Source organism: Podarcis muralis, chromosome 4 (assembly GCF_964188315.1).
Source record: "Podarcis muralis chromosome 4, rPodMur119.hap1.1, whole genome shotgun sequence".
Classification (NCBI taxonomy): Eukaryota; Metazoa; Chordata; class Lepidosauria; order Squamata; family Lacertidae; genus Podarcis; species Podarcis muralis.
The window spans coordinates 56,289,159-56,426,354 of NC_135658.1; the positions used below are offsets into that span (position 1 = coordinate 56,289,159).

At 42.6% G+C, this 137,196-nt stretch overlaps 4 protein-coding genes across 9 annotated transcripts; 3 read left to right on the top strand and 1 right to left on the bottom strand.

Annotated features, from left to right (window-relative positions):
• Positions 1–2,929: 2,929 nt before the first annotated feature.
• Positions 2,930–20,043, top strand: FAM3B (FAM3 metabolism regulating signaling molecule B). Its single transcript, XM_028727234.2, has 8 exons — positions 2,930–3,215; positions 9,322–9,465; positions 10,329–10,452; positions 11,395–11,453; positions 13,500–13,550; positions 13,962–14,049; positions 15,580–15,712; positions 18,915–20,043. Exons 1-8 carry the CDS (start codon positions 3,191–3,193, stop codon positions 18,996–18,998), a joined length of 708 nt encoding a protein of 235 aa, XP_028583067.1. The 5' UTR covers positions 2,930–3,190; the 3' UTR covers positions 18,999–20,043.
• A 1,296-nt stretch (positions 20,044–21,339) lies between these two features.
• Positions 21,340–47,095, top strand: LOC114596103 (interferon-induced GTP-binding protein Mx1-like). 4 transcript variants are annotated; one of them, XM_077927359.1, is made up of 14 exons: positions 21,340–21,467; positions 25,601–25,710; positions 26,492–26,681; positions 27,665–27,802; positions 28,420–28,574; positions 29,428–29,566; positions 31,179–31,377; positions 31,657–31,735; positions 32,528–32,650; positions 34,123–34,264; positions 34,778–34,936; positions 36,616–36,692; positions 43,784–43,852; positions 44,614–44,751. In XM_077927359.1, exons 2-13 carry the CDS (start codon positions 25,651–25,653, stop codon positions 43,808–43,810), a joined length of 1,488 nt encoding a protein of 495 aa, XP_077783485.1. In that variant the 5' UTR covers positions 21,340–21,467; positions 25,601–25,650; the 3' UTR covers positions 43,811–43,852; positions 44,614–44,751. The 4 variants fall into 4 exon arrangements, with proteins under 4 accessions (XP_077783485.1, XP_028583068.2, XP_077783484.1 ...); XM_028727235.2 differs by lacking the exon at positions 43,784–43,852 and adding an exon at positions 45,423–47,095 and having other exon boundaries at positions 21,342–21,467; positions 44,614–44,841; XM_077927358.1 differs by lacking the exon at positions 43,784–43,852 and adding an exon at positions 45,423–47,095 and having other exon boundaries at positions 21,342–21,459; positions 25,599–25,710; positions 44,614–44,841.
• Positions 47,096–50,128: 3,033 nt separating this feature from the next.
• Positions 50,129–67,758, top strand: LOC114596104 (interferon-induced GTP-binding protein Mx2-like). Of its 2 annotated transcripts, none has more exons than XM_028727239.2 (14): positions 50,129–50,284; positions 54,509–54,818; positions 56,618–56,810; positions 57,314–57,451; positions 58,573–58,727; positions 59,017–59,155; positions 59,732–59,930; positions 60,483–60,561; positions 60,685–60,807; positions 62,072–62,213; positions 63,070–63,228; positions 63,621–63,697; positions 65,515–65,733; positions 66,290–67,758. In XM_028727239.2, exons 2-14 carry the CDS (start codon positions 54,540–54,542, stop codon positions 66,518–66,520), a joined length of 2,133 nt encoding a protein of 710 aa, XP_028583072.2. In that variant the 5' UTR covers positions 50,129–50,284; positions 54,509–54,539; the 3' UTR covers positions 66,521–67,758. The 2 variants fall into 2 exon arrangements, with proteins under 2 accessions (XP_028583072.2, XP_028583073.2); XM_028727240.2 differs by lacking the exon at positions 50,129–50,284 and adding an exon at positions 51,038–51,129.
• Positions 67,759–68,633: 875 nt separating this feature from the next.
• On the bottom strand, positions 68,634–91,028 carry TMPRSS2 (transmembrane serine protease 2). 2 transcript variants are annotated; one of them, XM_028727243.2, is made up of 14 exons: positions 90,674–91,015; positions 82,549–82,605; positions 80,759–80,966; positions 80,103–80,189; positions 79,598–79,717; positions 78,693–78,822; positions 77,982–78,092; positions 77,030–77,073; positions 76,410–76,584; positions 75,738–75,913; positions 74,542–74,637; positions 73,303–73,445; positions 71,797–71,949; positions 68,634–70,047 (listed from the first exon to the last, which is right to left on the bottom strand). In XM_028727243.2, exons 2-14 carry the CDS (start codon positions 82,561–82,563, stop codon positions 70,036–70,038), a joined length of 1,470 nt encoding a protein of 489 aa, XP_028583076.2. In that variant the 5' UTR covers positions 82,564–82,605; positions 90,674–91,015; the 3' UTR covers positions 68,634–70,035. The 2 variants fall into 2 exon arrangements, with proteins under 2 accessions (XP_028583076.2, XP_077783486.1); XM_077927360.1 differs by lacking the exon at positions 68,634–70,047 and having other exon boundaries at positions 71,758–71,949; positions 90,674–91,028.
• Between the last annotated feature and the right edge of the window lie 46,168 nt (positions 91,029–137,196).

A 137,196-nucleotide genomic window follows, 5' to 3' on the forward strand; every position in this document is an offset into this window, starting at 1 on the left:
CTAGAAAACTTGTCAGTCACTACTAGATTTTTTTACCTGTTCATAATTTTTGTACTTCCAAGCTTTTCTGTTCACACATGTACCGTATGTGGAAATATTTCCTGCTGATTTAAATTAATAAACTAATTTAACCTCGTGTGTGTGTGTGTGTGTGTGTGTGTGTGTGTGTGTACGCTTAATGCTCTTGATGTTTCTGCCATGTCATCAGTGTTCATAATGCCATTACATAGGCAGCATAGGCAGGTGACAGCATAGTGAGGAAACGGAGGGAAGAACATGGAAATAGGCAGTGTCTTTGGGATGAGAAGCTCTTCCTTCACACAGGGTGATAGGCGTTGGAGGAGCACAGGTCACAGGCAGTGATGCAAAGAGAACAATGAGTGAAAGAATTCTGAAACTCCTGGAACTGGTACCAATTTGAAAACAAATTGTAGTTATAAAGTAAGCATAGAATAGGTCACTGGGTGAAACCCTAGCCTTGCTGAAGTCTATGACACTTAATTTAATTCCTTTCTACAGCACTTTTTAAAGTATAAATGAAGGCAAATTTGACCCAAGGGCAAAATATAAATAAATATATAGCTCAAGAATACAGCAAGCTGGACTGAAAAATGCAGCAAGAAACACTAGCTGTAATTTGATTTCACAAACGGGGGAAGAAAAGAATGGGGGAATGTTATGCATCATAAACATGGATGTTATTACCTATCTTTTGTACAATTAAAAATCAAAAGGGGAATAAACTCATTTCTGCTGTTTAAACTCATTCTGCCAGCTACTGATGTAAGCAACAGATACTTATCAAACTGCAGGAAAATTTACTCTAGTCATGCAGTAAGACTCAGATGCTTCATAAGGCAATAAAGGACCAATATGATGTGATATCCATCTAGATATGTGCCTGAAAGACCAAGGAAAAGCGTAGGTACATAAGAAAGTTATAAGAAAGCATAATTTACAAAAGCTTTGTGGTGCATGAACAAATTCAAGAGAGCCTTAATTCTGGTCTTAAGCAGCATTTTAAAAATATATATATAATAATTGGATGTTTATGTTATACAGAAGTATTGCAGTGACTTACAGCATATTTTAAAGCATACATTATATTTTAAAACATATAATAAAATATTCATACAAAACCATTCAATTCATTAGCTATATGGAACACCCACACATATAACAGCTGCAGTTTGGGTAGCACACTAGTTGCTAAATTTAAAAATGTTTGTATTAGTTCAGTTGATCTAAAAGTAAAATGCACTGTATCATTCACAAGGTGGCACTCTTATACAATCTTCCAAATGAATTGGAAGTCCCCATTGCAAGCTTAAGCTGCCTAAAATGACACACTCAATAAGCACACGAGACGTAACCGGCTGTGTTCTTAGATAAATAAGGTGTACTATTCATGTATCAAATCATAAATTTCAACGGAAGTAACTCATAAAGTTCAGCTCATAAAGCAGAAGACCCAGTGGATCAGATCAGTTCATGCATGAAAGGTTGTTACAGTTCCACAGAATCCTTTCACAGAGTCTGTTAAGCAAGCTCTGTTTTAGAAGCTGACAACTGTATACTCATCAGGACTCTGGCAGCTGCATTTTGAACCAGTTTCCAGGCTGTCTGTAGAGACATGTAGGGTACCTCACTGAAGACTCGTCTGGACACAACCAGATCATGGCTTACTGTGGCTAGGTGTGCCCTTTTGTGGACCTGAGCCTGCTCCATCACATACAGAAAGTGTATTATGGGAAGTGTGTGCCCCCCGCAATTCATAACTTTGGTTTGTTTATTTAGGGGTGGGGGTTAATATATTTTATAGCACCTCTCTTGATATGAACCTATCCTTAGACCTTCACCTCTTCCTGCTGCCCCTGAAGGCCCCTGTGAGGCACCCGAAGGATGTTATTTCTTCTCTCAGCCATTTGATGGGTGGTGACAATTTTGCTGCCTGTTGGTGGTATGCTATATCCTTGCTGCTGCTTATTATATGTCATGTGGATTTCCGTTTAAATATTTTATTTATTTAATATTTTGTACTTTTACTAACTTTGCTTATGCTGCGTACAGGGCCAGATTTAGGTCTGATGAGGCCCTAAGCTACTGAAGGTAATGGGGCCCAGCTGTCCTTTGTCAACAACAAATTGTCGCTGTTTTTTGTGCGGAATATATGTTATATGGTAACCTAACAGGTGCCTAAAGCCATTTGCACATAACAAATAGGAGCCTAAGGTAAAGGTAAAGGGACCCCTGACCATTAGGTCCAGTCGTGGCCGACTCTGGGGTTGCGGCGCTCATCTCGCTTTATTGGCCGAGGGAACCGGCGTACAGCTTCCGGGTCATGTGGCCAGCATGACTTAAGCCGCTTCTGGCAAACCAGAGCAGCGCACGGAAACGCCGTTTACCTTCCTGCCAGAGCGGTACCTATTTATCTACTTGCACTTTGAGGTGCTTTCGAACTGCTAGGTTGGCAGGAGCAGGGACTGAACAACGGGAGCTCACCGCGTCGCGGGGATTCGAACCGCCAACCTTCTGATCGGCAAGTCCTAGGCTCTGTGGTTTAACCCACAGCGCCCCCCGCGTCCCTACACAACACAAAACACTGTTGCTGTATGTAGGTTTTATTTTATTTGTTTTTTATCTTATATTTTGGAAATGTACATCCAGTCCCCCACCCCCACCCCTTTAAATATTTTGGCCCGCCTATGCTCTCTGCATTTTGCAAGCCGCTGGGCGAAGCCTTCTGCGTCAAGCTCCTCAAAACACCCTTCGCGGCGGAGGGAGCAAATTCCAACCCAACTCGCCCGAGTAGACGAGCCTGGGCTGGACTCTCCTGCGCGGCAATGGGAGCCCGCCGAGCACAGCGGAACTCCTTTGCCCGTGACGCGCTCGCGAAGTTTATTCCAAAAGCCCGTTTTGCAGGCGAGGGTAGAGGCGGCGGCGGCGCAACCGTCAGCCGCTTGAGGAGCCCGCAGTCGGCTGGTGGCACCGGCTTCCGACGGCTCCTTCCCCGCGAGAGAAGCCTCCCGGCTTTGCCCCCTGGCGGAGGAGGGCGGCGGCGGCTGCGAGCGGGCTGGCTGGCTGGGGCGTGAACCGGGAAGCGCCCGGCGCTGAGGGCAAGAGGGCGAGGAGCGCCGTGGATTTCCTCGTCCGCCACCTGGGACAGCAAGAGTCCCAGCAAGACGGGGAGATGATGGTGCGGGCGGCCTGCAACAGTGAGTAGCCCCCCACCTCCACCCCCCCCGACCTTTTCTGGCCTTTTCGTTATTTCTAATCGACCTGTTTCCTTGTCAGAGGCTGCGCAAACTTCCGCGGTTGCTGCGGCGCTTTCCTGATGTCGAGACTCGACCCATCTGCTCCCGGGAGCCCAAACTTATTTGCAGCGCTAGGGTGTTTAAAAAGCGCGCCTCTGAGCACGCACAGAGTGCTTTCTCCTCGCTGTTGAGCGGTCGCGGCTCATCAGGGACTGGGCAAGGCGGGATATGAGGGGGAAGAAGCTCTGTCCCCGTCACGTTTAGAAATTAACCTCCATAACACAGAAGGATTCCCCCCCCCCCCCCAGTCTGCAACTGGGTGCCAGGAACCTGACAGCTATAATGTGGGAGGCCCCACCTACTCCTCATGGGCTCTATTTGAATTTGCATGATATCCCTTAGGTTAAAATAGAGGTTTATTCAAGCAGAGGCTTAATGTGCTAAAAGGTTGGAGACTGAACTGTTAGAATCCAGTACTAAAAATCTGTCAAAAATGTATAACTTGCTGTTGAAATGGAATACACAAGATGAAACAGTTAAATCAGCAATGATTAAGTGGGCTCAGGATATTGGTCATAACATTATGTTTGCTGACTGGGAAAAGTTGTGGACCACCGGGATGAAATTTACGGCATGTAATGCCCTAAGAGAAAATATTATGAAAATGATTTATAGGTGGTACATGACCCCAGTCAAGCTTGCAAAAAATTATCACCTGCCTGATAACAAATGTTGGAAATGCAAAGAAAATGAAGGTACATTCTTTCACCTTTGGTGGACGTGCCCAAAGATTAAGGCGTTCTGGGAAATGATCTATAATGAATTGAAAAAGGTATTTAAATATACCTTCCTGAAGAAACCAGAGGCCTTTCTCTTGGGTATTGTTGGCCAAGGGGTGTTAAAGAAGGACAGAACATTTTTCATGTATGCTACAACAGCAGCAAGAATACTCATCGCAAAGTATTGGAAGACACAAGATTTACCCACCCTGGAAGAATGGCAGATGAAGGTGATAGACTATATGGGCCTGGCAGAGATGACGAGCAGAATCCGAAACCAGGGAAGAGAAACAGCGGAAGAAGATTGAAAAAAATTTAAGGACTATTTAAAGAAATATTGCAAAATCAATGATTGTTAAAATGACGCTGGATTTGAAAACATGTGGTTATTAGCGGTAATGGATAAGTTAAAGAGAAAAAGTAAGATTAAAATTAAGTCAAAATTAAGGGAAGGATTTGCTGAACAATTAATTAGAAATTGGAATACAGAAAGGGGAGGTATGAGGAAGTCGAGAAAGTAAGATATAAGAAATTAAGGGTTGAAATTATACGTGTTTTTATGTTTGTTTTGTTTATTGTATAGTTTTGTTTTGTTTTTGTTGTGATAAAAAACTTTTGAAACTTTTAATAAAAAATTATTAAAAAAAAAAATTAATGTGCTAAAAGGTTGAGAACCTCTGTTTTAACTTAAGGGACATTGTGCATCAGGGGTGCCAACTTGAATAAGATATTGTGGGGCCCAGTTAAGCCTCACCCCAGATAATCAATCACAAGATGTGGCAGACACTATTTGAATGGCAATGCCCATCAACTTGGAGGGGCGGCCTGTGTTGCAATTTGTGAGCCAAATGTCTAGCTAATGATTCTGTAGCAATTCCCTTCAATGTTGCAGAACAAAGATTGTATGGGTGCATTATATTGCTCTATTTCCTGAATTATTCTTGACAACATTTTGTGTGCAACTTGGGAGTTGTCAGCTCTCCTAAATCCTTCAGCTATCCACGCACTACAGAACAAAACGTCCTGTAAGCAATAATATTTATTATTTCCTTCATGGGGTGTGCCCAAGCTGCAATATTGTTTCTGAGCACTTTTAAATAATAATTTTGTCGTTGTTGTTGCTGAGTAATTGAGTGCTCTCTGCTTCAGTCTGTCTCCTGAACCTTTCTATATACAGTGGTACCTTGGGTTACATACACTTCAGATTACATACGCTTCAGGTTACAGACTCCGCTAACCCAGAAATAGTACCTCGGGTTAAGAACTTTGCTTCAGGATGAGAACAGAAATTGCGCAGTGGCGGCAGCGCGGCAGCAGCAGCAGGAGGCCCCATTAGCTAAAGTGGTGCTTCAGGTTAAGAACAGTTTCAAGTTAAGTCCGGACCTCCGGAACGAATTAAGTACATAACCAGAGGTGCTAGTGTATAACTAAGCTTTGTGTTCCCCTGCCTTCAAAGTGGATAGAATTTGAAGGCACAGGAGCTTCTCTGGGAGCTATTAAGCTTGCAATATCGCAGACAAATAGGCCCAGGAGCTTTTGTGGGGATATTAAAGGAATTCACTTTATTCATAATCCCTTATGAGGGCAGGAGCAGGCCTTGACTCTAGTTCTTTCGTATCTTAAGAAATGGTATATTTGGGTTTCTAAAGGGGTATTGGGTCTGAAAAGGTTTAAGACACCTGATCAAGAACCCTATCTGAAGAGTTCTGGGTTGTTGTTTTCAGAGGCTGAGCTGGCCTGAAATCTGCTGGATCATGAGCCAGTCTAAGCTGTTGTGTGTTGACATTGAGCCAGATCGTCCTGCCCACCCTCTCCCACTGCTGTTTCTGGGAGCATCCGTTCTGTGGATGTGGCCATACTGCTCCATAAAGCCCCACTAGTGGTTGGTGGATGTTTGATTATGCCCTATGTAGCAAACAAATCACTGTCTTTGTATATATGAATCAGGATGGATGAACGATATTGTGCGCTATATCCTGCATTGGCATTTCTATAATTCATCTAGGGATAGATTCCTCTCTTCATTTCAGAACGCCCTAGAAGGGCAATGATATGTTTTCAGAACTAGATGGTTGCTGGCCATTGTAGAAAAGTTGGCCACCATAAGGTAGCTTTATGTGCTCTAGCAGTGAGAAAGTTATGGGCTACTTTTTTAAAACCCAAAACCGTATTGACTGCCAAGAAGGTTTTATTTAATGTAAGTGACTTGAAGAACTTCTACAGTTTCAAATTTTGATAACTTGCACTTCTGAAAATGTATACGTTTACATTACTCTTGGATTGACTTGTTTATATTTGTAAGTTACATTGCAAAGGCATATTGCTGCAAAGGGGGGGCAGAATCTGGCTGGCTAGCTTTTTGGTAGTGCCTTGAGGGTCTCATAGTTGTGTACATTACAAGGCAGAAGAAAGTGATGAGTGAGCTCTTTGTAACCCTCCATAATGAGTAAATGCCTAGCATGTACAGTGGTACCTCGGGTTACAGACTCTTCAGGTTACAGACTCCACTAACCCAGAAATAGTACCTCGGGTTAAGAACTTTGCTTCAGGATGAGAACAGAAATCGTGCTCCGGCGGCACAGAGGCAGCGACAGGCCCCATTAGCTAAAGTGGTACCTCAGGTTAAGAACAGTTTCAGGTTAAGAACGGACCTCCAGAACGAATTAAGTTCTTAACCGGAGGTACCACTGTAATTAGGTTTGTGGAGAGCTAACATTTACTCTGTAGAAGCTGGAGTGTTAAGCTGACAGTGATAGTGATAGCGTGTGTGCTCCAAAGAAGAGAATATGAAGAAAAGTTATGCTGGCAAATATATTTGCTGGCAAGGCTTAAACTCCTTGTGTAACTTCGTGAGTAGCATGTTGTACAATCAATTTAAGAAAATGTGTGGAATGCTTGAAGGCTGTAGATATGCAATAAATATTTCCATAATGATTTGTGGCTGGAGTTTGATATCTATATAAATTCATAATGCCTAAATTCATAATGACTATGTACTATGTCCTATAGCAAGGGTGGAGGACCTTTTTTAGCCCGAGGGCCACATTACTTTCTGGGCCCTCTTCCAGGAGGAATCCACATGCCAGTGGTGGGTAGGGCCAGAGCAAAACTGGTCAGGGCAGTGAATATATGGTACATTTTACCTTTGTATAATAGGCTGGTTTCTACATATACCCCCACAATGCCCTCTATCCTCTATTTAGGCAAGCTAGGCACATGATTAGAATTCAAAGACCCATTTGAGAAAGGCAAGTACACTTGAGCAGAGTGCAAAGCATGACTGTGGAAAGGGTGTGTGACCTGGGGAGGAGGGCCAGACAAAAGAGGCCTAGATTGGCATCTGAGGTTCCCATCCCTATCCTAGGAAATCAAGGTAATGAAGAAGAAAAAAGAGCAAGTATTCCAAACAGCTGGACCATAAAGAAGGCTGATCCCCGAAGAATTTATGCTTTTGAATTACGTTGCTGGAGGAGACTCTTGAGAGTTCCATGGACTGCAAGAAGATGAAACCTATCCATTCTGAAGGAAATCAGCCCTGAGTGCTCACTGGAAGGACAGATCCTGAAGCTGAGGCTCCGATACTTTGGCCACCTCATGAGAAGAGAAGACTCCCTGGAAAAGACCCTGATGTTGGGAAAGATGGAGGGCACAAGGAGAAGGGGACGACAGAGGACGAGATGGTTGGATAGTGTTCTCGAAGCTACCAGCATGAGTTTGACCAAACTGTGGGAGGCAGTGGAAGACAGGAGCGCCTGGCGTGCTCTGGTCCATGGGGTCACGAAGAGTCGGACACAACTAAGCAACTAAACAACAACAAATTCCAAACAGACATTGTTCAACCAACATAACTGCCTTTAGGTGGACACCACACGGTATTTTAGCTCAGCTGGTAAGAGCACAGTGCTGATAATACCAATGCCATGGGTTTGATCCCCATATAGGTGCATATTTTGGCATTGCAGGGTGTTGGACTAGATGATCCTTCAGGTCCCTTCTAACACTTCAGGTTTTTTATTCTATGCAGTATATAGGACTTCCTGGTTCACTGGGTGAAAAGTTTTGTCTCTTACATTTCAGGGTAAAATCATGACTGTTTATGGGTTTATGGGATTAGAGTAGAGGCAATTGTATTTCATCCAGCAGAGCTTTACTGCTACCGAAGGCAAATGAGCATAATGGTCACAAATCCAATACAGTGGTGCCTCGCAAGACGAAATTAATCCGTTCCGCGAGTCTCTTCGTCTTGCGGTTTTTTCGTCTTACGAAGCACGGCTATTAGCGGCTTAGCGGCTATTAAAGGCTTAGTGGCTTTAAGAAAAAGGAAACAAACTCGCAAGAACTCGCAAGACGTTTCGTCTTGCGAAGCAAGCCCATAGGGAAATTCGTCTTGCGGAACGACTCAAAAAACGGAAAACCCTTTCGTCTAGCGAGTTTTTCGTCTTGCGAGGCATTCGTCTTGCAGGGCACCACTGTACATTCAGGATTGGCACTGTCCATAAGAAATCCAGTTGCAGCAGAACTAACTTAAACTTGCAATAACTTATAATAAGTCTAAACCTTAACACTAAGCATATTATGTACAGAACACCACACCAGAAGGAAAAGAGATAGAAAGAGAAACCCAGGCTCCTTCTGGCCTTACTTTTATAGTCAGCATGACCTTGACAGAAAGAGATAAGAGAACCAGTTTAAGCCAACTGTACTCAGCTTCTCTGAAGGAATAACACAAACATCATGAACCTTCTGCTTGCTTCTTTCACGCAGAGAAGCTTCCAGAACCCTCTTGAATTAAGTGGAATAGGAAAGTTCTCTACACATCAGATCAATACTTTCTGCACTAAGAAATGTAAACAGAAGAACTGTTTTGGGTAGCAGAAGGTTTGCTATAAAGGAACAGGAAGGCCAGAGGATTATCCCAATGTGACAGTTTTGCTAGACATGTTTCAGACACTTGCATCTTCTCTGTTTCGGAATCACTTGCAGCAACCATCATCAACATAGCTGGGGCTATGGGAGAAACAGTACCTTTTGGGGGCGTTAATGATGTGAACTCAGGTTTTATATTTGTGTGAATAAACCATATGTCACAGCCTCCGCTGTGCCTCATTTCCAAAGGAAGCACAAACTCTGGTGAACTGCATGGAACTCATGGAATCTCGCACTGCCTGGCGATTGGGGTGGCGTGCAACAATATTTTGTGGCTCAGTGAGCTTGGCAGTTGCCACTTTTCCTTCTGAATGTATATAGATTGTCTCGACTGTCATGAAAATGTTTGTTAATTTTTTCAGATTTTATGAAGTTAGGAGGGTTTATCTTTGCAACTGTCTGTGCCTGGTACTTTGGATCGCTATTGGCATCTATTATACCTGAAGACTCCTTAGCATCAGCTTTTGATGACCTTCAGAACATTGCTGAGAAACCAAAACTTAAAGGTATGTGATCACATTCTCCTGGATGTATTTTAATATTCTAAGGCACATGGTTATTTAAGTAGAAGTTTTGTAAAAAAAAAAAAATGATGACTTCTGTTTCATGTGCTACCCAAGTAAAAATGGTCTGATTATTTAGTAGAGTAAATCCCACCCCTTCAGACTGTAAGAATAGTTCTTTGCCTCTACCTGAAATATGCAATCATTGCTGCACCACATCTGCTCTCTACATCTCCTTGATTATTAAAGGAAGCACCCGACCTTAACATTTACCTCAGTCTTTCCTCACCCATGTTCCAGTTCACTGACTGCAAAACATTGAGGGTGATCAGATAAAATATCTGGGTTGGCAGCAGCCATAGGTTTGAGGAAACTATATTGTTTGACATCAGCACTGGTTAAGATGACTTGTCACATGAAGAAGAAAAACCTGCTATACTTAACAGTTATAATTTACAACATGACAAAATAAATGTTGGCTGCAATCCAAAGTGGAGTTAAACATGGTCAGACCAAACAAAAAAAATTCCTTCCAGTAGCACCTTAAAGACCAACTAAGTGAGTTCTTGGTATGAGCTTTCGTGTGCATGCACACTTCTTCAGATACACACGCGTGTATCTGAAGAAGTGTGCATGCACACGAAAGCTCATACCAAGAACTAACTTAGTTGGTCTTTAAGGTGCTACTGGAAGGAATTTTTTTTGTTTTGACTATGACAGACCAACACGGCTACCTATCTGTAAATGGTCAGACCAATTACCGATAATTTTAGTGGACATTAGTATGCTTAGTTGTATGTTGGGCTTCAACTATGAATGATGGTTGCCCAGTGTTCAAAGGCCTTCCTATCTAATGTACTTTTCAGCACCACTCCCGAAAAGACTGAAATGTGACCACTGGTCTCCATGTTCGCCTGGGAGCTATGCTTATCGCATACTCAGTGGTGGTGGTCAGAAGTCCATCGCCAAGATCTGTTTTGAAGATCAGCTGTGAGTACTGAACAACACTTAAGGCCAGCTTTGCCATTTATTTATAACAGAGTCCATTGGACCTCCAGTGGTAGTTGTAGGGGTATGAGAAGGTAGGAAGTTTTAACACTATTAAAACTAGGGAGGGGCCATAGACAATCACTCCAACTGCTGCATGCCTTTCCTCTCCATCTGTAGGTGTTTCACTGTACAAGTATAGACACAGTATATTTTTAATTCAAGACATTCCTCCCTTAAATTTCATGCATTCCTTTTGGGGGGAAAGAGGGCCCTTTTGGGGGAACTGTACCAAACTCCCCAACCACCTTGACTTGGGCCTTTGGGGAATTAATATATAGACAGTCATGGACAAAAGTGGGTTGTTGTTTTCCATTAGTGCATTGATGCTACAATCCTAAACATGCTTAAGGTAGGAGTAAGTTCTATTGAAAAAGGTGAGACTTGCTTCTAAATAGACTACCCACCCTACACCTGATGTGAAACGTGGCAGAAGGTGAGGGCAGTAATTTCAAGGAAACCACTGGGAGCTTAAAGTGAGCTTTTTAATGATTCCTTTGCACACCCAATTTCCATCATGGGTATTGCAAGTACTGTATACCTTGTTTCAGCAGGGGAAAGCAGTTTCCATTGAAACCACTGTTAAAATGAGGGGGGGTAGGGTATCCATTTTAGCAGTGTTTCAACAGAAGTTTCAAAGAGCAGCATGGAACTGTTAGAAAGCCTTATTGCAAACAAAGGACAGTGAGTGGGCTGATTTAAAGAGCAGTGCGGGGCTGTTTGCAAAAGGGCTTTCGAAAAGCCCCACACTGTACTTCAAAGTCCTGACAGAGTGGGGACAGAGTTTAACATCACCCTCTACTGTTATCTCATTATTAAATACCACAGGAAAGCACCTCCTGTCTGCCATATTTCCCAGATAAACACTTTGTGTTTCCATTTCAGACTTATGAGCAAAGAAAGTAAAAATGTTGGAAGAGGAATAAATGTTGCCATTGTGGACTGTGAGTAAAAAGACACAATCCTGTATGTGCTTTTTTTAATAAAAAAAAATGCTATGTCAAAGTGGCTATGAGACTGAACCAAGAAAGCAACACTGGGAATCTCGTCTCTGCCATTAACTCACTCTGGTGGCCTTGCCTTGGCCTGTCTGCCATGATTGCCATAAGGATTCCTGAGCTACTGTCTTGAAAGTGTTTGAGCACTCATTAAAAGTGCTCTTTAAAGGCTTTAGTGGCCATTATAAAATGTATAATTTACAACAGTAATACCTCACCTGCTTTGTCTCATTTATAGTGCTTATCATAGATTTTCCTGAGTGCTCTTCCTTTTGCACACAACACAACTTGTAATTCAGTGAGTTTTGTAAGGAGCCATGGATTCACAGAATCATAGAATTGTAGAGTTGGAGTGGACCACGGGGATCATCTCGTGTCCAACCCCCTGCGATGCAGGAATCTTTCCTCCAACATCGGCCTCGAACCCACTACCCTGAGATAAAGAGTCTCATGCTTTATCAACTGGACTTTAACTTTTTGTTTGGATCTTAGGATTTATATCATTATAGATTAGGTGATTCCTTAGATAGAAACTTAGCAGTGTAACTGAAATTTGTTTATTTTTGGTATCTTCCCTGCCAACTTTTGCAGTGGTCTATACCAGGAGTGGGACGCAGGTGGCGCTGTGGGTTAAACCACAGAACCTAGAACTTGCCGATCAGAAGGTTGGCGGTTCGAATCCCTGCGACGGGGTGAGCTCCTGTTGCTCGGTCCCTGCTCCTGCCAACCTAGCAGTTCGAAAGCACGTCAAAGTGCAAGGAGATAAATAGGTACCGCTCCGGCGGGAAGGTAAATGGCATTTCCGTGCGCTGCTCTGGTTCGCCAGAAGCAGCTTAGTCATGCTGGCCACATGACCCAGAAGCTGTACGCCGGCTCCCTCGACCAATAAAGTGAGATGAGCGCCGCAACCCCAGAGTCAGTCACGACTGGACCTAATGGTCGGGGGTCCTTTACCTATACCAGGAGCAGGGATTTATTTATTTTTGGCTCTGGGATCTTTATCTGGCCTCACCCCACCGACCAACTTTAGCAGGTGGGTGGGACAATCCATTTGTCAGTCTCATGTCACTTAGATGTCACATGATTGTCAGGTGGATTGTCCCCCCCCACACACACACACACCTGTCAAAATCGCTTGTATTCTCCATGATCCTGTTTCAGCATGGGAGAGCAGGGACTGAGCACTCTTTGCAGCACTTTCTTCCACCCTTTTAAATATCACAGCTGGAACAATCTCTCTCTCTCTCTCTCCCAAGATCACAATGTGTAAGATAGCAGTGTCTCACACAAAATGTAACTGACCTGTAGAAAAGACTCTATGAACTGAAAACAAAGACGCTGTGTGTACCTTTCTTATCTGTGGAAATCTTTCAATAAAAACATTAAGCGGGAGGGACGGGGACAGACGACTGCTGCAAAGGGTGTGTGCTTTAAGTCAGTCCCCGCTATATCACACCTGTGCACTGGAGAATGGAGCTGAGCCACAACACAAGTGCCTGTTTCCTCACTGCTGGGTGACAGAGCAGTTTTTGTCAGAGCTGGTGTCTAAAGTAGACATAAGCTCCAGCATCAGGGACAGTGCTGTCTTGCAGCAGTGAAGAGAACAAAACACCAATAAAAGCAAACAGACCGATTTGTTTTGTAAAGCCTTCCCCATGCTTATCCTTTGGGGAGGTTGGAGGGATCAACGCAGGGTGGACTTTCCAAAAAGGTCTCACACATCAGCTGAACATCATCAGTGGCACCATCTGATTGGTTTGGGGAGAAAGGCCTCATGGGCCAAATTGGACCCACTGGTGAGCCTGGATTGACTAAAGGCCAGAGGTGCCCACCCTGCCTACACATAGATGCACAGACCAGCATACATGGTGCATGATGTGTGCTTATTGCCCTCTTCATTCTAAACTAAATATTTTTGTTTGGGAGATGTTGGAAACATTTTTTTCTGTCTTGTTTTCTTTCATTTTTTGTAATGCATTCTCTTTCTTACAGATAACACTGGGAAGCTTGTTGATGCAAAATCTTTTGACATGTGGCAAGGAGGTAAGAGGCATGTCTATGTTCAATATTGTTATAAAAGTGTCTGCCAAAAACCCTCATGCAGTTATGACACTTATGCAATATCAGAGAGTAGAGCATGTCTACAGCAGATTGTTTGGATCATGGACATACGACTCAGCCTTTACTGAGGCTCCCATCCCAAGCACTTTCTCTATATTGCTCCTTTTCCTTCAGTGGAAGAGAGACATTGAGTTGGAAGGCAGAGTTTTGGGGGAAAGGGATGTCAGGGGAAGGGAGAAGTTTGTTGGATCTGAGACCACCCTGTTCTAGCCATGAGTGAAACTTTACTCAAAGTTTTCTTGGGTCCCGCCTTGTCCAAAAAGAGCAAGAATACAATGTTTGAGGGGGAAATAGCACATTTATGTAGGTTTCTCTCCCCACTGCCATTAACAGCATTCTCCAGACCACTGGCTGATTTTGTCCAAAAAGCACCCCAGAAATCTCTGCTCCTGATGGTGACCTATGATGATGGAAGCTCAAGGTAAGCAAACAGATTTATCGCCCTGTTTTTAACATAGCTAGTGCTTTCACTTTTCAGACTTTGAGAAATAAGATAGCAAAATATGTGGTGATATGATAAATTTTACCTCCCATCTTACCAAATACACTTGAATTTTCCTATACAGTATACATACATGGACCCCTTGGAGGCCACAGTCTGGTGTTCATGTCATATTTTGAGGAATGTGTTAAATATTGGCTTCAAAACTCATTTCCTCAAACAGTGGTTTAAAATTCTAAATTTATTTTTTAATATTTATTTTTCTTTTATTTTTAATTATATAGCACCACAACAAACAACAGGTTATAAAATACACTGAGACAGAGGGTATCTTGGGGCATTGTAATGTAAGAACTCTAAGATTTCTGTATGATCCGGATACAGTCTTACCTCAGAAATCAAACAGAATCCGTTTTGGAAGTCCGTTCAACTTCTGAAACGTTCGACTTCCAAAGTGTGGCTTCTGATTGTCTACAGGAAGCTCCTGCAGCCAATTGGGAACTATGGAAGCCCCGTCAGACATTTGGCTTCCAAAAGAACATTAGAAAACCAGAACAATCACTTCCGATTTTCGATCGTTTGGGAGCCGGAACGTTTGACTCCCACAGCGTTTGGGAGCCGAAGTATGACTGTAATTAACTTGTAAACTTTACTTAGACTTCTAGAGCATCACCTGGTAGCATCATGACTGATGTGAATGAATTAAATATTCAAATATATATATATATTGGGGGGGGGGGTGGAGCAGGAACATAGGGGAACTGAGTTCCTTTATCATTTTTTGAATTAAATAATTAATTTTTTTGTCCGGGGGTTGGGGCTGGAATGATATACACTCAATGCCTGAGCCAAAAATCCACCTATATCTCTAACCACTAAAGTTGTGGCCATTTGTAATCCAGATTGTAATCCAGTCTGCTTGAGTTTATTAATCACATCTTACATTTAGCCACTGCCTGGTGTGTGTGAGTGTGGCAGTGCAATTGGGCCCTAAATAAACAAACAAACTTACTTCGTGTTGAGTACCCCCTCCTTTCCCCCCAGAAAAAAAAAGCACTGGATATATTTGTGCAATCATTAGTTTTGTCCGTTTGCATAATTTTAAAGCAGGAACACAATAGTTCTCTGATGCAGAAACTTGATAACTGATGTTGGCTTTTTTGGATCCTTTGTTCCTAAGGGATTGCCAACAACTTGTTCATGTTATTATGTATTTTAAGAGTGGCTTTAACAGAATAAATAAGACTGATAGTGTTGCAAGCAAGTGATAAGGTGATGCATATATACTTGGAAATGAATCCATTGGATTCAGTGGGATCTTTTTCTGAGTAGACATGCTTAGGATTGTGCTATTAATGCTCTTTATTTCTATGTGCTAAAGGAAAGCATTTTAGGAAGAAATGAAATCTGAATAAGAATATTGGAAGAAATCTATCCTATCCTATTCAGACTTTAGCATTTAGCAAACATGAGTTGTCAAAGGTACAAAATTCTTTCTCTCTCACATAGGTTAATGGAGGATGCGAAAAAGGCAATAGCAGATCTAGGAAGTAAAGAAATAAGGAATTTGAAATTCAGGTCAAGCTGGGCCTTTATAGCAGCAAAAGGTTTTGAACTGCCAGCCGACACACAAAGGGAAATGGTAAGACTTGTTTAAATTAAGAGACTCAAAAATGTATATGGATGTAGATAACGCTTGCTAGAACTGCAGAACTTTAAATACTGATGTGTTTCATATAGTCTAGCTACGTTCTACGCTGGACATCCAAACAAATGAAATAAAAGCTGTCCACATTGGCTAACTTACAGTAATGGAACCATAGAATTATAAAGTTGATCTAGTACAACCCCCTCCAATGCGGTAATCTCAACCAAAGCATCCCTGAAAGATGGCCCCTCCAACCTCTGCTTAAAAATCTCCAATGAAGGAGAGTCCACCAGCTTTTGAGGGATTCTGTTCTCCTGTCAAACAGCTTTTACTGTCAGAAAGTTCTTCCTGGTGTTTAGCTGGTATCTCCTTTCTTGTAACTTGAATACATTGGTCCGAGTCGTCCTCTCTGGAGCAGGAGAAAACAACCTTGCTTCATCTTCCATGTGACAGCCCTTAAGGTATTTGAAAATAGCTTACCATATCCCCTCTCAGTCTCTTCTTTTTATCAGGCTAAACAGGCCCAACTCCCTCAACCGTTCCTCAGAAGTCTTGGTTTCTAGACACTTTATCATAGGGTCACCCTCCTCTGCACACAGTAACTTAACTAATATTATGAGATTAAGTGAAGGAAGGCGACGGAATGATTTATTTATCACTAATCTTTTAGTTTATTTGTTCTTGATTTTGCAGTAATGTGGGTTGAAAATACTTCCAGTGCTTTATTTTCCTGTGGAAATCTTTCTGCCTCGTAAGTTCTTTACTAAGAATGAGTGCAAATAATAATTAGGCAAGCTTGGCAGTAACAAAGCTTTTTGCTTTATTTATCAAATATAAATAAAATAAGAATGCAAAATTGGATTACTCTCTAGTGCATCAGAAACTTTTCCAGGGCAAACTGAAAATTACCAATTCAGGTTTTTTCCCCAGAAAACCCACTTCACTGTGTATTCATGTAAATATAGTTCAAGATATTACTCTCGATCGTTATATTATTTTGGACACTTTAAATACTTCGAATAAGACTGCATTGCTTCAATATTAGATAACCTGATACTTGGATATACCATGTCTTCATACTTTCTTGTCCTTTACAGTAGAACCTCTACTTACGTCCCGCTCTACTTAGGCCCGTTCCAAGTCACGACCGCAGCAAATCCGGAAGTAAATGCCGGGTTTGCCGTGATTTGCGTATGCGCAGAAGCGGCTGCCGCCAAATGCGCCTGCGCACAAGGGCACTTCTACCAGCAACCCGTTTCGCCATAAGGACGGGCCTCCAGAACAGATTGTGGTCATGGGTAGAAGTTCCACTGTATATCTTAAATTGAAAGCACTTCCCTTTTTTTTTTTTTTTTTGTTCTTTTTAAATCAAGTACTTTTGTTGTAAAAATGAGAAACTGTTCTGTGAATATATTTGTGCATGTTCCTCCCTACTCTGTGGCATCCTGACCCTGTGGTGCTGATGAGAGTGAGCCAGGTCATTGGAGCAAAGAACCATTTGTGCTATTGCTGAAGCCTATTCTCATTAAATTGGAGTTAAATTAATTCAGCTAAATGGACATCCAGCCTCTTTCATACAATATATTATCATCCACTTTTGTAACAGTTTGCTTTAAAATCAGAACAGGGCCTTATTAGTTTCGCATCTTTACCATATACCACTTAATTGTCTGATTTCTTTCTGCTACTTAGTATGTCTAGCTGCAGAAACAAAATAGAATTAAGATGTTGCAAAAAAAGAAAGAAAGAAAGAAACCTACCAAAACATTAACTCTTAAAGTCCAAGATTAAGCTCCATATTCCCTTATTAGGAGGTGGTCCTTTGAATTAATAGGCAATTACAGTCAATATTTGCTTTAGTTTTTTTAAAAAACAAAAACACCCTGAGAAAGTTTATCAATTCACTTTCTAAATTCGTTTCGGTTGCTTCACTATCTCCATCCTGCATGTCCTTAAAAAACTCTGGCTAGGTATCATGGCCTATACACCCCCCAAATGTATCACATGATCAAAAGAGTTTACTCTCGTGTCAGCTCCTCTCTGCTCTACTCCAGAGGCTCCTCAATTTTAAAGGGAGAGGAAGCTGGAAGTGTTTTCAGTCCTGGCTCCTGTCAAACAGACGCTTATATCAAAGATGCCACAATATATGGCATACCCCTTAGCAGGAGTGCTCCTGTTTAGATATTTGCCCCAGGATAATATAAGGTAGCTAGGAGGATCCAGCCTGCCAATTGACTTTTCTTTCCTTCCTGGTCTCTCTCCATTTTTTGAACGTACAGTCGTACCTTGGCTCCTGAACACCTTGGGAGTCGAACGTTCCGGCTCCTGATCAAAAACCGGAAGTGAGTGTTCTGGTCTTTTTTTTGGAAGCCGAATGTCCAGCATGGCTTCCGCTATTGTTTCCGGCACGTCTGTGCAATCGGAAACCAATCGGAAACTTTGCCTTGGTTTCCGAACATTTCGGAAGTTGAACGGACTTCCGGAACGGACTCCGTTCGACTTCCAAGGTACAACTGTAATGTCAAAATACAGATACATTGTAGTAGACATTATAGAGGAATGCTATGAACTGGACATGGGGCTGTCCTTTCTGACGATACCCAAACATATAATACCTAGTTTTTTGCCTGAATATTCTCGGTCAGAAGTGGAAAGTGGTTGTTGTCAAACATGATCTCAATTGTGGGTCCCCAGTTTGGCAAATACCTTTGCCAAAGCTATCCCACTTAGCAGCACACTCCCAAGCCCTTTTGTTGGAGCCAAAAACTATGTCGTTCACATGAACTGACCTAGATAAATCAGCTTTAGCGTTTTCTTTTCTCCATAAGCTTAGTGATAAAAGGGGTGGGTTGCTTCCATTGTGTACTTTGGAACATAGGAAGCTGTCCTATGCTGACTCAGATCATTGGTCCATCTAGCTCAGTATTGTCCACACTGACTGGTAGTTGCTGTTTATGGTTCCAGACAAGAGTTATTCCCAGCCTTACCTGGAGATGCCAGGAATTGAATCTGGGACCTTCTGCATGCAAGGGACATGAGCTGCAGCTCTTCCCCATTCCAAAGTGCCCCCCCCCACTTGTGGCTGATTGGAAGCCACACTATTTTCTCTTGTTATGGCAATAATAGATAGATTTTCACAATTAAATTATTTTGAAGCCATAAACTGAATTGCTATTTATATGTCTCTTTTAAACAGATCAACCACTCTGATGCGAAAAAGAATCGATATAATGGCTGGCCAGCTGAAGTCCAGATAGAAGGCTGTATTCCAAAAAACTAACGGTCTGGATTCTCCAGTTAAGATGTATCAACAAAGGAGTGCACTGCATTTTCACCACATGATCTCAGAATGATTTGTTTGCCATGCTTAGGAATGTCTTTGGCCATGAAATTGCCCATACTTTTTCGCAATACTATGAGCTGAGTACAAATGCAAGGGGATTGTGGCTGCTTAGTTCATTCCCCGGCTCTCCTGTTCTCCTGCTGTGAGTTAAGCACATCACACAAACCCGGGCTCATGGTTTGTCAGAGATATAAACCCAAGAAAAACCTTGGATAGAACGTGGTTTGTCTGGAGCAGGACAAACCGTGAGGCCAGGTGTGGGCAACACACTGACTTTGCAAAGCACTGCAGCAGAGCAGGAGCACTATCTTCTCTCTGGGAGCTCAGCTCACACATTCACACTTTGGGTATGTTCACATTAGTGGCTCAAAATGCAGTGCGCTAGCCGCCGGGGAGGTGGGCTCAGGCTGGGCCTGGGTTTAGCCGCATGTTTCCTCGCGGCCTCCGTCTGCCCTCCTACCTCTCCTCCTTTCCCTTGGCGGCGGCAGCGCAATGGCGGGGCAGCAGGGTCAGGGCTTCTCCTTTCCCCCTCCGTGCTCACTCCTGGGTCCCTCCAGCCCAGGAGCTCCAGATGCGGGTGCCCCCGGCACCCACACGACAGCGGTGGTGGTGGCGGTGGTCCCAGCGACTTGGAAGCCGGCCAGGCAGCACAAGCAACACTGGCCGCCCTCAGGAGCTCCGCGGCGCCATGCGCCATGCTGCCTCCTTTTGATTCTTCACCAGACACACTTGATCTTTTATGTTTCTCTACTGCTGGAACTGCCACCTCCACGCCAACCACCTATTCATTAAGCTGTCATCTTTGCATGTGCGGTGATTATCTCAATTGTTCACATTATCACCACATTACTTTCATTGAAACATCTTAAAGCCAAATCTAGTCATCATGACGCTGGTAGTTTCATGGCTTCACGGTTTTATACTTGAATGTATATGCATCTATTACTCTGGAATAAATAAAAGGATTTAATTTTTAAAATCAGCGGTGTAGTATTTTATATATAAAATGTGACAGAAACATCATGAATTCAGTAAATTGCTTGGGATGGAATTTATAGTGTGTTTCATGTTTTGTAGACCACCCTTAACAGAGACATGAAAGGCGAAATCATACCTCAGAGAGCTTGTTGAATTATCAGAGGCATTAACGAAGTCTGAAGTTAAATATGATCAAAACTAGCTTTACTCGCCCAAATAAAATCACTTCCTCTGTCAGCAAAATGGAATGCTTGTGTCCATTTATATCTTAGAATCCCAAAATGGGGTCAATGTGTGTGACAGAAGAGGTCTCATTCTATAGCAACACCTAGATGATTATATGTGCATTTAATAACCTGAAGGTTGGGAAGTGAGGAAAACTGCTGTGGGATTTGGAGTGGGCAAATGGTGTCTAGGAAAAGGTTTAAGATCCACCTACCTACTGCGACTCCTTTGTTGCCTCTCCTCACCCACCCTAGAAGTAACCTTTTCTGAGCTAAATGGGCTGCCACTAGATGGCCACTTCTGTCTTTTTTGGCCCCACTCTTGTAACTTCTGTGAAGAGGAACTATGTGGATTTAAATTATCTGTGTCTTTTCCTTTGCCACTGAATATAGCTCAGTCGGTAGAGCATGAGATGCTTAATTTCAGGGTTGTGGGTTTGATCCCCACATTGCAGGGGATTGGACTAGATGACTCTTGTGGTCTATGGACGTCTAATGGCCAAATACTTCATGTCGCAAGTGTAACAAAGCCTTCATAAAGTCCCTCAGAGAGGCATGATTTGCATTATAAAGGACAAACTCTTATTCTGCCCATGGCTTCCCCTGTTACCCACTCACCCCTACCACTAATTTTATATCACCAGTGTGCTGGACCCCTGTTACTTTGGAATCTGCAACATTGTTGAAAGGATCACTGAGGTAATGCACTATGAAAACTCTCAATAAAGTCAGAATCCTGTTGTTAGCATTTTATTTATACTGCAACTTGTTTCCTAGATTTCAGCTGTTGGTGTTAATTTTGTTTTGTTTTTAATGGGAGCGGACTATTGGGAAATCAGAACAAAGAGCTAAACAAATGTGTAATCATTACAGCACTAGTGCCTTATAAAATGCAAAAGAAGAAGATGGCTGCTCATTCTGGTGTGATGCTGATCTGTTTCAGATGCAACCAGTTCAAGGAAGTGAATGAAGTTTCGTTTCCTCCTGATGAGACAGCATCATTTTCTGTTTCCTTTCTGTGTTCTGCAGCGAGGGAAACTGACACACTGTTGGGACCCTTGAGATATTGCTTTTGGTGTGGGATAATGCCATTGGTTAGATGCCTTTTTAAGTTTCGATTTCCCTGAACAGGAAAGGCAGAGCTGATGCTGACACAATAGAAACAAGAGCATCAGGAAAGCAGCATTTGCTCCCAGAGCAAGAGGTCAGAATCCTTCCACAGGACAGTCATACCTCGGGTTGCAGACGCTTCAGGTTGCGTTTTTTCAGGTTACGGACCTGCCGAAATCCGGAAGAACTGAAACGGGTTACTTCCGGGTTTTGGGGTTCACACATGCACAGAATCGCTACCCGCGCGTGCACAGACGTGCCGCTGTGGGTTGCCAACGTGCATCCCGCATGGATCATGTTCGCAACCGGAGCGTCCACAGTATAATCAGCCTGCAGGGTGGATTTCCATTTGGGGAGCGGGAAGGGAGAGCCTGGAAAGTAATGACTGGATTAAATGTCTGCAAGCAGAGGAGTCTCCCTGGGTTGTAGGGGGAAGAGGGAATGTTGTTCACTGCCCCATTCAAGGGTAGCTAACGTGGTGTCCTCCAGAAGTTGTTGGATTACAGTTTCCATCATCCATAACCATTGTCCATGCTGGTTAGGAGTGGGATTGATGGGAGTTGTAGTCCAGCAACAACTGGAAGTCACCATGCTGGCTATTCTTGCAGAAGACCTACAGAAAGGACCAAACAGGGAAGAGCTGGTTTGTAGCATCCTGGCTGATACCTGGTCTGCTCTCCCAGCCAGCAAGTGTGTTTGTGTCTGTACAGATGTTTTTTGCCTGCATCACATTGTCTTGTGAGGTATCCGCCTGCTGGTATGAGAGTGTTCATGCTGATTGCAGTGTGGGCTATTATCTGATCACTGGCTGAGTGGACATGCCACACACACACACACCCCGGGTCGTGGGCTTGAACACCACATTGGGCAAAAGATTTGTGCATTGCAGGGGATTGGACTAGATGACTCTTGTGGTCCCTTACAACTCTACGATTCCATCTCCTGTCAGGAGTGGAAAGATGAGAGCATAGTCATCTTATTATTTGCAGACTCTACTGACTCCAATTTGCTTCTGAACCCAGTTCAAAATGCTGGCATCAAAACCCTGAACGGGTTGGAATTAAGCATATTTTAGGGACTGCGTCTATACATATGAATCCAATTATCCTTTAAAATTATCAAGAGATGGCTTGACAATAGATTTGGACCTGTTGCAGTACATACAGGGCTTTTTCCGTATTTGCTCCAAATATAGAACATGCTGTCTGCTCAAGGTTCCACATACCCTGAGCTTGCAAGCAATTAGATGTCAGTGAACGGCTTTTCTGGTTCTAGTGAGCTTTTAAGTATACTTCTTATTGAGAGGGAGAGTAGCACAGTAACTGAGTTGTTTCCAAGGCAGTTCTTGGTTCAATCTTGCCTGTGCCATTATCTGTGGACGTCTAATGGCGAAATACTTCATGTCACAAGTGTAACAAAGCCCTGTCCCTTCATAAAGTCCCTCAGAGAGGCATGATTTGCATTATAAATGAAAAACTCTTATCCTGACCATGGGGCTTCCCCTGTTACCCACTTGCCCCTACCACTAATTTTAAGTCACCAGTGTGACATAAATTGAAATCTGCAACATTGTTGAAAGGATCACTGAGGTAATGCACTATGCAAACTCTCAATAAAGTCAGAATCCTGTTGTTAGCATTTTATTTATACTGCAACTTGTTTCCTAGATTTCAGCTGTTGGTGTTAATTTTGTTTTGTTTTTAATGGGAGCGGACTATTGGGAAATCAGAACAAAGAGCTAAACAAATGTGTAATCATTACAACACTAGTGCCTTATAAAATGCAAAAGGAGCAGGTGGCTGCTCAGTCTAGTGTGATGCTGATCTGTTTCAGATGCAACCAGTTCAAGGACCTGAATTAAGTTTCGTTTCCTCCTGATGAGACAGCATCATTTTCAGTTTCCTTTCTGTGTTCTGCAGCGAGGAAAACTGACACACTGTTGGCACCCTTGCGATATTGCTTTTGGTGTGGGATAATGCCATTGGTTAGATGCCTTTTTAAGTTTCGATTTCCCTGAACAGGAAAGGCAGAGCTGATGCTGACACAATAGAAACAAGAGCATCAGGAAAGCAGCATTTTCTCTCAGAGCAAGAGGTAAGAATCCTTCCACAGTATAATCAGCCTGCAGGCAGGATTTCCATTTTGGGAGCGGGAGGGGAGAGCCTGGAAAGTAATGAACCCCTAAGGTGGATTAAATGTCTGCAAGCAGAGGAGTCTCCCAGGGTTGTAGGGGGAAGAGGGAATGTTGTTCACTGCCCCATTCAAGGGTAGCTAACGTGGGGTCCTCCAAAAGTTGTTGCGTTACAATTTCCATGCCAAATTGAATTCAATGGTTTGGGAAACTTGTCTTTGGCATGTCAAAGCTAAATGCATTCTTAATTTACAAATAAGAGATTCTTATGTGGCATTCAATTATATATTGCTAAATATTTGGGGGGGGTCAGTATGGACGATACCCAGGGATCTCTTCGAAAGCTGCAGTCCAGTTTATGAGAAGGTAACATCTATAAGGGGATGTGGGTGGCGCTGTGGGTTAAACCACAGAGCCTAGGACTTGGCGATCAGAAGGTCGGCAGTTTGAATCCCTGCGATAGGGTTAGCTCCCGTTGCTCGGTCCCAGCTCATGCCAACCTAGCAGTCCAAAAGCACGTCAAAGTGCAAGTAGATAAATAGGTATCGCTCTGGCAGGAAGGTAAACGGCATTTCCGTGCACTGCTCTCATTCACCAGAAGCAGCTAAGTCAGTCTGGCCACATGACCTGGAAGCTGTACACCAGCTTCCTCGGCCAATAAAGCGTGATGAGCGCCGCAACCCCAGAGTCGGCCACAACTGGACCTAATGGTCAGGGGTCCCTTTAGCTTTACCTTTAACATCTATAAGAGGAAACTTGCTGAACCAGTCAAACTACTTCCTTTGTCAAGGTAATTTCCCTAGCCAAATACGGTACCCATCATCTGCATCTTAAAGAGTGAGCACTGTTGCCATAGAGACGAATGGGTGAGCTTTCCCCCACCTCATCCTAGGAAGGGGAACAGTCAGCCAGAGGGTGCAGGGGGGCTGTATGTGAGTGACCTTGAAGCTGGAGGTGCTGTCTTGCTCTATGCCAGTGTTTCCCAACCTTTTTTGGGCAAAGGCACACAGAGGTAGGCTGGTGTGCCGTGGGAGGGAGGCGGGCGACCCGGGCGGCGAGAGGCGGGGCGGCGGCGGCGAGCACACGCGGGGCGGCAAGCGAGCCCCCCCCAATCCCATCACCGCTCGCTCCAGTAGGCCGGCCGAAGCGAGCGGCGATGGGATGCGGGAGGGAGCCCGCCCGCCGCCCCGCGCGCGCCCGCCGCCGCCGCCCCGCCCCCCGCCGCCCGAGTCGCCCGCCTCCCTCCCACGGAACACAAGGCAACGTTCCGCGGTACACTAATGTGCCGTGGAACACCGGTTGGGAAACACTGCTCTATGCTGACCTCAGCATTGTGGCTTGAGGCTTCGCTGGAAACCTAATGGGGAAGCAAGAACTTGTTGAGGGCTAATGCTGCTCCAGTCCATTTTTAGGTTGTGTGTAGAAAACCATCTTAGGTTGTAAAGAAAACCATATGGACTAATGACAGCACAGGCTCTATAGAACTTTATTCTAAGGAAGCCAAACCGTGGGATACTGCAGGTACACATGGACTCTCTTGCTGCTCAGGTATTGGGGTGCATGCAATAGTATGGTATTTTGGTTTTCAGGAATGGTGTAGCCCAATTCTGACTGGGTAGATCAGGGAGGTATGGCTAATGCTAGGGGACTTGGATGGGGGGGATAGGGATTGACACCAATGTAGAATCAATGGCTAGGGATTTGCTTTGCAAATACATAGGGCATCATGCAGTTCAGTGGCACCCTTTAACTTTTTTGTATGGATTGCTGAACTCACTGTAAAGTGTCTGGCTCATTATCTTGAATGGGAGGCCAGTAAACTTACTACCAGTCTTCATAGTTCTTTAAAATATATCCCCCCCAAACCCCAAGAGATATGTAACAAGCTTATATATATTCTGTTTTAACTTTGCTATCATGAATCGTTTTCCAATGGAAAATACAAACCACTGACTCTGGTGTGGGAGAAGGGGTGGCTCAGGCTTTAATAGTTCAAGAGCAATTTACTTCCACCAAAGATACCGGCCTTAGAATTTCTCTCAGAAGCAGCCTGCACATCAGAATAAAATCAAAATATTTTTTCTTACTATGACCAGGCAAACTGATTTTCCAGTCCACAAAAATATTTTAATTCCGAGGGAACAACATGTCGGTCAAGTGTGGAAAGAAAAATGGCTCCAGTCCACTGAAGAGTAAACTTATAGAGGTACTATCAGAAACGCACAGCTATGAATCAACATCTGTAAGGGCAAATTATTTTTTAATTTCATGGGATACCTCTTAAATACCATGATGCAGACCTAGATACCCCAGTAAGGATTCTGGGTGCAAGGAAACCATTCATATTTAAGGTTTGAATCATCCCTCTTATAATGCTAGAGCCTGGGGCATGGGGTGGGAAGGTTATCCAATAAAGCTGAATTTTGGAAGATTTAGGGCAGACCAAAGGTAGTATTTTTTCAAACAACACTTACGGTAGTTAATCTTTGGAGTTCACTTCCACAAGATGTGGTGATAGGTCACCAACTTGGATGGATTTGAAAGAGGATTAGACAAAATTTTGGAGGAACAGGCTATCTTGATGGCTAAGTTCTATCTCCACTGTCAGACGCAGTATGTCTCTGTATTCCAGATTCTGGGAATCGCAAGCAGAGAGAGCACAGTTGCCCTCAAGTTATGCTTGCGAGTTTCCTATAGGCAACTGCTTGGCCACTATGAGAACAAGATGCTGGACTAGCTGAGCCTTTGGCTTGCTCCCCCTTGCCTCTTCTTATAGTGATGCCTGTGATAAGGATGTGTAGGAAGTACCCATATATTATTGCAGGTATGTGCAAATATGAGCAGGTGGAAGGGACCTGGGAAGCTTACACTTAAGAAAACAGTTGCTGCTCCACATCACTAATATTTATTGGTGAAAATGGTTTCTGGACTTGATAACTAATTCTAGTTCTGGTCACAGGTGCCCTTTTGTTTTGTTTTTCTTTCAGAGTACAAGTGTCCTGAGCACCCAGTATGAAGAGAAAGTCCGTCCATGTATTGACCTTATTGATTCTCTGAGAGCCCTTGGAGTGGAGAAGGACTTGGCATTGCCAGCAATTGCTGTGATTGGAGATCAAAGCTCAGGGAAAAGCTCAGTTCTGGAAGCTCTTTCTGGAGTTGCTCTTCCAAGGGGCAGTGGTGAGAATTCCTGCCCCCCGCTTTCCCTCTTTTTAAATGCCCAGCATCTCCATGAGTCAATGTGATGCAATCATCGACCTCTATATTAAGACTGTCTTCAGAGTCTCTCCCACCATCTGGTGTAAAGGGAGGTGGTTCTAAACGCAACCTGAAAAAAGAGACAATGCATGTATTTTTGTAAACTTAAGAAATATTTTTAAAAAATATTTATTTTTTTAAAGAGAGGGCTTTCTTGGTGGTAGCACCCAGTTTATGACATGCTTTTCCTTGGGGAGATTTGCCTGGCAACTCTTTTGCTACTTTGGGAGGACTTTTTATTTTTTCTGAGCCCTTTAAGTAACTTTCATTCCCCATGAAATTGGTTTAATACTTTTTATTAGTCTTTTTCATCGGTTAATAGTTTTATATTGCTTGGTATCTCTCCTCCCCTTTTGGTTGCTATCTGTTATAGGTGTCTTGGGAAATATTTTGTAATGCACGGGATATTACTCTCCCTATGACTAAACAGCTTTCTTTCTTTACCTTCCTTCCTTCCTTCCTTCCTTCCTTCCTTCCTTCCTTCCTTCCTTCTGCCTGCCGTTTGAAGGATGCAAAGACCCAACTATACTGATCATGGCACTTTCTTTGTGTCTAAAGACTTCAGTAGTGTTGTAATGTTATGGGCCATGTCTGCTGTCGGAGGCAGTATGCCTCTGAATAGCAGTTACTGAGAATCACAAGTAGGGAGAGGGCTGTTACACGCAGGTTCTGCTTACAGTCTTCCCATGGGCATCTGGTAGGCAACTGTGAGCACTGGATACTGGATTAGATGGGCCTTTGGCCTGATCTGACAGGGCTCTTGCGTTCTAAGTGTTCTACCTGCTGATACGACCAAGGCTTTCCTTGGCCCACCCATGTTTTGGTGACATTCAAGATAGAGTAGGGCTCCCTTTGCCCTTCCCTGTCATCTTCCATTCCTTCATGCTTGCTTTTTCACTTTACAGGTATTGTTACAAGATGCCCCTTAGAGCTCAAGCTGAAGAAAACACACAACACAAAGGAATGGAAAGGGAAAATTTCATATCTGAACACAGTGGAAGAAATGAATAGCTCGAGACAAGTGGAAGAACAAATCATTAGAGGTAACTGTCGCTGACAGTGCAATCCTATAGATGTTAACACAGAAGCACGTCTCACTGTTCAGGAGAGCTAGTTTGCACATCGATGCACATAGAATTGCTATCTAAATTACTTTTTTGTATAGCCTCTAGTGGGCAGCCAAACAGATATTAAATTGTTACTAGGGTTGGGCTATACATAAAGAGTTTTTTCTGTGATGGTTTTTAGTGTCTTCCTTTGCACCAAGCAGAAATTCCAAATGCTTATCTTTGTAATTAGTTTCCTTTTCTGCCTAGTCTATTATAGAAGAACACATTTCTGCTGAAGTGTTCACTTTTTGGTCTGTAGGAAGAGATTTTCCCACAATATTCCTGTACTGTTACAGTGGTACCTTGGGTTAAGAATTTAATTCGTTCTGGAGGTCCGTTCTTAACCTGAAACTGTTCTTAACCTGAGGTACCACTTTAGCTAATGGGGTCTGTCGCTGCTGCCGCGCGATTTCTGTTCTCATCCTGAAGCAAAGTTCTTAACCCGAGGTACTACTTCCGGGTTAGTGGAGTCTGTAACCTGAAGCATCTGTAACCTGAAGTGTCTGTAACCTGAGGTACCACTGTACTTTGTTTTTCCTCCTATAATACAGCCCAGAATGCAATGGCTGGCTCAGGATCAGGCATTAGCTCAGAATTAATTAGCCTGGAAATCAGCTCCTCAGATGTTCCGGACCTGACTCTGATTGACCTGCCAGGAATTGCAAGAGTGGCTGTGGGTGATCAGCCAAAAGACATTGGACAGCAGGTAAAAAGAAGATTGCTTTCAGAACTGGTAGGATCCTGAAAATGAATTGGGTGGATACAGCAAGGTATGGGAGTGCCCACATGCTAAAGGTATGATGCCTTTTGCTAAGTGCCACCCATTGGAGGTAAGGCTTGCATCTACAAGGGAGAAGGGATTTTATTGGTGGTGCTCCAGTTACGGAATCCTAGGGGCAGAAGTGGGTGGCATGGTGGAGCACTGGTGCTCCTCTCACCTCCTGAGAGCTGCTTACAGGAAAGAGAGAGGTGAGGTGGTGGGGAGGTCAGGAAGGTTGAAACACACAAGCAAAACCAATCTGGCACTTCTGCTGCTGCACTTGCACCACACCTCTCCATCCAGGTAAGCATCAGTGACACAGTTGTCAGGAGCTTGGGTGAACACAGGCTGGAAGGTATGCCTCGTACCACCATTGATATATTTTTAAACATTTTCTACCACATTAAAAAAAATACTAGCAGTTTTTTATTTGCTGCTTGCTTTGTTTGCTTTATCTGTTGTTTTAATTTTTGTAATTGTTTGTAAATTGCATTGAAATCCTTGGTAGACATTGGAATATAAATAACACTGTAACACAGCAGTAGGAAACCTGATGTTGCTGGACTCAGACTCCCACCATCCCATGCTGGTTGGGGCTGATGGGTGTTAAAGTACAACAATGCTGATCACCTCCAATTCCTTGATTAGTTCAATACAGCAGTTATGTTAATAAATCCACTGCTTTGGCACAACAGATTCTTGTATTGTTCCAGGTTTGTACAAAATTTTAGTTGGCTGTATTTACTCATTTTATAAGGTGCCATATAACACAGCTCTTATTGTCTGAATTTTGTTACAGATAATAAAGTTAATTAAGAAGTATATTAACAAACAAGAAACCATCAATTTGGTAGTGGTGCCAAGTAATGTAGACATTGCAACAACGGAGGCACTGAAAATGGCTCAAGAAGTAGATCCCACGGGGGAGAGAACACTTGGTAAGTTAAATAAACACTTTAAAAAGTGATGGTGGTGTTTTTAACTATGGGGAGGACAAGTTATCACTGCAGGAATCCTACCACCCTGTTTGATTTGTGTCATTCAGAATTTTATTTAGAGGTCTTCCCGTAGCCTATTCACTTCTTAACATTTTGCCAAGCATCATTTTGCCAAGCATCTAATCAGTTTTTACCATGATTTTGTGTTAGCCCTCAAATCAACCCTCTTTCTGCTGTATTTACTGAAATGGTTACTTAACAGCTGTATATTCTGTGAATATTCTAGACCTGCACACTTCACATAGCAGGCTGAATTCTTCTGGCTGATTCTGTTGCGGCTCTTTGCTGTTGTGAACTGCACATCTGTACAGAGAAATAGAAGAATATTGGGGGAAGGATGGACTCAGCAGCAAGCAGTGTGGTCCAGAATCTGTGTGGGTCAAGGGCAGCAATAGTGGGTCCAAAGGAGCAGAGGCTGGTAACGTGGTCCAAGACCATAGGTCAGGCTCCAGACAGCAGGCATGGTGAGGCAACAGAAATCTGCATATCAGACAGTGACAGATTGCTCACACTGGGGAGCCAAACCCAATATAGTACTTGTATTGGGCCAGCTGGCTTCCTATTGGTTCCACAGCTCATCTGATACAGCTGGTCTGGCAAGCTGCAGTCTCTTTCAGCTGCTATCAGATAGCCGGCCATTTCTTCCAACTGCAAGCTGTTCCAGTGGCACAAAAGAAAATACTTCCAGGCACTGGCAGAGGAAGAGGAGTGCAGGGGGAGTGCACCGCCCCTGGCAGCGCAATCCCAGTAGGGTGCCATCGCGGCTGTCCCCACGCCCGTGCTGGGTGCCACGCCCCTGCCCCCAGGACCCACCGGAGAATGAAGATCTGCCACTGCTTCCAGGCCCTGCTGCTGCTGGATTCCCCAGGCTGAGTCCTGGCTGTCTTTTTCCTCCCCACTGCACCCTTATGCAATACTTTACTTCCAAATGGAGAACAGATCCTCACTGTACATTTAAATCCTGGAAACTGTAGTTTAAGAGTGCTGGGAATTGTAGCTCTGTGAAGGGAAAACTGCAGTTTCCCAGATTATTTCGGGGAACCCCTGTGCTTTACATGTATGGTGTAGATCTGCATGTTTCCCATAGTCATGTGGTTGGGCTACCATGAGGACTGGATGCTAGACTAGGTAGACCATTGGCCTGATCCAGTAGGCTTTTCTGTTCATAAGAACATCTCATATTTCCCATCATAGATATATTCTCTGAAACAGCTTTTGCCAACCTGGTGTCTTCCAGATGTACTGGACTACAACATTCATTGGCCTCCAGTCAAGGTTGCCCAATAGTCAGAGATGGTCTGTCCTCTTAAGTCATCTTTGGTAGGCAGGCCTCAAACGCACATGCTCTCACTTTGAAGTCCTCTGTTTCCTAATCCCAAAAATGTGGACAGTCACCATAATTTCACAGTGGTAAGGAAGTTCAGAGACACACTTTTCCCATACAGGTCCCATGGGTTCAAAGGTGACTTGATTCAGAATATGTACTACCTTTTCTCAAAATAAACCACCTAAAATAAGATACTTTTCTTCCTATGCATCTATTATTTCACAGGCATCCTGACCAAGCCTGACTTGGTCGACAAGGGAACAGAGGCAGAAGTGGTGGACATAATCCGGAATCAAAGAGTCCCCCTGAGAAAAGGATATATGATCGTTAAATGTCGTGGGCAAAGTGACATCAACGACAAAGTGACTTTGAGAGATGCAATTGAGAAAGAGAGAGAATTTTTCGAAGAACACGATTTTTTCAGGTAGGCTTATTTTTAAAAAGAAAGAAAGAAATCCGTTCATTGTGGTCTTTGTTGGTTGAAATATAATGCCAAATTAAGTGAAAGTATGCAACCAATGCAAGCATCTGTTTGACACTTCAGCCTGCAGTACTCCACACACTGGGTCTGATCACTCCAAAGATTGTTTAAACGAGCCCCATTTGATTGACTATTGGGAACTGCCTGCCTGCCTGCCTGTTTATCTGGATTATACTTGTGTCATACTTTTAAATTTAATTACTCACTCTTGTTTCCTGCTAGATCTCTTTTGGAGGAAGGCAGAGCTACCATCCCACTTTTGGCAGAAAGGCTTACACAGGAGCTGATAGAGCACATTAGCGTAAGAGAATGCTGATTCATTTGAATAACTAAATTTGTTAGTGCTTTGAAATAATTGTATTCACCTTGTCTTTGCTGGGAAGCATTTCCTCTGTATCTTTTTTTAATGTCCACAAAAAACTTACATGTTTAGGAAAGCCTATCCAAACATGTAAGTTAATATGTATTTTAATCTGTAATTTTAGTACATAATGTATATTTTTAATGATTGATTTTATTTATATTTCAATTTTTTTTTTTAAAAAAAAGAAAAATTGTTTTCAATCTTTGACTTCTATTGACAATTTTTTGCTTTAAAAAAAGAGTGGGGAAATGGCTGGAGGGGAAAGAGTTAAATAGCACCTTCTGCTTTCAAGATTTATACTGTAAAAAAAATACCAGCAGAGAAAAACTACATGTCGTTGGACATGTGACATGTCATTTTTAGTCCCGGGGCATAACTATATGTTGTATGCAAATGCATGTATCAGCAGTCCAATAATCTTCATTTCTCTAAAGAAAAACTATATGTGTATTACACACACACACACACACACACACACACACGTCTTGGTTGTCTAAATACATTCTGATTATAGGGTTGTGAATAAGACCTTCTGGCATGCTTTGGTGTGTTCCAAATAAAAAGAAGTTGGTGGCTTCTATGTTTCCCCACCAGTGTTAAGCAGCTGCAATAGCATTTATCTCAGTCAAGTGTCAGATTCTGTGAATGATTCTGTGAATTCACTCTGAAGAGGTGTTGAAACATTCTGAGACTGAATACTTTCCTTCTTGGTGCATGTCTGTCTTTCAGAAAACATTGCCAACTTTGCAAAAACAAATTAAGGAAAAGCTAGCGGTAACAAATGCAGAGCTGCAAAAATGTGGTCAAGATGTGCCTGGAAACACAGAAGAGAAGATGTCTTTCCTCATACAGGTAAATAAATGTGGGGTTTCCAATTTTATTTCTGGAATGCCTGAAAATTTTAATATGTGTGTTTCTCAGGAAACTGAAAACGAAGTACCTAAATATCAGTATGTAATTTTGGTAGAAGAGGTTTAGGCCTTGATCTCTAGCAGACATTTCTGAGCTTCAATGCAATAATGTACGTTTAAAAAGAATGTTGATAATGAAAGACCAAATAAACAACAACCATCCGGTGAAAAACAGAGGGTGGGGAGCATGTCCCTCTCCAGATGTTGCTGGACTCCTGACTAATGGTCAAGGGTGATGGGAGGTGGTTTTGCATTAAAAGATTGGACAGCCATATGCTTCAATTGGACCAAAAGCATTGGTACAATACTAAGTTCCAAGGGCCATTATTATTATTATTATTATTATTATTATTATTATTATTATCATCATCATCATCATCATCGTCACAGTGGTACCTCAGGTTACAAATGCTTCAGGTTACAAACACTTCAGGTTACTCTGCTAACCCGGAGGTAGTACCTCGGGTTGCAAACTTTGCCCCAGGATGAGAACGGAAATCATGTGCTGGCAGCGCAGCAGCAGTGGGAGGCCCCATTAGCTAAAGTGGTGCTTCAGGTTAAGAACGGACCTCCGGATCGAATTAAGTTCGTAACCCGAGGTACCACTATATAATGAATAAATTGATTGATTAATTAATTAATTTTCTATACCGCCCTATACCCGAAGGTCCCATCGTCATCAGCTATCCTTTCCCATCTCTTTTATTACCTTGTGCATAGTGAATCTAAGTCTAGGCAGACAGTAGTTAGGAGAGTTGAAAGTTATGTACATTGCAAAACAGATAGAAAGTCATGCTTGCACAGCATGTAATGACTCTGCTGTGGCTCCTCTTTAAATATTATGTCTCCTTCACCCTATATCATCTATTTGAAGGATATACTTTACTTAAGATGAGGATTGGCTACTTGTTGAAAAGTAACATCAGGGAACCACTTTAAGATTGTAAAGCTTATTTGTATGTGATTTGGGGAGCATTCTCTTTGTGCTGGTTTAGGAATGGTACTATGGAATATGAATGGTGGTGCCTATCCTGAACATGATCCACTTCTCTTTTATTATTGTACTCTGCTCATTTGTATAAGCCATAAAGCTTAAGCCATCAAGTTCAAAGCCTAACGGGTTGACTGTCTGTGTCATCTGCTGTCCCTTCATCCCCCACCCCGATCCTTTGAATGGCTTGACATGCCTCCAGCATTTTGGTTTCTTCATTCTTTCCACTATTCTCATTTCAGAAAGAAATTATCCTCACCTCATTTCCTATCCTATGTAAAACTTCATTTGCACGTAATGTTTGGTGGCGAATCTTGATGCTTTCTGGATAATCAGTTCTTTTTCAAAAGATGTACATTGTAGCTGGACAGACTGAATTTATATATAAATATTATATATATATATATATATTCTTTTTACAGAAAATCAAGCTTTTTAATCAAGACATCTTAAATAAAGTGCAAGGAGAGGATTTAACGGATTTGAAAGAAACAAGATTGTTCACAAAAGTGCGAAATATCTTTAATCAATGGCAAGAGGAGATCAACCGCAATGCACTAAATGGTATACTGTTTCAAATTTCTTATTTTTTTTCCTGCAAGTGAACACCCAGTTTTAACCTGAATTCTCATGCAGGCTGTGTACTCATCAGAGTGATAGCGTGCATGTAGTTTGCACAGACCCATTTTTCCCATATGCACTTTTGTGCATGTTTGTTCACACATGAGCATTTTCAGTTGAACTCTGATCTCAGTATTTCCTAGCCACACTTGTGGGTGGGTGTGGTACTTGATGGGATATATGCACATTATGTGCTGTTGTCCCTATCATCTCTGAATTCCAGAAATCTATGGTTCATTTTGGGCATTGTCACAGATATTTGTTTACCTGTGCATGCAGCCCATTTTTATTTTGCTTTGGAGATAGGCGTCTTCCAATATCAGACTTGCAGAAAAGAGCAGGTTAAAAAAATGTGTGTTCTATAATTCATGGAGTAGCCATGATTATTAACTTCCTCAGTACTGGAGCCTTGAAAGCTGAGGGTGATTACTTAATGCAATTTTTTCAATGTTGCAGTAAGAGATACTATGAAAGATGAAGTTCACAGCTATGAAAATAAATATCGTGGTAAAGAACTCCCAGGGTTTATTAATTACAAGACCTTTGAGACCATTGTCAGACGGCAAATTATGATGCTGAAATCGCCAGCTGTTGAAATGTTGGCGGATGTAGCAGGTACGTTTTACAGTAGCGACATGGTTTATGTAAAGGGTTTCATGCGTGATTTTAGGAATATAATTTAGTCTGGAATATATCATTTCTGAATGTTGTTGATGTACTGTTAATATAGAAATAGCAGTTTTAAAACAGAATAGTTTTTTATTTATTTTAATACACATAAGTATTGTGAATATTTTGATTGACAAATGTAGGGTAATCAAAACACTTTAAATGTCACATGCAGAAAAACAAATTATTCTCTGTTAAGAGCACTACCTTCTATAGTGCAATTTTATACATGTCCACTCAAAAGTAAATGTCACTGAGTTTTATACCATTTAATTAGGTATAGAATCGCAGCCTAAATGTTTTATTGGCTTTGTGAAAGTCAGTAACAGCTCATAATTTATTTGCATACACAATTTAACCCAATGATCTTCATGACTTGTGTCCTTTTTTATATCTGCATAGTGCTTAGCATATATTGGCCTTGAAAGGAAAGTATATATATATATAGAGAGAGAGAGAGAATATATATAGAATATAGAGAGAGAGAGACAGAGAGAGAGAGAGAGATTGAGCACAGTAATAATTGATTATTATGCCACAATCTTACATGTCTTCTGTCAGTTGATCATTCTGATCCTAATCCTAACAAAATACTTCCTAGGAAGCAATTCCCATTAATATTGTTTACTTGATTTTCCCAGCCTCTCTGTCTTTCGCAGCATATTGTACACACACAAACACTCTAATCTGCATGCATGCCTCTGAGTAGAAGGTTGGGTTAACACAGGGGTCTGCAACCCGCGGCTCCGGAGCCACATGTGCCTCTTTTACATCTTTGCCGTGGCTCCGGGGCGGATACTAGCGAGGGGAGGAGGCACATTGTGTGCCCCGACACTCCCCACTGTGGCGGGCGCTGTACTGGCTGCGACGTCGCATGGGGGCGGTGCGTGCGTTAGTCACGCACCGTCCCAATGTCACTTTCCCGCCCGCCCGTTACATTGTAAGGGGCATGTACACTGGTCACTGCATTGAAAGGGGGCATGTACACTGGTCACTGTTTTTAAGGGGAGTGAAGAACACACACGCAAAAAAAGGTAACTTGTTAATTTAACGTTTATTTCTATGAGGAGGAGTAATTCTGAGGGGTCAAACAAAGAAATAATTAAAAAAAAGTGACAAAAAAGTTATTTTTATAATGACGAGTTTTGCGGCTCCCAGTTTTTTTCCTTTCGGAAACGGGTCCAAGTGGCTCTTTTTGTCTTAAAGGTTGCAGACCCCTGGGTTAACGGTAGCCAGGAAAGACACATTAGCAAGAGTGGTCATTCTTTTCTGACATATTGCACAATTTAACTGATGTGAACACATGTGTGTGCAGGGGCGCCGACTTGCTCCCCACATGCGGGGTGGGGACCAGCAGGCCAGTCTTGCCCAGCAGTGGTGGGGGATGGTGGCCCCCTCACTATTGGGGGGGCTCAGCCTCCTGCCCAGAAATAGTGTTGGCACCCCTGTGTGTGTGTGTGTGTTGGTAGAGGTGAAGGTGTGTAAAGACACAAGCCCAGGGCCCCAGTTTTTTCCAACAATACACAGGACAGTATATTATTTACTTCGGCCAGTTGCTTAGGAATTTTAGCCACAATTTTTCTCTTAAGACTTTGTGCCTTTAAATGGTTCTCCCTGTTTTCTAGAACTTGTGCGGGAAAATTTTATTCAAACTGCCTACCGACACTTTGGTGCTTTCTACAATCTTCTGAGAGCTGCTCAGGTAAGAAGTGAAGTATTTAGTGATGTGTTAGACAAAAGGCAGACGTGGAACCCTGTAATGAATACATGAAACCAGGATGGCTCTAGTGTGCTTGCTGACAATCAGGGCTTTAAAGCACAGCTTCACCTGATATCACTATGAAGTCAGGTGATTGACAGGTGGGCAGCTAGGGGTGGGAAAATTTAGACCTGGCCCATCAGTCTGAAAAGGTCTCCCCCTGATGAGTGTTTTATGTGAGCTCTGCCCCCAAGTATGATCCTAGATTTAAAAAATAAATAAATAGTTTGACTTAATTTTAACTACTTCCTTGTCCCACCTAATATATATGAAGGAGATGATATGATGCAGGGATGGGGCTACTCTGCTGAAGAGAGCCCATGCATCATGGACTGGTTGCTCAGAGGCCAGGGTGGTGGGACAAGGATGAGCCGTCAGAGGGAGAAGACTGAGGTGTCAGAAACTGAAGAGGGAACAGGGCATAGTGAGCTTGGAGAGTCTGTGGCAGAGGGAAGTCCAGAATCAGAGGCAGACGCTGAAGCAGGGGAGGAGGCCAAGAGGCAGAGATGAGTCTGGCTGGAGAAGGTGTCTCTCCTTCCTGCTGTGACAAACTCCCTTTCCTGCTTGTCTCCCAGAACCAGAAGAAGTATGAAAAGAGCCAAGGAGGAGGAGGGCGGCCGAGGGGGAGGAGGGATGCAGGGATGCGGGGCCGGCGGCAGCGAGGGAAGGAGCCGCCTGCGCAAGCCCGACCAGCGCTTATATAAGGCGCGCGGCCGCGCCGTCGGGGGAGCCGCGCGTGGCCCTCGCCCGCCTTGCGGGGACCCTCGGAGGGGGCCGGGCGGGGGTCCCGGGGCAGGAGCGCGGCTGGCAACGGGCAGGCCGTCGGGGCGAGGAGCCCTGGGGGGCAACCTCGGATGGATCAGCCCCAGTCCAGCAGCCTTTTCCCACGGGGGCCTTTCGGGAAGCAGCTCTCCCCTCGCGGCGGGGCTTCCGAAGGGGGAGCCGAGGCAACGTGGCTCCTAGCCTTCGCCGGCCCCCTCCCCCTGGCAGGGGCGCCAACCTGAATCAAACATGGTGGGGGCGCCCTGCATAACCAATCACAAGATGTGGCGCGTGCACACCATTTTAATGGCAATGCCCATCAACTTTGGGGGGCTCAGCCCCCTCAGATATTTTATTGGGGGGTGAAGGGATCTCGCCCCCTAGGAGACGGCTCCTGTACCTCCAAGATGGCCTTCTCTGTTCAGTTTCTGTTAATTGGTTCTCGTGGGAAACTTGCAGATTCTAGCTTCGCACAATTAACTCAGGCTGGTGTCAATTTACTCTTGGCAGAAAGCCCAGGTCTGCTTGACCTAGAAACTACTTACTCTGATTGGTTAACGACCAGCACTCGACTCTGTTATCAAGGGTTTGCTAGCTCAGTTTGAAGTGAGGTGTTGTTAGGAGTAGAAGTGCTGTGTATGGTTTTGAGAGAGAGAAAGAGAGGGTTTATTTTACTTTTACTTGTATGCAGAAACTCTGCTGTTTTATTTTTCCTTTTAATAAATCCTGTAAATAGTTATTCTGAGTCTAGCTGACTTGTCATTACTGCCGCAACTAGCTTCTTCGCTGTGCAGGAAAACTCTGCTACGTTTGGGCTAAAGCCAGTAGGGCTATGCCTGACACTCCAAAGTTCCATGAGGTTATGGGCATTGTGCTGCCAGCCTGAGTTGCGGTGGTGTCAGCATCAACGGCGTTGGTTCCAGTAGTTCCAGAAGTTGTTGTTCCTGTTGGTGCAGCAGATGGACTCTGGCTGGTTCCTGACCGTGGTGAGCTGGTGACGCAGCGGACACAAGGACAACAGCTGCAGCGTGTGAGTGCTGGGTGCTGTGGTTCCTGTTTTCTCTCTCGGTGGTCGTGAGTAGCTGGTTCCGGGTTCCAGGGACATCGCTCCCAAGATGGCCTCACAACCAGTTCAGATGGCTTTTGAGCGTCTGAATGACTCCAATTACTTGCTGTGGTCGGAACGCATGCAGGCAGTGCTGCAGAGGGATCGTCTCTGGCAAGTGGTGAGTAAGTTTCCTGCGAAGCCTGATGATGAAGACCTCGATAAAGACCAAAGAGCAAGGGCCACAATTGTCTTGGGGCTGGAAGATTCCCAGTTGCCGTATGTGAGGGGAATCAAGACAGCTAGAGGTGTGTGGCAAGCACTTAAAGAACTCCATGTGCGTGAGACAGCGGTTTCCAAGCTGTTCATTCGCAAGGCATTGTACAAGGCAATGTTACAGCCTGGGGTTACAATGCAGGAACACCTACACAGTTTACAGTTAAAGTTTGCAGCGCTACAGGAAAGAGACTGTGCGTTAGACCAGCAGGAGAAGGTGGCTATTATTTTGAGTTCTCTCCCGGAAAGCTGGGATAATTTAGTTTTGTCTCTAGAAGGCATGCAGGAGCATGATTTATCAGTCAGTTACGTTACTGGGCGTTTGATTGAAGAATGGCAGAAGAGGCAAGAAAGGTCGTTGGCTGCAGAGGCTTCTACAGGTGGGCGGTTTGAAAGGAGTTCTCATGCCGTGCCAGAGGTGAAGCAAAAGCAGTGTACCGGCGAGGAGTCAGCGTTTGCTGTTAGGCGTTGTTTCCGATGTGGGTCTTCAGCGCATCTAAAACGACAATGTCCAGAGTTGGTCAAGTCTCAGTTGCCGGTGCAAGAGCAGAGACGAGATCAGCAGCAGCAGCAGCGTAAAAAGAAATTCTTCAAACAAAAACAGTCGGCTCAGCTGGTGACCGGCGAGGTCAAGATTGCTGATGAGAAACAAGCGGTCTGGGTGGTCGATTCGGGAGCATCTCGCCACATCGTGAATTCAGATGAATTGTTTGTTTCCAAGAACTCAGCACAGCGCAGCCAGGTGGCTCTAGCAGACGGAAGTACTTCCGAAGTGATTTCGGGGGGTGCAGTTTTTGTTCCTTGTCTTCGTGAATGCCTGCAAAATGTACTTTGTGTGCCTTCATTAAGGAGCAATCTGATGTCTGTAGATTGTTTGCTAAAAGCTGGGTTTAAAGTGCATTTTGAAGGAGACAGTTGCATTATTAAGAAGGCTGGTGAGATTTTAGGCACTGCTAGGTCAGAGGGAGGCTTGTTTTGGCTTAAAGCAGGATCTCAAGTTGCAGCAGTAGTCAGTAAATCTCAGCCTGCAGTGAATAACAAAGCTATACATGACAACTGTGTGCACTTATTGCATAGGAAAATGGGGCATGCTTGCTGGAAAAGTGTACTAAAAATGTCTGAATTGGCTGATGGGGGTAATTTAAAGAGTTGTAACAAGTACCTTGATTGTAATGTTTGTAAAAAGGTTAAAACCCACAGAGTCTCTTACCCCAGAAGTGACAGAGTTAGTGAGTCACCGCTACAGCTGGTTCACATGGACGTAATTGGTCCATTTGCTGTAAGCAGGGGTGGATCGCGCTTTTCACTAACAATTGTGGATGACGCCACACGTTATTCTTGGGTTTTTCCCATGAAGAATAAGGGTGACGTGTTCACTAAGTTTAAAGGCTGGGTGGCATCTGTGGAAAGATTTCTGTCCATTAAACTCAAAAGGATTCAGACGGACAGAGGTGGCGAATTTATGTCAAATGCCTTTAAAGATTGGTTACAAAAGCGTGGCATTGGGCATAGAAAAACGAACGTTTTTTCCCCAGAGGAGAATGGCGTTGCAGAGCGAAAAAACAGATCTTTACAAGATATGATGTTTGCCATGCTTGATGATGCTGATTTGCCCATGTCTTATTGGGGGGAGAGCATGCTCACCGCGTGTTATCTCCAAAACAGGCTCTTTCATCAAACAATAGGTACAACCCCGTACTTTAAATTGTTTCAGAAAAAACCCAAAATTGACCATTTGCATGTGTTTGGATCAAAAGCCTGGGTATTAATTCCGAAACAAATGAGGAAGAAGGGAGATCCTAAGACCAAACAGTTAGTGTTTGTGGGTTACCAGGAGCTGGGAAAAGGTTTCCGCTTTGCTGAAGGGACAAATGGCATTGTGATCTCCAGGAATGCCAGTTTTTGTGAACATAGTGGCTGGGAGAGACTACATGCCAATACTGAGGTTTGTTTTGAACCTTCCCAGGAGCTTCATGACTCTGAAGGTAAACATAGAGAATCAGAGTCTGAGGGGGAGGAAAGTTCAGATAAGAGCTCTCAAGAAAGTGGTGTTAGCCAAAGACCAGTTGCTAAGCAACAAAAGAGAGGTCGTAGTTCTGAGGAGGAAAGTCGGTCAGAAGAAAAATTTTCTCCCAGAAGATCTAAAAGACAAAACAAAGGAGTGCCTCCGGTGCGTTTTTCTCCTGATACTGCAAATGTGTTTAGTGTGATTGCAGAACCCAAGAGTTTTCAGGAAGTGTTAAAGTTACCAAAAGAGGAGGCAGAGCTCTGGAAACAGGCAATGGAGGAAGAGATGTCCTCTTTGAATGAGCACAAGGTTTTTACACCAGTAGCAGCGCCTGAGGGGGCAAAGATTGTAGGCTGCAGGTGGGTGTACAAACTTAAACCTCTGGTGACAGGAGAGTACAAGTACAAAGCTCGTTTAGTGGCTCAAGGATATTCTCAGAGGCCTGGAAAAGATTATGACGAGACTTTTTCCCCTACTGCTAAGGGAGACAGTGTAAGGCTGATTTTAACGCTTGGAGCAAAGAGAAAACTCCTGTTAAACCATTTTGATATTCAGACTGCATATTTACATGCATCAATATCAGAAGACCTGTATCTAGCCGAACCGCCTGGTTATGAGACAGGTTCCAATAGAGTGTTAAAATTAAACAAAGCTCTATATGGTCTCAAACAGGCTGCAAGATCTTGGAACAAATGTTTCCATGAGGCCTTAGTGTCATTTGGTTTCAAGCAGAGTACAGCTGACAATTGTGTTTATGTACGTGGTACAGGTAGTGATCAAGAGTTTTGTCTGATTTATGTAGATGATGTTTTGTATGCTTGCAAAACAGATAAACAAACTAAAAGATTTGCCAAGCAATTGTCCAGTAAGTTCAAAGTGAAAGACTTAGGCCCGGTTAGGACATATCTAGGGTTGGAAGTGTGCTGGGCCCAAGATGGCAGCTGCTTAATTAGTCAGCAGAACAAAGTTAAACAACTACTGACTACATACAGGATGCAGGATTGCAAAGGGGCAGTGGTGCCTATGGATCCAGGTTTCATAAAAACACTTCATGTAGATGAGAGTCCTGAATTTGAACATCCTGATGTATATCACTCTGTAATTGGAAGTTTATTGTATCTAGCACAGTGGTCCAGACCTGATATTAGTTATGCAGTAGGCATATTAAGTAGATTGGTCTCAAAACCCACACTAAATGCCTGGAAAGGGGTAAAACAAGTTCTGAGATATCTCAAACAGACAATTGGCTATATGTTACAATTAAATTCTTCAGAGGATGAAATGTTGAGTTGCTACTGTGATAGTGACTGGGGAAATTTGCCGGATAGAAAATCTGTCACAGGACTATTCATAATGGTCGGTGGAGCTTTAATCAGCTGGCAGTCATGCAAGCAAGACGTTGTAAGTGTGTCTTCAACGGAATCAGAGTACGCCGCATTGAGTGAATTGTGCAACGAGGTGATTTATTTCAAGCATTTGTTAGCAGATTTAAATGTAAATTGTGGAGAACCAGTACAAGTTTACATTGATAATCAAGCTTGTATAACATTAAGTAAAACAGAGGGTTTCAAATCGCGTTCCAAACATATCTCTGTAAAATACCAAAATGTACGTTGCTGTGTACAAGACAATATAATCACCTGTACTTATGTATCAAGTGAAGAAAATGTAGCAGATGTGTTAACTAAACCATTGGCAAAGATAAAGAACAAGCGAATGTGCAAGGGTTTAGGTTTGCTGGAAAAATGATCTTCTACATAGGTGTATTTGATGTTAATTGTTCAGCAGAATCTGTGAGGGGGTGTTCAGTTTCTGTTAATTGGTTCTCGTGGGAAACTTGCAGATTCTAGCTTCGCACAATTAACTCAGGCTGGTGTCAATTTACTCTTGGCAGAAAGCCCAGGTCTGCTTGACCTAGAAACTACTTACTCTGATTGGTTAACGACCAGCACTCAACTCTGTTATCAAGGGATTGCTAGCTCAGTTTGATGTGAGGTGTTGTTAGGAGTAGAAGTGCTGTGTATGGTTTTGAGAGAGAGAAAGAGAGGGTTTATTTTACTTTTACTTGTATGCAGAAACTCTGCTGTTTTATTTTTCCTTTTAATAAATCCTGTAAATAGTTATTCTGAGTCTAGCTGACTTGTCATTACTGCCGCAACTAGCTTCTTCGCTGTGCAGGAAAACTCTGCTACGTTTGGGCTAAAGCCAGTAGGGCTATGCCTGACACTCCAAAGTTCCATGATTCTCCACCCCCACAGCTTGGCCAAAGCGTCCTTTGGAAGCCCATCACTCTGTGCTGAGAAGCCCTTCCGCCTGCCCAGTTTGATGCTTCCAACAGGGGAGGTGGCAGCGGCTGCAGTTGGGGGGTGACCCACACCTCCTCCAAGGCCAGGGGCGTACCTAGGGGCTGGCTCCCACTGAGGGTGCAGGCCCAGGGGGAAGGATGCTTCCCAAAAATCTCAGAGTAAGATGGAGAGAGCCAGAGCCTGAGAGAGCTCCTGGACAAAGACGGGGCCTGGAATGGGTCAGTTTCTGCCCTCAGCCCAACCCAGAGAGCGGGGAGTTCATTTCGTTTATTTCAGAGACTTCTGCCTTTCTAAACACAGTTTTCTCAAGGCTTCTCACAACAAGTGTAAAGCATTTTTTGAATAGGAAACATCAAGATCTAAAATATTAACAACAAATATAAAACAAATTTTAAGTAGCAAACACCAGTATCTAAAATATTAAAAAATAACAGAAGAGCATAAAACAGGCCAGCACAGCAAGACAGGAATGGCAGATTCATAGTTTTTAAAAAACAACCACCAACAAAACACAATTTAAAACAAAAAGGATCATTAATTGAAAATCCAGTCCATCTTCTCTCTTAACTCTCTAAATATGTTTTTTTATCACTCATTGCTTCCTTATCTTTAATTACATCCAGGGTTTTTTTTCCAGCTAGAACTCACCAGAACTCAGTTCTGACCCCTCAGGTGGGCGCCATTGTCATTATAAGAGGCCTTCATGGTGAGTTCCGGCACCTCTTTCCCCAGAAAATTAGCCCTGGTTAAAAAAAAAAAAGAAAAAAGAGAGAAAAGAGCCAAGGAGAGATTACTGAGGTGTAGATGCAGTCTCTTGCTTGGAAAAAAAACTCTGGAGAAGGGGGGACTTAGGCAGGTGTGGGGAGGCAGGGACCTTCAGTCTCAGCAACTGCTTTATGGGGGCAAGACCTACCAGAGATGAGTTGTGTTCCTTAGGCCCGACGCTCCTTTGCAGATAGTGTGTTTGCTGCTAAAGACTTAACTCCAACTTGCACAATGTGATTTACTGCTAGCTCGCTCTTGACACAATGGTAGCTTTATATTTTTAAAGTGGAAATATTATCCACTGATATTTCTGTGCAAGATGTTATTCTGTGGTTCTCTCAAAATGTAACTGTTCTTCTACCATCAGTTGTGGAGTTCATGCATTTCTAATATTTCTACCTACCCCAGCTCCAATGGAAGTGCTTTGTAACACCTTACCATATTTATCTACACAACGCTACCCATCAAGGCTTGTGGAAGGGTCCAGTTTTTAAAAATCTCTGATAACACCTTTGCCTGAGACACTGGAACTTTCATTCAGGGTGGTGGGTGAAATGGACTAATGACCTATATTGGTAAAGCAGTTTTAGGTGTTAATTTTTGAGCCTTACTGATTATACTTGGGAACACTGAATGTAGGGGTTCTCATAATGAATTACTGTGGAACAACAACAACGAAAGACAATATCTCTTGTCATGCAGATCAATATTGAAGATATGAAACTGAAGCAAGAAGCGGCTGCGGTATCCATGATCAATACTCAGTTTAAAATGGAACAAATAGTGTACTCCCAGGACAGTATTTATAGTGAAGATTTAAGTGGTATTAGAACGAAAGCTGTTGGAAATGCATTTACAAAATCAGTTCTAGTTCCTGCAAAGCTATGCTCCATGGAGGAAATGACTTACCACTTGAACGCTTACTTCAAAGTGAGTTTCAACCTCTTTTTTTAACACCTCAATCTCCCATTACAACATGGAACAATTCTAGTAGTAAAATAAAGAAACAGAGTATCCAAAACTTTGATCTGAATAGTTTTTCTCCTGGGCTGATATAGCCTTCCACCACCTTCCCGCTCCTCTCTTAGGATAGCTGAACTCTGTTTTAAGTTTTTAAGCTATTGCTTTGGAGCAGCTTGCTCTTAACAGAAATGTCACATATTAACCTAAATAAAGAAGTACTTACACATGCACATACATCAGGTTATTTCTTAGAGTTCTCATGGTGGAAAAAAAAAAAGGTGGGTGGGGCATGAATATGATGAGAGAAATTATTTGCTCTATTGTTTGGGCCCAGAAACAAGAGAACCAAACCAATTTGTGAAATAAATAAGGCCCCATTATCCCTCCTCTTTGGATTGATTGTTAGTGGGAGTGATTTAAGCCTTCTTCCAGTGACCTATGTTTAAGTGGATGACCTGTTGTAATGATAGTCTTTTGATAATGCTACCTTCCTGGTTTTGTCTGTCCGTTAATCAGTCTAAAAACCCAAACTCTTATTCTGTTTGCAGAGCGCAGGAACCCGTCTTGGCACCCAAATTCCCATGATTATTCGGACATATGTTCTCCAGGATTATGCTGACAAATTACAAAATGCAATGCTGCAACTCTTGCAAAACAAAGATCAGTTTGACATTCTCCTTCAGGAGAGGTATGATACTTCCAATGTGAGGAACACTCTGAAGGAGAAGATCAAGCGTCTCACCAAAGCACGACAGCATTTAGCAAAATTCCCCATGTAATCAAGAGGTGTCTCTGGGTTAATTCCCTCTTCCAGTTGCAGAAGGAAGGGATCCTATTCATTGCTTGTGTATACAGTGGTACCTTGGTTCTCAAACGCTTTGGTACTCAAACAACTTGGAACCCAAATGCTGCAAACCCGGAAGTAAGTGTTCTGGTTTGCGAACTTTCTTCGGAAGCCAAACATGCTCCATTTTGAGTGTTAGGCTGACTATTTGAGTGCTACACTTCCGTTTTGAGTGTTACACTTCCGATTTGAGTGCCAATGTGGCCTTTGCTCATTCCTTGTGATTTTGTTTGTACAGGGGGGTGGAAATGGTTAATGTAGATTGACCAATGAGAAAGCTCAGAAGCGGAGCCTCTACCTGGCTTTGAGGCTCAGCCCAGGGGTTTTACCATTGGGAGATAGAGGAGTCAGAGTCAGACAAAGCCAGTAAAAGACGAACACAGCAGTTGTGACAGCTAGAGTGAGAGACAGGGATAGAACTGAGAGAGAAGAGTGTGACAGTGTGAGATAGTGCCACATCTAGTTAAGGGTGCGCGTTTCAAAAACCGTTCTGAATATATTTAAAACTTGTTCTTCAATAAACTTTAATCTTCGTTGTTGACTTTACAACCTGACTGAGACTCAGTATTTCACCAGAAGAAACCTGCTTAGTGGCAGCGGAAGAATAAAGCACTGGTGTACAGGTCAATACAGGGGTACCTCAGGTTAAGAACTTAATTCATCCTGGAGGTCCGTTCTTAACCTGAAACTGTTTTTAACCTGAAGCACCACTTTAGCTAATGGGGCCTCCTGCTGCCGCAGCAAAGTTCTTACTATTTGTGGATTAGCAGAGTCTGTAACCTGAAACATTTGTAACCTGAAGCGTATGTAACCCAAGGTACCACTGTAGTCCGTGAAACGACCGGGGGCTCTGTACAAACGCCACAACCACACTGCTGTTTTGAGTGTTACACTGATGAATTGAGTGCCACACTTCCATTTTAAGTGTTACGCTGAGGTCTGTCTGTTTCTGCTATTTATTTTGCATTTTTGTGGCTCTTTTGTGTGTGTGACTGTGGAACCCAGTTCAGCTACTGACTGATTGATTGATTGACTGCAGTACATTGTTTATTGCTTTCATTTTAGGGATCAATGGTCTCATTAAATAGTAAAATTCATGTTAAATTGCTGTTTTAGGGGTTGTTTTTAAAAGTCTAAAACGGATTAATCCATTTTGCATTATTTTCTATGGGAAAGCACACCTTGCTTTTGGAACGCTTTAGTTTTGGAACGGACTTCCGGAACAGATTACGTTTGAAAACCAAGGTACCACTGTATAAACAACTTAAGCTTTCATACCACCACCACCCTAGTAATAACTGATTTTAAAAATGCTAAATTCTAGACTTATGGTGGAAAACCTTGTTCTCCTTTTAAAATAAAGTATTTGTTGCTGAACTGGTCTCAAATTATTGCTTTCCCTCATATTCTTTGTTTGAGATTTTAATGCTGTTTTTTTCTCCAGGTGAATTATTACTGGTTATTTGGAGTGATTTCATGGTCTACACAATCCTTGCAATTAAAACATGGCTGAATACTTTCCACCTTGAAAATGAGAGTCCACCTAAACCTAGGAATGTGCAATCAGATCAGGAGCATGCATTGTCTAGATCAGTGGATCCCAACCTTTTTTTTGGCCATTACGCACCTAAGCATCTCTAAAATCCTGGTGCCCCCCCCCCCCATGACATACAATTCTTATCATTCAAAAAGTGAACTCCTTTTCACGTGGAGGAAGCCTAAAAGGCCATTAACTGTTAATAATTCATTCTCAAATTGCCCCCCTGTGGGTCGTGTGCCCCACATTGGGAACCACGGTCTAGATGTATCATGGACAATGGGAACTTGCAATGGAATTTCTGACTTTGCGGCTTCAACACTATGCCAGCATTTTCTCTCACACTCTATTTTTCTTGATAACTGATAAAGGCTGTAATCTTATACACACCAATTTAGGAGTAAACCCAATTAAGTCAATGGGACTTATTTCTGCGTAGATCAGGGGTCGGCAAACTAAGGCCTGGGGGCCGGGTACAGCCCGCCGGGCGTGTTAATGCGGCCTGCGAACCTTGCTGACCCTGCCACCCCATGCTAAACTGATGCGGCACAGAGGCCTCACCACATGGGGACTAACTTCCGCAACACTGATGCGGCTTCAGATTGGCTGCAGGAAGCTCCTGCAGCCAATCCGAAGCCGCGGACACCTCTGGGCAACGCCCCTTCCTTCCCGCTGAGGCAGCCGCGTATGGTCAAAAGCCAAGCAGGAGGAAACAGTGGTGGCGGGGAGGCTGCCTCCGCAGCCCAGGCCGTTGGAATGGGCTCTGCACCCCGCGGCCCCCTGGTCGAGGCAGAGGACGTTACCACCGCAGAAGACGTGGCATCAGTGGCTGTGGCGGGGGGGGGGGCTCCTTTCAGGAGAGAGGGTGCATTTGGCAGAGGGTGGGTCCGGCCCCCAAGGTCTGAGGGACAGTGGACCAGCCCCCTCCTGAAAAAGTTTGCTGACCCCTGGCATAGACATTGCACTAGAAGAGTTCTGAAGAACATGAAATCTTATTCATTGGTTTGTTGCTAGATGGGCTAGTTCTAAATACATAGCCCACAGCTGTCTCTATTTACTCTCCTGCAAAACCCATCAGTGATTGGTTTGGAGCTATGGAGTTCCCCAGAGAATTTATTAGCTGGTTCTAATTAAGCTATTATACAACTTAGTTTTGTACTGAGTTTTCATCTCTCAACTGAACCAGCACAGGCTACTTGCTACCTGTTTTCTGAGCTTGTCTCTGGCTAAGTCGAAAACCAGCTTTGCCTGTTCTGCTAGGGAGTGGCTGTGGTCAACCAGAGACAACAGGATTCACACAGAAAACGGATAGCTTGTGGTCTGCCAATTTGCCTTCCCACCCCCACCCCCCAAAATGGCCCAAAATACCCCTCACCCTACCTTGAGATAACTGCAGGCTGCATTGTTTTAAATGTTGCTGGCTATTAGATATGAGAGGTAATAGTTTCAGTTGGTTTAATTTAGCCCTTGCTTGGCTCCTTGGCTGAAATGGAATGATTTATATACATTAAGACTCCTCAGAACCTTTTAAAAAGTATAATAATAATCCAAAAAACAACATTCAAGGACAATGTGGTGGTTAACAGTAGGAAGTGGAGCAAAGACCGAATGGAACAGTCAAAAGTACAGCCCTGTGTGGGGCTGAGAAAGTGGTATATGAAGTGTGTGTAAGAGTGAGAGGCAGAGAAACAGACTATTAAGGGATGTCGCAAGAGAGTGAACAATGACGTAGGGGTGTGTGAAATCGACTTCCCTAAATCAGTGGAGATCTGATTTCGCAAGCTTGATGTTAGCTTAGTGACTTTTTTATAGTGACTTACCATTGAAACTCTTTAACTGGAATGTCTGTAAATGTTTTAAGATGTGAAGAAGCCATAAGATCCAGGGCAGCACACAGATACAACATTTAAAAGCAAAAACACAGTAAAAACGTTTTAAAACTAAACAGCCTAAGAATACCGGTAATTACAATTAAAAACATCTGAAAGCAGTTAAGAGTTATAAAAATGGTCTTCCATTCAATGATGGGGTTGGCAGGCACAGTATTCTCCAGCCACCTAATGCCTGGCTGAACAGGAATGTTTTCAACTTCCTCCTGACAGTTAATAATGACAGAGACAAAGATACCATAACAAGCAGGTGGGTTCGGCCCAGTCAGCCAGCACAACCCCAACCATACCTACTCAACCTATTGGCTTCTTCCCAGCTGTGTGGTGTTAGGATTGCAGTCTTAAGGAAACTGCATTTAGGTACCATTGGAATCAATGGGAAACCTTGTCATGTCTTAAATCCCATGGATTTCTGTGGGAATGAAGTACAGTGAAGCTGAGCCTACAGCCACCTCCATGCATCGAACCCCCACTGCATCTCTGTAACTGATTTATTTAAAAATGTGGATTTGTTAAATATGAACTATATGATGCTTGGAGTGCACCGTATCACTATTTAGCTGGCTATCCGAGGCTGCCCCTGCTCTTATAGTCGGCCCCACTCGGGTGGGGTGAGGAAGCATCTCTGCAGTGTTTCTGGGGTTTTTTTCCACCTGATGCTCAAGCGCGCAAGATAGTTCCTGATCCAGAACCTATTGCACCTACGTTAGGCGGGACCAGCTTTCCTGCACCCCAAACCTACAAAGAATGCGGGGGGGGGGGTAAAAAGGTAAAGGTGCAGGGATCAGGCATAAGGCCCGCTTCGCCCGGCATCCGGCCCCTAGGTGCCTTCTGGGAAGCCCGCCAGCAGGATCCGACCACAGCTGCGCTCTCCCCGCTGGCGATCCAGGGAACTTAGTTGCTACGCCGGGCACCATCCTCTCCGCTCCCCGCCCCTTCCCGCTTTCCTTTCTGCCCAGATTTCACTTTTAAGTTTCATTTCCCCAGATTTTGTCCCGGGGAAGAGGCGGGGCGAGGGATGAAGCTAAATTGCCGGCCAGGAGATCCAGAGGAGACTGGTTCGGAGTCGCTTCGGTGGACGCAACAGCCAGAGATCCGGCAGCGGGACAGATCGCCACCCAAGATCTCCGCTCCGTAAAGGTGACGTTTCCCCTCGACCCTTCCCACGCCTTGCTGTTAACCGAGTGATAGGCACACAACCTTCCAGGAGAGATTTCATTTTAGGCCGCAAGAGGGCGAGCGACGCTGGTTGCGGCTCCGCCTTCCCTCCTGGAAGAGCCGAAAGGTCTCGCTCGGTCCTTGGAGGCGCTTCAGCCTTTCCATTTAATGGGGCAAATAAAGGCTTCGTGGGGCGGAAGGGAGAGAGAGAGGGGCCATGTTCTCGGGCCCCTGGCTTGGGGAGGAAGGGCGGCGTTGATTGGCCCCATTGCGCTCTGCCTTCGCGCCCCAGGACGCAGCAGGTGGGAAGCGTCCCGCCCGAAGTCCTGTTGGATACGGGGGTGGGAGGGTCACTCTCGGGGAAGTGAAGTTGGGATTAAGAAAGGGGGCGTGGGATTTTGGTTAGGGGGCGCAGAACCTCAGATTCGTATTGCTTTTTATTGATGGGGGGGACTGCCCCCTTGGCCACGCCAAGGAAGGGGGCTCAGTTCCCTCAGGCAGGCACGCGGAGCTCCACAAAATAGCCTGAGGGACGCGGTCGGGTTGTCGTTCTTTCACGGTCCTGTAGCACCAGCCCAGAAGTGATGCTCCGCTCCGGGCTAGTCAGGCTGTCCGGTTCAGAGAGGCGGTGTTTTCTGAAGGAAGACTGCTGGAGCCCCTTGTGGCAGAATCGAATAGCGCTGAAGCCCCGTTGATATGAACGCTCACTGTAGTTTTGGGCGTTGGCTCGTTCTTGTTTGGAGCCGCGCTAAAAGGTTCCAGGCAGATGCAGACAGAGCTTGATGCCCCCTTGGTGTGGGGAAGAGCTAAGGATGGAAGTGTCAGGTGTGAGTGAACGCTCCAGAATATATTATTATTATCATTTCTGCTGTTATTCATTTCTATTGTTAGGTTTATATACCACCCTTCATCAAAAGATCTCAGCGGGGTTCGCTTTCAGGTGGCCTCCAGGCTTTTAAAGGTTCTCTAACCATGTTTTAAGAGAAAGTAATAATCTGAGCAATCCTGCTCATAGTTGTGTATAGGACCACAAACTAAATATAAAGCAGGAGATTTGCGATCAGGACCTCCCATGTTTGTTTGCCCCAACAGTTGCTGTAATGAAAGCAATCAGATTAAAAACTGCAGCTTTAGGAAGGGGGTAAGATATACTTTCCCACAGTTCTCTCCGTTAAAATCCCCCCTCCAGCAAAGTTGCCGTGTTTACCCCTGTAGGGCAGACAGCAGCCGTGTATGTAAAATTGGAGAAAGGGGCAGGGGGAAGGGGAATTAAAGCCCCTCCACCAGTGTCATGATCTTGATCTGATTTCCCTCTCCCTCCTACACACATGACTGGTTTTCTATCTAAACATTTGTTTTCTAAAACGTGGGAGAACTTCCTTAGTGTAAGAATGGCACAAGGAAACATGGGAGCATTGCCATTTTATCAGATTTGGCTTACTGTAAATGGGAGAATGCATTACAGACAACAGATAAATGGGGTAAAAATAAAATTTTATGCAATGTCCAGGAACTACAAAATATATTACACTATTCAGCTGCTTATCTTATGTTACTACAGTTATGTCATTTGTGTAATGGATAATCATGCTATGTTTTTGTTTTGTTTTTTCAACTTTGAATTAAATGTTGCAGAAATCAGACCATAAGATAATCATTTGAAACACATGCCAGGACATCTTTCATTTTTCTGATACGTATGTCAGGAGAGTCAGCTTGCACCTTTGTGTCATAGACATTATGAACATGATACAAAGTGCAAAATATTTATACAGTATACAGTAGCTGACATTTATACAGTAGCTGACAAAAAAAAACCCCAGGCGCATGAGTTTATTCCTCAAACACACTGGAAAATTACAAAAGTTGGAAGAGGATTTTGGCAAGTTACTAAAATAGGGTTGCCTTTTAAATATCAGCTTGTCTAGCAGCTTTCTTTGCTTTACATGGAAGTCTGCCATTACACATATGAGAACATTTTTGTACAACTCTCTTCTTGTGGTTAGAGCAGAATATGAATCAAACACCTCCGTCCTTTGTTTCACACACAGTCAGCTGTCAATCTAGAAGTCTAGGCCTCATTGATTTCTTTAACATATTTTTTAAAGTGTGGGAGAACATCATCTTGAGAGAACTGGCTAGGAAACAGAGTGAAAATGATGTATTGAGAAACAACAGGGAAGAAGGTAGGAACCTGCCACCTAGTGGACAAAGACTGAATTATTGACATTGCCTTTAAAATCGTACACAAAATCTACAGTAGGACAATACAGTACAGTGGTACCTTAGTTCTCGAACGGCATAGTGGGCGAACAAATCGGCTCCCAAACGCCGCAAACCTGAAACTAAGTGTTCCGGTTTGCGAATGTTTTTTGGAAGCTGAACATCCATTTCAGCTGTCGCCATTGCTTCTTGGGCCAATCAGCCAATCAGAAGCTGCTTGGTTTTCGAACATTTTGCAAGTTGAGCGGACTTCCAAAATGGATTGAATTCGAGAACCATGGTACCACTGTACCTTTACTAAGCCTACCAGGTATTGGATATTCCCCTAAAGTGGATTTAGGATTTCTTTTCTTATGGGCCAGCATGTTTACTTTTGCTTTTTCAAATGCCAGGAGCTCTATACACAAGTGAGTTCCCTGCCTTTTCTGCAGGGCACACAATGTGTGTGGTTTGTACAAAGAGGGTTCTAGAAGGTTTCTTCTCGTTGTGATCGAAGGTTTATTTCTATGTGAAAGAAACAGGAAGAAGATTTTGGATGTTTGGGTTATTTCTCTGGGAAGCTGAGTACAGCTGGTTTCAACTGGTTTTGTTGTTCGTTCTGTCAAGGTCATACTGACTAATATAGTAAGGCCAGGAGGAGCCTGGGTCTCCCTCACTTTCACTTCTGTCTTTGTTCTAGTGTTCTGTTTCTTTACGCTGTAGTGTTAAGATTTAGTCTTACTAAGTTTGTAAGTTTTATTGTAAGTGCTGCAACTGGATTTTTTATGGACTGTGTCAATCCTAATTGTTTTGGATTTGTGACCATTTATGCTCATTTGCCTTCAGTACCAGTAAAGCTCTGCTGGATGAAGTACAATCGCCTCTGGTCTGTTTTTTGGAAACTCTCCAGTGCTAATGCGACAGTGACCACCTGGTTGATACCCTCAGCCTTGGAGCAGGTGTTTCATCACAGTCTGAAATCCTGTGGCCGCTGGCCAGCTGGCAAGAGTAGCAGGGAGTGAAGACAGGAGTTCTTTGCTATCTTCTGCTACTTCAGAACAGTGGTAGTGGTGGTAGTGAACACAGCTGACTTTGAATTTCCGTTTGTATTTATACTTTATGCTTATGGGTTAAGAGCCGAAACCTGGAAATCCTTCATTTGCATCTCTACTCCTTTCTTCTTCTTCTGATGCCTTAAAGACTTAATACATTTATTGTGGCATAAGCTTTCAAGCTGATACTGCAGTCCTCTGTATCAGATACACAAAGTGCTGTCTTGACTAGGAGGACGGATAGCACTTCACACACCTGCTGTTGACTGCAGTCTGTGAAGCTTATGCCATAATACATTTATTTATTTGTATTTATGGTGCAACAGGAACTCTTGTTTTTGCTGCAAAACACTTAACATGCCTAGCCCTCAAGAAAAGGGAAAATACATTATTGCAGACAGGCACATGGTGAGGAAAAAAATACACATGGTGACATTTTCTTTAAAAATCCAATTTATTTAAATGAAAGGATATGCAAACTTGCAAAAGCAGAACTAGTTTGCACAGGACACTTCCTTTTGAACTTTCCCCTTTGTTTGGATCTGAGAGAGCTAGAGTTTTTTAATTCAGCTTGTATAGCATTCTGACCTTACCTGGAAGTAAACCCTATGGTATACAGTGGGACTTGCTTCCAAGTAAACCACATAGGATTGCACTGGAAGTGTATTAAATATTGAACCATTGTTGGATAAAGATATTGTGCAGATTGACAGCTATCTTGCATTAAGATGGAATGTAAAATGCTGTGCAGGTGTTATCCTTTCCTTCTGCTTATTTAAATAGTTAAGTTGAGAATAGTGGAGACAAGCATTCTAATGTATCTCCTGCTTCCAGATCTCCGTAAACATGTGCCTGCTCCATTTTCACCCACCCACATCCACAGTTCCAATCCAGCCCCCATCACTGCTTTGAGCTTTTCTTATTCTTGGCAAAATGTCTAATATCATTTCAGGAATCAATAAAGGAAAGTCCCAGATAACTAAATGTTGAAGTCCTCTTCCTGGCGTGAGTCTCCATCTGACCGGCGCACTCGGAAACTTAGGAACAGACGCTCTTCAGATGAGGAGATGGATAACGGGTGGAATCCGCAACGAAATGGGACTATAGGCACCATCCCATCACTGTTCCCAGAAGAAGCTAAATCTATACAATATTTTGCTACACCAAATGTATTTGCTCCATCAAAAATGGAAGGCTTTGTGTTCAGTCCCATAAAACAAGAGGATGTGGATCAACTGGGAAAACAAAACCAACCTCATAAAGTAAGTCTTTTGAGTTAATATGCACCTCGTTAGCACTGAAATCCTGCAATTTAGAGCCAGCTTTTTAGTCAAGGTTGTGCATTATTGACACTAAACAAATCTAGGATTGTATGCCTCAGAAATCCAGATTTCTGGCCAAGAAAATTTGAAATTATGTGGGTCTGCATAATTACTCTTATTTTCTGAAATTTATCCTGCTGCTTCTCCCTTGAGCCCTGCTTGTAACTAAAGTCATACCTTGGAAGCCAAACGCCTTGCAAGTCGAGCGTTTTAGCTCCCGAATGCTGCAAACCCGGTGAGTGTTCCGGTTTGCGAACGTTCTTTGGAACCCAATCATCCAGTGCGGCCTCCGATTAGCTGCAGGAGCTGCCTTGGTTTCCGCATGTTTTGGAAGTCGAATGGACTTCCGGAACGGATTCCGTTCGACTTCCGAGGTACGACTGTACTGGATATCTTACTCAGCCACCCCTCTGGTTTTGGAGAGTTTAACAGGTGTTGTCCACACACTTTCAAGAGTATAGGCTCCTAGCCATAAGAGCCTGTGTGAGGGTTCAGGGAGCAGATGTTGGAACAAGACCCATTACAAGACTAGTAGGGGAAGGAAGGATGGATGGAGAGGGGAAACCACAAGGGAGGCCACTGTCTGCCTCTCTAGACAGCCAGTTGTCTTGAGTGAGAGGGAATCTTTCGCATGGGAACTAACCTGCCTGGTGTGTTGTCTCTTTCTGGAGGGAGACTGGTTAAGAATCAACTATGTTAGTGACGTTTGAGAATGATAAGGAACGCAAATTCTGGTCATGGTCCTGTTGGAATATTCTAGTTGCTAGGCAATGGAAAATTTCTCCAGCAACAGGTGTCCTTATCCATGGCATGTGATCAAGGAAGTCTGGGTCAGTGTAAATGACTACAGTCATACCTCAGAAGTCGAAAGGAATCCGTTCTGGAAGTCTGTTTGACTTCGAAAATGTTCTGAAACCAAAGTGTGGCTTCTAATTGGCTGCAGAAAACTCCTGCAGCCAATCAGAAGCTGCGGAAACCCTGTCGGACGTTCGACTTCCAAAAATAGTTCGCAAACCAGAATACTCACTTCCAAGTTTGTGGCGTTCGGGAGCAAAAACATCCAAGAACTAAGCTGTTCAAAAACCAATGTGCAATTGTATGTGAATGAGTCAGCATTAGGTATCTGGCCAGATGGCTAAAAAGAGAAAAAGATTATGTTGCTTTATTTGCTTTGTTCATTAATGACCAGTGTAAAGTTTCATAAATAACATATACTCTGAGAAACAGGACCAAATGATGTTTATTCTTGTAATGGGAATTTCACTAAGAGATAGCTGGAATGCTGCTGATGCCATAAAGAAGTAAAAAATGCAGAAAAACCTTTCTGTAAAAACGAACTCTTCTGCAGAAAGAAATGAAAACCCAAGAGTAAGATGCTCATGCACTAAAATGAAGTGCCTAGCCTGGTCTAGAACCAATGCTACTTTTTGTGCGTGTTCAGTGATCTTTTTGATCCAAGCTGCTCCTATGAGTGTCACTCAGTGTTTGAAATACAATTCTGGCTTAGCTTTACATCTGACCCAAGGGCGGTTCTTTTGTTTCTTCATCGTAATTTGTTCGAATGAAACAAGCCCCCACTTTAGACATAACTTCAGAGATTGTGTTTTGTGGTCCCATTTGCGCAAAGCAGGAGTTTTCTCCCTATTTAAAGCAAACCATTAACCACGGCTCAGATGATGTATGAATAGAGCCATATACTAAAATGGAAGTGAACTGTGTATGTGTGTGTTTTTAACCAGAAACCAGAAAACACCTTATTCAACCAATACGAAGAGAAGATCCGTCCTTGTATTGACCTCATTGATACTCTGAGAGCCCTCGGAGTGGAGAAGGACTTGGCATTGCCAGCAATTGCAGTGATTGGCGATCAGAGCTCAGGGAAAAGCTCAGTTCTGGAAGCTCTTTCTGGAGTCGCTCTTCCACGGGGCAGTGGTGAGAATTCCCGCCGGCTTTTCCTTCTGGGAAGCTTTGAGGATGTGCAAGTTCAGAGATTTTTTAACTTCAGTGTTCCTACTTTATAAGAGGCATCTTTATTTTCTAAAGTTGCCTTCTCTTTGGTGTCTTGGCCTGCATTATTTTAATATCTCGGAGGGTTGGATATACTTCAAAGAAAGCAATGTTACCAGTTAGAAGCCTCTCATTTCTGAGAAACTAAATTGATTTTTAAAAAGCTTGGTGTAATATTATCGGGGGTGGGGGTGGGTGGCACTGTTCACCTATAAGGTTAAGTGCAAAGATTTTAAGATAGCTGCCTACATCTACAGTATAGCTCAGATTATTTATGGGGGTCCATTTTAGGAGCTGATTTTGCCCTAGAACTAGGTGTCGTTTCATCATAATCCATGGGATTCTGCCTGTTTTAAGCAATCTTTAGGAAGTTTCTGTGAATCTGAATAACCTATACTTTTAATGAATTGGATTCTCTTCATGGACAGGCATTGTCACCAGATGTCCCTTAGAACTCAGGCTGAAAAAGCTGCAGCCTGGTGAAAAATGGAATGGGAAAATCAGCTACCTGGGAAAATATATGGAACTTGCAAATCCTTCAATGGTAGAAATAGAAATAAGAAAAGGTGAGTGTTGTGGTTTCCATTGTATTCAATAACAGATCGTTATTTTCTTTCTTAATTTCCTTATGTTATAAATGAGAATACTTCTTCAACTATATTCTATGTATAGTCCCAAACCCAGTGATGAGGTTTACCAGAAAATTTAGGGTAATTTTGCACTGGATTTTTTTTTTTAATTAAAATAAGGTTTCTTAGAAAATCTTATCCAATTTAGTGTATTTATTTTACTTGTATTTAGCAAACAAAGCTTAACACTTGAGAACAATGAAGCTTCTCACGTTGTATTTGACATTGATTGTCACAAATGAACTTACGAACTTATAGAAAGCGCACTGGATTTTTTTCCATTCCACATTGCTGGCCAAATATCTTCCCCAGCTTTCCCAATTGCTGTCCTTCAGCAGGTTTTTTTCTTAGGTGGGGGGGGGGGAAGAGTCTTGTGGGCATTGTGGTGTCACAGATGCCCCATGAAGGGGTCCCAGGTCCGCAATGATTGGCAGCTGCTGTTTAGAAGATTCAGGCAGAGATGTTTTCCCCAGCTCTTCTCTCCCTGGAGATGGTTCAGAGATTGAACCATGGGTCCTTCTGTATGCAAAAAACAACAGCCCTTAAAAATAAAACTGCACAATTGGAAACCAGAATTAACTTTTACATGAAAATTTATAACAGTTCCGTTAACACTTTGATAAACATAGCCATATTAACCTTTCCAGTCTCAGAATTATAAGAAGATACAGTCATACCTCGGGTTGAAATCGCTTCAGGTTGAGCACTTTCGGGTTGCGCTCTGCAGCAACCCGGAAGTAACATAACACGTTACTTCTGGGTTTCGCCGCTCGCGAGTGCGCAGACAGTCAAAATGATGTCACACGCATGCGCAGAAGCGGCGAATCGCGGCACGCACAGCTGCGGGTTGCATTCGGTTCAGGATGCAAACGGGGCTCCGGAACGGATCCCGTTCGCATCCTGAGGCACCACTGTACTGATTTTCTAAAGAGTTTTCCTTCCTGCCAAGTTTGGCACCTGTGTTGTATAACAAATGGTAGCCAGAAGAGGCTGCCAGTCCTATGACATGAGTATCTGAAATGTTGATGTTAAAGTTTTTCTTGCTTTCTTCATTCCAGCTCAGAACATAATAGCCGGTGATGGAGTGGCCATTAGTGATAAACTAATTACCCTTGAAATTAGATCTCCTGAAGTTCCAGACTTGACTCTGATTGATCTGCCAGGGATTGCAAGAGTGGCTGTGGGTAATCAGCCAGTAAATATTGGAGATCAGGTAAAACACTAAATATCTTGCCCAAGAGAGCTTTCTCCATAAGTGTACTGCATTCCTTACTAGGTTTCTGCTCCTTTCCTGCTGCCTCTTGCAAGCTCCCAGTCCTGGTGCTTTCTGCCTACCCCCCTAAACTGGCAATCCCAGTCCTCTTTCAGCCTTGCATCTTGCCCAGTATATTATCCTGCCTTGACTCCTGTACTGGCTTCAACTTGGCCTAGGCAACTTTCTATCAAACAGTGAAATAACTATACAGTAGCTCTAACAGCAGTTCTGTTTGTCTTCATTGCAGATCAAAAAGCTGATTAAAACATTTATTGATAAACAAGAGACAATAAATTTAGTGGTGGTTCCAAGTAATGTTGATATTGCCACAACAGAGGCACTGAAAATGGCCCAGGAGGTGGATCCAAATGGAGAGAGAACGCTTGGTAAGGAGGCAAAATAATTCTCCTTAACTTTGATAATCTTGCACTGTTGAAATGAGAACGCGCTTTTCAGATCCCGGAATGTCGGTATTTGTAGGTTGTTGTTGCTTTAAATGGTTCATGGTCACTATTTGTTTAGTTCCTTAAGTATTCTTTATTTATCTCACTAACCCACATGAAAACATGTGTTTCCTTTTTTCCTCATCATGAAGACAAGCCAAAGGTCCCCAGTTCTATATAGGGAGTTTTGCTGGAGTGGCAGCTGGACTTTATTCAGCACTGGCAATGGGACAACATACTTCATCGTACCTGAAAGTTAGCTTAGGGAATTCAGGGGAAGTGGTGGTTTCTCCATAATGTTTCAGTTGGCCCTGGTTCAAAGACATAATATTTTGCTTAATTCTACTGCAAGAAAGTAGAACTCTTTGGCCTGCATGATGGTTTTTGAGCCCTTGATTTTGCCAATGCAGACAAGATGATTTCTATACAAGTGTGAACAGTCCTTCAATTGTGCGTCACCTTTGCTATTTTGTATTATGTTGGTTTTTTTCCTAATGTCTTTCCGTATTTCATCCCAAGGGATCGTGACAAAGCCTGACCTGATGGACAGAGGAACTGAGGGGACAGTTGTGAACATCGTGAGGAACCAAGTCATTCCCTTAAAAAAGGGATATATGATTGTGAAATGTCGTGGGCAGCAAGATATCCAGTCCAACATGACCTTGGCCTCTGCACTCAAGGAAGAGAGAGCATTTTTCGAGAAACATAAATGCTTTAGGTACTCATAGACTAGAGAGTGATTTTTAAGATAATAGTATAATTACAGTTACTTAAACGGCCTCGGTCCTATATACAGTACCTGAAGGAGCATCTCCACCTCCATCGTTCAGCGCTGAGGGCCTTCTGGCGGTTCCCTTATTGCGAGAAGTGAGGTTACAGGGAACCAGACAAAGGGCCATCTCAGTGGTGGCGTCTGCTCTGTGGAACGCCCTCCCACCAGATGTCAAGGAAATAAGCAACTATCCTATTTTTAAAAGACATCTGAAGGCAGCCCTGTTTAGGGAAGCTTTTAATATTTAATGCTGTATTGTTTTTAATACTCGATTGGGAGCCACCCAGAGTGGCTGGAGAAACTCAGCCAGATGAGCAGGGTATAAATTATTATCATTGTTATTATTGTTATTATTTTTAAATATTTACAAACCACACTTTTCACAAGAAGCAAAGTAATATTGTGTAAAACGTAATGCAACACTAAAAACATCAGTGAGTTTAACTGCAATTGTTAGCATCAGATTTTCTAGTAAACATTTTCTTTGTTCCCATACAGTATCCTTCTACAGGAAAAAAAAGCCACAGTCCCCTTACTAGCCGAGAAACTGACAAGCGAGCTTGTGGAACACATTTCCGTAAGTTAGCAAAGTGACACTTTAAAAACAACAACAATGAAACATCAACCCCAAAGTTTGTTTCTTTACTCATTACAAGTTTTCCCCCCAGCACCATATACATCTTTTCTTTTTTCTTTTTAGAAATCTTTGCCCACTTTAGAAGAGCAAATAAGATTTCAACTCCAAAAGACAGATACTGAAATGCAGAGATACGGCAAAGCCGTGCCAAAAACCGATGGCGAGAAACAATATTTTTTAGCAGAGGTAAGTACACTGATGAGGACTCGTGCTAAACTTTTCTAGTCTTAATAGTGTTATGCAGACAACATATGTCAGTGTAAGAGTATGTGAGCCTTGGAGGCATCCAGAACCAGCAGCCAACGTAAGATAAGTCATGAACCTGTCTTTGCTGTAAATCGAAGGTGCTTTTTGTCATTTGAGTTTCTGACCTACCTCACTCGGTGTACAACCCATTCAGCTACTTTTCTGTTCTGCCTACTGGGAAGCTATGTATTGAGTTCATAAGGCGGAGAAAACTTAGTATAGTTATACACCAACAAAAACTGAAGTTAGTTTGTAACTCTATTCCCACTTACCTGGGAAGAAGCCTGATTGAACTCACTGGTACTTCCTTCATAATGGATACCCATTTGAATTCTTACATACTTTGTCTCTTACATATTCTCAATTATTTTCTGGGATGAATACTTCCAGTGATTACGTTCAACTAATCTTAGGCCTCCTGTTTATTAAATAGTCATCCTGATTTGCTTGCACAAAGCTTACATGGTGGTTAGATATTGTCTAGTCTTCGCTGAGCAGTCATTCAGATTTATTGGTGGTTTATCCCACACTTTGGGGGCATTTTCCCATCACTATCCAAAGTGGATTGTGCCAGAGTGCTTTAATTCACTTTCATTGCACAAACCTAAATTTCCAGTATTCTGTTTACTCTCTCCCACAAAATACTGACAATCTGGAGTCAACTATGACATATGCATTCTTTCTAATGTGAGCCATTCAGTTCCAAAATGATTACATTGCTCATAGCTTTATGGAGGCAAGTTCTGGAACAAATTTTGGGTGTTTTTTAAAAAAAAATATTGGATGAATGTGTGTTTGTCTGCTTGGACACATTGCCTGTCAATTTGCTTGATCATTTTAACATTATGGACTTGCTGTCTGAGTTGAATTGATGTCTGCAACATAATTATTTATGTATTTCAGAAAATTTATATACTGCTTGATTGTAGGGGGGAAACTCAAATTGGTTTACAAAAAGATAAAAACAAATCTCTTTTAAAAAGTACACCATAATTAAAAACATACAAAAAAATTAAAGCCACAATGGAATAGACTTAAATAAATTAAAACTCATCAGAGCAGGACTTTCTAAATATTGCTAACATTGCAACAAAAATAACCACTCATTATCATTGCTTTGTTCAGATTTGAAACATGCACAAATCAAATTGTCTTTAAAATCAACAAACCTCACTGCATCTCTTTAAATTGTTTGCTTTCACAGAAAATCGAGCACTTTATTGCAGATGTTGGAAGCACAGTACAAGGAGAAGAAAGTGTGTCTGAAAATGAAGCCAGACTGTTTACCAAAGTTCGTAAAGAATTTCAGAAATGGGGCGAAGGAGTTGCTAGTAGTGGCTTCAAAAGTAAGTACAGACTACTCTGTGTCTAGAGCAGCTCCTGTTTTAATAGCATCACATGTCCCTTCTAAACTGAGTCTCCAGGATTAGAAATGGCTACCTTAAAATAAAAAGGTGTGTGCATTTAAAAGAAATGCTGTACAAAGAACTTTGTTTTGAGGTAAGATGTTAAGTCCAGCTTATCCTTGCCTGGAGATTTTATCAACCTTAAATAGAAGGGACAATGGAGTAACAGACATGATTAGGTTTAAGCAGGATGCATCCTAAGATTTTGTGTTATCAGGCACCTGGGAAAAGCAGTGGAGGATCTTTGGTTGCTTTTAAACCAACTGCAAGGCTCCTAGTTCTATTAGAAACACATAGAATAGGAAGAAACATTTCAACCTCCATTTGGAACACCTTAATAAAATACGCTACTGATGCTGAATTTTGTTGCTGGATCACAAATCCCTTCACCTCTGACTATTGACCATGCTAGCTGAAAATTAACAGTGGAGAGCACTGTGTTAGATAGGGACCCCTGACAGTTAAGTCCAGTCACAAACAACTCTGGGGTTAGGGTCATGTGGCCATCATGGCTAAGCCACTTCTGGCAAAACCAGAGCAGCGCACGGAAATGCCATTTACCTTCCCGCTGGAGAGATACCTATTTATCTACTTGCACTTTGACATGCTTTCGAACTGCTAGGTTGGCAGGAGCAGGGACCCCTGTGCTAATTTGGGGACTTCTGTAATGAAAAATGATGGTGTAAATTAAACAAACCTAAACCTATCCTGATTTCAACTAACTGGTTCCCAGGGTGATTTACTGAGCTTTCGTAAATCCGTGACAGGTTTTAAAAAAATGTTCTTCTTCCTGCAGTTCAAGAATCCCTACTCCCTGAGAAGTGGAAATTTGAAAATCAGTATCGTGGCAGAGAGCTTCCTGGATTTCTCAATTACAATACGTTTGAGATGATTATAAGGAAATATATCACCAATCTAGAAATGCCAGCTGTTGATATTCTAACTAGAGTTACAGGTAAGTCCATTTATTAATTTCAGTTTTCTGGCTACTGGGACTGTGTAAGTTGTTTTAAATCATTTTAAATGTTGCAGTTGTACCCGCCATAGGACCTTAGGGTGAAAGGTGGGTAATAAAGGGGATTGATTATACATCACATAAAAATATGAAAGGGGTTTTCAAATACTATCTATATATAATAAAAGCACATGCAATGTAAGTGATTTTGCTTGAGCTGTGAAACCTCCAACATTTATATTTTCGTAAAAGGGCTGTAGGAAAAAATGAATGGAATTGTTAATGGTTTGGGTGTATGCAACATTTTTACCAAAATACATGTGAGAATACAAGAAATTATTTTTCTACACAGATTCTGATCATTTGGTGTATTCTCTCCCCCCCCCTTTCAGAAATAGTACGTCAAGGTTTTGTGGCGATTGCTAAAAGCCATTTTGAAGGATTTCATAATCTTCATTCGGAAGCCAAGGTAAGAACAACATGATGCAGATTCAAACTCTCTTGGATGTGTGGAGCTGCTGGCAGGGAGAGGTTGCTTCCTGAGCTCCCCCATTCATAATCTAAACATGATCATCAGAGAGGAGTGTCCCTGCCTGAAACCATCCTACTATCTGCTGTTAGCCACCCATGATTACATGTAACGATGGGCTAAACTATGGTTTTATTTTGGGGGAAATTCTCGGAATTTGTCCCTTTTCTAAAGAAAAAGCAGCTGTGGGGCCCACACCTGAAACATGCACACTGGGACTCTTCACCAGTTTCCTGCTGAAAATTAGTCCCCTCCTTAGCAGTAAACAGTATAGAGGATAGAGTGCATCCCTCACCCAGTGGAAGAGTAGTTCTGGGTTGCTCACCCATGATTGCTTATTTTTCTTCAAAATAAACATGAGCAGCTTTTAAAAACTTACGATAATGTAACATTCAGTTGGCCCCAGGTACTGTCATAGTGGGACAATCCCCATTTGTTTTGTTTCTGTTATTTGTTGCAGTTAGTTTCTTTTTCCCCCTTTTTTGTCGGATCACATCTATTGTATTCCAGCATCATGCTAAACTACAGTTCAGTGAGACATGAATGATCCTCACTACCTCCAAGGTTGGTGGGCTCCCCCTCTTTCCCTCTGCTCCTTTTGAGCAGCTGGGAGGATGAGTTCATAGTATTTCATTTTTCAGCCATCGCTACTTTCCCTGTGATAATAACTTGCTTTACCCATTATTGATACCAGCTAGTGCCCAGTAATGCTTTGTTGGGTATGAGCCCTAATTTCTGTGTAACTTGTTATCAGCTTGCTGCTTCTTGTGATCTGTTGAACCATTGTTCAGAGGTTAGAATAAGTCTGCTATTTTCTGACTTGTTTATTTCATCTCATTTATCTCACTCTATCTTGGATTGTGCCATCTAACATGTGCCATCTTCTGGGCCTCTGGGCTTGTGCCATTCAACTCACCGGGTCGGGATGGGACCAGCTTCTCCCCTACCCACCCACCTCTCTCTCCCCTGATCATGAATTGCTTGCTGCTGTAATGAAAAAAGTTGTGCCCTAATTATTATCCACACACTGGTCTAGTCTGTGTCGCTCCTTTGGTCCTTGGTGTGTGTCAAAATTGTGCATATACCACGTTTGCATTTCTTCTTCTGCATCGTTTTCCTTTTAATCTAGCTCTGCTGTTTGTAGAAACTGGATGGGCAGTGCTGAAAAAAATTCACAAGCTGGAGGAGGGGTGGAAGTTTAGTTTTTCGCAAGCAGCTATCAAAGCAACAGAACTTGTATGCAGTGAAGCAGAGTATTTCAGAGTATGAAATAAATTCAGTTCACAGAACCGGGTTTCTCTTGGTGCCCTACTCCCCCTGAAATGTTCACATGTTAGGCACATAGACACTTCCATTCGTTAACACTTAATTCGTTCTGGAGGACTGTTCTTAACCTGAGGTACCACTTTAGCTAATGGGGCCTCCCGCTGCTGCGCTTCTGTTCTCATCCTGAAATAAAGTTCTTAACCCGAGGTACTATTTCTGGGTTAGCGGAGTCTGTACCCTGAAGCATCTGTAACCTGAAGCGTCTGTAACTCGAGGTACCACTGTAGTCTTTTACACTGGAGGAGAGCTTACAGAATAAGTGGATTTAGGGAGCTTGAGTGCAATGTGTGGTAAAGGAAGGCAGTTTGAGATTAAAGGTCATGGGGAGTACGTGTGGGAGTGTTATGTCCAGTATCTGTATATGGAATAGTCAGATGTGATTCCTTCTATGCTACATCACTGGGAATGTCTGTTATTTTTGCCTTTCACAGAATAGAATTGAAAGCATTATAGAGAAGCAAGCAAAAGAAGCTGAAGCTATAGTCAGGATCCAGTTTGCAATGGAGAAGACCTTATTCTGTCAGGACAACCACTACCAGTCATGCTTAAGAGCTGTAAAGGAAGCTGCAAGAGGGGGGGAAACCACAGCGATAGCTGAAGAAGGCACTGCAATCGCTGAAACAGCTTTTCATTTGGAGGCATACTTCAAGGTGAGTTACATGGCATTACTGAACATATTTACTCAGAAGTAAGTCCTGTTGAATTTGATGGGGCTTACTCCCAGGATGGCAGCCTCAAGTCACCAGTATCATTTGTCCCCGTTTGACTTTGATTATAATTGCTAACAATATTGCATAGCAAATCAGATTGAACTGAGAGTTCATGATCCCATTCATTCCAAGATACTCCTGGTTTATCATGAGCCTCATTTATAAGTATGCTATTAAGTCAAAGGCCCCCACAAGGTGTGGGGACCACATGACATCTTCAGTGCTGTGAGGTTATAATGCTAGCCTTCCTTGGCTGGCCCCCATGAGGCTCAGATGCCATTGTGGCCACCCAATGTTTTACCTCCAGCAGTGGGTATATTTTGCTCAGTCGCAATTTTTCTCCGCTGCCATTATTCCACACTTATTTCCCCCCTCAAGCAAGACAGTGCTGGGTGACTGCCCAAGTCTATCATTCTTTACCACTTCTCATTCAGAAACAGAATTACCCATATGTGGAAGTTACTAATTGCAGTGCATGCGTCTTTTTTCATTTCAGACTGTAATCAAACGCCTCTCCTCCCAAATTCCCCTCATTATCCAGTACTTCATCCTCAATAAATATGAATACAGGCTGAAGAATGAAATGATGCTGCTCCTGAGTCAAAGGGAGAATTTGAGCCTTCTGGTCCAGGAGCGCACAGATGCTGCTGAACAGAGGCAGTTCTTGTCTGACCGCATTGATCGTCTGGTTCAAGCTCGGGACCACTTAGCAAGATTACTTGGCTAAAAACGTGTGCTTCTGCTGCTGCTTCCGGAAGGCTAGTGCGCTAGACAGCTTTTTGGTAGATTATATCTCTGTTACTAAAAGATGTGGTTCATCACTTGCAGTTCATGAATCTGGAAGAACTTTGCTTACTCGCAAACAACCCTTAGTGCCGTGCTGTGCCTTATGCATTAAACTTCTCAAGGACAAACTGCCTCACAGTCACTTTGACTTAGATTCCATCAGTTTGAATTGTTCAGGATAATGGAAAGGGGGAGCAATATATGCAGTATTTTTTATTTTTTTTTAAAGCAGTGTGGGTACTCATAACTTGATAAAAGCGGCAGCACAAAATGGTTGTAATGGGCAGCAAAAAACAGTGCTGTGTGGCTGAGTACTGTCACCCAAAAAAGTGTTTATGCTTTTAAGCTCCATCAGAGGCAGATTTAGATCAGCTCAACCAGTTCCCCATGCTGGGACCAAAGCGGTGCCTTCCCAAAGCCACTAAGTGAGGCGGCGTGAGGCTGACAGGGTTGTGGAGTCCTCCTGCCTCCTTCCCAGAAGCCTTTGGGAAGGGGGGGCAAGTCACATTTTAATCTATTATTTTTACAATATGCTCTTCGTGCAAAGAATAGCGACTACTTATCACATATCTGCTCTTTTTGTGTGTTGGAGATGGGTGCATTAATTTCTGAATAGGGGATATCATGCAGTTTTATTGAAATCTGTTGTGGCCAAAGTACTTGGAATGGGATGCAGCATTGAAGCTGCTTGTTCATCTGCTAATTATGTGTTCTTTTTTTGCTTTTTTACTGTTCAGGTGCAGGTGTTTTTGTCCTTCTCATGAGTATTTTATGGGGACTGCATCTTGTTTATTTCTAAATGTGCCTTGGGGGCCAAAAAATATGGGGCAGGGAAGTTTACTTCGGATTCACTAGGTTTCTGTGGCTTCTGCATATAAAGTACTGGAAGTGGGTGATGCTTGTGGGTTGCAGTTTGTTCTCCGTGCGGTGTCTGTATGAAGCCATGTAGGAATTTGGGTGACATCGAACTCTTGCACACACCAGTTGGTCAGCTCCTAAGTCAGAAGATCAGTAATGATCCTTTGTGACCCACTCTTGCCTTTCTGGCAGCAGGCACACACTTATTTTACCAGTGCTTCTTAAATGGTAGCGGAATTTGGTGTTCATGTGTAGGGCAGTAGTGTCTCTCGTTGGTTCTGTTGTATTTTTTATTGTACAATAAAAGGGGGAGAAACTATATTTCATGCATCTTGTCTGGTTCTGTCATAATTCTCAAGCACCACCGTCAGGAACTCTTCGGGTTTTTTTTCACAGGCTTCAAAATAAGTGCCATGTTTAAAATGCTTTTTTAAAAAAGCATTTTAATCTTTCCTTCCGCTACAGGCTCCTTTATAGTGGTGGTCACTGTTCAACCTCCTAAGATATCTTCTGCTGTATTTCCACCCTGCTTGCGCTGATGATGGAGGTTCCTGTTTTAAGCTTGTGTTTTAAAAATAATGATGCAGGAAAGGTTTTTACCATTCTACCCTGTTAGGCAGCCTCTGCCCCTCCAGATGTTTACAACTACTGCTCCTATAATCGCCATTAGCCATGCTCTGTGGCTGATGGGAAATATGTTAAGGGGGTCACAGATTGCTTGGCCAGAATGTACCATCCTAATTCATGTCATGCTAAAGATCCAAAACAAGATTCCAAATATGAATACAGTCATACCTTGGATCCCAAACAAATCAGCTCCCAAAAGTGAGTGTTTCAGTTTTCGAAAGCCGAAAGGGAAGCTCCTGCAGCCAATCTGAAGCCGTGCTTTGGTTTCCAAACGTTTTGGAAGTCAAATGGAGCTCCAGAACGGATTCCGTTCGACTTCCAAGGTACGACTGTAGTATCTTTAATAGACAACATTTTTGAGTAATGGAAACATTGTTACTGTTGTGGGGTAAAGTCTGTTCTGCAGTTAATCTTCCTTAATTTACATTTTCAGGGAAAGTGGCCATACAAATGCTGTCTCATCCAGCAAGGACAGTGTGAAGCCCAAATATTCTCCAGTTGTAGGTGCCCATTTTTGCTAATGGTCCTACTATCACAAGAAACACAAGAAATATCAATTAGCCAAAAGGTTAAGAGAGTAAAAAAATTATTTATTTGTACATAAGATACATGTATTTCAATTTTGAAGTAAAGAAATATTTGCTACTTAAAATAGTGGCACAACTATTTAACAATTCAGCAAGATTTATATTCATAGTATTATCAGTGTGTCTCCTTTAAATAATGATTTGAGTGGCTCATTACTACCCAACTTTATCGGCAAACCCTGAAATGAAAGTTGCTGCGGTAACAGGCACATTTTTTAAAAAAAAAATGTAATTCAAATAGCAGCAGTTTAGTAATTTCAGTCCATGAGAATAAGAAATCCCCAGTTTGCCAGATTTTATTGCTTTTACATATTCCATAAGTTTATTTCTGAATTCATTATTAAAATTGTAAATCTTAGTTGTAAAAAATCCCTGCTTAATAGATAAATGTTGCCGCTCTCTTACAAAATGAGGTAGCTGTAAGATTAAGTGGTTACTTTTCCAGTAGCATGTGGGTTAACAACAGCCAACCGCATGTAATAAATATTCACAAGAGCGTGTTTAGGCTTTGCTCAGGAAAGAGATTGGGGGAAACTGTTGAATTGTTCCCTAGCTACTTTCTGCAGGCTCTAAACATGAGTAAGCACATAAGTAAATAACATATCTAGTTGGTTGTTTACTGAGGCTCAATAGTAGTTTTATCCTTTCTGAATCAGATACGACCTGGGAATATTCTAACAAAATAAAATTCAAGGTTTTCCCATTTTCTGAACCAAACTCTAATTTTGATATCGGAAGGAGGGGAGGAATTCAGTATAAACCTGATCATAGACTTGATTTCAGAATCAATATAATACCTAGACAGAGCACAAGGAAGTAAAGGTACCTGACAAGGAGATAATGGAAAAGTATTATTCATCTCTCAGTGGTACTGGAGTATTGGAGAAGGTCTCTTCATATGTTACAGTAAGACATTTACCCTCAGTCTTGAAAAACTGGGCTAGCCAGCAGCCCAGATATTCACAGATAATAATATATTAAAAGTTAAAATAAAACCAAGAAAATAAACAAGATGCTGCGCTATTCCAAAGACAGCAGTAACAGCAATTTATAAATATGATTTATAATGAAGCTTTAAAAAAAACTGGCTGGGAATCCTCCAAAATGAAGAAAAGTTTAGCAACTTGATAAGGGAGTGATAGTGACCAGGGGCACCTACACTGAAGGAAAGATAATCTTGTTCAACCTACACTGCTCGATATTAAGACATTCACAGTACAAATGGCCCCAAATACTTTGCAAGCATTCCGAATTATCAAGTGTTTAGGTCCTAAGAGTCACTTAGTACAGGAATGATGAAGACCAAGAAAGCCATTGGAAGCAATCAGATACATCAGGGGCACCATTCATTCCATGGAGGGCAGGGGTGTATGGCTGAATATCATCATCTGTTCGCCTGTTAGGAAAAACACAAGTTTCAGCAACCTCAATCCAAAGTATTGAATTTATTAATGTTTACGTGAACTTTTAACGCAATCAGTTGTTCAAGCTAAGAAACAAGTGGTGTCACTGAATTCTTGACTGCCCCCTTGCTCCCACAAGATCAGGGATCTTGACTCACATTCTCTTCATCCCTGCATGCAAGATCATGAGTAAACCATAGCAGGGCTGGCAAGTCTTTCTATGGAACTATAAATTTTCAGGACGTGGCAACCTGCAAATGACCGAAGGTGGCAGCCAAAGGGTGTGCCTGAACACACCTTGTAATTCCTACCGCAGAGACAAAAGACAGTTGCAGGAGAACTGTATCTGTGTCTTGACTGACTAAACATCCCCCTATCCCCCAAAAAAGTTTCCTTGATGGGAGATAACACATTTGGAACCATATTGTGCCTCGAGAGCCAAGTGCAACAGAAGTAGCCAAATGGCTTTCCAGAGTGGACAAGCCAGTCTGCTCTCTCCTGCCTTCCCCTTTGGTCCCTGTGCCACTGCTGTCTCCACCATCAATTATTTCTCTCACAAAAACTAAGGAGGGATACATTTCAGCCCTCCAGATGCTATTAGTTATGCAATTTCTTACATGAGGTCCTGGGAAAGATTACAACAATTTAAAATCATATCAGTTAAAACAATTTGCACGCAGAAGAATAGGGTGGCTCCTAAAAATAGCTTTCCAGTATGAAAAGCCAGGAGTGAGCTACATCTTCAGCATATGGAAAACTGTAATGAAGGTACCATATATGCCTCTAGAGGGAGTAAATTCCACAGCTTAGGGGCTGCCACAGAATGCCCTCTTTGGGGCTGCTACACCTGAAGTTTGGTAGGGAGGAGCTCTCTTAATAACAGAGGGTTTAAGGAATGGGCAGCTCCCACCATCCCAGATTAAAAGCCATGTTTACTGTGCCTGATGGAAGTTAATAGTCAGCAGAGCAACAGGTTTTCAACCCCTGTTTTAGACTGGATCTAGACACATCAAAAACACTTTCTCTAATGTAGGGTTTCCCAAACTTGGGTAACTAGCTAGTTTTGGAGTACAATTCCCATCATCCATGACCATTGGGTCCTGCTAGCTAGGGATGATGGGAGCTGTAGTCTAAAAACAGCTGTAGACTCAAGTTTGGGAAGCCCTGCCTAATGTATAGATAGATAAGATAAATAGCAGGGGCAAGGTTGGAGCTACTGGGTAAAAACCAGGCGACTCTGCAGAGCACATGGAGTCACCTAGCTTTCCCCAATCATATTGAGTGGAGCAGGCTAGAGATAATTGTTTGGAGCAAAAGTTATGTCATTCCAGCCCCACATGATGTGAAGGAGGACCAAGTTTTCATTTCCCTTTTAAGAAAATGTTTAAACAAATTTGTCTATATAGAGCCAGTTCCCTGACTTCCATCTCTTGGCCGTGCTCCAGCATGATTGAAGCAAACTTGATACACACACACCGAACACCTTTGTCACCTTTGTCAACACAGAGAATTCTCTGCCCTTACAAATGAGCCAGGCCCCTGTCCGCTTGTGGCAACCTAGACCTGCAATCCCTGATTTGCTCCTGGCTACCAAGCAGCAGCTTGGCTGGCAGAAAAGGGCACTCCCCACCCCATCCTCTTGTCTATCAGCCCAGTGGCCATTTCATCATTACTGCACTGTATCAGACGACGACTAAAACCCACCTCGGAAAGTGCTATCAAAATATTTCAGAGAAAGTTACCTGCATATTTCTGTAAATCCAGTCTGCAAACACTGTCATGTTACCATAAACTCCAGGTCTGAATCTACTAGCACAGCCCGTTCCCCAGCTTGTGTCACCCACTAACCACCACAAAGCATTCTTCCGAGTTACCAATGGACCACCACTGTCACCCTAAAACAAGAGAGGAAACACATTCTACAGTTATACCCTATAAGTCACATGCAGAGTTTTCTATAGGAAAATGGTAATCATTTTCATTGCAACCCACAGTAAAGTTACTGCTGCTTTTAAAGCCTTTGTTCAACTGCTGCAGAATGAAACTTCTTGCCTACTAATGAAGAGATCCATTGTGACTATATTAGATGGGTTTTACAGCATTTGCATTGGCAACGTGCCATATATGAGCTACTTGTTTTGACCTGAAAAGGCTCTGACTGTCTAGACCCTGTATACCTAATTTATCTCCTTGTGTTTGCTGAAACACTAGAAGCCAGGTGAGGAGCCCTGCTTAAAATTCCATTCATTTTACATAACTCCACTTGAGGAAGTCACTGGGACAAACTCCTTTCTGGCTTCGTTTCTCCTACAACTTTCTCAATTGCCCATTACGTAGCTAAGAAATTCTGGTACCTGAATTTACTTCTACTTAACCCTTTCTCCTTCCTATCCCTCTTCCATTTCATATTTTGTTTTTGAGCTTGTAAGCCTAAGGGCAGGACCTGTGCAATTTTCTTAACCGCTGTATGCTACCTAGAATCATCATCTGCTATAATAGTCTCCTCAGTGGTGGCACCAATGTTGTCTGGCAGGGAGCCCTACGCCTACAACATCTGGCTAATACTAACTTTGCTGAAAGTAAGCAGCCCTTTAATAGTTATTGAATGGTTTTCAGAAGTTCTGTTTAGCTTTTAGATAGGGGAAACATGTAGGAATAGGAAAATTGGAGGGGGTTGAGAGGAGCCCCTCTGTCTGTAAAGGAAGTTCACCAAGGAAATGCTTTTAAATCAGTCAAACCTGTTTTTCCAATGAACTAATCACCATTATTTATTTGTATTGACATTTCTATGGTCACTTATCAATAAACACAATGGAAGACAGAAAAACTACCTCATTTCCATAAACTCAGCCAATATTATTAGTATTATTAAAATGTGTAAATCGCCCTATACCCACAAGTCTCAGGGTGGTCTTACAGGCCAGATGTAAAACACTTTAAAAGCCTGGGTAAAGCACTGGGAAGACACTAATGAAAGTTCCATGGTGAGTCTCTCTGTGCCAAGACGTGACAACCAAAAGGCCCTGGTAGACACCCACCTCACTTCACTTGTTGAAGGCAGCCAAAGCAGAACCTGTGAAGGTGCTCTAAAGGTGTGGTGAGGTGTATGTGAGAAAAGGCAATCTCTCAGGTAACCTGCTCCTAAGCCATTTAGGGCTTCATATGGCTAAACTAGCACTGTGTCTTATTGACCACAAGAGCTCATGCTAGAATCTAAGCGCTGCTTTCTCACTTTAAATAGACATTACCTGACAAGAATCCACCTTTCCTTCTATGTATCCAGCACAGAACATGGTAGGCAAAATGAGTCCATTATAGATATACCTATCATTACATATAGCTGAGTCTATCAGAGGTACCATTGCTGCATTCAGTTCTTTTGAAGTGTTACCTAAGGTTGAAAAATAGGTGCAAAAACAACATATTAAGAGCCACTCAAATACAAGCTACTAAAACTTTCAGCTGCAGAATGTTGACATAAAGGCAATGGACTCTGCAGTAAAAATGCAGTTCAATGGATTGACAAAGCACTGCAACTTGTCTCCAAATGTCTTTTTAAAAGCTGAATTAAACAAGACACTTCATATACATAAAACAAACTATTATCTGTTCCCCACATTCCTGAGCAGCGAGAAACCCCAGGGGAAGTGCATAACTGCATTTTACTTCCTTTGGGGGGAGAACTCACTGGAGACTTGTGCAGCATTATAGTATTTAGATTTACAAATACAGTCGTACCTTGGAAGCTGAACAGAATCCGTTCCGGAAGTCCGTTCCACTTCCAAAACATTTGATAACCAAGGCACGGCTTCCGATTGGCTGCAGGAGCTTCCTGCACACAATCAGAAGCCACGTCAGATTTTGGCTTCTAAAAAACATTCGCAAACCGGAACATTAACTTCTGGGTTTGCGGCTTCGACTCACAAGGCATTCGGCTTCCAAGGTTTGACTGTAGCAGCAGCACTGCTGAAAACAGATCCTGACACAAACTCTTCAGCATCTTGCAAGGCCTTCCAGTTTTCAGCTCACTCTGACTCTCCTTCTGAGTCTCAGACTGCAGCCTTTGTTGCTTTCCCTCAAATTTGGCACCTGAGATGTTGCTGAAGTGTAACTCTCACCTTCTCCTGCCATAATGGCCAAGAGTCAGTGAGGATGTAGGTTATATGTAGTGCAGCAACAACTGTGTGTCACTTTCCTCAAAACATCTGGTGGCTTTTTCCATTTACAACAAAACATAGGCAAATTGCTTCAGTAATGGCTCAGGGTAACAAAAAGATTCATAGCAACAACAAACATGTATAGGACATATATAAGGTGATATTGAGCTAACAATCTAGTTCCAACATAAAGAGTGACTTTTAACTGGGTCACTTTAGTTCATTTGTTGCAACCAAGCCAGTTATTTTAATATTTTTATAGCAGCAATTCCAAAGTGCCACAACATATAATTAAAGGAAATCCCAGACTTTGATAGAAACCGATTTTACCTCTCTGGAATTTCGCTCCCCATCCAGATATCCAACATTGTTGGTCAGGCTGAAACATCATTCCAGGGTTGGGCAAACAAACTGGACTTATAAACTCTATGAGGCAAGAACATATTGCTAATCAGTAACTGTGCAGAAATGAGAATTTGATAGAGAGTTGCCAGAACAGCACTCTCAGCCCTTCTAACATGGAAGGTTGGGGGCTTTCATAGTACCTGATTTCTACTAGCACTCTAATTTCCTTGAGGAAATGAGCATTTTTGTTGATAAAAGTCACTGTATGGGAGCTACCAAGGCAAGAAACCTTTGCCCACCAGAAACACACTTTTGGCAGAAGTCTAGATGTGACTAAAGTTGGAGACAAGTTAAGATTAATAAAAGCAGCAACTCGCCTTACTTAATACTACATTTTTCAATAGATGAATAAATGATTAAGTTTAGTTAATTGGATTATGCTGAAAATATAAAAAATAAATGTAAGGAACCACAGAAAGGGGGGGAGTTGAGTTTCGAAATGTTAACATGATTGCAAAATTACTGAAATGTATAAAATTGAAAATAATTTTAAAAAACAAACAAACTATATTTTCCCCACCATCCCACAAACATGGAGGTTTGGGGGTGGAAGAGAGAAAGGAAATAAAAACTGACACTGCAGGTGTTTATATTATTTGGGGCACTGTGGATTTTCAACAGTATTTTGCATAGAATGCGGGGGGGGGGGGTCATCACAGGCACAGGATGTGCTTTACCTGGTGTAAAGATTTGCACTCTGACATATGGCGGACAATGGGGCCACTGGCGCCATGGGGGGGGGGAGCTGGGTGTATGGGCACCCACAAAATTTCTATTGTGGGTGCCCGGCAGTCATGTTGCACACGTGTGCGCTCACATCTTTCATTTTAATCATTTTCAATGGCAGATCCTGGGGTCTTAAATTTTAGCAGCGCCCTGTGCAAACACCAAAATTTAGCACTCCCTGCCTCCCATTCTACATAATAGTTGCGGCACCCCTGAGGCTCTGCATCCAGTGCAACTGAACTGGTCGTGCTTCCCTAAATCAGCCTCTGTTGTTTTGCACTGATCTGGTTCAATTAGTTTGATGCAATGTTGATTTTGTTGATTTTTTTAGCTGCACTGAGCAGGTAATAGAAAGATAAAATATACATTTTATACACAGGTAAATAGATAGGTACCATCTAAAGGTAGATGAGACTGTAACTTCATAAGGGCAACATCATTATTTTTAGTAGTTGAATCATAGTTTGGATGAGAAATTATTTTGGATATTCTGTAGCCCTTATGAGGACGCATTTCTTGCTGTGTCATGATCCCAGGATAAACTGTCCAGTCAAATGGATGAGAATATGCCCTAGGAAACAAAATGAAGGCTAACAATTATGATTTATTCTCAAGCATGATTCATGTTGCTGCAGCATCAACACCTAATGCTAAGGTCTACTGTCAAGAAGGTAACATTCCTGGTTACAACCCTATATAGATAAGCAAAAAGCCATGTGTAGATACCATGGATTAAGCCTTTTCTGTCAGTGTGTCTGCATTTGTTAGGACGTAGCAAAGAGGAGGAGAAAGGAGCAAAAACCCCTCAAATACCCTCAAGAACATTTGACCAAAAGGAGAAGAGTTCTCCGTAGCACACCAAACAGACACAATGCAATCTAGGCGTTCCTTGAAAATTATTTCAAAAGGGCTAAAAATAAGTGCCAGATCCTACATCTATTCTGTTTAAAAATTGAAGGACAAAAATGGTTCCTAATAGTAAAAGTTTTAGTAACCAGAGCAATTATACATACAAAAAACAAAATCCCAAGGGACACATAATTTGGGAGAAATTGTTTGAGACTTACCCATCTACACAGTGAGCTGCAGTTACTATCCATTCAGGAGTGATAATGGACCCTCCACATAGATGAATCTTCTGTATATGAAGGCTGACTTGCCATGGCCACTCACCAGGGGAGGCGGCAGTTCCGCCCACAATTCTGCTTCGAGGATTCCATTCTTTACTGGAAGTGCCACACTCTTTGTAAAAAATAGAGGAAACAGAAGTAAAACATTCATAAGTAAACTATTCATAACATAAGTCACAGGATGTTTCCTGCCACCATTTATGACTCTCTCATGACAACAATATATGTATCCTGCCCTTTCTTTTAGGAGTTACCATAGCCATGTTGCCTACAGTCAGATTTACAGTCACTTAATATCAGTTCCTTAGAAATCAGGATCTCTATTTTATATTAATTCTTATTCATGATAATGGTGGCTTTATAAGAATAGAGCCCAGAATCTCCAAATGAAATAAGGTAAATGTATTTGGCCAATTTAATCATACCCCAGCCATATCAACATAAATTCATTTACTTACTTACTAGGATTCTTACAAGTCAGGCACAAGACAGAAAAGTTTAATTCAAATAAAAACAGAAAAAGTTAACTAAAAACTAAACAGCATTGCAACACTTACCTATACATCTTAGAGACACCATCTGTAGCGATGGACACTGATCGCTGTAACACAAATAGTATATATGTATTTGTACTATGTATGAAGAAGGAGGCTTCAACTTCACATGAACCTATACTCTACAACAGTGTGGGGGTAATCCTGCCACCAGATCTGCACACATTTTCTCATGTAAATCAGGAGCCTCCCTTCTGGCAGGGTACCAACTGGGCAGGAAGAATCTAGACAATCAGCTCCACACGTACACCACATGTTCAAAACATATTGAAGTGGCTTCTACCCTAATAGACTCCACAAGGGTAAAAGAGGGTATCAATCGTTAATTTACACAAATGTATGGTCCTCCTACTCGGGCATTGTAGGGTGCTCCTCACAGCTCACCCCCCCCCCATATCCCCCCCATTCACAGCAGAATAACCATTGCTGAAAGTAATTACCCAGCTCTTAATGGTGGAATTCCAAGGCATATTCTCACACTGAAGGAGAGAGACTGGTACAACAATTGCTGCAAGCCACTGGGTACTGAGCACAGCTTTAAAATTTTGCAGTGGAGGGGAGAAAATTTCCAGGTTGGCATATTAAAGATCTGCTTCATTACATGTCCCACAATTTAAAGCAGCCTCCACATTTCAACTGCTAATCTGGACATGAATAGAAGTCAGTTGAGTACAACTCAAGGGCGGTATTGTTGAACTACAAACATTTGTCTTCTATATGCACAGAACAGGACTTGGTAAAATATGTTTGATGAGTTCAAATTCTATTAAATATGCTTAATGTCTTCAATTTCTATTAAGTAGAAGCTAGAGAAAGGGAAACTTAACAGGGGCTTAAAACATAATAATTGTTTATGCCAACAATCATTAAGTTCACCCCTACGACAACAGTTGTGCATTATAATGGCTCTGGGAGTCAAACACTTAAAAGTAGGCAAAAATTATAAAAGTATCACCTGTTATACAGTTTTTTATGCAAGTCTGTGCCCACAGCACTTTTATTCAACCTCATAAAGCTCCTAGAGTCAGTGATGAGTGGTAATGGATCGCTCCTGAAATATGTGTTCCTGTCAAAGATAGGAGTGAACATTCAAACATGTGCGCTTAACTATTTCAGCATGCATACACACAACACAATCAGCTTAAGCATTAATTATTATTTTTAATGACACTAGATATGAACTCCCTCTTCACCAGCTTTGAGCACTAACCAACAGTATCTGTTGCATTAGAGAGTTTTGCATTATGATGATTTTGGGAGCCATATCTATTTTCCCAGCACTTACATGAAATATTGTAAAGCTTGTTGAAAGATCTGGCACAGTGTGGAATTCAAATTTTGTTCCTCCTATCACCATTACTACACTCACTGCTATAATAAAAGTATTACTGCAAATATCAGTAATCAAGATACATGCAGCAGTGTTAGAAACGGAGAAGTGAAAGCTAGAAGCTAAATGGCACCTTAAACCTAAGTTATAGGCGAAACACCAGAATGTTTAGGCACACTTTTTAATAACAATAAAAAGCTGAAAAGGAATGAACTGCAGCTAAAATATTATGTTCATTTTTCACATGGTCTAGTCCTTCCCCTCATTATATGGAAATTATTGCAGTCAAATTATTTCAGTCTATATTTGCTATAATTAAAATATCACTATACTTACGAGTTATATCCCAAATCCTCACAGGCAGTCTTTCCATGTTCATTATTCCAATCATCATAGCAAACACGGTACCATCTTTTGCTTTTAGATGAATAAACTTCCAGGAGAAATTCTGGCCCATAAAGCCTAACTAAAACAAAAATAATTTTTCTGATGACATAAAAGTCTCAGAACCATCAAATGTCAATAAGGAGATTACCTGGCTGACACATATATAGCAGTTGCTGCAACTCTGATGTCCCCTTTCTGCAAAAAGAAGCCAGGTGTTGCTAAAGGGTAGGTGGGAATGGCTGATAAGATTACAAACACTGGGAGGGGCCTCTGTGTGGATGTCTGTAGTAATTATCCAAACATGTAGAAGAGGGAGGGTTTTAATCAAAGAAAATATTTAATATATATATTTAAAGAACAGGGATGGGGAAGCTGTGGTCCTTCAGATGTTATTGAACTCCCAAGTTCTTGCAGTATCAGCCACTATGGTCAATGGTCAGGGACAGTGGGAAATGGGAATCCAAGAACAGTGGGCAGCCACAGGCTCCCCATCCCCAAGGCAGAGGTTATTTCCAACTTGTGGCTGATTACTTTACTTGGGAGACGACAAAATAAGTTTGTTGTTCTAGGATCACAAGCCACAGGCCAGCCATGGCCCTAATATTTCCCTTACTGTACTTCTGTGCTTACTGTGCCAGGAGAATTTCAGCACAGGAGAAACCTCACCATAATTGAAGCAATGACTGCAGGTCAATGGCCAGTGTCCTGTGCGAGAAATCTTGAATGTCTCCAACAACTGCTACATAGAATCTAGCCGTAGATAATATTGGCTACCATTGACTATAGGCTGCCTAAAGAGGAGGAGCTTTCAATTATTTATTTATTTTAAAAAATAATTCGCTGAATGCACTTACCACAACGATTTTCATCTTCACCATTAGGGCAATCGTTTACTCCATTGCACCACTGAGATGGTGACACACAAACTCCCAGAGTGCCACACCGTATCTTGGAGCCATAACAACTGTCTGTCACTGTAAAGAAACAAATCAGGTTTAGGAATCTACTTCACTGGCAACAAAAAGAGCACCATGCTTCATGAGCAAAAGCATTTCAAATATGGGTGGGGAGAAAAGGAAGCAGGATGGACTAATGCTATCAGACGTTTGTGGCCATGACCATACATGTATGGTCCATAATTTAATAATTATGTGGTTGTTAAGAGAGCCAATGTGGGGAAGTGGTTAAGAATGTGTGTGGGACTAGGATCTGGGAGACCTGGGCTCAAATCCCCACTCAGTCATGATGCTCATTGTGTGACCTTGGGCCAGTCACAGTCTCTCAGCCTACCTAACCTACTTCACAGGCAAACATGTTGCAAGATATTTTAAGCTTCTATAAACAGAAACAGATCCTTACCGAAAAACCAGATGAGAACACATGCTATTGCAGCTCCTATTAGCAGTATTGCAATGGCTAGAATGAGTAACAATATTTTCCTGAGTCCTGAAAATATATAGAGAGAAAACTATCATGAGTTGTAAGACTAGACAGTCTATTCCTAACCTACAGGTACATACCAGTTTAAAGAAAAGCAGCCCACCCACCCCCAAAAAAATCCCTAACATCATTAATTCAATGAACTGCCCACCATTCTATTCTCCCTGCTACCCTCACCCCCCCGCAATTTACAACAATGGAAGTACAGTGGTACCTCGAGTCACATATGCTTCAGGTTACATACGCTTCAGGTTACAGACTCCACTAACCCAGACATAGTACCTCGGGTTAAGAACTTTGCTTCAGGATGAGAACAGAAATCGAGCAGCAGCGGCATAGTGGCAGCAGGAGGTTCCATTAGCTAAAGTGGTGCTTCAGGTTAAGAACAGTTTCAGGTTAAGAATGGACCTCCGGAACAAATTAAGTACTTAACCCGAGGTACCACTGTACAACCATGTGAACAATATTTAAACATATGAACAAATACAAAGATGCTTTTTTGGAAACCTATACAACAGGTCTAATTACAGAAAATCTTGCTTTTTAAAAAAAAATAAAAATAAAGCAAAGCTTACTTGGCGTGCAGATTTTTGTAGACTTTGGTTGTGCTATTGTTGGCACTGGAGTTGACTCATGAGTTGAAATTCTGGGGACGTAATGTGGCACTGATGGAGGATAATACGGAGGTGGGTATTGTGGATACATGTTATAGCCACCGAAGTATCTATGAGAAGCTGCATTTTCTGGCTGATAGGCAAAATTTTCATAATACGGAGGTGGCCTCTAAAAATCAGAAATAATCAGGTGCAACAAAATCAGCACATGAATAAACAAATATTGTCTAGAAAGCACTGGAATACCAACGTCTCTCACTTTGTAATAGTTCACTTAAGTGTCTATTTATTTGTTGCAATAGCTGTTGTCATTTGTCATCAGATTAATTTATCGCTGGTCCTTCTCCCTAACATCCCAAGGCAGGTTGCACCAATTTAAAACACAACATTAAAAACAGTTCTTAAAACCCAAGAAAGTCTTTAATTATTTTTTTTAAAAAAACAGTTTAAAACAACTTAATTTCATATCATTTATTATATTTCTAAAATATTTTTTTTAAAAAAAGGTTAAAATAACTTATTTAATTTCATTATCATTTATTATATTTCTATGCTGCTTTTCACTCACATGAATCACAAAGTGGCTCACAAACAATGAAAAACAACAATATAATAGAACATCACAAATAAAACAAAAACCATACAGAATAATTAACAAAGCATCAGTAAAACAATCACAAATCATCAGTAAATTTCATATATCTATAAACCAAGACCTTGCATTTTAGATAACTTAAAATGGCAGACAGCCACTATGTATGAAAGCTGAGCTTGGCTGCTGCCACCTGTTCACCCATGGAGCATGTCTGAAGGCCTGCTGGAATATGCTGAGGGGTGCTGCCTGCTGCTAAATCAGTGATAGCAGCAGAGAAAACATGTGATGGTCCTCATGACTGCCACAAGCAGCGCTGGGTCTGCCCTGGCTACTATGTTCACTGTCAATTGTCCAACCCAATGTTGATGATTTCAGCAGCATTTCCCCCCGCACCCAAGGGCTGCCTTATGTAGTGGCTACCCAGAAATGATGTTTTCTACTGTGCTGCATTGATAAGGTTCCAATGCTTATAGCATTCTATAAGCATTTTGACACTATAGCAGAACAAAGTCTGTTACAAATCCAGCCCACTTCTTAGGCTTCCACTAGGTTCACCATGGGATGTGTGCTGTTGCTATCTGGCAAGCGTGAAAGCACAGCTAGGGCAGGGGTGGGACAGGGTGGAGCAGGCTGGAGCTATCATGTCAACAGCTGCATAATGTTACCCACCATATTCCCAGGTCCTAGTTGGGGGAGGAAGGGTGGAGGTCCACAATGTCCCAACAAGGGTTCTGACAGGCTTTTCACAGGCAGGCTCATGGGTCGCTGCTCTGCTGAGCTAAACGAGGCCCCATCAAACACAGTTTTTTATTTGGCTAGCAAAACCAGGCCAAAATTATGGACCTGTCCCCACTTGCTAGAAGAATTGAGATGAACTTTAGATGAGCAAGCACCAGCAACTGTTTGCACCATTAAAGTTCAAAATGCTTTTTGGCAGATTTACACGCAATACTTTCCTGTTGGTTTTCCAACTAATAATATCGTTTAAAAAAAGATCAGATCCTAGATTTAAGACAAAAGTGTGATGTGGAGACGTTATTTTCAATAAGCATAAATTAAGGTTCATTTATAATAAGATTTGCCATCTCTTTTTTTCTGAAAACACTTTTACAAATCACCACAAATGGCATGCTATCTTTGAAAGATATTCACTTACTGAATCAGACTCCATCTTGATTTTCAGCAATTCGTCTTTTGCAAGTATCAGACAAACCTATAAACAGAGAATATTACTTTCTCAATTATAAGATGCACTAAAGTTTTGAAGCAAGTAACTGTGGTTACAATCCAGACACAGACACGCACACACACACACTCACTCTGCCTGGGAGTAAATCCTACTGAACTCAATAAGGCTTACATCTCAGTAGACATTACAGGATGGTACTGCAATGCCTTACAATTCACTCCTGCAGAGGACACTCACACTTTACCCATCAATCCAACTTTGTTATACTGTAATAATAAAGTATTGAGGCAGCCTCTTTCAAATGTCCATTAATTGTCCATTATTATGTTTTTATATTTGCTGGAAGCCACCTAAAGTGGTTGGGTGGGGTATGAATTATTAATTATTAATTATATTTGTTGTTGTTGCTGCTGTTGTTGTTGTGATCATTATTATTATTTCTGCCAGCAACCTGCTTCTAGCTTCCAGCTCTTACACACCTCAACTCTGGCTTTTGTCTGTCTAACAACCAGTTATAGCAGGCCCCTACCCATCTGCTCTCTGGCACAGAGCCACTTCCTCTGTTACCTTAACAACTCATAACAACTCATATTTAGGTGGCCATTACCAAGAAGGTGGTCTGGCTAGTTCAACAACTGAATCCTTGCTGATTCAGGAATTATAAATTATACAGCCTAAAAGGCAAAACTCATGCCATTCCTTTTGTTAAATGGGCGAAATTCCAACACCTTGAACAAATAACACTTTACATAAATTGTTTAAGAACATAGCCATAATTTATTTGCCCTGAACACCAGTTGGTTAGTCATCTATGTATGTGTTCCTGCTCTTTCACTATGCTTGTGGGTTTTTTTGACAGCCATTCAAATGTAACAACAAATTCACTCTTACCTTGAGCATGCATGATATACTACGACAGGACAGACTATAGCCCAAAGGAAGCAAACACCTCCCCTCCAAAATTTGCCCCAAGTGCAGCCCTGGTTTAAGTATGCTCCTGGACTGACCCCTTTTAACCTACCTGCCCATGTGCATGATACCGAGAAGCACACATACCTTTTTTGGGGGGGGGGGGGAGTCTACAATTCAAAGATATCTGTGTTTCCAGCCTTAATTATTTTTATTAAATTGCAAGGAGGATCTGTCATAAAATGCTGTGCTGTGAAGTTCTTCTGTTCAGGTTCCCTAACCAATCATGCCATTTTCCAGAATCCTCTATCCCATCTTTTCCCCAGCAGTTTTTAATTTCTCTTCCTTCCACTGCAGCCAGTCTACCATCAGCTCTAGCCTCCAGCTGATCCCCCCCCCCCCCATATATAGAAAAAAGATTCCCCACCACTAGTGTATAGAATCACAGCATATCAATCAAAATTTTAGTCCCACTGATTTTAGGCTTAAATCCTTGCTAGTTTGAATTTAACCCCATGTATTCTTCCCATGTCAACTATGTTGCACTAAAGGAGAGAAAAAGTAATACAATGCAAACTTTCTGTTTCCTACAAAAACCAGTAAACAAGCTGGGAAAGCTTCTCAACTTACAGTGTACACAAGCTTATTATTTATCACGGATACATTCATCACCAAGTTTGTTTGTTGAGATCTTTCTAGATACTTCCCTTTTGAGTCAGCAACATGTATTCAGGTCAGTAATTTATAGTTCTAACTATATAGCTTCAATTTACAAAAGAACATACAAGGAAGTATAAATTAAAGCCAAACCAGTGAAATGATTACGTGGCACAAGATTACATGCCTGGAAGTAAAAATCAAAGTAACACTAGTACCACCTTTAAATTACTCAGTAATGATCCTTTTCCAGTCATGCAGCTTTTAAATTCATATAGTGAACACACCAGGGAAATTCCAATACTGTGCTACAACTATTCCACCAAAGACTTGGACTACATACAATTCTCAAAGTCACCATAGAGCCTTTTCAAGCTGCAGCAAGATTGTTCCAGATTAACAGAGGAGAGCCAAAATGGTTCATGTACCGTAAAAAAGGGTTGCAGATACAGTGGCGTAGCGTGGGTTGTCAGCACCCGGGGCAAGGCAAGTAATTTGCGCCCCCTAACCTGTGGATTTGCGCCCCCTAACCCATGGATTTGCCCTAACCCCAGATGTTGCGCCCGGTGTGGCCGGCCCCCCCTGCACCCCCCACGCTACGCCACTGTGCAGATATAATCCCTGGTAAACCCATGTAAGTCTGGGAAAGGCTCCTATCCTGCCTGAAACCTTGGAGAGCTGCTACCAAATGGTCTCTTATGGCTTCTGGGAGAAAGAAGGCATACATAGAGCAACGAAGAGCAGGCACTCTTGGCAGACAATAGCTTTGTTAGTCTAGAGTTAAATAAAGTACCTGTCCTTGTGGAAGTTAAAAGGGGCAGGAAAAGCATTGGAAGAGGAGTTTGCTGAAGCAAATGAAACAGCAGGTGGGTGTCCATCACTAGAATTACTATAGTATTTATTGTTATATATTCCTTTTATTACATGTCCTTCGCCATCAGGTCCCAAAATGAGTTACGATAATTTAAAACTCAATATTAAAAACAGGAATATATGCAAAGCTGATGCTGGTAACTTCCAATAACTTAAAAAAAAAAATCACATCCCAAGCTTGTTCTCAAACAGCACACAGCTGGATTTCCTGCAACTCTGATGAAGAACCTAACTATTCTCAGCACACAATATCAAGAAATCCACACTATACCATCATGTACTCTCATTACTAGGTAGCAAGACAAAGGTAAAATATTCTGTATTTGTTTAACCAAAAAGACAGTTCTATTTGCTGGCAATTGTACATTTCTGGCTCATCTGACCAAGTGGTATCAGTTACGTTGAAATCAAATACCCAAAAGATGTCTCAGTTCAAGGCTAGGTTACCCTGGACCAGAAATGTTATGAACTCAGTGCTCACTTAGCGTATCATGCCTCCCCAGTTGGTGCATCAACCATTTTTAGTAGCAGGTAACATGGTGTGGCAGGTCATATGGTCTGAACTTATTTCAATCAGAAGAAAACCACTTTCTTTAGCACCCTTCTCAGAAGAACTAGATTTTTCCCATCAAGTGCTTACAGCTAGACAGAGCATGTATCCCAACAGTTTTTACATCATTTTCAAGGGGGGGGGGGGGAGAGAGCTCATTGAATCAGATAGCCATTAACCTGCTGTAGTTAATTGCACAGAGATCTCTTTTTTTTCATTTAAGGTATTGTTTAGCATGCTCACCTTCATGCTTTCCAAAAGTGCTTTTTGAAGCAATATTCTATTTAGATATGAGGCTGTGTGGCTATAACATGCCATTCAGGCAGGGCCAGGGCTTTAAACATCACGTACCAGCACAGGGATGTGGAAGTGTTCCAAATAATGCTAACTTATAAAAGGACTTTTAAGGCAGTTTTCTGGTGGCCAGTAGAAGGCTCAGGAATTAAATTAAAGGGAACTCTTCATGGAAGAAAAGGAAAGCTTTCATGCAGAATAGAAACAGCATCTATCACCTGATTTGTTCTTCGTAGATATACACCACAGTATGCAAGGTGTGCATACGAAGAATGTACTGCTTGCTTATTTTGCACTGAAAAAGTTCAACACTGAGTGTCATTAGTAAAAAGTCAGGACAAATATTTAGCACAACTACATCTTCAATTCATATATGAAAATTAGCAACTTTATTAGGTTGCTGCAAAGAGGGAACGTTTCAAAATTATACATTATCTTGAGTATGACTGAATCCATTTGTTTAAAGTTCTATGGTGAAATTTACATGGACTGATGTAATATGGAAATTCATTTGTACCTTTGAAACCCAAAGACCTGCAATTTTATGTTTGTTTGCATGAGAAGTTTTAACATCACAACCAGTTGCACCTGAATGCTTGGAAAATTCATAACACAATAGATGCAATGTTACATTTAATTTACTGTGAGTTGCACTACATATGATAATTTAACAGAATGTCAAACTTATTTTGAATGCATAATTGGAACATTAAGGAAAAACTAGTCTAACATTTGGAATATCAGTAGTTAATAAATGTCTGGGGTTGAAAAAAATAGCTAATATTAACAGAATCTGAGGAACCTTTCATTATTACATGAATATTTTATTTTAAAGTGTTTATAAACCACTTAATAATTTTAAAATCTCTTAAGCATTGAATGAATGACATGTTCCTATATTGGACAGATAATTAAAATTAGAATCCTTTATTTTTTGCTGTTGACACATTATGCTACAAATAGAGATGATACATGTATAAGCTACTTAGGTTTATTTTAACGAAGCAAAGAAAAAGCTTTTTTCAACCTCTCTTTTTTGGCTTGAGAGAAAAGTCATTTCCCCTCTATAGAATTTCCACTATGCAGTCTAACCATGTTTATTCACCACAGTCTCCAAGTTCAATGGAGCTTACTCCCAGGTAAGCATGCATGGCACTGCAGTCTCAATTGTAACTGTACTGTCTCTCCACCTTAATTAATAATATCTGGGACACCCGTTTCCCTTGAAGCATAATTTATAAAGCACCAGATGTCACACAGTAGCAGGAAGACAATAAAATAAAATATTTTGTTACATGTGCTACTGGTAGATAGGATATCATAAAGTCTGCTCCATAGTTTCCATCTGCTTCTTAGTACTGGAAAACTGGAGATTTAGGTTCTCTTACACATATCACACTTCAGAAGGATACAAAACCATGAGGACAGCATATCTGTGTTATGTGTACATTAACTGCACACATAACTTGGTTTTCCTGCCCTTGTTGTTATTATACAGTATACCCAGTATACCCAGGGGATACTTTTAAACTTCTCTGATGTCACTTTGTGTCAACAATGCTGACACCCCACTCAACTGTCATTTTCAAAGCACATAGCAAAATATTTTTGAACTTGCATTGTATCAGCTACTGAAGATCACTCAGTTAACACCAATTCAGCATATGATTGTTCCTAATACAGGCAACTTTAGTGACGGAGTGCTATTAACAAACAAGGATTATAAGCAAGTATTCAAAGTGTTTCGTATGCCTTATGGTCAATAGGCATTTGCTGTAAACCTGCCCTCCTGGTAGGTCAGTCTCATCCTAACACAGACCCACTGCAGATGAGGAGCTGAGCTGGAGTCTGCACAGAGCTTTAATAAGGTAATTTAGTGCAATCCTAACCATGTCTACTCAAAAGTAAGTCCGACTGAATTCAATGGGCAAAACAAAAAAATATTCCTTCCAGTAGCACCTTAAAGACCAACTAAGTTAGTTCTTGGTATGAGCTTTCGTGTGCATGCACACTTCTTCAGATACCAATTCAATGGGGCTTACTCTGCAGGTAAGTGGGGTTAGGATTGTAGCCCTAGTGCATTTGTGAATGGCAATTCCCCAACTCTTCATCTTTAGCCTATAGCACTATAGTGGGTCAACTGCAGAAGCAAGAAAGATAAATGGAACGTATTCTACAGAGAAAGAGAAACCGTTTCAATAATAAAGTTCCTGGAACAGGACCGTAGAATACAAAGTTAGTATTAAGGCTTCTGTGTCTTTAAATGCTGCTATGGTGAGCAGATGTTTAAAGGCTGAAATTCTTCCCAGGCTGAAAATTCAGATAGGGAAAAAGTTCCACCTGAAGCAATTTTGCTTATCACATAGTTGCTGGTAGGAAAACAACCCTGCCAGACAAAGCTGGTAACCCTATCAGGCAGAAGGAACTGGTTATTCATAAAGTGCTTTCAGCCTTTGAAGGCAGAGGAAAACCCCATCTCACCCAAGAAATTTGCTTCCAGGGAAACCTACAGTACAGCCTTTCCCTTTATCACGTCCTTTTCCCCTTAGTATTTAAAACAAAGGAACAATCCCATTTCCCTTAGAAACAGCACAATATGAGAAAACAAAAAAGGACCAATAAGACAATTCTGCACATGAATTTCTATTCCTGCTCAAATAGCTGAAGTACATCGTTCAAAGCCTCAGCGAAAATGGCCTTTAAAAACTCTTGAGCTCCCCACCACCACCTCCCCCCACAATAGAATGGACAGCCCAATCCTCAAACAATTTAGGATGATGCTTCAAACCACTTTAGACATGCAGAACCCTGAACTCAAGTGTAACTACTGCAGCTTAGTTTCTCAATCTGCCTGTGACAGTGCAGTATAAGTCAAGAACATAATTTTCATTTTATTTCCTTCACTGCCAGCAGAACAGTTTAAAGATAGCATTTTAAGCTGAGGACAGTAACCTTTGTTCCACTAAGGTCAGTGTAACTCAACCCATTTAGATGCAAATATGTGCTGGTTTGGGTAGTTTGCAGAAATGTAACCTGAATCCCTTACTGGAAATGAGGCCCATAAAAACTGACCAAATGTGATCTCTAATCTACAAGGAAGGAGCACACAAATTATAGATTTGGACCATGTGATAGTTTTGCGTAGCCAGTAACTACCAAACAGATACTTTAAAAAGCAGCAATTAAGAGAACTCAGATTAATGGGCATTTCATTTCACATACCCAGCTACCTTGAAGTAATGACACACACCTTCAGTTTGTAAGCTTTCCTCCTCAAATCAGCACAAAGTCTCATATGTAGATATGGTTGCACAATGTTGTTTTTCAAAATCACTGCTTCCACAGAACAAGCGAACTTCTCTCATATTTACCACCACTTTGAAGACACTACAGCTGCTGGGTTACTCCATATTTAGTGCCTAATGTGTGCAAGGTGCTACTGCACAAAAAAGGAAGTTTCATGGATCTACCCAGGGCCCATTAATCAAGCTCAAATCAGCTGCTACATCCCACTTAAGAGCCATCTAGGAACCACATGTATAAGCAGTTCTGATTTTTTCACTGGAAGATTGAGCTAAAAATGTAATGTTGTAATCAAGTATGTGAGACTGGGGCCAGGGAGCCCCAAACTCCCACTTAGCCTTTAAGCTGTCTGGGTGACCTTGGGCAGTCACTATCTCTCAGCCTAACCTAACTTACCGTAGGTGGATGTTGTGAGGGTAAAATGGATAGAGTGTTAACCAAATATGGTGGCCTGGGCTCCTTGAGGAAAGGATCTAATAAAAAGGGAATTATCAACAACAAAAATAGCTCAGATGAAATTCTGTTGTATAATAAGTTTCCAGACTCTATGGAAAAGTGCTGGACAGAAGATGGAGCAGGATCTGCTCCAGGCAGCTTGGAGGATTTGGTGAGGATTTCATACTTCCTGTTTAACAAAGGCACCAGCAAAGTTACCCCCCACAATTCTTCTGCTAAAATAAAGTATGGGTGTGTGGAATAAATGTAACATCTTTGTGTGGAATAAATGAACTCAGATCTACTCCTGGGCCTCGGAATTCTTTAACTTGTACACTTTTCGTACCTGGATTCTAGGTAGTGGATCCCAGGCGGATCCTGCAAGTATTGAGGCCACCCATGCCTGCTTAGAAAGAGATCCTATCGATGCACATCTTTAACAGCCTCTGCAGATCACTTTTATCCATCCTATGATGGGAAACGTCCCGGTAAGGCTGGATACAACGTAAGTCATTTTTAGAATATAGAATATCATCCACACGACCGAAATCTCTGTAGTCCAAACCGACGTCTTAACAATAAGGAAACAGCAGGTGTTTCGGCAGAGGTTTGGTGCCAAGGTCATTCAGATCAAACACCACCACCACGTCCTGACTTTTACAATAAGCTGGTGATATGGCCAAGCTTGCATGCCTATGTCTCCTATCCCGCTTCCCCCTCCACTCCATTACCCTTTTTTAAGCCCCCCTGCCCCGATTTTGGTTGGAAAAGAATCCGGATTTGTGCATAAAGGGAACGACCGCCTCTCCCAGTGGGGTTTCTGTTCGTTTTCTCGCCACAGAAACGGCAACGAATGGAAGCCAACGAAACACTCTGCCAATTCACAGCTTATAGTTTAATAAGCATCTGCTTCTATAAAAGAGGGGGGCACTTCCGCGTACTAAAAACAAAAAACAGGCGGGCTCGGCCGCTATTGCCAGGGCGCCGTCCTCGCGAATCGATCCCTCCGCCTCGACGCCTCCACCCAACCCGCGTCTCCCTCGCCCAGGGAATGAAAACTCTCGCGCTCACCTGAGGCGACGGGCTGCGCCTTCTCCGGGCTCCCCGATGCTCAGCTTCAGCCCGGGCGGAGCAGGGCGGCTTTTTCCTTCGCCCAGGGACACGCTATTCCGCCTTCCTCCCTTTCTCCGCGCCACTCCCGCGAGGTGAAAGAACAGCAAAAGTCCGGGCGCGGAGAGGGAGAGCTGCGCGGACTTGGCGAGGGAGACCTTCGTTCCACCGCTAAGGGAGAGCGGCCTGGCGGCGAGGGGAAGAGCCGTCCGTTTCCTGTGGGCTCGCTGCTCTCTCGCTTTATCACTTCATCCTCAGAGGCGGGATTGACGGGCTATTATTCACCTGCAGGCGCGGAGGGAGGGAGGGAGCGGGGCGGGCAGTGGGGCGACGAGCGCCGCCGCCGGAGGTGTCACTCTCTGTGGCAATGCCTGCCTTGCCGGAGGGGGGTGGGGCTTAGGCGGCAACCCTCTGCCCCGTCGCCCGAGAGGAAACCCCCGAAGACGGCGGCTCCTTCCCGCATACCTGGGAGGCTCGTCAGCCGCGAAATCTCGATCCACACGCCAAGAAGCGAGCCCCACTCAACTCCGGGAGGCTTACTTCCGAGTAAGCGTGGTTGCCCGAGGCGTCTCCGGGGAGGGAGAATTCCAGCGGCTTTGCCAGCTGCGTGACAGCAGGCAGACAATCAACAGGTTCAAGCATACTGGCTCCTTTAAAAGAAGATGTTTGCAAAGAAAAAAAAGAATTATTGGTTTTTAGTTCTCGAGTTGGCAGTGAATTAATGAACCAATGTTGATAGTCTTGCAGGGCTGGCCCTACCAATAGGCAGGTGAGGCAATGTCCTTGGGTGGCAGATGGTAGAGGGCAGCAGCAGCCCTCCCCAGTGGCATAGCGTGGGTTGTCAGCACCCGGGGCAAGGTAAGTAATTTGTGCCCCCTAACCCGTGGATTTGCGCCCCCTAACCTGTGGATTTGCGCCCCCTAACCCATGGATTTGCCCTAACCCCAGATGTTGCGCCCAGTGCGGCCGGCCCCCCCTGCACCCCCCACGCTACGCCACTGGCCCTCCCCATTCTTCACAAGCTGCCCTGCCATTTCTCTCTCTTGCCCATTACACCTATGTGTGCCACAGTTCTGCCAGGTACAGAAGTGCCAATGCCCTGGGTGCCTGAGCACCCACAAAATTCTCCATGAAGGGGCCAGAAACCCACATATTTCAGTGCCAGGGCCATGCATGCTGCATGGCACCAATGGCCCCGGCACCCACGGTCATGGGGCCAAGCTGGCAATCCTGACCCAATACTCCCTAAACTAGCCTGTTGGCCTCAGGGGCACTCAAGGACCCTATCCTATTGTATGGTTACCAGATTTTTTTCAGTGAATCCAGGGAAACTTTAAAAAAAAAAAAGCTGAGTAGCAACAAGGAGTCAGTAGTGTGGCAAAACACCCTGGGCCCAAGCACACATGCATATTGTATAAAGGTGCAAAGCCCTTCTTTCACACCCTATGAAACATAAATGCACAGAGTTTTTTAAAAACTGGGCGACTCCCGAGCCACCCCTGATCAGTCAAAACAAAGGGGGAAGGGGGCAGGAGATTGCACAACATATGGGGACTTCCGGTGACAAAAAATGGCAGGTGCCACAGCAGCGAGCAACTCCTGAAGTCAACCAGAGCCAACTATGCTACCAGGCTGGCTCCGGGCTGCTGAGGCTGCCGCTGCAACATTTCCCAGGGACAGATTTGCAAATCTGGGGACAGAATTTGTCCAGGGATAGATTTGCAAATCTGGGGACTGTCCCCGGGAACCGGGGATGTCTGGTAACCCTATCCTACTGCCATTATTTAAGTAAGATCCAACTGTTCAGCCGGCTTGTCTGCACGTAATGGGGGTGGGAGTGCCACTGTATCCTTTGCCACAGGCAGCAAAATGTCTTGGGTTGGCCCTGTAGTCTAATATCATTGTCAACATCATCATATTTTCCGAATTATATTAGTGCTTACATCAGAGATGGAGCCTGTGGGTTTCCAAATGTTGTTGTGCTCCATCTCACATTGGCCCCAGCCAACATGGTCAATGGTCAGGGATGATCGAAGGTGGAGTCTAGCAACATCTGGATGGCATACATATATATGCATGCATAATTACAATACTATTTAAAAATATTTTTTAAAAACTGGTAGATGTATATATAGGTATTATTTGTCATAGACACTTTCCACAAAGGGCTCACACTGTGTTTCATGGATTCTATGAATGTTTCCTTGGGAGTAAAGCTGCAATCCGAACCTCACTTACCTGGGAGCAGCAAGCTCCACTGAATTCAACAAGACTTACTTTTGAGTAAATATTGTTGAGCTTGCAAAGTTTGTCCCATTTGACTCAGTAGGACTGGGCTGCTTCATGCCTAGAATAAATAGGTTGGGAGTTATGGGCACAATGAATAATAAGGATTATTTCTAGTCCATTAAAGAGTAAGAAGATAGCAACATCCCCAAATCCTTTTTACTTTCTGCAGGCCTCTTCTTGTGTTGTTCAACAGCTATGCGTTGGCAGTGGCTGGAAAGATGTAAATCACATTGGGGACATCAAAGTGACATAGTTTAAACTAGGAGCAAACTTATATTTCCTCTCACATGGCTGGGTGTGGTATGTAAGAGTATGATAGCCTCATGTTCTTATTTCCAAACAGGAATGGGAGGAAATAATGAGATCACCTTAAAAAATACAAGTAAGTCAAGCAAAAACATGCAGAGAGGAAACTTGCCTTTGGTGTCATTCACAAAACACTCATGACTATGTAGGTGCAATGAAGTAAACATGGAAACTAACACCCCAGATCTATTCATCTTTTATCCATAGGGTGCCCATTCGTTTCAGTGGAACTTAGTTTTGGGTGGGGGTGGGGAAGGTTATGCCAGAGGAGAGCAGTTTTTAGACCTTTTGGATCACTCTTGATTTTTACTAGAACCTCAAAACCTACCAACTAGGACAGGGCGCAAAAGGCATACATTAGAATTAAAGATTCAGGTAGGTAGCCGTGTTGGTCTGACGCAGTCGAAATAAATAAATAAAAATTAAAAAATTGTCCAGTAGCACCTTAGAGACCAACCAAATTTGTTCTGGGTATAAGCTTTCATGTGCATGCACACGAAAGCTTAAAGGGTCTGGTGACTTCTGTTTCAGTGTATCTGTAGAAGTGTGCAGTTTGTTCTGGGTATAAGCTTTCGTGTGCATGCCCACTTCTACAAATAAACTGAAACAGAAGTCCCCAGACCCTTAAGGTTCTGAAGAAGTGTGCATGGACACGAAAGCTTATATCCAGAACAAACTTAGTTGGTCTCTAAGGTGCCACTGAACATTCATTCATTCATTCATTCATTCATTTTGTTAGAATTAAAGTACAGGTTGCCCCTGAGCCTAGGGATTTGTTTTCAGTACCAGAACTGATGTGAACTTACATCATGGCCCACCTGTCACATTTGGACCACTGGGTGAGAGGGAGATTCCAGATGCCCACCACTGACCTACAGTGAATCCTAAACTTGTTGATTCAAAAATAGGGCTAGCCCTACTGTTGGGCAGAGTGCTTTGGCTACATCAGCCAGCTAATGTCAAATGTCATAACAAGGCAGCCCATGGTTAGTAATTATTGCTGTATTTGTATTGTCTGGGAGGAGGAGGTGCACTTGGAAGGTTTTCTGTTACAGATGCCATCATAAGTTGGCGAGACTTAGATAATGGGCATTTTGACTTGGGGTGTGGGGAGGGGATACCATCTACTAAGATAGCAAAATGCTTTCGACCTGCCTTGATTAGAAGCAAGTCCTGCCTTGTTCACTGTACTGAACTAAAAACTCTCAAATGTTTTAGATTTTTTTTCTCAGGGAAGTAACAAGTTGGAAGCCAGCCTTGATTAATACCAACAATTATTGGTATATATTAAAATGACCATAAATATTTGAGCTTAACCTGAGCCAGCAACCTACATTGAAATTGGTCAATATATCATATCAATTTTGATCCTTGAATAATGTGAGGCTTTAAAATGGAATAGCTGCTAGCTGCTCTAAATATTTCTTCTATGTTTCAGTTAGGCTGCAATCCCCTAAACACACAATGGTGCAATCCATAAATTAATCCTAATGAATTCAGTGGTAAGTAAGGTAAGTAAGGTTAGAACTGCAACATTAAATAGGAAGTGAATACCATCAAATACAGCTAGAAGTACTGTACTGTAAAGATACGTATTCCCACTCAGGACTGCAGTCTTAAACCCGCTTTTATTCAAAAGACTTTAAGGGAACATCTTCTGATGTTCCATCCACAGACATATAAATACCTGTTTAAAAACACAGGATTAATCCTAGAGGTAAAAAGCAATTAACGGTCCAATGAATGTTTTAATATTCTTTCCCTCAGGTTACTTTTTCCCCACACCCTTAAGAGCTCTTGCTCTCATTGTTTGGGCTTGCCCCATATGCTTAACCCAGCAGATTAGAATAGTGAACAGGTGTTCTAGCATATTCACTTACCTTACTGAACTCAGTGAGGCTTACCTCTGAGTTGACAAATATAGGAATGTCCTGGAAATATGAGTCTGCACAGTAGTCATCCTTAAACACAGTAGTTTATATGGATGATCATATATTGACTGTAAAAGACAGGTCACTATGGCAGTGGGCAAATACATGTAACATACAGGAAAGCAAAGCTAGCAGCACCTAGTTTTAGGTGTACATTCAGTCTGGTTTTTAAAACTTGAGCATCTCATTTCTTTTCTTTTTTAAAATCACCACCACCACCAATCACTACCTACTACCCATTGTAAGTTATTCATATAGCACTTTTGACCAGCAAAATGGTATGTCACATGATAAACCACAATATTCTTACCATTTTACAGACAGAGAACCAAGGCCACTGGGAGTGCCAAGTATATGGCTTCTTTACTTAAGAGTTTCATAGGAAGGTGAATATTACATATGCTGTGGCATTTTTCATGGCTTGTTCATGGCTTCTAGGATCACCCAGCCTGAGAGAGCTCTTGCCCTTTAAAAGTTTCACTGTATTTGTGTGAAGATGAAGGAAATAAAGAGCACCCTGGTGATCAAAAGCACCACAGTGGTTATAGGCAGTGCTAGAAAATGCTTAGTATGCAATATAATTTTAATTAAATGAAAATATGATGTTTATGTTTTAACCAGTTGAGACATGGTTTCTATTTACATTATATAGCATATACATATGCTAATACGGCAGCAGTCGCACAATTAATGTCACCTGCTGTTTGGCTCTAATTAAATAGCCAATAAGGGACTTGTTTTAGCAGGCATGAAAATCTCTGCAGAGTTTCCAGGATGCTGCTTCTCCTGGGACCTAGCAGGGCTCATTCCCGTCATGTTCACAATTTCAATTACAGCATTGTTGAAGTCCTGCATTGCTTTTTTAATTAGTAACCTTTTGCTCAAGCTCTACCTATTCTGCTGCCTTAATAACGTTTCCTGTTGGATGTTTTACTGCTATCTCAAACAATATTATAATGAGTTTCAGAGAAAAGAATTCTTTATTTATCAACCGTGGCCTCTCTTCCCCACCCCCACCCCAGCACTTTCACTTCATTGAAGATATCCTGTGCAATATCCAAAGTTACAGGAGGCCTCTCAAGTTTTGGACTGCAGAATGAAATAATCCCATTTTGCCATTAATGAAAGCTCTGTTACAGGAAGCATCACTGTGATATTTATAGTTCCTTTCCTTGTGCCTTTCATATTCAAATGCTTAACAATGCTTTGCTTAGTTACAGTGCATCACTTACACAGTCTTTATTTGCTTTAGAAACTTATCCATCTCAAGTAAATCCCTTTCACTCAAAAGCAAGTCTATTTCTGATTAATGATCTCACCAACAAAACAAAACAAACAGTACCAACTACTGATGGTAAGACAAAAACAGTGTTGTACAAAGGTAGCCCAAGAGCATATAAATTCTCACCTAACCCCCAGTTTCATTGGAATTTTTTCACAGATATGGTCTACCCAGTTTGTTTCACATTGAGTACAATGAGCTGTAAATCCAGTTCAACTGGTCATTTAATGGCATTTGTACCCACAGCAGCAGCTTTTGATAAATAACAGAATGTTTGCTGTTGGCTATTTGCCTTATACAAACATTTAAATCTGTCTACAGCTTGAGTTACTGGAAAGGAAAGCCTTTAGGTTAGCTCAGTGGCACAACATCTGCTTTGCATGCAGTTCTCTGGTTGAAGCTGTCTACTTGAAGGGCTGCCAGTCCATTTCCAGTTAAAAGATAAACAAGGGAGCGCAAGGCCTTAAAGCTGCCCATCAGCAGTTAGTACCTGATCATATGGTCATAGCCTTCCCCGTTATGGTGAGATGCATTATATTTAAATTCTGGTAATTATTTCTAAATTAGGAAATGCAACTTTTGCCCTCTTTTGGGGAAGGATGCATTTACTCTCCCCACCCCATGCATAAGTGGGCATCGTAGGAGAGGGTTAATGGAGACTGAAGTCCTGTTGCAGATTGCCTCAAGTATCCTGGCAAAGGTGTCAAGTTTCTCTTTTGTTAGAGAAATTGCAGGCAAATGGCCCACAATATTCCTCTGCAGTAAGGGAAAGCCTTCTTATTGTCTTTTCACTTACAAATCCTGTCTTAAGGCCACATTTGTGTATGAATAGGGTGAGCCTGTGACCTGGATTCAGGAACTAAAGTATTGTTGTTTAGTCCTTTAATCCTGTCTCACTCTTCATGACCCCATGGACCAGAGCACGCCAGGCACTCCTGTCTTCCACTGCCTCCCGCAGTTTGGTCAAACTCATGCTGGTAGCTTTGAGAACACTGTCCAACCATCTCGTCCTCTGTCGTCCCCTTCTCCTTGTGCCCTTCATCTTTCCCAACATCAGGGTCTTTTCCAGGGAGTCTTCTCTTCTCATGAGGTGGCCAAAGTATCGGAGCCTCAGCTTCATGATCTGTCCTTCCAGTGAGCACTCAGGGCTGATTTCGTTCAGAATGGAAAGGTTTGATCTTCTTGCAGTCCATGGGACTCTCAAGAGTCTCCTCCAGCACCATAAGCATCCATTCTTCGGCGATCAGCCTTCTTTATGGTCCAGCTCTCACTTCCATATATCACTACTGGGAAAACCATAGCTTTAACTATACGGCCCGTTGTCGGCATAGTGATGTCTCTGCTTTTTAAGATGCTGTCTAGGTTTGTCATTGCTTTTCTCCCAAGAAGCAGGCGTCTTTTAATTTCGTGACTGCTGTCACCATCTGCAGTGATCATGGAGCCTCACTTTCTGCCATCAAGGTTGTGTCATCTGCATATCTGAGGTTGTTATTTCTTCCGGCAATCTTAATTCCAGCTTGGAGTATTAACCATCACAAAAGAATAGCCAGGCTGCCCAGGTAATGCAATCAGTGACCATTATCAGGTATCCTGGGAGACAGGATTTCTGCTGTAGATGTATGATGATTTTGGGGTGTTCTTTGGCTAAGGGGGTTGGACAATGTCAAAAGTCTTTAAAAGTTCCGGCACTATTTTGTTCAAGGTCTCTCCCTCCTTGGAAGGAGGGGAGGGAACTCTGATGCAACAGAAAAAAATCTGCCTTGCTTTCCACTGGATCCAGTCTCCATCCATTTTTTCTCTGACCGATCATGGACTTTGGGGACTCAGAGCCCCGTGGGGAGCTGGGCAGCAAAAGCCAAACCCCAATTTTTACATCAAAACACAGAGAGGACAGAGTTTGTAAGTTACAGAATTGGCATAGCTGTCAACTTTCCCCTTTTCTTGTGAGGAATCCTATTCGGAATAAGGGAATTTCACTTTAAAAAAGGGAAACGTTGACAGCTATGAGAATTGGGGTTGGAGCAGCTGCTTCTCTGGAGATCTGATATAGAAGCACTGGCCTCTGGTTATCTCTTGAAGTGTCCAAAACTGTAAACCTGCACCTATGTTCAGCTTGTATATTTGTAAATAAACTCAAATATAATAAAAGACTGTGTGCATCCAGTTACCTCCTTTCAGTGGGACCCACCCCAGGCAAGTTATGCATTACTTGAACAAAGTTGAGTTAGCATAACATCTTTTTCTAGGGACAAGTTCACTGATAGTAGGGATGTTACAGTGGCATGGGAAACAACATGACCCGCCTTCCTCCTCAAAAAATCATCAAGTTTGAGAGATTGATGTAATCAAGTGAGTGTGCCGACTGTGAATTAGGAGAACTAGATTATTATTACAGCTCACCCCATGGCATCATACTGTTGCTCATGATTAAAAACACACACACCTTTAAATGGGGATAATAATGACCTGCAACTCTAACCTGTCCATGTTTACTTAGAAGTAAGTGCCATTGTGTTCAAAGGGCTTTACTCCCAAGTAAGCATGCACTCTGTGCACTGCTCTGGTTCGCCAGAAGTGGCTTAGTCATGCTGGCCACATGACCCGGAAGCTGTACACCAGCTCCCTCAGCCAGTAAAGCGAGATGAGCGCTGCAACCCCAGAGTCGTCCACAACTGGACCTAATGGTCAGATATCCCTTTACCTTTAAGCATGCATAGCACTGTAGCCTATGCTATGCTGTTGTGGATTTGGGGACTCTTAGATAAGATAGCCTCAGCTGACCCTGTTAACAGGGAAGAAACAAGCTCTGCAAACCCAAAATGTGCTCATGTAATCTATAAGGGGTTTTTTTGGTTGCTCAATGAAAACAAATAATGATTGTACTTTGGGTGCAGCGGGTCCTTGGGTATCCAACAAATGCCTCAGCTTGCCATTCCCTGAAGGCAACTCTGTATATTGCTTCTCCTACAGTTGCTGGAACAAACCACTATGAAAATCATCAGGCAATAATATCAACACAAAATTTGTATATGCCCCCATATTCAGAAAGGTCCAGAAAAGTCTAGGCTGCTCCTATACCACATCTGCATCTTCCCCCAGTTTAGATCCCCCAATTCAGACGCCAGTTTCAGAGGAGCAATGTTCTGAGGACCACAACAGGAAAAAAGAGGGTTAACACTCCCCCCCCCACTGCAACCCTGACAATTATCAGCTCCCTCCCCAGAGGCTGCTATTTGAATTTTTGGCGCCACCCACTTTTGCCTCTGCCCCCACCCTCTGCAGATAAGTGGTCCCTTGAAGGTTACCCAAAAGGTTTGGAAAATGTTCCTTTACCCAAATAAAGATAAATGAAAAGAGAGAGTGTTGAGAGTACACGCCACAATGGCTATCACTACTAGAGGCCTTTTCAGTTAAAAAACTAAATATGACAGGAAATTGGGGAACATATAGTCAATTATTAAGGGAGGACTAGGGACAACCAAAGTTGAAAACCATTTGTGGAAATAAAGTATTATATCACAGACTGGCTCCAATATCATCAATTAAGCAACATCTTTTACTTGGATAAAAAACGAGGATTTGGAAAAGAAGATTTGTTATTACAAAAAATTTTATTAGGAAGTAATAAAAATTATTATCAAAAGTTTATGATTTATTATTGGAATGGAGTTTAAAGGATGAACAAGTAAAAGAAGTACAGATTAAATGGGCACAGGACACTGGGTATGTAGTACAACTGGAGCAGTGGGAAAGGCGGTTAAAGAATGATATAAAATTTACTGCATGCTATACTACAAAAGCAAACATAATGAAAATGTTTTACAGATGGTATATGACCCCAGTAAAACTTGCCAAAATATACAAATCAAACTCCAATTTATGCTGGAAATCTGAGGAGGCAGAGGGCACATTGATACATCTATGGTGGGGCTGTGGAAAAGTAAAAAAAAAGGGGGGGTATAATACATGAGGAAATAAAAAAAGATGCTCAGATTTACTTTAGTGAAAAAACCAGAGGTATATCTACTGAGTATAATAGGTAAAGAAATACCTCAAGATAGGAACCCATTATTTTTATATGTGACTGCCGCAGCAAGGTTACTTCTCACGAAAAATTGGAAAGGAAAATATTTACCGGTACCCACAAAGGAGGAATGGATACACAAATTAGCTAAGTTTATAGAATTGGTAAAACTAACTGCAATAATAAGGTACCAATCAAATCAGAAATTAAGACTACAGTGGAAATGGTTTGAAGATTATATGTCCAAACACTGCTCAAAAAATAATATGCTGATATGTTTGGATTAATGCTTGTAAAGCCGAGTAAGAATAAATAATAGTAAGTTAAGAAAGTTAAGAAATAAAGATATAAATTGCAATGTGAAATACAATAATACTGTACAAAAGAAGGCAAATGTTGGTGGAGGGAAGTCACAAGGGTGTTTTAATGTATGTAATTGGTGTTAGTAGTGTTATAAGAATTTTAAGGTCTTATATATATATATATATAATAGATGTTCATAAATGTATCAAGCAAACACATACAATATGTAAACCACATGTCTGAAACCCACAGAAAAGTCCTGAAACCATTTTCTCTCTCCCAAAATGACCTCAAATATTTCTCTGCAAGGTCCAAGGAAATGGGAAATCTCCCCATTGTCTCTTTCACAAATCCTGTCTTAAGGGCACATTCAAGATATGAATAGGGTGTGAGCCTGTGACCTGGATTCAGGAATCGAGTAATAAAAGAGTGGCCAGGATGCCCAGGTAATCCAATCAAGCAACCTAGCAGACAAGAGAAAAAAACAATGCACTCATATTTCTGTTGTAGCCCGTCCCTTCTGTGATGTATGTATGATGTTTCTGGGGGTGGTCTAGAGTTTGAGGGTGGGCAATTTAAAACGTCTATATAAGGGTGGGCACACCTTTGTTCTTGGTCCCCCCCCTCCTGGGGGGGGGAGCACCCTGTTGCAAGAGTTTAATAAAGATCATGCTTACTAGCTGCTTTGCTTCTCAATATTCCCTGGTTGGTATCTGTTATTTTCTCCTACTGATAGAGAACCTACAAAAGGACTCTATATGGGCTCTTGGGTACCCCATAAGGGAAAAGGAGCAGTTTTTTCTCATAACAGTAGCGTATGTGAAATATTTGTGTTTACTTGTTTGTTTGTAAATTTAAAAAAGGGGGGAAGAGCGTGAACAAAAGTGCAGCCCGATATATCCTTGGATGGGAATAAGTACCATTGAACTCAGTTGTGGTTGTGTTTCCTCCTTAGTAGATGTGTTTGGATTTGCACTGCAACTGAAACAATTTAAAAGAAAATGTTGGTCTAGTGTGGTCTCTTTGTTTTTCTCCCATTACCTCTGCTTGTTTATTCAGTCCTGCAGTTGGGTAATATTAGACTCTGGACTTGTCCTTAGGGGTGTTTTTCCTCTTTAGGTGGAAAAATCTATTACGTCACTCACTCCAAAATGTGGTAAGCCAGCCCTGGTGCTTTGGGGGCCCTCGTGGTCCTACAGCTAAGTGGAACCCTGGATGTCTGCCCCCATGTCCTGCCCTGAAGACACAGCACTGCATTTTATTTATTGTGCTTTAGGCTTGTTCATGTTTTACTTTTTTTAAAAAAATGCGATATCTTGTTCCTGTAATAACTAATACTTTCTCAGATAAATAACAACTTCCTTCAGTCACTCCTAGTCCCCAGTCACCAACATAGAGGGATTTTGTTTTCCCTGATCACTTGCATTCCATTATCATGATAGTAATCTTATACCATCCACCTTGAGGCAATAGTACAACTTCTATAGGGGTAAAACCTCTCATTGATGTCTGCCCCTGCCTAGAAAAAAAAACTATTCTAAAAAAAATAGGTGAATCATTTGCAAATCAATGCTGCAGGTGGGGCAGAGCACCCACTGGGACCATCTGGCTATGAGCTTGATTTTCGCCCATGCAACTTCCAGGACTGCTGCTTCCTATTTTGCCAACATATATTGTTGATGATTCTTTTCCTGTTTGACTGCTACGGTCATCTTGGCTTACGTGTTTGGTTGTCTATTACCCACAATCATTCTTTTCTCTCCAGGCTCATTATGTCAACAGCAACTTTGTATGGCTCAATTACAGTATCCTAGGAGATGTACAGTATATGCTTTAGCCAGTACTTGCCTACAGTTCCTTTTCTTCCCCCACACCCAGTAGATAGGTCAGAATCCTGGAGTCAGCCAAAAGGTTGGAGAGCACCCAAGAGGAAAGTGCATGTGCAGAGGATTTGTTGATCTAGGCCAGGAAAAATAGACCAAAGCAGTGCTTGCACTAGGAAATGTCAAGCGACAAGCATAGCTGCATGTGGAGAGCAAAGAACTAGGCACACATCAATTTCAGCGCTTTGTCTCGCTGTTCTGGCTTCTGGGGCAGCCCGTGAAGCCTCCGCAGGGTAGCGGGATGAAGGCACCCCACTGCCCTGCGGAGGCTTTGCACAGCAAAGCCCGAAGCCAGAACAGTGAGACGGAGCCCTGCGCAGCACTCCCTCTCCCTGTTCTGGCTTCTGGCTTAGCCACGCAGCCTGCATTCGCTCCATAAGACGCACACACATTTCCCCTTACTTTTTAGGAGGGGAAAAGTACGTCTTATAGAGTGAAAAATACGGTAAATAGCTTTTTCTCTACCAGTCTAGCTGAGTCCTCTGTCCTTTAATTTCAATCTGCATACTGGACTTCTCCACTGATTTCAGTTTTAGAGAAGGGGACCAGTGGCCTGCCAGTTGTTGTCAAACTACAACTCCCATAATCCCTGATCATTATTGTCAAAACTATTTACAAAAACAATATAAACTTGTACAGTGCAATATAAAATTGTATGTATAAAACCAATTATAAAACAAAACAGAAAACCCAGTAACACACACACATATATCAGCATCATTTTTGTAGATGAGGAGAAAATATGTGAAACATGCCTTTCCCATTTACTGCCTACAGATGTATCTAAATCTTTCAGTTTAACAGTGCTTCACAGCAGGCATATGTTCCACAAAGAGTGTTTTCCTGAACTTAGCACAGATTCGTCGGTACACTTCTGTAACATCTGCAGTGCTAAACACAGAGGTCCAGGCAGTGCTATCTTGGAGATGAAAAAATAATAATCTTTGGCATGTTGAGAGCTTATATTTTTTTATGTGTGACTGCTTTAATGTGGCTCAGTGAAGCAGTGCTTCATTGTCATTATGCTACACACTGTGTGCATATGTGTGTGTAACTTTGGCTGTGGGTGTAGTTAGAAGAAAAAGAAGTTCTTTGGGGGGGACACAATGAATGGTTGATGTTCCTTTATGGCTCAAGCATACTGCCCAACACGTTAGGCACTAATATCTACCAGGTATGCCTGAAACATGAGTGTCATTTTGGAGAAAGTGACACACCCTTTCAGTTGGTTGAACATGAGACTCTTAATCTCAGGGACTAGATGACCCTCGTGGTCCATCCCAGTTCTACAATTGTATGATTCTCTCCTCCCCAACAAAAATCTTAGGATAGGCCTTGAAATCTATAACAGAAGAAGCGGGTTTCAGAATGACACAGAAAAACTGCAGTTTGCAACAGGCTGGAAGAGAATCAAAGAGAGCTTTGAACGAAAAGGCTGAAGGTATGGGGTATGAGAAGAGAAGCCTTTCTCTAGAGATCTGGTGTGGGATTTGCTGCTCGTGGATGTGCCTAGACGTCCGTCTCTACCTATGCTTAAACCCAAATATCACAAAGAACACCACAAGTCTCTAGTGATTTAGAGGAAGCCAAGCCCAGGTGAGCACTGCCTCCCCAACTTCACACCACTTGAGGAAGTAGGGAGGATGTAACCGCATCTAAGCCTGCAACCATGTCACAATTGCTTTGTGTGTATTTCAAGGCATACCTTTCAAGCTAGAGCTGCTAGAAGCTAGTAACACGCTCTTACTGGTGTTGTTTACAGTGCCAACACAGCTAACAAGATAGCATTCCCTTCACTCGAGGCCCTGTAGAGATAAATCAAAGGATTCATGTGAGAAAAAAGAGTCAGTTATGCTAAAAAACAATTGAGCAAGACCAGAGCTGAAAGGGAAGTAGAGTGGCGGGGAATGCTGCATACCCAGGCGTCTTACGGAGAACCTGATTCACGAGGTTGCCATGGATCACCACAAGGGATTCACGTTTCATGCCTGTATGAGCCACGGGCAAGCTGTGGCACTTCCTGTCTTAATTTATGGCCTGCCAGAGGTTTGCTCTCAACCCAGTTGCCCAGTATACGGTTTCAAAGCTGCACAGCATGGACAGACTTGCTAGCGGGTGACTCTTTTGAAGAGGTCAAGCCATTCACTCTCCTTCTCTGGCTACCTTGAGGGTTTTTCACATAATGTGTGGAAAGGAGAGTACAATGGCACAACACTGTCTCCTCCCTGCTGAACTACAGAACCCTGACATTTGGGGTCCCTTCCAAACTGGGGCCAAGGTTTAGCAGTTATTTTGCTGCATTTTGCAGTGCTCCCCACAAAACCGAGTAATTTATACATCATCAGGGTTTGTTTAGGATTGCTGCCTGCAAACCTTTAAATTCCACACTGAATTGAGTGAGGAGATGAGTTTTCTTGCCTGTATTTCTCCCCCACCTGCAGTGTGGCACACCTGGTGTCCTGCTCACTATAGCAGAGGAAGGAGGCACAGAGCAGGCAAGAGAAACTGCAGCTGCCTCATCTCTGGATTCAGTAGGGATTTGAAAGTCATCCTGCACAATTTGTGACCCACTGAGTTGAATGCATCATACCAACCATCTATGGCTGTCCATATAGAAGGTTGTGATGCTATGTAATGTTGTTGTCTGCCTGGGACTGCCAAACCTGGGGGCAGAGAAGTTATCAAGTACCAGGCAGGTCACAGTCTTAGGATTCGGTTTTAAAGATGCATTACATGTTCCTTAAATCAACATGAACCCATGCTACTGAAATGTGCTCCACTCTAATAGTCTATTCACTCCAGAAAGCTGAGGCCACTTCTACACTGTGATACCGCTTTAACAGAGCTACAATTTAAGGAGTGGTTTAACAATTAGGGGATTCTCACAACTCCCACCACCCTCAACAGACTACAGTTTCGGAGATTATTTGGGGGAAAGCCATGTCTGTTAAAGTGGTATCATAATGTACTTTTAAATGCACAGCTTTGAATGTGAGGAGGGAAGACCCCTCCTCAACCCATGAAATTAATGACTGACAGAATCTAGATAATATTGGGATCTTGAAGAGAAAATACAAGTTGCAGAGGAATTCCTCCATTAGCCTACACTAACCAGATGGCTAGCTAAGCGCAGAGCCATTACGGAACAATGGAGTACCATTAAGGGCCACTGGCAATGCAAAAGAACTGTCCTCTCCACACACACCCCACCAGTGGACAGAGACAGAAGAATTGACAGGTTGCCAAGGCGATGGTGGGAGTGTGGTGTCTGAGGGACTTTCCCCCCTTTTAAAAATCTAAGGGTGTGCTGGGAGGAAGAAGGAGAGCAAAGGCCAGACCTCCATGAGTTGCTGGGTGGGACAGAACTCCATGTGGCTGGAGGAGGCTGCAGGTTAAAAAAAAGGTAAAGGAGCCCTGGACGATTAAGTTCAGTCAAAGGCGGCTATGGGGCATGATGCTCATCTCGCTTTCAGGCCAAGAGCCCACATTTGTCCATAGTCAGCTTTCTGGGTCATGTGGCCAGCATGACTAAACCGCTTCTGGCACAATGGAACACCGTGACAGAAACCAGAGCGCACAGAAATGCTGTTTACCTTCTCGCTGCAATGGTACTTATTTATCTACTTGCACTGACGTGCTTTCAAACTGCTAGGTTGGCAGGAGCTGGGACAGAGCAACGGGAGCTCACCCCGTTGCGGGGATTTGAACCACTGACCTTCCAATTGGCAAGGCTCAGTGGTTTAGACCAGGAGCCATGACTGACTACTGCTACTTTGGCCCCAAGCTTGCAGAAGAAGAAGAAGAAGAAGAAGAAGAAGAAGAAGAAGAAGAAGAAGAAGAAGAAGAAGAAGAAGAAGACGAGTTTGCAGAAGAAGAAGAAGAAGAAGAAGAAGAAGAAGAAGAAGAAGAAGAAGAAGAAGAGTTTGCTGAAGAAGAAGAAGAAGAAGAAGAAGAAGAAGAAGAAGAAGAAGAAGAAGAAGAAGAAGAAATGGAGGCAGTGAGAGATTTTACTTTCTTGGGTTCCCTAATCATTGCAGATGGTGACAGCAGTCACGAAATTAAAAGACACCTCCTTGGGAGAAAAGCAATGACAAACCTGGACAGCATCTTAAAAAGCAGAGACATCACCTTGCTGACCAAGGTCCATATAGTTAAAGCTATGGTTTTCCCAGTAGTGATGTATGGAAGTGAGAGCTGGACTATAAAGATGGCTGATCGCCAAACAATTGATGCTTTTGAATTATGGTGCTGGAGGAGACTCTTGAGAGTCCCATGGACTGCATGAAGATCAAAGCTATCCATTCTGAAGGAAATCAGCCCTGAGTGCTCACTGGAAGGACAGATCGTGAAGCTGAGGCTCCAATACTTTGGCCACCTCATGAGAAGAGAAGACTCCCTGGAAAAGACTCTGATGTTCGGAAAGATTGAGGGCACAGGGAGAAGGGGACGACAGAGGACGAGATGGTTGGACAGTGTTCTCGAAGCTAAGAACATGTGTTTGACCAAGCTGCAGGAAGCAGTGGAAGACAGGAGTGCCTGGCGTGCTCTGGTCCATGGGGTCACGAAGAGTCCAACATGACTAAATGGCTAAACAACAACAAAAAAACCCCATATTTCTTAAACCTCTGCTGTGCCTCAATACTGCCAATGGAAACACAACCACTTGCCTGAAACCCCTGGAATCTTGCACCACTCATGGGGTAGCTTGTAACTGCACAGTGCGGATGTGGCCTAAAAGACTCCCTATTTCTCTACTAAAACTTTACACAGCTATAAAAGGCTGGCTGCGGTGTGTGTGTGGAAGAGCTGGGAAGGGGAGAATTGGCAGGCACAGAACGAATTAAGCACTTCTCACTTCCTTGTACCACCTTTCCCCAACTCCCCTGCCTGCTATTTTGGCAGAGAACCAAGGGCAAAGATCACACGCTGTTCCACCTTGAGAAATGCGTTGCAAAGGGGAATAGAAAATTTGTGCCACACACAGATCTTCTGCAAGCAGACTTCATTCTATTCTGACTTATAGCTGATTTAAAGGGATTTAGTTTCACAGTGGCATGTAAACAAGGAAGCTTTCTTGGTTACTTCAAGGAATGGTGAAAACCATATTTGATTAAAGTTTACAGAGACTAGATTTTTGATCTTATGTGAAAATGGAAGGTTGACCTTCTTGACTGAACTTGAAAGGAGAAAGGAAGCCAAACTCTGAGTAATATTATTTCCTTTTGGTCATACGACTGCTAGCCCGCTGCATATTTTAACTTTTAATATCCTGCAGTGACTACTCACCTAACAAGTAAACCTTAACAGTAAGCGACAGGTCACATGCTTATGTTAAGCAACATGTTAACCTTTACGGAAGAAGTAAGATTGCACAGTCACAGTATTACATCCATATTGGCCACACTGGCTGGAGCTGATGGGGTCCAAAACATCCCAGGACGGCAAAGTCTGGAGTAATTAGGAAAACAAACAACTCCTTCCTTCCTTGTCTTTTCCCCCAGACTAAAAATGTTGCTCCAAATGTTGTTGCAGATCCACTCACAGTGCCTCTCACACTGGGCAAAGGCAAAGGCACAATAGGTGCAAACAAACAAGACAAGGCATTATGGGATTTAAAATGGGGAGGCTTTGGCTCAGGCACTGCATGTATACCCATGATCAGGGGCATACGAAGGAGGGACGGGGGGTGGTCTGCCCTGGGTGCCACCCTGGGGGGTGACAAGATAGCCTGCTGCCTCCCTCCCCCAGCTGTAGAGCGGCCGAGGGTACGGACTGCCAGTCAAGCGCCATCCGTATGGGTGCCACGCATGCACAGTCCATACGGGTGCTGCTGGGCAGTGCGCCCCGCCCCTCGGTGCCCTGCCCCAGGTGCCAGAAAGGCTTTCTCCGCCGCTGGCCATGATCAGCCAAGGACTGAAGCTTAAGCAGGGTCATACCTGGGACTGAGGCCTCCTCCAGACAAGGACCTACTGAGGTGGCTGCTATTAGAAGCTCTACAGCCTCTCTGCCCCAAGTTTGGCTTCTGGACAGAGACTTCCACTGAGACCCTTCCAATGAGATCCCTTCTGCTTGATGCTGGGGGGTGATGCACTACTTCACCCCAACCTAAGGATTCTACCTAATGCCTTATCCACCAAAAGTTGTGACTTTTGCTATGAGGAAGGCAAAACCTCTAAATGTGTCTGCAGGCATATTCCTTCCAGGATCCAAATATGGCAGCTATTGTTAAGCCATAGCACAATTTACACTGGGCTCAAGGAAGCAAACAACGTTAGCAAACAAGTTAAACAACAGCATACATGAAACGTAGGTGGGCTGCTCTTCAGCGGACAGTGGTACTGTGCTCAGATGCAGCCTTTTATTTCCAGGTGGTGGACCAGAGTGAAAACTTCCCCACTTTGGTCTGACCACTGCCCAGGCTCCACCTCCCAACTTGTTCCTGATAGTGCAATTCCAATTTGTGGATTGTGGCCTATCTTGCTGCCCATAGCAGCAGGCCATGGGATGAACCAATGCAAACTGACTTTAACACTGAAAGGTGTTATGTTAAAGTGTTGTGTAATCTGAGGCTCACAGCCTTTCAAAAAGAACAAAACACAATTAACCACAAAATGAAATCACTGTGTCCGTTGACTGACAGCAGAGCAATAGGAAAAGTATTGACGTTCTATCATTGTGTCACTTAGCAGCAGCAAGTTAACTATTATGCCTTTAGGTTATCTTCCATACTTGGCGAGTTGTGTGGCTATTATGACCTTGGAAAGATCTGGGGCATCTATTAGAAATACACAGGCTGGATCTAAACACAGCAAAAAAAATGTATGGTAAACTGAAACAGGGAAAACAGGTAGAGAGTCCACAGTGCCATCTGGTGGCACAATGTCATATTGCATATGCAACACATATAAGTCTTTTTTTCTTTACCAATCTAGCTGAGTCCACAGTGAGGGTGAGTAAGGATAATCAATATGAGAGAAGCTATCTGAGGTTCTGAGTATCATTTTCCACTATTATATACTTACAATGGCTGCGTACTCACCATCCATTTAAAGCACATGGCCTCCCTCAAATAATCCTGGGAACTGTAGTTTATCTCCCATAAAACTACAGTTCCCAGCACCCATAACAAAGTACAGTTCCTAGGATTCTTTAGAGGAAATTATGTGCTTTAAAAGGATGGTGTGTGCATAGCTTGACTGTTTATAAATTCTTGTCTTTATTGTATGCAGTCCTAGAATCCATTGGATGAATGGTGGTCTAGGAATAAATAAATTTGCAGAGATTATACTTGCTAATAATCTGTAAACTGCCTTGTGTCCCATCAGGGATGATGATGATGATGATGATGATGATGATGATGATGATAATTGCAGCATAATCCACTGTGTCCATTAATAAGTGAATCCACATGACCAGGCATAGACAAATTCCGGCCCTTCGGATGTTTTGAGACTACAATTCCCATCATCCCTGACCACTGGTCCTGTTAGCTAGGGATGATGGGAACTGTAGTTCCAAAACATCTGGTGGGCCAGAGTTTGCCTATGCCTGCACATGATGTTCTAAGGGACTTACTCCCAAGTAAATGGTATTAGAATTGCAAACTCAAATGCATTAACTATTGCATGTCCATCACTACTGATAGATCAAGTCCAGTCTATGACTACTACTACTACTACTACTACTACTACTACTACTACTTTATATATGCCTCATCTTATACTTAAAAGTCTGAAGGTGACTTACACAGGAAGTGACACTTCCTTACAGGAACAGGAAGAGGCATTCCCCTTTTGCAGATTACGGGATAATGATTGGCAGATGTGGAGATGGCAGTATAGCTGAGGCGTGGTGCCCAGAGAATGACTTGCTCAAAGCAGCGAGCTCTGATATTATACAAGCCTAGTGGAGAGACAGGCAACTCAAGGGTCCCAAAACATATTGAGTGACTGGGCTGGGTATTTCACGGAATGCAAACAATTTCAGTGCAAACAATCTCAGTGCATTCCTACAGCTATTTGGAAAAGGCGTTACTGAGCAGCTTATGGATGCTATTCAATAAACAAACGTTTCTTATTTTGATATTTGTGGTCTGCAGAATTTTGATCCGTTCTAATGCTGTTCAACAGCCATTTGGAAAGCAGATGCTCACATGGCTGTATTTTGAAGCTTCCAGGGCTGAATACAGAATGACAATCTATTCCGATGCTTTTCAGTACTCAAAACATTAGTATACTACAAGCTAGGGATTACCAGTCCACTCAGCTATCATCCACCTTAATAGCGACATTTCCATTCAGAATCCTACAATTTCATGGGAACCTCACTAGGTTCCCTAATTCCTAACACCAGTGCTTTTTTCTTTTCTTAAAAAAATGTTTAGGGGTACTCTCATTTTCCTTCTCATATTGAAATACTGCCCCTCAACAAAGCCAAACTTAGATTCACAAAATGTTTAGGGGTATGCATACCCCTGTGTTCCCCCAGAAAAAAGCACTTCCTAACACCCATATTAGCATTTTCACATGTACACTAGAGGGCACCTGAAGCTAAACAATCTAATGTTGCCAGACTTTGCTTTGGTCGATAGAATTATTGCATTAATGCTTTTTAATTCAAATTTTGTTCCCCTTTTGTTTGTTCTCAGCTGCGATCCTCATCTTAATACTGTCGCTTCACGAATGCAGAAAACAACAAACGTATCATAAAGCAGGTGTCAGACTAAAGTATGATATTCAGAAGAGAATCCAGAGTGTGCCTTAATCTTTAAAGGATCCTGCTGGCCCCAAAGGCTTGTTTCGATTGCATGTAATGAATTCAAGGCTGTGCACAAGTCAGGATAGATACAAGACAGATATGGACTGCAGCACTGGGAGTGCCCTGGATCCATAATAATAATAATAAATAATAATAATAATAATAATAATAATAATAATAATAATAATAATAATAATTTATTATGGGCTTCCCCAGCCACTCTGGGCAGCTTCCAACAAAATATTAAAATACAGTACTCCATCAAACATTAAAAGCTTCCCTAAACAGGAGTATGTACACAGCCCAAGTCTTAACATGGAGACTTTATTACCCACATTAGAAAATAGTGTTCAAATCATTTATCTAATTGGATTTTGTTTTTAATCCATGAAGAACCTTGTTGAAAACATGGGGATCTCCATTACTTAGGAGTGCTGTGTTGCCAAGTTAAAATAGATAAGTGGAACCTGCAACAGTATTTTTAAGTGGGGAGAGCTCCTGTTCAGTGTTCTAGCCAGCCAGCCACATCTTCTTCCAGGGGGCTCCATTCTCTCCCCTCTTCATTTTTCCATGCCTTTCTCCCAGACAGACTTCTCAGCCACTGAACAAGTTCAGTCCTAACTGGGCTGTTTTGGTTTCCTCTCCCCATCTCCCCCTCCCCTACTTCTGTAAACCTTGGAAACTAAGAACCCAGAACATGGGAAGCTGCCTTATTCTGAGTTAGCTAATGGGGCCTCCCGCTGCCACCGCGCCACCGGAGCACAATTTCTGTTCTCATCCTGAAGCAAAGTTCTTAACCTGAAGCACTATTTCTGGGTTAGCTGAGTGTGTAACCTGAAGCATATGTAACCTGAAGCATATGTAACCCGAGGTACCACTGTAGTGTACAGTGGTACCTCTGGTTACGTACTTAATTCGTTCCAGAGGTCTGTTCTTGACCTGAAACTGTTCTTAACCTGAAGCACCACTTTAGCTAATGGGGCCTCCCGCTGCTGCCGCGCCACCACTGCACGATTTCTTATCTCACCCTGAAGCAAAGTTCTTAACCCGAGGTAATATTTCTGGGTTAGCGGAGTTTGTAACCTGAATTGTATGTAACCCAAGGTACACAGTACACAATATTTATACAAATGAAAGTTTTGTATTAAAAGATCAGTATAACAGACTGTGGAGGGCAAGTGAGAATCCATAATCTGGAAGGATTATGGCAGGGAAACAGATAGACAAAAGAAACCATTTGGACAAGAAGCATAATCTAGTAAGAGTACAAAGTCCTGATGAGAGTTGCCTTTCTCCATAATGTCCCTGAGCAGGTTACAATATAAAAACAGAAGGTTAAAATCAGTTCAAACCATTTGCAGTGAAATTAAGAGTATGGGTCCTAAGAACATATCTCTCATGTGCCAAGGTAAACAGGTGCATCTGCAGCATATGATGAAAGCCGTATGACACACCTCACCCCACTCTTACAAGATGTATATTTACATAACAACATGGATAAGGCAGTGTTAGGCACACAGGAGGGAAGGGTGCTGTCTGGCGGTGCAAGGCCTGGGTGAGTCAGAGGCAATCTGAGCGCCCATCTTACTCCTGCATCAAATAAGAGCCACAGAAATTTATTCCTGGTGCCTGCCACACACAATGCTACTTACTATCTGGGTCCCTGAGCAGAGGCTTGAGGCGATGGCATGCTACTCATGGATGTCTTAATCCAGAATGCGTCATTTGTCACTGAATCTGTACTTGCTATCATGCACTCTCATACAGTATTGCAAACAACAAAAGAGGGTTTTGGGAATGAAATGAAACGGAAGCACCAGGAACAAAGAACAGGGGAGTAGTGCTAGGCAGCAGGTCAGGAGGTGGGTGCTAGTTCTTAGCAGCTTAACTGAGCATCCTTTTTCTCTCAACCTATGTTCCCTGTCGGGTCTATCTTTGCAGTGCATCACTTCTCCTTATGAAATCATACTTTCCACTAAGTTTAAGATACTGTATATACTTTTAAATGATATCTGCTCTGGTCTTGGCTGTGGGTTTTCCCATTTTTCACAGACTGTGAAACATATGAGCAAAGCTGCGATTCACATTATTCATTCATTCATTCCTAGATGTATATATGAAGATGTACAAGGCATCTTATAGCCACAGAATCATATATCAACTGGATTAAAAATGTAATTGCTGTTCACAACAGGCACACAGTTTAGATATGTGGAGCACCTTCAAATTATTTCAGATTAGTGCTTATATCATTAACCACCACCACCTACATTCTGAAAATGATGTGTTACTGATGGGAAAACAAACTTGAGTTTTTCAGAATGAGGGCCTTTCACACTTCTGTTTGTCTCACATTTTCTTAGATTTTGCATCAGATCAGTAGCACTGGTCTGAAAGCTTTTCATTTATATCACAATGCAGAAACATGAAAAACTGCTTTTTGCTGCTGTAGCAGAACAAGCAAAAAAACCCAAATTGAAATTTGTTCCCCTTTTGAGCCAATCCTTTTTTGGGCTCCTGAATGGGAAAAAGAACAAACACTTTCCTTATGGCACAATGAATGGATGCTCCTCTTTCACCTCCACTCCTTCTGTCCCTACCCATGCATGGAGTAAAATTTGCCAGTGGTCTTCAGAGTCCATTTTTGTTGTTGTTGTTTATCTATTACAGGCATCCCCAAACTCGGCCCTCCAGATGTTTTAGGACTACAGCTCCCATCATCCCTACTAACAGGACCAGTGGTCAGGGATGATGGGAATTGTAGTCCCAAAACATCTGGAGGACCGAGTTTGGGGGTGCCTGACCTATTAGATTATCTGTGGTAAGGGTCAATCTAGATTAACCGGGGGGGGGGGGGCAGGGAATACATGCTGGTATTTTAACACAAGTTACAGCATGTGGATATTGCAAAAAGCTTGCATGCCAGAGAAGAGCCCAATTCCATGGTCTATGCTCATCTGGAAACACACACCCCCATCCATTTTACATTCAACAAAATGAGTTTGCGTCAACATATTCATGCGAGTGACATGCAGCGCATCGTCTTCTCTTATACCCAGCTACTATAGTCATGGTCATATCGGTGGTGGTAGTATTGTGTGTCAGTGTTAAGACTTAAAAATTATTATTAAAGAGAAAACCAGTTTATTAACAGTAACTCTAAAAACTGGAAGCAAAAAACAACAACAGATTGTCTCTAAGGGCAAAGGCAGCCAATGTTGGAAAAGCCAATGTAGCAAATGGCCAGGGATGATGGGAACTGTAGTTCAACAGCACCCAGAGGACCCCTCGTTGTCTACCCCTGGTAAAGCAAACCTATTTGTTGAATTATAATTGCACAATTGCAAACAAGCTACCCTTAAAAAAAAATCAGGAAATCAACAATGGTCAAAATGAATGGAAAACTGCATGAAATGTGATTATGGTTCAATTGTGGAACTTTACTCCATGGGACTAACACACCACTAGGTGTCCTCTGTTAACCGTTCTTGTCCCACAGAGTTGTCTTGTCATAGCAAAATGTGCTGCTGCTGCTGGTCTGGTTTCAGACAGGGTGTTGCTTTGGACTGACTGGTTTGGGGTTAAGGCAGGATTACAGTTAAAGTCAATCATGGCAGCCAACAACAAGCTATACCGTCATATTTCCCTAGTGTGAAATGCAAGCCTCTAGGATACAAAGGGAATGATGAGCCTGAACAATGCAAATCTCTTAATGTCTGATACCTCCAACAATATTGTATAATATAACAACCATATCCAACTTGTAAATCTACCTCATCTGATAACATACACCTCACATATGAGTTTAATGCAATGGACAAGAGCAGGGAGGCACTCATCCTGCCTTGAATTCAGCCTCTTCCTTTTAATGGCAATTTACCCTTACATTCCGGATCCTTCCTTCAGGAAGCACCTTTACTAGGGCTTCTCAAGCCCCAGGTCACCTACTTTCTTTTGGGAAAGGGGGGGGGGGAATACACTCCCCAAATCAGTTGCAGTTGAAGAAATTTGTTGTGATTTAAACCAGTCATTTATTAAGATCAGGACTGGCCCAAGACATTTGGCACCTGAGGCAAACCACAAAATGGCGCCGTCGCTCCCCGCCAAGGAAGAAGGGGTGATTGAAGATCTACATCAGGAACAAGGGTGGAATAAAGATCTACATTGGGAATGGGGTGGGGTGGGGGTCAAATCAACCTTACCCAACAGTTGAAGTGGCAATCAAAGGCCATGGGTAGAAAGGGGCCCACTTTTAATCATGCCAGGTGGGAACAGAGCCCAGGAGACCCCAAAGGGCAGCTGCCATCATTTTCTCCCTAGGGGGTAAGAGGAGGCCAGCAGCACCTCTTATTCACAGAGAGGCTGCTGTAGAGGCAGCATGGGGTGGGACTACCAAAGAGGCAACAGATCCAGTCTTCAAGGAGTGTGGCACAGCTATCGCTGCCACTGAGCCAGCAGCAGCAGTGGGCAACACATTCCTTGGAGGCTGGATCTGCTGCTCCTGTGGATCTTGCCACCCAAGGCTGTTGCCTCACCTTGCCTCATGCGTGGGCTGGCCCTGACTCAGATGCCATTTTCCCAAACCTTAGATGGCCCAACATATTGACTTCACAGTGACTTCAAACCAAAGTGCAGCTATTCTTCAAAATTCACACTTCTTGGAATTTTTGTAATGCAATTCTGCTACAAAAACCTCTAAAATTGTTAATGTTGGGGAGAAATGTGCATAAAATAGCATATATTCATGAAAATACACAAATGCATCATATTATTCTACTATGTTAAATGGCTTGTAAAAATATGCAAAATTGGTAAAATCACATGCAAATACACACATTAAAACACTGACAACTTTTTGGGTGAGGATTCTTTTTTATCACACACACACACAACCATTCACAACCTCATGCAGAAATGTGGCAAACTGAACTTCATTTGGGAAAAAATACAAACTGAGTGAAAATGAAATTGACAGATTTGTCGATTTCTTCTTCATAGGATTTTACAGCCTCTCTGGGACAGAAACTCAGCGACCTCTGCCTCATATTTTTTTGCAAACCCACAATTCTATAGAATCATAGCATGAAGTATGGTCTCTTAATTAACAACATTTTCACATACAGTGGTACCTCGGGTTACAGACACTTCAGGTTACAGACTCCGCTAACCCAGAAATAGTACCTTGGGTTAAGGTACTTTGCTTCAGGATGAGAACAGAAATCGTGCTGTAGCAGCGGGAGGCCCCATTAGCTAAAGTGGTCTCTCAGGTTAAGAACAGTTTCAGGTTAAGAACGGACCTCCAGAACTAATTAAGTTCTTAACCCGAGGTACCACTGTATTAAACAAAAGTGGGATATGGAAAGAGTTCTGAAGGACATCAGCCTGAATGTTTGCATTGAAGTTGCTCCAGGTTTTACACAGTGAGGAAAATGGGCTAGAAATTTCCCTTGAACTCTAGTGACATTTCATTGGAACTGTGACTCAGCCATGCAGTTGCAAATAAAATGTTTTAAGTGCAATATACAATGTGACATTAGATGGCGAGGGTAAGCCTTATGGAAAATTCAATGTTGGGTTTTTTTAAATGCTTTTTAACAAAAGCATTTTCAGAATATTTTTTTATATGTCTGTAGATTCCACCTAGTAGGGACGCGGGTGGCGCTGTGGGTTAAACCACAGAGCCTAGGACTTGCCAATCGCATGGTCGGCGGTTCGAACCCCCGCGGCGGGGTGCGCTCCCATTGTTCGGTCCCAGCGCCTGCCAACCTAGCAGTTCGAAAGCACCCCCGGGTGCAAGTAGATAAATAGGGACTGCTTACTAGTGGGAAGGTAAACGGCGTTTCCGTGTGCGGCTCTGGCTCACCAGAGCAGCGATGTCACGCTGGCCACGTGACCCGGAAGTGTCTGCGGACAGCGCTGGCTCCCGGCCTCTAGAGTGAGATGAGCGCACAACCCTAGAGTCTGTCAAGACTGGCCCGTACGGGCAGGGGTACCTTTACCTTTTTAGATTCCACCTATAATAAGTTCAGTAAAAATAGGGGAGGAAATGTTTGCTACAAACTCAGAAGTTTTGCTTTTATTCTATAAAAGTCTATCCCTGTTCAAGATTATGTTTATATGCATTTTATATAAAGACATATCAATCTGGATTTTTGGAAGGATATTTGTGGTTTAGGCAGCAATTTTGACCCCCACTTACCTGCAATTTACTTCTGATGTTATGTTTGCAGTACTAGTTAGAGTACTAGCTGGTTCACTTTTGGAAGCAACCAAGCCTTCAGTCGTTTATCCACATATTTTCCAAATGATACAGATCCCCTAGATCTGCAAATCAGAGCTGGAATCCTTGTAAGGTAGGCTTCTTATCAAGATACATGTGGTGAATCCTGCTTCTGGTGCGGATGAATATCTTCCATTCCTCCACCCTTTAGAGATACAGGCAACTGAAAGAACAACAAAATCCCCAAGTTAGCAAAACAGACCTTAGGGGAAAAAATCTCAATGCAGCTTTCTTTCTAGTTTGGGGAGAAATACTGCTCAGGTTGGCACTTGTTTTAGCTAAAGGGGTTCATTTCTTCTATTTGTTGTGGTGTCAATTCATAATGATAGTATCATAGTGAATTCAAGCTTTCGCATATCCCCCACCCAACTCTGGATGGTGAGATCTGCAAGCCCATCCCACAATGAGAGGTTATACATCTGAGTGTGAGAAAGAAGTAGAAGCTCTGCCTTGGACACTATGGAGACAAGGAATGTGAAGCACTTCTGTTCCTTGTTCCCTCTGCATCTCCACCAGGCCTACACCCAATTGGGTAAGTTCACTCATCAGGGTTGCTTATTATGGGGAAGCGGCCATGAATACGTGATAGAGATTGGCCCCAGTTCCAATCTCTGCTATCTCCTGGTATGTCTGAGGGGGCCCTTCTGCTCCCGAGAGCACTCATTATTGAACTGGATGGAACAATGGGCTGACTAAGAAGTTGGGGTGACATTTAGATACCAACACCAGTTGCCACCAGAAATGGAGAAGAACGTGCAGCAGTACATGTCATATTGACCACATGAAGAGCAAAAATGAAAAGAAAAAAGAGTCAAGCCCCAAAACTGTCCTGAAAAATGTCGGGAACTCAGTGAATTGCCCACCACATTTTGGGGAAAACCTTTCTCAGAGGCACAGAAAGTCAACTTGTTGGATCATTCCAGTAGAGTATGTAACTATTTTGTTGAAGTTCCACACATTTTTTTCAGGACTATACTGAAGCTTGCCTCTTTCTCTTTTTCCTCATTCTGACGTTTTTGCTGCTGCCCTCTTTCCTTTCACAGGCAAGAAGAAACCATTCTGCAGAAAGAACTTCTCGCTTCCTCCATGTGATCAAGGTACAGAATAGGCCCAACAAGACTGCAGAACCAAAGACAAGATCAGAGGTGACTGCATCAGGGACAACCTCAAATGTAAAGCAACTCCAGGCAATAAATAAATAAAGTCTTCTTACCAGAATAAAGGATGTACATTTAGAAAATCTGCATATGTTTTCTAATTTTGGATAACCTGCCAACCTGCCAACATGAACAAAAAATGAACAGGGACTAGGGACACATAGTGACAAGACCTAGAGAATAGGAGTCACAGGAACAGAATGACAATGCTACAGTCTATTTTATTTTATTTAATAAAATCTATACTGCTTTTTACCCAAGGGCCCAGGGTGGTTTACAGTATAAAAACTCACTTCTGATCAGATACATCCAGGATTGTACTGTGAGCTATGTAAGTCAATGAAGACTTGACCTTTGGCAATTCTGCAGATTCCCTTTGAACTCTGAGATCTTTTACTAGGAGAGCAATCCACATGTTTTCTGTCTTTCTATGCAGTTATGAGAGCCCTTTATTGCTTTTTATCGCAAAGTGAAATCCAAGGTCCACCGGATGTTGGTAATAGATTATGTAACTGCACAGCAGTCTCTAGGCATAATAGTTGCATAGGTGTTGAAAAGCTGCCAACTCTCAATTTTCAAAATACTGGAAAGTATGTTGGACTTCCTTATATCAAATTAATTCAAAGGGAGTTGTGTATTTTTGATCATTGGAATTTATGTTGTATTTATGCATTGCTGTTAGTCTTCTGGCTGCTTAGTTACAAAAAGAAAATACATTTAAAGAAATAAAAACACAAACTGCACGTTTCAAAGGATAAACCCTGTATTTATTAACAAAGCACATTTAATAGGTTTCCATTAGGATGATGTGCACTTGCTTTGGGGGGTGGGCGTGGCAGTAAATACCCGTGTCCCAATCTAGGAAAGAAGATTGTTGCACAGAAGCAAGCAGGGAGCCCCCTCTAAGACCAGTTGCTGTAGCACATGTGACATGGTGTACAAAAGAGCACCTGGAAACTGACTGAAGTTTCCCTCCACTTTCAGATCTGTATATACTGAGTCGGAAAAGGGATCCATCTGTGGCCATTCTCACATTATTAGCCTACAAGGATGTGTTTGCAAAGCTGTGATGTAAGAAGCATTCCTCAGTCCCATTCTGTTAGGCAGCCCTTTGTTCTTTCCTCCATCCACCCACGGCCTTCCTTGTTTAATGAGTGTCAAAATGAGCACTCCCACTGCTTTAAGCAACTATTTACATATAATTCCACCCAACCTCAAACAAACCTTACTGTACCTTGATGCAAGATTCAGAATTTGTTTTTTCCTTATACAGACATGATCAGGTTTAACATCTAATTCAGAAGCTCTCAAAATGCGGACTATGTGTGGGAAAAGGGGAGCCCTTTGAAATCTGGAATATCTGTTCAGAAAATCAATAAAGATATTGGTGATGGAAGGGTGGCTGTTCTTGTTATCCTAAACATGCTGCAATCGTGTCTGTGGACTGTTGTGTTTTGCCAGAGGGAGAGTTGGACCCCTTTCCTTTTGACTTCCAGGAAGAGGTCCTCTAAACTTCTCCCTTGCTTTGCATAACCACTGAAGAGTTCTGCAGCCATTGGATGTGCAATATGCAAACCACACTTGCTGAGATAGCCCATCCTAGTTAGTCTTCCTTTATTTGCTCCTGTTAAGAACACAGCAGCCCTCTCTGCATCCATGATGATTTGTGCTCATGATGGCATCAGGCTGTTTATATGCTGTCCCTCTTTCATACTCCTTGCGCTTCAAAAACGTTCAGCAGAGATATACTGCTTCATTTCCAGTCAGTCCATTACCTGTAGTTTCTGAAACTTTTCATACTACAAATGTTGTTTTTTGGAGGGAGGTAGCCCTACTTTTGTTATGCTATAATGCAAGAGTGCCCCCCAACATACTAATGTTGGGGGGGGGGGCATTGTGGAGCAGAAAGCAGAAAGCTATGTCAACTGTCCTGTATAAATGCAGCATTAATGCACTATTATTGTGTCAATGACATGTTTGCAAGAAACCACCAGGTTGGAGAAGAGCCCAGCCCAAGGAAATCAAAGGTCCAGGACAAGTTTCAGTTGGAGGAAGAGAAGAAATGGAAACCCGGTGTGGAAATGGAAACTCATGCCTTCAATGAAGAAATAGATAGGATTTGTGAAGAAAGTGATTTTGACAGGCGGGTGGGACAACACACCTGTCAACCATGTGACAGGTCAGGTGTAATATCATGTGACAGATGGGTGGACCCATCTGCCAGTCAACTTTGGCCTGTAAGGTCGGATCCTGATATGGGTCTGCCCTGTGGAGTCAACAAGGTTCCCCACTTGTGATTGACATCAAAACCTTCAGTCCTGCCTTTCCTCTTGACAGAGCCTGGAGGGCCATGCCATGGGTGCAATGGTGGTTTTATGCAACCATCCATGTCTTGGGCGTCCACAAACTTAAATGGGATGGAAAAGCAATTCTACCCATGATTCCCTGCACAGCGGGCATGAGCTGGGGACAGGAACCCTTTGCCCAATTGTCACAAACAAACCATACAAATAATCAAACCTGCACATGACCACTCATGAGAAAGCTGGTTTTCCTGCCCTTCCCATTGCATTCCTGTTCCTCCAATTAGCTACGTAAGTACTGCGGACCCCCTGTTTTTTGAAAGCCAACCCATGGTCCCCTACTTTTGAATATATTGGTATCTCTATGGTACTTTTTGCTATGAGAATGGTGCCACAGACCCCCTAGGTGAATTACATGGATCCCCTAATTGGGGCCATCTATTAGGAACCACTGCTCTAGGGAGTAGCCACCTACTGATTTAAAATACTGAGAAAGTATTCATGTTTGAAGGCTGGTAAAATTATCTACAGGTAGTGTGTGATTTCATATTGACCTTTTACCCAAGAAACTGGTTTGATCAAGATGTTACTGTGTGCAGTGGAACGTAGGAGCACTGTCTACACTGCCTGACAGTGGCTCCTCAAGGTTTTAGTCCCTTCCAGCCCTACCTGTTTCATGCATGTCAACCTAGGCATGCTAAAATTACCTTTTATTGCATGCATAATGCTTTGACAGGCCATTTACCTATTATTACCATTACCACTTTAGAGATGTGAGTGCTTTCTTTGCCACGGTAGACTCCTGCATTGCTTCTTAAATATGTGGAAATAGCCTTTGGGGCACTGTGTAATGGGGCATCAACTATGATCAGCTTATTTTTGCCAATATGAACTGAGTGAAAGCAGCCATTGCTTGATAGTCATTACAGCTATCTGTCAAAAACTCCATTCCTGACAAGTCCACTCAAAGCCTGTTTAGCGTCCCTGAGAGAACTAAATATCTCCCAGTCTAGACCTTGGATTTGAGAGCTTTAGTTATGCCTATGCATAAATCTGCCATCTAGCTGTGCACCTTCCAACTCCCTAGAAAACAATGCCTGCCTTGATCCTTGTTCACCATTACCTGATTGGTTTCCCAATGTCTGTGACCCTGCCCACTCCTATTCAATAAAGTCATCATCTGCACATGCAGTCATATGCACATGTGCAATGAATGTCCAAATGTACACACCTCAGCTTAACCGTGGCTTACATTTTTTAATTGACTGAAAGCTGGTTTGAGGGAAAGTGCATCAATCAGTGGTATTTCTCAAGAAACTACAACAGGCATAGGCAAACTCAGCCCTCCAGATGTTTTGGGACTACAACTCCCATTATCCCTGACCACTGTTCCTGTTAGCTAGGGATGATGGGAGTTGTAGTCCCAAAACATCTGGAGGGCCGCGATTCCTATGCCTGAACTACAGGATACATATAGATTGTGTCTAAAATAGCATGGCCTCAGCTTGAAACACCCACGGAGCAGATGTATACAACCCAAGTGACTACTGTATGATTATCAAGAATGAATTGTTTATTTATTGTTTAAGGTCTTCATTGTAAAGTAATTTGATAAATATCACAATCAGTGTTCTTATTTATGGATTCACATTTACTGCAGTGATCCATTTTTAGTGAGACAATAATGAGCCACAATCAACCTCAGCGCTGCTCCAGACTGCTGTTTTATTGCAGTGGTATTTTGCAACATGTTCCCAATGCAAAAATGATGCATTAGTGGTGCATTTATTCTGTTTTAGTTTATTCTGTGAATCTTCCCCATTGCCACCACATTACTGCTTTCTGGAAGGGGATAAAGGTAAAGGTAAAGGCACCCCTGCCCGTACGGGCCAGTCTTGACAGACTCTAGAGTTGTGCGCCCATCTCACTTAAGAGGCCGGGGGCCAGCGCTGTCCGCAGACACTTCTGGGTCACGTGGCCAGCGTGACAAGCTGCATCTGGCGAGCCAGCGCAGCACACGGAAACGCCGTTTACCTTCCCGCCAGTAAGTGGTCCCTATTTATCTACTTGCACCTGGGGGTGCTTTCGAACTGCTAGGTTGGCAGGCGCTGGGATTGAGCAACGGGAGCGCACCCCGCCGCGGGGATTTGAACCGCCGACCTTTCGATCGGCAAGTCCTAGGCACTGAGGCTTTTACCCACAGCGCCACCCGCGTCCCCTGGAAGGGGATACAGCACAGCAAAAATGTGTCAGAAATAAAACATAATATTTGTGGTATAAAGAGTTATTGGATTTCAGCAGGATATGCGCTGAGTGGAAAGGAAGCAGAATGACTGCCTCCAAAACTGTTGCAGAGGCAAACAGCATTTAAGGCATGTAACTGTCCCAATAGAATCATGAGCACAAATAATCATAAATGCACAATAAGAATGACATATGAAGGGGCCCTCAGACTCCTCTGTTATCTGCAAGGAGAACTATGAAAGTGTTCCTTCCGTTTTTCCTTAGCCACAGCTTGTTACTTGAACGGATGAACTGGTCTGGTTTGCATGGAATGGTAAGCAAAAAGCTACCTGGCATTCTAAGCCAAGGTTTGGCTTAGTGTGCCATCCAAACCAGGCCACTATCATTAATGCTAACCATGGTTTGTATGAAACAAGCCAACTACAAGAGCCAGTGTGGTGTAGTGGTTAAGAGTGGTAGACTCATAATCTGGTGAACCGGGTTCGCATCTCCACTCCTCCACATGCAGCTGCTGGGTGACCTTGGGCTAGTCACACTTCTCTGAAGTCTCTCAGCCTCACTCACCTCACAGAGTGTTTGTTGTGGGGGAGGAAGGGAAAGGAGAATGTTAGCCGCTTTGAGACTCCTTCGGGTAATGATAAAGCGGGCTATCAAAAAAAATTATAAAAAACAAAAAACTATGGTTTTAAAAGAAACTCATAATTTGCAGTTGTAATTTCCTCCTACTCAGCCCTGTTAAGGCAAACTGTTAAGGCAACAGTAAAAGAAATAGGAATAATAAATAGAGTGTTAACATTATGATTTATTTATTTATATCCCACCTTTTCCACAGAACCGGGACTCAAGGCGGCTTACAAAACTTAAACACAGATAAAACACAGATAGCTAAAAACATATAAAACAGCTTAAAAGTAGTTAAACTATAATAGAATTAAAATGATGAAAAAGAGAAAGATAATACCCTTGTTACCTGTTTCATCAATATGTGGCAGGGGCCAATGCAAATTAAACAGTGAGACAACTCCTTAAAAACACACACACACAGCCTAGTGTATAATACAGACGGAGACAGATTTTTAAAGTCATTACTCAGCTCTTATTCAGACAGAATTCCCTTTGACTTTAATGGAAGCTCTTTCTTGTGTAAAACCTTGACTAAAGCTTTCCGAGGTGTGATGCAATAATATTGTTTTATCAGGCTTTGTGTCGGATAATTGTTTGTGACTGTAAATGTGAGTCGGGCCCAGTACTTTGCTGAGTAACGATAATGTCATATGTGAACCTTCCTCACAGAGCTCCAGTGTAATTACATCTAATGGAATATGTTTTAAATAAATTCCCTGAAATATTAACAGCTGGGGTGCTGAAGTCAGACTGTTTTTATTACAACCTCAGATTCAAGAAAGTTGTGGATTCCCTGGAAGCCTTGGGGGCAAGTCTCTACCTTCATTGGCAAAACAAGGGGTCAGCAGTGAAGCAATCAGTTAGCACATGGCAATTATACATCAGTACACAGCAGAGGGATGTTTGGGCTCGCCTTGTTCACACACCATGCTAAATCAAACCATGGCTTAGCATGAATGAGAAAATGCCTGGTTCCCAGAGAGAAGGTGGTGGCTGTAGTGATCTTCCCCTGCACTATCCAGGTTGGCTAAGCCATGGTTTGTAAACAATGTTTGGTTTGGAGAACTGTATCACACAATTCAGCCAAGTGTGAATTTTGAAGAATGGCTGCGTTTTAGTTCTCATACTATTTCAGAAAGTGTGAATTTGACGTATTTGGCTTTAAATGCAAATTAAATCAAAATCAGCCACCATCCCTACCTGTAACACAGGTGTAACTGTTGGACTGAGACAAGGTGGGTGTAGTTTGAAATCTCCACTCAGTCACAAAGCTTATCAAGTGACTTTGGCTAGACACTAACCTACCTCATAGAATTGCAGGCACACCAGTGCTCTTGATATTTGTTTGAAGGGGCCCCAGTGTGTGCATGGCATCACACACACAACACACTCAATCAGCACATGCTGCCATTTTTGTGAGCACAGAGCCTATGGATTTATGTGGGCTCAACATGCTGCACGGGAATGGAAATATCCACTTGAAGTTTAGAGAAGGTTAGACTTTCTGTTCCTCCAACACCGCTGCTCTGATCCAAATCAGAATCAAAATACACTGGTCAAAATAATTTTGCGTCACTGTAGAGCAGAACACCACACATTTAAACAAAAGGTGCTTCCAGACAGGTGACTTTCAGACTGGTGGCTCCTATCCGCTGTTGAGCTACCAGTGGAATTGCAATTGTATAGACTGCAATTTTCTATTCATAGCAGTGGGCACGACATAGCTGCTGCGGGAAGGGAAATTTCTTATTTCTCTCTCTCTCTCTCTCTCTCTCTCTCTCTCTCTCTGTGTGTGTGTGTGTGTGTGTGTGTGTGTGTGTGTGTGTGTAGATATATATCAGCTTTTCTGGTCACTGTCATGTAAGCAAGGTGGTCAATGACAATGACTGGCAAGGTTCCTTAATATTTTTTTTAAATAGCATTATAACATTATAGTGTTATGGTATGCAGCTAACATTTTAATATTAAATAAATGATGGCTAGAAAAGTGTTTTAGTGCTAATTAAAGACTGGGTTTTAAAAAAATAGAAAAAAAAATGGGCTCATAAATTTAAGCCTATTGCAATAGGTTCACCTGCCTAAGACATCACTGCCCACATCAAAATCCTGCCCTTTTAGAAACCCAGAGGACTAGTGCTAGTCCTACATTCTTCTGGGTGTTTATGGTGGAAACCAGTCTTCCTGGAAAGAAGGAAAGGAAAGAACAAGAAGGAAAATACAGAGTGGCAATGACTGTGCCATGTGGATGCCTTGTGAAAAGTGAGTGAACGAAGCATGGCAATTCCACACTAAACTTCTAGTGTGGAAGCAGCTTAGAAATAGGGTCAGCTCCAGGTTTGGCAGGCTGTTGGCAAAACACCATCTAGTGTGGACCTCCATATCAGCAAGCTTGGCTGTGGGCAGCAGCCAGTGCTGCTATCTTAGTGTTCAGTGGCTCCACAGTGCTCCTCCACAGTGTCACATAGGGCACTGTGGGAAAATTAAAATGGCATGCAGCTTCTCAGAGCCAGCCAGATAAGTCTGCTGCTTGAGAAGCAAGCAGGTGGGAGGTACAAACAGGCATCCGGCAGAGCTGGGCCTTGTAGGAGTGCTTGGGCCCTCACAGCTGTCCAAGGCTGCTGGGTGATGATGCTCACTCCACATAGAAGCTGTGCCTTTAGCATTGATCACTGACGCTTTTGCTTTGATGAAGAGAGCGAGACACGCAGATCAACAGAAAAGCAGGCACCTCAGCATTTTGAAATCAAGGTGTCGATCTGGGGTGGGGAACATTTTTCTGCCTGAGGGCCCCATTCCTTTGGGGGTGCATCCCAGTAGTGGGCAGGACAATGGATGCTTTGGAAGATTTTACACCAACCCACACATCTCCATCCTCCACCTAGACAAGCATGCGACATGAACACTGTTCAATAATAATAATAATAATAAATTTTATTTATACCCCGCCCTCCCCAGCCAAGACCGGGCTCAGGGCGGCTAACACCAAGTATAAAAACAATTGATTTAAATACAACTTAAAAACAAGATTAAAATACAAGGACACCTTCCAGTCAGCAAAAGTACTCAAGGAGGGTTTGAAGTAGGCTTACTAGGGGCATAATGTGGGGAGGTTTCTGAGGGCCTGACAGGGAGCTCTGAAGGGCCACACATGGTCCCTTGTCCTGGGAACCCCTGTTCTGTCACTTTTCACCAGGTGTTAGAGACCAAAGAGCTTTGGTAAGCTTCCCTTTGAACACCAGTGTTGTTGCTGTATGTTCCCAGGATTATAGACTTATAGCACATAAACCAGCTAGTTATTTGCCTACCTTTTGGAATAACAATAAGTCTCCAGTAATATTTGCATATTTATGTCAGGCTCTTATTGGGAAATTTCAGTCTCGGAAAAGCTGCCTATTAGTTGAAATGCAGTTATTAAAAAGGTATATGTGGAAGAAGTTCAGTGTCTCGTCACTCCACCCAACCTGGCATCTGATATCGTTCTTAAGAATGCATCATGGCATGATGAACATTAATATAATACCAAACATTACAAAACCACAATTACATCACCCCACACTCATTCAAAATTCACCATATCAAGCACATGAGCCTACTTGATCAAAGGACTACAGGAGAGCAAAGGTAAACTGACTGCCATCTCACTGTCTGTTGTCGAGATGGAGCAATATGATAAGTTTTATGGGATACACCAGGATTAAAAACCTACCAGGTTGTGATCTAATTAGCTGTAATTTATCTTAGTTTAGTTGAAACATAGTTCACTAGCCTTATAATGCAACAAGTGCTTAATGGACATTTTTTTGTAAGAAGACTCAGATCTCTGCCATAGAGGGGAAAGTTTCCAATGTTTCACCTTTTCTGTGTCTACACCTACCAAACCAAGCCTCACATAGCATTAAGAACTTAAGAGCACTGCTGGATCAGGCCCAAGGCCCATCTAGCTCAGCATTTTGTTCTTCCTGTGGTCAACCAGATGCCTATGGGGAACCCACATATGAAGAACCTGAGCAAAACAGCAGTCTCCCCTCCTGTGGTTTCCAGCTGGCAGTAAACCGCTGGGTTTACTGTGTGTTTGCAGCTGTTTGCATTTCCATTTAATTCACATACAGTAGTCCACATGACGTTACTCTTAAAAAACAACACACTTTCCACTTGTAAATTCTGATTTACCCGATATAGGGATAATCAAATAAATTGGGGTGGGGTGGGCTCTGAAACACTCCACTTGAAGTCACAGGCTATTTCTTTGGATGTTTTTGAGTGGGTAGATCAGTTCTCACTGTCAGCTACTTCCCCTTTTATACTTACTAGGTGTGCACCTGAACAGTATGTGTGTTTATTGATAGACAGACAGACAGACCGACCCCCTCAGATTTGCACAAAACCAGAAAAATGCACAAGCAAACCACATAAAAAATATCCACACCAGATGCTGAATCTGAAAAGTGTGCATTTGAAATTTACAATTTTTTTCATTTATTTGCTGTGCTCTGCAATGGAAGAGCTTAGCATTATATACATATTTCCCTTTTGATCCCTCAGATTTGCACAAAACCAGAAAACTGCACAAGCTGCACAAGCTAACAGCATTAAAACATTGTGTGCCGAAAATTTACAATTGCCTGACTTGGCGCTTTTGCACACTTCCTGGATGGTATGTAGGTATGTATGTACATTTTAAAAGTGCACATGCAGCCCTCTGCATGCATGCCCTGTCACTAGTTAATCAGCATAAACAGAACCAGCAAATTAGAAGGCAGGGCAAACGCAAATGGGAAGACCTACTTGTATGAATGGGGAAGATCAAAATCGCTGCACTTATAAAATGCAAACATTTGCGGATGTGGACTACTGTGGCTTAATTCAAATGGGTAAAACCTGGATTAATAGCTAAATAATGCTTAGATGTGGACAAGCCCTCAGAATATTACCATCAGGGCCAGTAGTCATTTATAGCCTTATCCTTCATGATATTGTCTAATCTTCTTTTAATGTAATCCAGGTTGGTGGCCATCACAACATCTTGTGGGAGCTAACTCCATAGGTTCATTATTAGGCACTATCACTGTTTTTTATACAGTTTTGTTCTCTCTTCCCACCTTTAAATATGTTTATGCGGAAGCTAATTCCACTCAGTTCAATGTAACTTTCATAAATGTGTTCAGGTCTAAGCCCTCTAAGCAGGGACTAGTGTCTGAACAGCAGACACTATAGCTCATCCGGGTTTAAAAAAAGGAGGGGGGGTTAATTTATTCTGAATTGCAAATGCGGATCTCCTGTATCAATAACATCTTTGGCTGGCACATGCATAAGGTGTTTTGTGTGTCTTGGATTAGTATAACTCTCTGTATTGCACCCATAACATGTGTAACATTCACTTAAAGCACCTTGCAACAGCAAAACATCCTCCATAAACATCTGCCAGTTCCCAACTTCTGTGCCAAGTCACAAGAAGAGATTTCAAAATATCAGCCCACAGAAATGAAAAACTGAGAACATATTACATATCATATATCACAAATATTGTGCCTTCACAACCTACATCAGGTTTTCGTTTCCTTTATTTTTAAAATTAAAGCACAGAGAGTGATTTTCACTGTTACCACAGCATGTGGGCAGGAAGGCTCCAGCCACAATCCCTGTAACAATCTCTCCTTTTCCACCATTCTTCTGAGTGGTGATGACGACAATTGCCTACTGACACCTTGTACATATTACATTTTTTTAAAAAATACCCCGATATAACTTTCAACAATGCATTTAGTGTCATGTCGACTTTGACCATGTTCTAGGTAAGAATGTAAAGGACCCCTGGACAGTTAAGTCCAGTCAAAAGCAACTATGGGGTGCGGCACTCATCTCACTTTCAGGCCAAGAGAGCCAGCATTTCGTCCACAGACAGCTTTCCAAGTCATGTGGCCAGCATGACTAAACAGCTTCTGGTGCAACGGGACACCATGACTATTACCAGAGGGACGGGAAAGCTGGAGCCTTCCAGGTATTGTTGTACTACAACTCCCATCATCCTTGACCACTGGCTGTACTGGCTTGGACTTATGGGTGTTGGAGTCCAACAGCAACAGCAGGACCCCGCCTTCCCCAGCCCTGTGTCACCAGGTGTTGGTGGTTCCTACTTTGGGAATGTAACACATCCAACAGTTCCTGCTCTGGCACCTATTTTATTTCCCTAGTGTTATAAGAATTCCAAGGTCTCAAATGTAATTTAAATGTTCATAAATGTACAAGGCAAACACATACATAAGTATATAAACCACATGTCTGAAATAGTACAGGAGAGCAATCTTGAAGCCATTTTGACTCTCCCAATGACCTCAAATATTCCTCTGCTGTAAGGGAGGAAAATGGGGAAAGCCTTCCCATTGTCTTTTGCTTGCAAATCCTGTCTTTAAGGGTGCATTTGTGTATGAATAGGGTGAGCCTGTGACCTGGATTCAGGAACTAAAGTATTTACCATCACAAAAGAATGGCCAGGATGCCCAGGTAAAAGCAATCAGTGACCATTAACAGGTATCTTGGCAGACAGGATTTCTGCTTCAGGTAGGATTTCTGCTGTAGACCACCTCCTTCTGTGATGTATGCATGAAGTTTTGGAGGGTGGGTCTTGGGCTACAGGGTGGGCAATTTCAAAAGTCTATATAAGGGCTTGCACACCATTGTTCAGGGTTCTTTCCTCCCTCAATGTATGTGGTGAGTGAGGACCCTGTTGCAACAGTTTAATAAAGATCAGGCTTACTAGCTGCTTTGCTTCTCAATATACTCTGGTTGGCCTCTGTTATTTTCTCCTACCAATAGTGAACCCACTTAAGGACTCTATACGTGCTCTTGGATACCCCATAAGGGAAAAGGAGCAGGTTTTTTTTCTTATAGTACCTAGCATACATTTTCCCCCCACCGCCCCGGCTTTTTCCTTTTCGCTGAACTCTCAGTTGCATTATATCCCTTGCACATGCCAATTGGAATTATAACATTTGTCTATGGCAACTAGCCCACATCCAGCTATGCAGGTTTTCTTAATCGCAAAGAAGGCAATTAAATGCCTTTGCATCACAAGAGACATTCCTTTCTTTCAAATGGTTACTGATTTTTATTTTATTTTAAATCCTTTAACAAGGCAAGAGATGAGCTGAGATACTGAGGAGCTGAATTAGGATATTCTAAGAGGTTACGATAAGATAGGGAGTGGAGGAGACAGACTGTCTTCCAAAAGGGTTTGCTTAATTTAATATTTAAAAATGCTTAATGTAATATGTTGAAATATGCAGTCATTTTTCACTGGCAAGATTTTTTAAAAAACAACAACTTGCCACTGCAGATTTCAACATATTGTATAAAGTGCCCTTTAAAAAGAAGTTAAAGTTACTTTCATTTTAAAAGAGCTGCTTTTCCTTTCAACTGCACTTGAAACAAATGCTAATTTAAAATTATGTCCCTGTTAAGCAATCTCCATTTCAAGTAAGTGAAGGGCTACTTGCTCAGCTATGAGGGGAATATAGAATATGTAGAATATAGAAAATGTATTTATTTTAGTATTAAACATTTTCTAGAGCACCTTTAAACTGCAGAGCCCTGAACCATCTTTCTTTCACTCATCCAGAGAACCAGGTGAGGTTAGATTGCTTCTGTTTTACAAAGAGTGTATTGAAGTGTGAGGCTTAGTGACCCTGAGCAAGGTAGACTTTGAACTGAACACAGACAAATATACACCCACACAGATGGCTTAAAACGCCAAATCTTACCTTCCACTATTTATAGTAGCACCTAGACTGTTGCTGCTGTGAAAGAGAAAGTGGAGAAGACAACGTTGAGAACTGGCTGGCAAAAGCAGGCTTCACATTCGCATGACAAGCCCAGGTAAAAGAAAGGACCAGTGTGAAAATGTGCCTCAGCTTCTGGAGAGTGTAAGTCCTACACCAGCCTTCAGGTGCCCTCTAGATCACAACCTTCCAAACTTTTCATGTTGGTGACACACTTTTTAGACATGCATCATTTCATGACACAGTAATTCAGTTTTGCTAGCAAACCAGAGGTTAAACTAACCCCTTTCTAGCCTCGGGAGGAGCGTGGGGAGTATTTGTGCGACTCACCTACATGCTGAAGTCAACACACTAATGTGTCCTGACACACAGTTGGGAAAGCTCTGCTCTAGATGCTTTGGACTACAAATTCCATAAAGCCATGCTGGCTGGGCCTGATAGGACTTATAGCCCAGAAAATCTGGAGGGCACTGGTTGGAGAAGCCTATCCTACATTCTGGTTGAGTGGCATCACCAACCTTTGGAGACCCATTGGCTCACACAGCATAGGCCACAAACTCTTCTACTGGCTACAAGAGAACGCTTTTTTCAAGCCTGATTACGGCAGGGGAAGGGATCCTGCAAGCTCCAGAGAAGGCCTCTGCTGCCACACATGTGCTTACAGGCACCAGCTCGCCTCTGAACTCCCTCTGAGCATCAGTGGTCAGCATAGTTGGGCACCTGCCAGGCAGGTCACAGAGAGGCAAGGAACCCAGGCGACCGCTGCCTGGAGAATGCTGCTGCAGCTCCTTCAGCCCACCCATATCTTCTCTGCAGCAGCGCTTTTGCCATCAAACTTCTCTCATTCTGCGCCATCCCCATCATAGGCTAGCAAGGGGTGGAGGGATAATGAGGGAACTGCTATAAACCTAAGCTGGCTGAACCAAAGTAGCCAGTGGCAGCAGTTTCCCATGCAGGCAAGGAAGAAGAGCAGTAGCAACAGGTGCCACCTCTGCTAGGCCCTCTGAACTAATGCCTGAAGAAGGCTACTTGTTGACTTATGATTTGTTGTGTAAGGAATAGTTCTGTTCTGCATTACTCTGTTCTTATGAGACAAGGTCATATGTGTTGGCTGGGACTGGAAGCAGAGATCAATAAACCTGCTAGTTGTGTAAGCACTGGTTGCACCTCCTCTCGTTCTCGTACATTGACCCTTTGGTCTCCAGGAAGCCAGCTTGGAACTTCTAATGCCTTTGTACTCCTCACTGGGCTTTCCATTAAACTGCGCAAGTAATTCGTTAAAATTTACAGCAAGAGAAGAAATGGGAAAAGAATCTGTAGGCTGGGAAATGGCTGAGCCTGTAGAGTGTAGTAATTCTACATGTGACCCCAAGTGTGGCTTTTAATTATGTTCAGTCTGCAAAGTGATAGTAGTGGGGTGTGTTGGGGTAATATACTTTGAGGCTGAAAAGGGTTCAGGTCAGTGCCTATCGCATCTCCAGCCACTGCTTTGGCGTTCTGTCCAACATCCATTCGACTACATAATCCATTGTGCTTGCTTTTACCCAGTGGCGTAGCGTAGGGGGTGCAGGGGGGGCCAGCCGCACCGGGCGCAACATCTGAGGGGGGGCGCACTAATCTAGTGGAAGAGACTCGAGTGCTAAAATCCACGGGTTAGGGGGCGCAAATTACTTGCCTTGCCCCGGGTGCTGACAACCCACGCTACGCCACTGCTTTTACCTGAACCTGTCTGCAGGAGCCATCTGTGGTTTCTAAACTTAATAGAGCAAGCTTTAAAAATTTTCACTAGCTCTTCTTTACACATTGAAGGCCCAGAAAGCAGTAGTAATAAGACCAAAGGCCCCAACCCAGCTAAAACTGGGACTTGCTTTTGAGCAACCTAAATAGGTCTAGGCTTCAGGCCCTCAGTAACAGTAGCTGGATTGAGGCAATGCCTATTTTATCACTTGTTGAGTGGTCAGAGTCTGTTTTTTAATATTCAGGATTAAGATTTCCAAAAGAAGAATGTCATCACATACAAATACATCCATCATCTGTGGCTTTGCACCATTGTATTTGTGTGTGAGTTAGATTAGATTAACAGAGTTCATGCTGGGTTAATGCAAGTTAACCCTATAGCTTATGGTCGGTCATCAGTCAGACCCTTAGTGCTAAAGAGTTCACCTGATCCATTGCAGAATAGCATTGTATGGAATCCTACCTGTCCAAGTCAAGTTGGGTGAAATTAATGAGTCCACTCAAAGCAATTTCAAAAAAGCTCACTGTGTGTGCATATATGCTAGCCTTCCTCAATCTGGTAGCTTCTATATATGTTGGGCTACATATAATTTCTTTTTTTAGCTTTTAAGCGTCGCAAGGCTATAATTGACTATATTGATTTGGGGCTATCTGTTTAGCCCATTTTAGTGTTGGCTAAGTTTTAAAATATTCCTGGATGTTTTAACTGTGTATTGACAAATGTACTTTTTTCTGACTGACGGTCGAATAAAAGGTTGATGATGATGATGTTGGGCTACATCTCCTACCAGCCCCAGCTGGCACAGGGAGTTGTAATCCAACATATCTGAAGGGCATCAAGATGGTGGAGGCTGGCATATGTGAAATGGACAAAGGATATATTGAAGAGATTTCCACACTGTCTTTTGGGGCCAAGTCTTTGCAAAGCAGCTTCCAATATCTAAAACACAAAACATCATTAAAATAAGAACCAATTAAAATACTGTAAGACATCCAAAACACCATAGAAGAGTAGTCAAGCAACAGTACAATGATCAATAACAAAAAAACCAGCACAATAACTTAAAAAAAAAAGTTCAAACTATTTCTAGCCAATGTAGAACCAGTTTAAAACAGCATCACCTGATACCTAAGGGAAAGTGACTCGAAACAATGTGATTCATATCATAAACCAGCATATCTACTAAACCATTAAGATATGTGGTATGGTGTGTGGGAGGGAATCTCTGTGCAGACTCCTGCCCGCCAGAGTCAGGTCCGTGGGTGGAGCTCTTGCCCCTCTGACTTACACCCATCTCTCCTCATCTGATGTCTTTTGCTCAGGCAAGCAGGAGGGCATCAGGAAAAATGCCCAGTGCTGGGAAGGTAGCTCTTGGTTTTGTCTCTGCAAAAATAGGCTGCTTAGAGAGACGCCATAGCAGGACTGAGGGAATATTTGGCAATATAAAAAAACTGCTGTGGCCACCACTCTAATTTGTTTTAACTGGTTTTAATATTGTATTTTTAAATTTGTGTAATTGTTTTTCTGTCAAATGGGATAATAATACAATGGATCCTTGGTTGTCGAATGTAATCGGTTCCAGAATACTGTTCAACTTCCGAAACATTCGAAAACCAAGAAGCAATTGCTGGTTGGCAAAATCCATTGAAAAAATGGAGAAAGGCACCTCAGAAGCCATTCAACTTTCAAGGAGTGTTTGTAAACTCAAGCATTCACTTCCAGGTTGTCGGCATTTGAAAGCCAAAACGTTCCACTTCTGAAGCATTCGACAACCAAGGTTTCACTGTAATAATAATAATAATAATAATAATAATAATAATAATAATCCCATTTGACAGGGAAAACAATTCAGGCAGAACAGCTACACAAACACCCCAAAACAAATAAAACCCAGACAAAAAAGGCACTTCCACCTAAAAATCAACTAAAGCCAAAAAACTAAAAAACCCAACTGGGATGGGCAAGTGGCCTTTGCAGGTACCAAGAAGTTGATGGAGGTTCCAGCACTAGACTCTTTTCATGAATTTATGAGGATAGGGAACCACCATCTCTGCATAAAGTTCACACAGAGACTGACAATATAGTTTAAACTGCTAGTTAGTTACTGCAATTGGCATGCCACTGTGTGACAGGGGTGTTGGTAGATACTTAAAGGACCTGAACCACAGGTCCGTGGAACCAATTTGCATAAAATCATGACACGCTCATTTATATGCTTAGACGCCCCTTGGGAAATTAAGATGGTGGGTGGCACGAGTCTCACCAGCAGTGAACCCAGCCACCCTGTAAGTAACAATTTATTTTAAAGGAGAGAGGAAGGAAATCTAATACCCAGTGCAAAATACAGAATGCCTAAACCCCAACAATACCCAGTACTGTTTAAGCTGTGAGGTCACATACAAACTGGGTGTATGCATGACTCAAACCCAACAGTTGTGTTTCATGCCCTTCCATGTAGAAACTCACATTGAAACAATCCTTGTGCAGAGTGTGAGGACTGCCCATATGGGTTTTGGTTTATTACATGGGCACTAGCTGCACACCTGCAACCAATTATAACTGCCCAGTGCAATTGTTATGTATTTCATTGAACTGTAGAGTTGGAGGGGACGCCAACGGTCTAGTCCAACCCCCTTAATGCAGGAATCACAACTAAAGAATCCCCAACAGATGGCAACAATGCACATGATGATTGTAACGTTCATTTATTTAAAAAAAAACAGCATTTCACACATGAATGCTGTATTCCATTGAGCAGACCTCGCTTGTGCTTGGCCAAGGGTATGGAGATCCCAAGTGGCTGGCAGCAGTAACTGGAACAGCACACATTCTATCAAATGTGCTCATTTTATCAAACGTGCTGGTATTAAATTGCTTTGGGCCTTGGACACTAGATATTCATTATGAAGTCACTGTTATCACACCCTCCAAGTCAACATGCAGGGGTGCTACCAATAACTGGGGTTTAGCCCACCTCAGACCTCTGGCATATGGACATCAACACATAAAGCCATTCCTGCCAGGGACACATTCTCCTCTGTCTCCATTTCTCTAAATAAATAACACAAATAAAAAACATACTCATCCACACTGCAAAGCACACAGGTTACATATGTGCTTGGTTACATATGCTTGAGGTTACATACACTTCAGGTTACAAACTCTGCTAACCCAGAAATAGTACCTTGGGTTAAGAACTTTGCTTCAGGATGAGAACAGAAATCGCACAGCAGCAGCGCAACGGCAGCGGGAGACCCCATTAGCTAAAGTGGTGCTTCAGGTTAAGAACAGTTTCAGGTTAAGAACTGACCTCCGGAACGAATTAAGTACGTAACCAGAGGTACCACTGTACAGGCCCCCACTCTCTCAACCAATATAGGAAAAATATGTTGACAAGGAAGGAAGGAAAGTCGGTTCCACAGCATCATTCTGACCAGGTTTAAGCTGAAGCTAGTGTCCAAAGCAATGTTAAATTCTTTAACTTCAGAGCACTGCTAAGCACCAGAGAATCTTCTTATTTCTCAGATCAAGCCAATTTGATGGCATTAGTTTTCTTCTGCCTTTCCTCTTGGAGTGCTTCCAAACAGA

Excerpts from the sequence above, each read along its gene's own strand:
- LOC114596104 (XM_028727239.2), top strand. The coding sequence starts at position 54,540 with ATGTTGAAGTCCTCTTCCTGGCGTGAGTCTCCATCTGACCGGCGCACT. Across the intron at positions 59,156-59,731 it reads AAATGGAGAGAGAACGCTTG|GGATCGTGACAAAGCCTGAC; the intron begins GTAAGGAGGCAA and ends TTTCATCCCAAG. Across the intron at positions 65,734-66,289 it reads ATTTGGAGGCATACTTCAAG|ACTGTAATCAAACGCCTCTC; the intron begins GTGAGTTACATG and ends TTTTCATTTCAG.
- LOC114596103 (XM_028727235.2), top strand. The coding sequence starts at position 25,651 with ATGTCGGTCAAGTGTGGAAAGAAAAATGGCTCCAGTCCACTGAAGAGT. Across the intron at positions 31,378-31,656 it reads GAAGAACACGATTTTTTCAG|ATCTCTTTTGGAGGAAGGCA; the intron begins GTAGGCTTATTT and ends GTTTCCTGCTAG. Across the intron at positions 44,842-45,422 it reads ACTTGAACGCTTACTTCAAA|AGCGCAGGAACCCGTCTTGG; the intron begins GTGAGTTTCAAC and ends TTCTGTTTGCAG.
- TMPRSS2 (XM_077927360.1), bottom strand. Across the intron at positions 75,914-76,409 it reads GCAGCTCACTGTGTAGATGG|GGCATATTCTCATCCATTTG; the intron begins GTAAGTCTCAAA and ends TTTGTTTCCTAG. Across the intron at positions 73,446-74,541 it reads GGGAGCGAAATTCCAGAGAG|GTAACACTTCAAAAGAACTG; the intron begins GTAAAATCGGTT and ends TTTCAACCTTAG.
- FAM3B (XM_028727234.2), top strand. The coding sequence starts at position 3,191 with ATGATGGTGCGGGCGGCCTGCAACA. Across the intron at positions 10,453-11,394 it reads ATCTGTTTTGAAGATCAGCT|ACTTATGAGCAAAGAAAGTA; the intron begins GTGAGTACTGAA and ends TTTCCATTTCAG. Across the intron at positions 15,713-18,914 it reads CCGACACACAAAGGGAAATG|ATCAACCACTCTGATGCGAA; the intron begins GTAAGACTTGTT and ends TCTTTTAAACAG.